The sequence below is a fragment of the Notothenia rossii genome (genome assembly GCF_949606895.1).
Source record: "Notothenia rossii genome assembly, chromosome: 9".
NCBI lineage: Eukaryota > Metazoa > Chordata > Actinopteri > Perciformes > Nototheniidae > Notothenia > Notothenia rossii.
Window position 1 is genome coordinate 80,124,529 of NC_136907.1, and position 128,673 is coordinate 80,253,201.

General features: G+C 42.8%; 7 protein-coding genes across 9 annotated transcripts in view; 6 read left to right on the forward strand and 1 right to left on the reverse strand.

The window, feature by feature from the left end:
• tmeff1a (transmembrane protein with EGF-like and two follistatin-like domains 1a) overlaps positions 1–4,078 on the forward strand; it is a 46,694-nt gene extending 42,616 nt beyond the window's left edge. The window contains exon 7 of the mRNA XM_079651083.1: positions 829–4,078. Coding sequence (XP_079507209.1) covers positions 829–913 — 85 coding nt within the window. The 3' untranslated portion in view covers positions 914–4,078. The remainder of the gene's footprint in view (positions 1–828) is intronic.
• A 5,737-nt stretch (positions 4,079–9,815) lies between these two features.
• On the forward strand, positions 9,816–22,115 carry cavin4a (caveolae associated protein 4a). The gene is made up of 2 exons (XM_079649011.1): positions 9,816–10,483; positions 19,567–22,115. The coding sequence occupies exons 1-2, from the start codon at positions 10,076–10,078 to the stop codon at positions 20,167–20,169; spliced, it is 1,011 nt and encodes a 336-aa protein (XP_079505137.1). The 5' UTR covers positions 9,816–10,075; the 3' UTR covers positions 20,170–22,115.
• Positions 22,116–26,035: 3,920 nt separating this feature from the next.
• On the reverse strand, positions 26,036–39,914 carry LOC307019990 (uncharacterized protein; the record flags this gene model as incomplete). The annotated part of the gene is made up of 4 exons (XM_079651084.1): positions 39,758–39,914; positions 35,402–36,121; positions 26,743–27,148; positions 26,036–26,146 (listed from the first exon to the last, which is right to left on the reverse strand). The coding sequence occupies exons 2-4, from the start codon at positions 36,025–36,027 to the stop codon at positions 26,036–26,038; spliced, it is 1,143 nt and encodes a 380-aa protein (XP_079507210.1). The 5' UTR covers positions 36,028–36,121; positions 39,758–39,914.
• Positions 39,915–41,443: 1,529 nt separating this feature from the next.
• Positions 41,444–57,112, forward strand: ift57 (intraflagellar transport 57 homolog (Chlamydomonas)). Its single transcript, XM_079649002.1, has 14 exons — positions 41,444–41,671; positions 42,455–42,606; positions 42,844–43,018; positions 45,851–45,969; positions 47,647–47,737; positions 49,475–49,543; positions 49,637–49,759; positions 50,008–50,079; positions 51,125–51,256; positions 54,647–54,709; positions 54,997–55,063; positions 55,314–55,765; positions 55,826–56,004; positions 56,905–57,112. The coding sequence occupies exons 2-12, from the start codon at positions 42,455–42,457 to the stop codon at positions 55,493–55,495; spliced, it is 1,245 nt and encodes a 414-aa protein (XP_079505128.1). The 5' UTR covers positions 41,444–41,671; the 3' UTR covers positions 55,496–55,765; positions 55,826–56,004; positions 56,905–57,112.
• Positions 56,013–57,112, forward strand: LOC307018673 (uncharacterized protein). The gene is made up of 2 exons (XM_079649026.1): positions 56,013–56,844; positions 56,875–57,112. The coding sequence occupies exons 1-2, from the start codon at positions 56,213–56,215 to the stop codon at positions 56,936–56,938; spliced, it is 696 nt and encodes a 231-aa protein (XP_079505152.1). The 5' UTR covers positions 56,013–56,212; the 3' UTR covers positions 56,939–57,112.
• A 4,784-nt stretch (positions 57,113–61,896) lies between these two features.
• On the forward strand, positions 61,897–80,622 carry LOC307019991 (uncharacterized protein). Its single transcript, XM_079651085.1, has 5 exons — positions 61,897–64,987; positions 65,293–65,358; positions 70,496–70,608; positions 70,784–70,871; positions 75,251–80,622. Exons 1-5 carry the CDS (start codon positions 63,329–63,331, stop codon positions 76,946–76,948), a joined length of 3,624 nt encoding a protein of 1,207 aa, XP_079507211.1. The 5' UTR covers positions 61,897–63,328; the 3' UTR covers positions 76,949–80,622.
• Positions 80,623–86,182: 5,560 nt separating this feature from the next.
• On the forward strand, positions 86,183–111,653 carry tmem71 (transmembrane protein 71). Of its 3 annotated transcripts, none has more exons than XM_079649012.1 (11): positions 86,183–86,356; positions 98,770–98,863; positions 100,236–100,297; positions 102,025–102,067; positions 103,014–103,220; positions 104,930–105,189; positions 106,488–106,673; positions 107,030–107,096; positions 107,790–107,851; positions 108,168–108,217; positions 108,307–111,653. In XM_079649012.1, the coding sequence occupies exons 3-11, from the start codon at positions 100,267–100,269 to the stop codon at positions 108,328–108,330; spliced, it is 930 nt and encodes a 309-aa protein (XP_079505138.1). In that variant the 5' UTR covers positions 86,183–86,356; positions 98,770–98,863; positions 100,236–100,266; the 3' UTR covers positions 108,331–111,653. The 3 variants fall into 3 exon arrangements, with proteins under 3 accessions (XP_079505138.1, XP_079505140.1, XP_079505139.1); XM_079649013.1 differs by lacking the exon at positions 86,183–86,356 and adding an exon at positions 97,827–98,124; XM_079649014.1 differs by lacking the exons at positions 107,790–107,851; positions 108,168–108,217; positions 108,307–111,653 and adding an exon at positions 107,310–107,782.
• The last annotated feature ends 17,020 nt before the right edge of the window (positions 111,654–128,673 follow it).

The window sequence follows — 128,673 nt, forward strand, 5'->3', positions numbered from 1 at the left end:
CGCTCTCGCTCTCGCTCTCTCTCTCGCGCTTTCTTTCTTTCTCTTTCTCTCTTTCTCTTTCTCTCTCTTTCTCTCTCTCTCTCTCTCGCTTTCTTTCTTTCTCTTCTCTCTCTCTCTCTCTCTCTCTCTCTCTCTCTCTCTCTCTCTCTCTCTCTCTCTCTCTCTCTCTCTCTCTCTCTCTCCCTGTTTACAGTTTGTCGGCTAAATGCCGCCCCTCTGTCTTCATAACAGTCAAAGCATGAGACGTTCCCTCTGTGGGTCAAAACAATGCGCTGTGACGTGCAGTCGACACGTTGGATGCGATCTGAATGATCTCACGCAGCCCCTCGTCCTCCACAACGTTAAGCTTTTAGCTATCGCTGGTGTTGTCCAGGCGTCTCCACGGCAAACTTTCAAGCGTGGTCTGCCGCGAGCGAGCGGCAGGAGCGGGGCTGAGCATCAGCTGTGGGCTTGGCTTGCACACATTTTTTTGTATCCATATCTCTCGCTATAATCTCCCACCATCCAACTAACAACAACAACAACAACAACAACAACAAGCCTTTGGGCTCTGAAACTACGGGGCGGGCCGAGGACAAATACACGTGTGTTAATCGCACGTTAAAATAATTAGTGGCGTTAAAAAAAAAATGTATTAACCCGTTAACTTGACAGCCCTAATAAAAATATCTCATAATTAAGAGAGCAAAAAAAATCATAATTCTGGGAAAAAGGAAAAAAAAACTTTGGAGAATAAAAATCTAAATAACAAAAAAAGAAGTCAGATTTTTTTTCCTCCGAGAAGTTACTTTAAAATACAAATAATAAATCTGTTTTTTCTATCTTTAGGAAATGTCCGAAGAACAACCGGGGTCGCCGGCAAAAGCAAAACCTGGGACACTTTCCCTCGGACACGAACTCCCGGATGGTATAGCCGAGTCGTCCGGGGCCTTTTTTTAAAACCTTTTTTCTTACGCCGTGGGAACACCATTTTTTGAAACGGTAGATGTTTGGTATTTTGTTTTTTCCTCCTGGGGAACCGTAAAAAAAGAAGAAGAATGAGAATATTTATTTAAGGGGCCTTACTTACTTTCCCTCCTTTTTCATTTTCATTTTTTTTGGATGGAAGTCATTTTTCTTTCTTTGCCGGAAGAACAAGGACGCGAATCTTCAAAACCCCCCGCTGTCACTTTACGTTGTTACCGTGTCTTAATTACTAAATGCTTTACGAAAAACGGTACTTTTGGTAACTGGAGAAACGTCCGCCCCTCTTGAATGTGCTATTTATTGTAAAATGTTTATTTCTACGCCCCTCTTTTACTAACGCTGTGCAGCTGATCACCAAATGCAGTTTGTTTTCTAATTGAAGGAGTTTGTGGCCGGCCAGTGATACAGAAATGTTTATACTTTATTCTCTAAAGACGTCACTGTGTTCCAACAAGCTAATAATTTATTACTATTCTAATGATTCCTTTAGAGTAGCTTTTGTTACTTTTGTTTAAAATAATTATACTAGTTCCTGTATATATATCCGCATGACTTGTGAAAACTGTGTACTGTGGTGTTGTTTCAAACCTTTTTAAAAAGAAGAACTCAACGCCTCCTCGTATTCAGAGAAATTCGGAGATGGACGTCTAAAAGATTCGGACTGATAAACGGAGGACGATGAGAGGGGGAGGTTTACGATGTTTCTGAAGAAAGCAATGTTTAAAGTTTGGGATAAACTGTCTGAAAATATGGAAAAGAAAAGCAGAAGTGGGAAACATTGGAGTACGTTCTTCTGAAAGACAGGTTTGTGTTGATTCCAAGGAATGTTTTTGCATCTTCGTACGAAATACTTAAATTCAGAGGATTGTAAAGGAAGTGTGTCGCCTGCTTTGAGGTTTCAAAGACTGTGTGTTTTTTATGTAATTGGGAGAACACCTTGGGTTGCGGAGATGGCTGTAATCTAGGTTTATCTTTGAATGTGGGAGAAATATTGCGTCTTTTTCTACTTTTGTTGGTTTTAGTTTTTGCATTTGCTCCGCAGCGAGACATTCCAAGCACAGAAAAAAACCTATAGTATAAAAAGATGTCGGTACAAATATGACTTTAACCCCCGTTCCCTTCTGGTACAAACATGTGGTGAGCTTGTTGTCCAGCAGGAAACACCAGAATGAAGAGTAGAAGTGGGAAACATTGGAGTACGTTGTTCTGACACTCATGAGGAACAGGTTTGTGTTGATTTAAGAAAGGGATGTTTTTGCGTCTTCGTACGAAATATCCAAATTCAGAGGATTGTAAAGGAAGTGTGTGTTTTGAGGTTTCAAAGACTAAATGTTTCTTAAGCGATGTTATGTAACCGGAGAAAGTCTTGGTTGCAGGGATGGCTGTAATCAAGGCTTTTCTTTGAATGTGAGAGAAATATCTTTTTGTTGTTTTGCATTTGCTCCAAAGGCGAGACATTCCAAGCACAGAAAATCTGATGAACAAAAGAATCACTTTACGATACATATATTACTTAAAGACCCTTTTGTTATTAATTTACGTGATAAATTAAAAAGTGAAGACAGACAAATACTGTATGTAGAAAGTCAACAAGAGCAACCCACGGGAACTTCACATCTGATGAGTGACGGTGTTTTGTTCCCTGTTGTTTTAATCTGTATGTGATGGTATGACGTTTTGTGCGTTTTATGTCAAAGTCTATGTACGAGGATCAGGGCCACATTGTTTTTTTTAGTTCAGAGATTAAAGTCTGCTTCTGAGGAAATAAGTCAGAACTTTTTTTCTCAGAATTTTGAGACAAATGTCAACATTTTTGAGGAATAAAAGTGGAAAAAAAAGTCATTTCAGAATTTGGAGAAAAATAGTCTGACATTTTTATTCTATGATTTTTGAGCAAAAGCAGAAAATTCTGGGGAACAATTTTTTTTTTTTTCGCAAAGTGCTCAGATAAAAAATAAATCAACATTTGGAGAAAAAAAGGTTTGGAAAAAAATTTTCTAAGAATTTTTTGAAAAAAGTCAAAATTATTTTTCTCCAAGTTTTTCAGAAAAAGTCGAAGTACTTTTCCCAGGAATAGTTCCAATTGTTCTTGGGATTTTGCGATCAGACCCAAGAGCCCTGCCCACGTAAAACTCTTTTGTGAAGCCGCCATTTTATTTGTTCGCATTAGCATTATTAGCATTAGCATTATTAGCATTAGCATTAGCCCAGCGCACCAACGGAGAGAGACTAACTTATGGCAACACAAAAGAAAACATGTGAGCAGTGATGAGGAGGTGTCGGCGTTCTGGCGATTTACTCTGACGACGCGACCCAACAGCTTCTACTGAAGCCTGTCCCCAACTCCGGGGGGCTCCGGGTGGCAGTATGCGCCGGGAAGTTGTTTGCGGCCTGCCAGTAAACCCAAAGCAGCAGAAGAAGAAGTGATGTCAGCGGCTTCATTTGCCTAATCCTCCCTCAGGGACTTATTCCGTTGTGAACGCGATCTACTAGATAGTTCCAGGAACTGCAGAGTTCGGGGGGACTAAGTAATGGGAACTAAGCACCGCAAAGTACTTGGTGTGAAAGCGGCTAATTTCAGAATTTGTTTTATTGAAGGCTTTTGAGAAAAAAGTCAAATATCATCGAAAAAAAATCTGATTTTTCATTTTTTTTTTTACTTCTGGTCAGATCTAAAAAGAAAATGTCACATGTGGCCCTGATCCTGTTCTATAAAAGCCCCATCGTTTTCTTTTGGAAATGACCCACAAGTGTTCGTGTCACCATGCAGTGATGAAAGAGAGTAATTCAGACGCAGCATCCCTTTCCACTTCATCCAGACTCCATGTTGTTGTGAAAACATACACGTTTTTGAACGAAGAGTCTGAGGCTCGTCTGCTGTCGATGTTTATCTCTTTTATTTTCTGACAGGAGTTTGTGTAAGGTGTTAGTCTAAAGGTCGTAGGTCAGCCGCCCCTGAGCAACGTGTTTATTCGTGTTGTCGAACCATCGCAGCCGTGACTTCTCTAAATGTGACTAGAATGTGTTTGACATGTTAATATTCTGCATGTAGACTTCCAGAGGCTATTTTTGGTCTCTGCCAAAATAAAAAAGGAAATGTTTTTTTAATGTACCCCCGAGTGCCGATGTGTCATTGAGTGAAGAGAAGCTTTGAAAAAATTACTTTTATTTTGTCCTGCGGGGGTTTGTTTTCCTGTGTGTGTGTGTGTGTGTGTGTGTGTGTGTGTGTGTGTGTGTGTGTGTGTGTGTGTGTGTGTGTGTGTGTGTGTGTGTGTGTGTGTGTGTGTGTGTGTGTGTGTGTGTGTGTGTGTGTGTGTGTGTGTGTGTGTGTGTGTGTGTGTGTGTGTGTGTGTGTGTGTGTGTGTGTGTGTGTGTGTGTGTGTGTGTGTGTGTGTGTGTGTATTGACGGTGACCCGGGAGAAGAGACTCTTCAGTGCACGGACACAGAAAACACTTTTTGGTTTGTTTACGCTCCACGGAGACACAGTGTCCTAATTCCATACTAATGAATGTTGGTGTCTACAAAGGATCCATCTGAGACACAAAGCACATGTAGTGTAACGTGCAAACTGCTCTAAGCCTGGCAGGAGAAAAACATATTTATTTGGGGAGAAATTGGACGGATTATGACCGTTTATTTCTCATCAACGTTAAAAATGGGAAGCCTGGAACGACGAGAGTGAACTCAGGTAACGGACTCACGACAGCACGACTCAAACAAAGGCTTTAGTTTGAAGGACACATTATTTACACTCTGCATTTCTTCTTGGTTTTAACGCTGCAATGTTGCTGTCGTGGCTCATTCTTGTAGGATATTTCAAACTGGGCTCCGCTTCTTCACTCACACGTTAGAAACCGTCCAAATAAACGTCTGCAGGCGCTGATTTATTTACTTCTTCCATAAAATTAACAAACAAATAAACAAAACATGATCAGTGTAACGTGAGGTCAAACACTTTATATAACAGCTGATTATCTGGTTGATCACAATAAATCCAAACTATTCTCAGAATATTTAATTTAATAAAAATTCGAAAGAATATTTTAAGACCTAAATTAATTGGAACATTTTAATTTCCAATTTTTATAGTCGACACAAAAAATGGCTCTAACATTCCAGCCTCTAATTATAAGCAATTGCAGAAACTCATAAATGGAGCCAATATTCAAAACAGATATAATCTTTTTCTACTTAACATAAACATGTCAGAGTTCAGAGATGAAATTCATCTTGAGTTCATATAAAAACATTTCTTTTTCTAACTATAGTCGAGTTCAAGAAAATGTGAAGCTGAAAATGAGATAGTGGGTTTACTGCCCCCTAAAACTAATTTCATATTCATAAGCATTTTGCTAAATATCTACCCTCGCTAATTGGCGCCTTGGGACTCAGTGGCGAGCACAGATGAGGTTGAATGTGTCCTCCAGCCATGTCTTTATCACCTGTGCTCCCCCCACCTGTCGGGGGTCCTTCATCGACGCTCCTGTCTAATTAAAAACTGCTCATTTGTTCAGAATCCAGAAGCAGAGCAGAGGTCACCGAGCGTCCATCAGAAAATACACTTTGTGTGTGGTACATTTCCAGAGATGGCAAAAAGTACACACATCCTGTACTCAAGTAGAAGTACAGATACTCGTGTTTAAAAATACTCTGGTGAAAGTAGAAGTACTGACTAAACTTCTTTACTCAAGTCAAAGTAAAGAACTTTGAAATGTACTTCAGTAAAAAGTACCCATAACTAGCAGCTGTTTTAAAGAGTACCTGACCTCCCTTTATATTAATAGAACAATAATGTCATTGTTAGCTAATGAATGTTTCCATGGTGACCAACGGCAACATGACAACGTTTCCATTGGTCCCTCTTCTTTAGAGAAGACCAGGAAATGATGGATACACGGATCGTGTTCAAATCAATAGGCACACAATGACTCTAAATAATAATGATCACGCCACCAAACACACATTCAGACTAAAGGAACCAGCCTGTTTGGAAAATGAGAGAAGTAGAAAGTACAGGTATTTGAGTTCAACATGTAAGAAGTAGAAAGTACAGGTATTTGAGTTCAACATGTGAGAAGTAGAAAGTACAGGTATTTGAGTTCAACATGTAAGACGTAGAAAGTACAGGTATTTGAGTTCAACATGTAAGAAGTAGAAAGTACAGGTATTTGTGTTCAACATGTAAGAAGTAGAAAGTACAGGTATTTGAGTTCAACATGTAAGAAGTAGAAAGTACAGGTATTTGAGTTCAACATGTAAGAAGTAGAAAGTACAGGTATTTGTGTTCAACATGTGAGAAGTAGAAAGTACAGGTATTTGAGTTCAACATGTAAGAAGTAGAAAGTACAGGTATTAGAGTTCAACATGTAAGAAGTAGAAAGTACAGGTATTTGTGTTCAACATGTAAGAAGTAGAAAGTACAGGTATTTGTGTTCAACATGTAAGAAGTAGAAAGTACAGGTATTTGAGTTCAACATGTAAGAAGTAGAAAGTACAGGTATTTGAGTTCAACATGTGAGAAGTAGAAAGTACAGGTATTTGAGTTCAACATGTAAGAAGTAGAAAGTACAGGTATTAGAGTTCAACATGTAAGAAGTAGAAAGTACAGGTATTTGTGTTCAACATGTAAGAAGTAGAAAGTACAGGTATTTGAGTTCAACATGTAAGAAGTAGAAAGTACAGGTATTTGAGTTCAACATGTAAGAAGTAGAAAGTACAGGTATTTGTGTTCAACATGTAAGAAGTAGAAAGTACAGGTATTTGAGTTCAACATGTAAGAAGTAGAAAGTACAGGTATTTGAGTTCAACATGTAAGAAGTAGAAAGTACAGGTATTTGTGTTCAACATGTAAGAAGTAGAAAGTACAGGTATTTGAGTTCAACATGTAAGAAGTAGAAAGTACAAGTATTTGAGTTCAACATGTAAGAAGTAGAAAGTACAGGTGTTTGTGTTCAACATGTAAGAAGTAGAAAGTACAGGTATTTGTGTTCAACATGTAAGAAGTAGAAAGTACAGGTATTTGAGTTCAACATGTAAGAAGTAGAAAGTACAGGTATTTGAGTTCAACATGTAAGAAGTAGAAAGTACAGGTATTTGTGTTCAACATGTAAGAAGTAGAAAGTACAGGTATTTGTGTTCAACATGTAAGAAGTAGAAAGTACAGGTATTTGTGTTCAACATGTAAGAAGTAGAAAGTACAGGTATTTGGGTTCAACATGTGAGAAGTAGAAAGTACAAGTATTTGAGTTCAACATGTGAGAAGTAGAAAGTACAAGTATTTGAGTTCAACATGTAAGAAGTAGAAAGTACAAGTATTTGAGTTCAACATGTAAGAAGTAGAAAGTACAGGTATTTGGGTTCAACATGTAAGAAGTAGAAAGTACAGGTATTTGTGTTCAACATGTGAGAAGTAGAAAGTACAGGTATTTGTGTTCAACATGTAAGAAGTAGAAAGTACAGGTATTTGGGTTCAACATGTGAGAAGTAGAAAGTACAAGTATTTGAGTTCAACATGTGAGAAGTAGAAAGTACAAGTATTTGAGTTCAACATGTAAGAAGTAGAAAGTACAAGTATTTGAGTTCAACATGTAAGAAGTAGAAAGTACAGGTATTTGGGTTCAACATGTAAGAAGTAGAAAGTACAGGTATTTGAGTTCAACATGTGAGAAGTAGAAAGTACAGGTATTTGGGTTCAACATGTAAGAAGTAGAAAGTACAGGTATTTGGGTTCAACATGTAAGAAGTAGAAAGTACAGGTATTTGAGTTCAACATGTAAGAAGTAGAAAGTACAGGTATTTGGGTTCAACATGTAAGAAGTAGAAAGTACAGGTATTTGGGTTCAACATGTAAGAAGTAGAAAGTACAGGTATTTGGGTTCAACATGTAAGAAGTAGAAAGTACAGGTATTTGTGTTCAACATGTAAGAAGTAGAAAGTACAGGTATTTGGGTTCAACATGTAAGAAGTCAAAGTAAAAATTATTCAGAAAAATAAGTAGTGGAGTAAAGCACTGATACCAGAAACATGTATTTAAAGGTGTGGTAGGCCATTTTGGAGAAAGAAGCTCGAGTGCGCTAAAATTTGAAAATACACAGCCGAAAAAAATGTGCCCCTTCCTTACAGAGCCCCTCCTCCAACACACGAACATGCACATGACCAATGAGGGCAGTCGTTTGTGCACAGATGGAAGGCTGACAGGCAGGTAGGCCATTCAGTTATTTTAGCCGGCTTCCACAGATGAAATTTTTTTATGTATTTATTGTCAAAGCACTTCAGATATTCATTGCTATCAGGATGCTAAGAGCATTCCATGGAATATAACAACAAGTGTATCTCGAGCCGGTTTCTCAAACGTACCTACCCCACCTTTAATTACAGTAACAAAGTAGTTGCACTCAAATTCTCCCGACCTCTGTACATTTCTACAAGGGGCAGGGACTCAGGCATGCTATACTGGAGTAAATATAGAGTTATAGAGTGGGTGGTGGGGGGGTATTCAGGGATGGGAGCAGCTGTTGGCTTCAGTCAAAAGCAATCAGTCATCTCCAAACTGCCACAATGTACAAAAACCCATCATGGTACAACTTTACTCCAAAGAACTGGACAAATAACCAACTAATAACCAAGACTTTTCCAAACTACATTTCTAGCCCTGCGTTACTTTTGTTGTTTTGTGTCAGATCAAGTAAAGTGATAATACGATAAGAGGTACTTTATTGATCCCAAGCTGGGAAATGTTTGTGTTGCAGCAGCATAAAAAGACATGGCATTGTACAATACAATTAAAAGACTAGAAATAAATGTCAACATCTCAATAGGATTAAAATAGCAAAAATAAATCTGAATCAGAATAACTTCATTTGTCCCAGAGGGGGACATTAGCATTAGCATTAGCAAGAGAAGAGCCAAAGACAGCTTCATGTTACCTAGGAAGCATGCATACACAAATATTAAAGTTAACAAATAAAAAAATGTAAAAGAAAAATTACGCAATTTATAAAATACACAGTTCAGAGATATAGCAGAAAGGTATATATTAGACAGTTATTAATGGCACATATAGATATATATATATCTATATATATATATATATATAGATATATATATATATACATATTGCACATATTGCACATAATTGGTTTTAAGACTAATTAGAAAACAAAGTAAAAGGACATTTTCACTCTGATTCGGACAAACCGAACAGACCATAGCTCGTTAAAGGGTTGTGGCGCTAACCCTTTAGCCTCCTATCAGGTTGTTAAAGAAATATCTTTCTGCTTTAAATATATGACAAAGTACGTTCATGACTTTCTCCAACTGTGAGCTAAAGACCAATGATTATTCCTCCACTGAATCCATCTTATGAACGTGTATGTGTTGACTGTGGCTGTTCAGAGCAGCGAGTGTCGTCACTTTGACACTCCCCTCGTCTCTATAACGAGCTTCAGATCTCAGTCCCTGCCAATGTCCGGACTCTGCTGCCCAGGGGAAAGTAAAAAGGGCAGCGCTGCAATGCTTTAATCCCCCCAAAACGCATTCCAGCTCTGTGTCATCACACCAGACAACTGTGGCCGCTTTGCATGCGTCCCTGCAGGGCTGCAGAATACCTGCTAAGCTGCTGTTGATGTCGCGCAGCTGCTAGCATGAACATGTGTGCAAAAATAACGCTAAATTATGAATCAGTGCACGTGGCTTTAACAAAGCGGTGCAGGACTCTAGGCGGGGGGTTTCCGATCATGCATTGCGTCTTCCCAAAATGTCCAACGTGTCGCCTTACAGAGAGATTTCTTATTTTTAGCCCTGGGTGGTTCGTGTGAGGTTCCCCTTTGGATCCTGAGGCCTTTTTTAAAAGCGGTAGGTGGAGTTTAGCCTCTCTCCTGTCCCCAGACCTGAGTTTGGGTCACTGTGGTCGGGTGTTTCCACTCTCCGGTCTCCTGTTGGTAACTCCTGGTTCCTTTCCCTACGCCAAACCACACTTTTAAGTATTAAGCAAATTTCAAAGAGGCCGATCCTTCATTATCATCGAAGCATTCCCCGAGCCAAAACACACATCTTCAACAAGTTTTGAAGTCATTTGAAGAGGCAAATCATTATCATCGAAACGTTGCAATGGATCAGCATAAGTATCGCACAGCGGGAGTCCAGGAGAAGCTGGAGATCCTCGGGGTGGAAGATGCCGACGGGAACCCAATCAGCGCCTTGACCATCTTGTCGCTTCTGGAACGCGTTGCCGGCATCATCGACAACGTCCAGTCCTGCCAGCAGCGCATGGAGGAGCGTCAGATGGACCTGGAGGGCAACATCAAGAGCATCCAGGGAGACGTGATGAAGCTCGCCAAAGACCACACGGACACCAGCTGCACGGTGGAGAAACTGCTGCAGAAGACCCGCAAAGTCAGCGCCAACGTCAAGGAAGTCCGCATGCGCGTCGAGAAGCAAAACGTCCGCGTGAAGAAGGTGGAAACCACGCAGGACGAGCTGCTCACGCGCAACAAGTTCAGGGTCGTCATCTATCAGGTAAGCAGAGTCAAGTAAAAAATGTCAAGATACGTTTGTGTGTCGTAGTTTTTGGAACAGAAGGTATAACTGAAACTGGAGGAACCAAGTTCTCCAGTTCTTTCAACAACTTCATGCATTGTCCTTCTGATGCAAAACAAATCATTCAATCCATTGACAAGTCAGTCACAGAAAGTCATTTAATAAGTGAAAAGGCATTTATGGCTTTATTTCAGTAAGCAGAGGAGAGGGGCGGAGTCATGTGGTAAAAGATGTCAAGATATACGTTTGTGTGTTGTGGTTTTTTTAAATCGTGAAGATGGAACGGAGGTTATAACTGAGACTGGAGGTGCCACGTTGTTCTTTTGATGCAAAAACAATAATGTAATCAATTGATATGTCAGTCACAGTACGTTATGTAATAAGCAAAGAAGGCCTTTTTGGGTTTATTTCAGTGAGTTTAACACCCTGGACTCCGCAAAGCAATTTATAGAAAAGCATCCTCCCTATTTAAAGAGCACACCCTCTATATCCAAAGTGCAAAACGACTTTAAAGGAGTCCTATTCTTCCAAAGTCATTCAATAAGCAATAATGCATTTGTGGGTTTAGGCATCTTAAATGTGAAGATTTCCTGCTGTTAGAAATTGGCTTCGTCCAACTTTTGTACAATTTTTCTATTTCCCACAATGACGCGAATTGACGTAATTACCCATCGTATAAGACAGAAAAACCCAAAGCAGACAGCAACACTTGTTAAAAAAGTGCAATAAGAAATCCACAAGATAGAAAAATAAGAATGAAACCAAAGAATGAATTTGAAGTGATTTATTTTCTTGAACGAAATCACAAAATGTACCAAAACAAATACAATTCGGATTCTACATTTTCCAACATAAGCAACGGAAATTCACAAATGATCTGTGAGACACAGGACTTATTTTTTATCTAGTTTATTGACAAGAAGAATATATTATCTTTGAAGTTTAAACATGTGTAATGTTATTGCAATGTGGTTTAAAATAGTGTCTTTGAGCTGTAGTTGCCAAATTATACTACATTTTGAATGGAGCCCCTAATAATATGGTACATTATTTAAATATACAAAAATCACCATTAATGTTGTGTTTTTTAAGAGTTTAACAGTCAAAAAGTAATCAGGACTTTGTGTATGTCGCCTGGCAACAATACTATTCTGATTCAAATGATGCTGAATTCTGATTGGTGAACGGAATCATGTGTCATCATAATTTCCGAATTAAGCCACACCCACTTCAGAAGGCTGTTTCAAAATAAAACGAGTTGGCCATTTTGTAGTGCTGTATGAATGTAGAATATAGTTATAATTATAATACATGTTCCATATAGGCCTAGTGGTTAAAAATGCAATAGCGTACATACATTATATCCCATCATGCATTGCGGTTAAGGAAACACAGTTGGATAAGAGAAGAAAGTTGCGTGATTTATGGAAAACGTAGGTATACGTAGCTAAAATGTGAGCCGAGCAACGCATCACAACACAAACAATAGTAAATAAATAATTAAGTTGTGAAAATATGCTTTACTTATGTAGTACGTTCACTTACTCAAAATAAAACCTCAACACATACCCCAAACTCATTAAAATAACTTATTTTAATATAATTATCACAAAATGCAGTCGGTATTTATATCAAAATCAATTGTGCAATGATGTGATAAGACCAAAGGACCCAAGTAGTATCGGATAGTCTTTAATTTTTCCAATGAGCTAACTGTATAGTCGTCTTAATAAAATACAACAAATATTGTTTCAACGTTGTGTGTTATATCAGGAAACCGTAAGAACAGTAATAAGCTGATTGAGAGCATTTTAGCGCCTTTAACAAAGAGAAAATAAAAAACACCGTAAAAACTTGTATCAGTGGATTCTGTGGGGCAGCTCCTCTCTGGGTTCAAACCACGTTTTCTTTTATGAGGAACTGGAGCAGAATTAAGTTGAGAATACAAATCAGAGTAGGTTCATCTCCTCGAGGCGGGACAAATGTGGGCCAAGCAGCGAGATCTAAACTGAAATAAACTCTGACTCAATGCATTCAGCGGCACAGGGGCGATGTAAGGAAGTTTAACACCCTCGACTCCAGAAACAATTTATAGAAAAGCATTCTCGTTATTTAAAGAGCACACACTCTTATCCAATGAACGAACAGCTTTAAAGAGTCCTCTCCTGCTGCTGTTCAGGGGCCGTATTCACAAAGGATCTTAGGGCTAAAAGTAGCTCCTAACTGGCGAATTTAGGAGAAACTCCTAAACATAATGGTCAGTCTTAAATTTAGGACTCCTCATTTTATTCACTAAGAGCAATTCACAAAGTATTTTAGGCCTAAAAGTAGCACCTAAGTCTGGGAGAGCTTAAAAGTCCTCGAGAGGACTCCTAACTCAGTAAGACCTATTCACAAAGAATCAGAAAATGGCTGCGAGACGAAATGTTTTGGAGACAATGGAAGACTGTGAATTGATCAAGAGATATGGCTAAATCGTGAGGGTATCAAACTTGTTGTGGAATTAGTGCGGGATGCAATAACATCCCCGACTAACAGGAATAACCCGATTAGTCCGGAAATAAAATGTTTGGCAACACTACGATATTTAGCAACAGGGAAAATGCAAATTTGCAATGCCGACGATTTAGGAATATCGCAACCATCAGTCAGCTGTGCCATAAACCAAACCATCAACGCGCTCTCTAGACCACATATCATCCAACAGTTTATCCGGTTTCCTTTGGACAATCAACAACTACACAGGATCAAAGCCAACTTCATGGCAATGCAGGTATGCCCGGTGTGGTCGGTGCTATTGACGGGACGCACATAAAAATAATTGCGCCATCAAAAGATGAGGACGTGTTCGTCAATAGAAAGAAAGTACATTCCATCAACACGCAGATTGTTTTCATTCATCATGATAGGGGGCTTTAACGGTGGTATGGGCTGTTATTGAAAGTGTTTAAGTGCTGGAAATATGCTCATTGGATAATAGTTTGCAGGGTGCTTTTAATTGCCTCCTTGATTTAATGCAATTTACGTATTTGTATTGTTTGCTCTCTCTCTTTAACGTGCATATACAACGTCATTATCGTGGTCTGCACAAACTTGTCATCATGCGTGTATTCTGCTAACTGCACTGTCCATAACTATTTGATAGGAATACATTTCTAGCCTAGGCTATTTCCTTGTTTTAGTGGGCTCGTTTGTGGGATGTTGCGGATGAGTTTCACCGAGACCGCCTGCTCTGAACAACCAATCACCGTACTGACCGCTTCTAAACTCATGCACGAGAATCGACGTAATCCATAGCAACGGCGCGTCACTCTAAGTTCACTCTTAGTGATTTATCCTTAGTATGAGTAGGTCTCAGCGGCTTTGTGAATAACTTTTAAGAACAAACTCCTACGTAAAATGTTTTAGCGCGAGTTAGGAGCACTCCTAGCGGTAAGATAAAATGCTTTGTGAATACGGCCCCAGGTGTATATCAGTATGTAGTGTCTCTACTTCAAAGAGTACTCTCCTGCTGATGTTCAGGTGTATATCAGTATGTAGTGTCTCTACTTTAAAGAGTCCTCTCCTGCTGATGTTCAGGTGTATATCAGTATGTAGTGTCTCTACTTTAAAGAGTCCTCTCCTGCTGATGTTCAGGTGTATATCAGTATGTAGTGTCTCTACTTTAAAGAGTCCTCTCCTGCTGATGTTCAGGTGTATATCAGCATGTAGTGTCTTTACTTTAAAGAGTCCTCTCCTGCTGATGTTCAGGTGTATATCAGTATGTAGTGTCTTTACTTTAAAGAGTCCTCTCCTGCTGATGTTCAGGTGTATATCAGTGTGTAGTGTCTCTACTTTAAAGAGTCCTCTCCTGCTGATGTTCAGGTGTATATCAGTATGTTGTGTCTCTACTTTAAAGAGTCCTCTCCTGCTGATGTTCAGGTGTATATCAGTATGTAGTGTCTCTACTTTAAAGAGTCCTCTCCTGCTGATGTTCAGGTGTATATCAGTATGTAGTGTCTCTACTTTAAAGAGTCCTCTCCTGCTGATGTTCAGGTGTATATCAGTATGTAGTGTCTCTACTTTAAAGAGTCCTCTCCTGCTGATGTTCAGGTGTATATCAGTATGTAGTGTCTCTACTTTAAAGAGTCCTCTCCTGCTGATGTTCAAGTGTATATCAGTATGTAGTGTCTCTACTTTAAAGAGTCCTCTCCTGCTGATGTTCAGGTGTATATCAGTATGTAGTGTCTCTACATGTCTCCATGCTTTAATGTTCAAAAGCTATTTATTGTTCTCATACTGCCTGTGCTGCAGCACCTCTTTTCACCCTCTGTCTGAAACCAGAGCCCAGTCTGCTCTGATTTGTTAGCTGGTCGGCTCTTTTGTGATTAGTCAACTGCTTAGAGATGTCCCGCCTCTTAGTCTATCATGTCACGCTAGCCAATACTAGCGTGAGTGTTCAATATTGCTGTCACTATGTTTCGAAGGAACACAGGAATTTCATCCTTTGCAGGCAAAGAAAAGGACAAATGATCCTATTAGTTGTATTTAATTCAGTAGTCAGGGAGACGCATCCTTGTTAATGTTAAACTTCAGAACAGTAACCGGGTCACTATGTGCCTCTAACAGCTGCTGAGGATCCCTCACACAGGAAGCTATTCTGGGAGCAGAGACATGAAATATACTGCTGTCAAACCAGTCTAATGGGGGAAGAGAGAGGTGCAGGAATGAGTCCTAAAACCAGGAAATGAGTCAGCAGTTTATCACTTCCTGTTCCCTTGTCTGGAAGTCTATGGTTTTCTGAATCTGTTTTTGGTTGTTATCCTGAAATAAGGTCTGTGGTTAACACAAGCTGAAGAGATTTAAATAAAAATACGTCAGTAAATACCCCACTGGTGAAACAGTGGATGCTAACAAGAGTCTAAATTAGAAGATTAAACGTCATCACGCCCAACATTAGCCTCCTTTAGCTTAGCGCTGGTGACGTGACGTCATGTGACTGTGCTGTAGTTCCTTTATAGCCCAACATTAGCCTCCTTTAGCTTAGCGGTGGTGACGTGAAGTCATGTGACCGTGCTGTAGTTCCTTTATAGCCCAACATTAGCCACCTTTAGCTTAACAGTGGTGACGTGAAGTCATGTGACCGTGCTGTAGTTCCTTTTATCGCCAAACATTAGCCGCCTTTAGCTTAGCGGTGGTGACGTGAAGTCGTGTTTCCGTGCTGTAGTTCCTTTAAGGCCCAACATTAGCTTTTTACTTCTGGCCAATGGAGAAATTCCATTGGCTTTTTGTGGACGAAACAAGGGAGATGCTGCCTTCAGGGTCTACTGGAGAAATATGACATCCCTGCACCACTTTACATACAGAGAAGGGTGGGAAGTATATCAGAAAGTGGAAGAGCCGTGCAGTTTATGTCGGTTATATACACAGGGAGGCTGTGGCGTAGTGAACTAGTACGTCGGTGTTCGGATCCAGGGGGTCACAGGTTCAAACCCCACTGCAGTCAGCATGTCATTGTGTCCCTGAGACACTTCACCCCAAATTGCTCCTGTGGGGATTGTCCACAGTATTGAGTATGTATGTCGCTTTGGATAAAAGCGTCTAACAAGTAACATGTAATGTAATGTATTGCGCAGAAATGTGCAAATAACTTGATATAGTTTAAATAGATATAGTTTTGTGCATCAGTTACTCTTTGTATTCCTGCACTCCAGGTTTAGCTCGGCTTCTCTCCGTCCTGCAGTGACGTGTTGAGTTTCCTGGTGACTGATGTTGGTTATTCTGAGGCGTCCGTTCCTCTCCTAATATAGAGCTTCAGCTGCTCATTTAACCAGGAAGCAGCATGCTGACCCTGGCGGCTGAATAATGAACGCTGTGGCTATAATGAGAAAAATATAAATGTGTGTGTTTTCCACCCTGGGCCCTCGCTGTTGTTCTCAACGCTGGACATCAGGGGATGGGGTGTCATTTTATAACAACATAATGACTTTTAGTTTGAGAAATTTCTGTTGGGTGCAATGACAAAGCATGAGCCGTGCAGTTTAAAGTTCCCACAGGCCCTGAACACAACTCAAACCAGAGGTCAGCAGCTAACAGAGAGCATTTCAGTTCTTAATTTTACTGCACAATCAATACTTTTATAACTTCAACTTTACTGGTAATACTTTCCCCTAAGTATACCGTTTTGAATGCAGGACTTACGGCCCGTCTACACTACAGGCATCAAAAAATCTTGAAGCTGGGCGTGTCTGAAGCTTGGCGATTTTTTGCAAGCAACGCGACCAACAACCAATCACATGAATCTCCCGCCCCCGACATACGAAGCAATAGCAATGTTAAAACGAAGTAAACTGGATATAAACTCTCCAAACAGGCGAAAAACCTACCAGTTTCACCCACTGCCTCTGCCACCTCCCTCCATGCCTGGTTCCTCCGGTTTGTATCCCGGTAAATAGTTCTGGTCGTAAAGAACCGGGTGATTTGCTACCGTAATATCTCGTTTGGAATATGAGGAAATGAACTGCGGTCTGGCTCTCCCAGCTTGCACGCGGTTTGATTGGCTACGCTTGCACTGGCGGGATTTGCATAAACGGGATTTGATTGGTTGATGCCAAGCATCGAGCTTCAAAAGTTGAACAATGTTCAACTTTTGATGCCGATAGATGCTCGTGATGCAAAGCCATGCCATGCTCCCCACAATGCTTAAAAATCTTCTATGTCACCCATTCAAGTGAATGGGCGAAGCGTTGAAAGCATTTTTCGATGCCTGTAGTGTAGACGGGCCGTTATACTTCTATTTTCACAGTATATTATAAGTGCTTTCTCTGCGGTAAAAAATCGGAATACTTCTTCCAACAATAGGTTAAAATATCCTCACTGCTAAACTTCCTAGACGTTTACAAAATGTAGCTTAAAATGTTACAAAGGTTAAACGTGTGTGTGTGTGTGTGTGTGTGTGTGTGTGTGTGTGTGTGTGTGTGTGTGTGTGTGTGTGTGTGTGTGTGTGTGTGTGTGTGTGTGTGTGTGTGTGTGTGTGTGTGTGTGTGTGTGTGTGTGTGTGTGTGTGTGTGTGTGTGTGTGTGTGTGTACACAACGAATGTGTTAGTGTTTGTTAAATCAACCTGTCTTTCTGCTCTTCTCGTCTTCCTCCACCATGTGAGGTTATTAATAAACGTCCTGACCCACATCCCCCGGTGTAATTATCCTGTCAGTCACAGTGTGTGGTCAATGAATCCTCCCTGATTAATGACTGCGATCCTTGCAGGTGATCACAGTTTAATTAGGATTAATTGGTTTCACATCCAAAGACACCTGTAGCATCTCCCTGGTTCCCTCCAATACAAGCCAATGGGACCTTGTCATGTGATTTTGGATTATTGCAGAAATTAATCTCTGTGTCAAACAAACGTTTATGACACTGACACGATTAGTTCAGCAGGATAATCTCCACATATTAACACCACTTTATGATTTCTGAAGTAAAAGCTAACGTTAGGCTATTAGGAACTACAGCACGGTCACATGACTTCACGTCACAACCGCTAAGCTAAAGGAGGCTAATGTTGGGCTATAAAGGAACTACAGCACGGTCACATGACTTCACGTCACCACCGCTAAGCTAAAGGAGGCTAATGTTGGGCTATAAAGGAACTACAGCACGGTCACATGACTTCACGTCACCACCGCTAAGCTAAAGGAGGCTAGTGTTGGGCTATAAAGGAACTACAGCACGGTCACATGACTTCACGTCACCACCGCTAAGCTAAAGGAGGCTAGGCTATTGGAGGAACTAATATACAGGAACATTATTTTGACAATCCCAACAACGCATTAAAAACCCATTAACTTCTAGAGAGCAGTAAGTGCAAAAACACTGACTCATTTCCAGGTTTTGGGACTCATTCCTCCAGCTTTGTTTGGTTGTTGAGATAGAGATCAACATTCCCCACACTACCAGAACCAGTCGTCGGCCATCTTGAGTTCCTGTCTGGACGAGTCTCAGTTACCCGTCCTCTGTAAAAATAGAATAAAACTTGATCTCATGTTTTCAGAGGCTGCAGGACTCTCTGAGGAATATCATGTTCTCTATCTGGACCTGCAGTTACTTAGCAAGTAATTCATAACAGACAGATGAGAAGACGGGTATTGATTTAATCTCCGTGTGCAGGGATAGGGTCCTTGTAAAATGAAATGTCGGCATGAGCAGTGTGACATTTTATTAACATATCAGTGCTATTGCCTCTTTAGAGAGCCAATGCAAGAACATTAAGATGTTCAGAGGTAACTATGCCAAGATTCAAAATCATGCAGGACTCAACTTTAAAGTGCTTTTTAAAATCCTCTTTTTCCCTGTTTCTGTGCGTGGAAAAATGTCTAGGACATGTTTAGTCTAGCAGATAAAACATGTTTTTCCTTCATGGGATGCAATTAAAGGCTATTGGCTGAAAGTGTTAGGGACATGTGAAATGTATCCACCAGGAAAAATACTCAAATTGACCAGAAAGAGTCTCTGTAGGGACATGAAAAGACTACAGGGAGATAATGTAAACGTGTTAACTACAAATACTTCTACAAATAAGTACATTCACAGACAACTACAACCAGAGTCAAAACAACCACAAAGAGACTTAAAAAGTACTTTAAACGTACGCAAAAAACAATGGATGACGTCATGGAGACTACATCCACCTCTTTTTACAGTCTTTGTGCAAAACTCATAAAAAACAATACTACCACAAAGCAACTATGACAATTACTATTCAACATTGCCCAGGTTGACCTACGAGAGATAGGGAGTGGCGTACCTGGGTTTGGTGGTATGATTTGTTTAGTTGTATCGCCATGTACTGTCTTGGTGCAAAAGTAGGATAGAAAATTCAGCATATGCGTAAAGCAGCTCTTACCATTGCTTTGCAACATTGCCCAGGCTGACTTTTATAAAAGCAGATATAATGTCATTCATGGGGAAATTACCAGAGTAAAAAAAAGAAAAACAGGTCAGATTTCTGAGAATATTTTCCGAAATGGCGTTTCTGTACATTCATTTTGTCCTGACTGTATTCCGTATACTTTCTTCTCCGCAGGGCGAGACTGAGATCCCGTCAGTGGCCGTCACAAAGTCTCCCAAAGGAACCGGCCTGGACGGAGTGGAGGTCGAACCCGACATCTACGACGTCCCCGCCGACCTCTCCTCGGACGAAGAGTACCTGAGCGTTGACGAGGCCGACCCCTCCAGAGCCACCCGCATGAAACAATCCATGGTGAAGAGCACCGAGACCCTGAAGGCCGCTTTCTCCAAGGAGAACATGAGCAAAACCAGAGGAAACCTCGGCACCAAGTTCCACAACCTGGGGGAGAAGGTGATGCCTCACGAGCGTCGGGACAAGATGCATCAGGCCGGCGAACGCCTGAAACAGTCCGGAGAGCGTCTGAAGGACAACATCGCCAAGAAAGCGCCGAACAGAGAGACCTTTCGCATCAAACTGAAGAAGGAGAGGGCGGTGGCTGAAGGGCAGGAAGGCGCCGAGGCTGAAACCGACGGTGAAACAGAAGCAGAGGCCGAAGCTAAAGTCCCAGTGGAGGCGAAACCAGTTGCCTACACTGAAGTTGCGATGGAAACCAAGAGAGAAGGTCCGGTGGAAGAAGCAGGCGCCACCCGGATACCAGAGGACGAATACACAAAGTAAGATGGAATTGGAAAAGGAGGCGGGCAAATCGGGGGAACCTCGAAACGTTGAGGATTTAGAGAGAAGGTCTGCAATTGGTCGACATCCACGATGATGGACACTCTTATCTGCAAGAATGTATTAAAGACGGAAGAAAACTCTTGAAGTGGGCTTTTCGGGACTCATCCGAACGCGAACTGGTCATTTATCAAAGTGTCAGGGTGTGGAATTATATGATTCAAACAGCGTGACATGAATGTAAGAATCTTTATTTCAAATGATGAAAATCAGGTTTCAAGTTTGTTTGGTTAATTTGTGGAGTCTACATTTGTGGGATTATAACCAGCGATTAGCACTGGACGCCTGGAAGGTAAAGAAATGGTTGATTGAGGACGATGAATGTTGATCTGGAGTTCGGGTACTGATCTTTTATCTGGATGTACATATAATGTTGTACATACTGCCAAACATTTGGGAGGTGAAATTCGGTCGTTGCGGGCCTCAGCTGGTCTCTGAGACGCCCGCTGAGGAGATAAAATAACGGATAATGGATTTAAACGTCAGACTGGTTTCTGTATGCAAAATAGTGGGAAGTTTAGAGGCGCTTGAAAGCAGCATCAGCGATCGCTTGGATAGACGCTAAAGCTGCACATGGGAAAGGTTTGGGACTTCATTACCCAGAGTTCATTGCACCCGGGATAAACCGAGTGAAATGTTCAGGGGCAGGAAGTTGAGTAAATTATGGCTACTAAGTTAACATTCAATTATAGTGTAGTCACCTTAATAATAGTTCAACTAAATTATAATTGTGTTTGTTGGGAGCGTCAGATCTGTCCCAAGATTTTAAAAGAAATATTCGAAATGCAAAGGTAATTTCGTTAACAAATGTTAACGTTGTCACCAAAGTACGGTGGCCCTGAGGATCCAAAGTGCATTTTAAAATGACAGTCAAATATTTCATAAAAGACAACTTCGTACATGTTGTGTTTTGACCTTCAGGGCCACCGTACCAACGTAACTACACGACGAGCCGATATCAACTTGCGATATTGTTGATGAAAAAAACACTCAAAAAGAACCTCAAATCTGTCTTTTGATGTGTTTTTAAATATCGTAAACAAGTTTCCTCTGAGAAAGGGCTGCACCAAATGGAAATATTCAACATTACATTTTACACCATTCATTTAGGGGACACTTTTATCCAAAGCTTATTTCAAAAAGTGAAATTAACCACGTCTGTTGCAATACATTATAAACACATTTCCTTGGATCTCCTTTGGAATTCAAATACAACTTTGAGGCTTTGATTTAAGCTAAAAAACAGGTGTATTGAGCAACAGAAGCAGCGGATAAAACAAATAAAACTTAGCATGAACTTAACAGTAACACAGTCCCTTATAAAGATCGTGGACGTCAGACTGTAATGGCTTTAACGCTTTTTGCTGATTTTCGACGTATGAATGTTGTATTTTGTCCGGCTTTGCTGCTTGATATATATTTTATTTTGAGGTTTAGTGGCTGGCTGTATTCTCCTGGAGTGATTATTAGAGGAGACATTTTCTGTAGAAGCTTATCTCACGTAGTGCTGTTGATATATATTAGTACAGTGTCTTATTCTGAACGCACTTCCTGTATAGCTTTCATTTCACGACTTGCTGTATTTATGTTCCTGGTGAGTGAAACTGTACTGGTGGAACATTTCATGAAGTAGATTCATAGTATTTGGGTTTAAACAAGGTTTCATCCGTTGCATTTGTTTCTCTTTTTTCATTTTTAATTACAGCTCAGTTTCCATTTTGTGTTTTGTCGTCATTTTTACAATCATCTCGATCCAGTTTGAGTGCTTTACAATGAGAATCAGCTGATTGAGAGCTGTTGTTTTGGCCTGTACGCTATACTGTATGAGCAACACCTGACATTAATCATTTTGTTTTTGTATAAATAAAGACTCATGAAACCTCCTTCAACGGTATTCAGATATTTTGATTCAGTAAAATCAGTAATGCAACACTCAATGAACCTCCTGTTACAGGAAAGAGTCACGCATCATTTCCTTAGAAACGTCTTCAAAATATACTTTCAAACTATAACGGCCTTTTTAAGAATATACTTGTGTGTTGTGTAAACTAAGCTCGCCACCATGAGCTTTTTTAAATGACTGCTTGATTGGTAAAGCCATTTTTCTGAGTAAAAGTAGAAGTACTCAGATCTTGTACTTGAGTAAAAGTAGAGGTACTCAGATCTTGTACTTGAGTAAAAGTAGAAGTACTCAGATCTTGTACTTGAGTAAAAGTAGAAGTACTCAGGTCTTGTACTTGAATAAAAGTAGAAGTACTCAGATCTTGTACTTGAGTAAAAGTAGAAGTACTCAGATATTGTTCTTGAGTAAAAGTAGAAGTACTCAGATCTTGTACTTGAGTAAAAGTAGAAGTACTCAGATATTGTTCTTGAGTAAAAGTAGAAGTACTCAGATATTGTTCTTGAGTAAAAGTTGAAGTATTCAGAATTGTACTCGAGTAAAAGCAGAAGTACTCAGATCTTGTACTTGAGTAAAAGTAGAAGTACTCAGGTCTTGTACTTGAATAAAAGTACAAGTACTCAGATCTTACACTTGAGTAAAAGTAGAAGTACTCAGATCTTGTTCTTGAGTAAAAGTAGAAGTATTCAGAATTGTACTCGAGTAAAAGTAGAAGTACTCAGATCTTGTTCTTGAGTAAAAGTAGAAGTACTCAGATCTTGTACTTGAGTAAAAGTAGAAGTACTCAGGTCTTGTACTTGAGTAAAAGTAGAAGTACTCAGATCTTGTACTTGAGTAAAAGTAGAAGTACTCAGGTCTTGTACTTGAGTAAAAGTAGAAGTACTCAGATCTTGTACTTGAATAAAAGTAGAAGTACTCAGATCTTGTACTTGAGTAAAAGTAGAAGTACTCAGATCTTGTACTTGAGTAAAAGTAGAAGTACTCAGATCTTGTACTTGAATAAAAGCAGAAATACTCAGATCTTGTACTTGAGTAAAAGTAGAAGTACTCAAGTCTTGTACTTGAATAAAAGTAGAAGTACTCAGGTCTTGTACTTGAGTAAAAGTAGAAGTACTCAGATCTTGTACTTGAGTAAAAGTTGAAGTATTCAGAATTGTACTCAAGTAAAAGCAGAAGTACTCAGATCTTGTACTTGAGTAAAAGTAGAAGTACTCAGGTCTTGTACTTGAGTAAAAGTAGAAGTACTCAGATCTTGTACTTGAGTAAAAGTAGAAGTACTCAGATCTTGTACTTGAGTAAAAGTAGAAGTACTCAGGTCTTGTACTTGAGTAAAAGTAGAAGTACTCAGGTCTTGTACTTGAGTAAAAGTGGAAGTACTCAGATCTTGTACTTGAGTAAAAGTAGAAGTACTCAGATCTTGTACTTGAGTAAAAGTAGAAGTACCAGAGTGTAGGAATACTCAGTTACAGTAAAAGTCCTGCATTCAAAATGTTCCTCAAGTAAAAGTAGAAAAGTATTCTCATCAAAATATAGTTAACAGACCAAAAGTAAAAGTAGTCATTGTGCAGATTGGTCCATTTCAGAATAATATGTTTTATGATTATTGATGCGTTAAAGTTTTAAAACAACAGTACAGTACTCGAGTAAATGTACTTAGTTACTTTACACCACAGCTGACTCGATGCCGCCTGGAGGAAATCTCTCGCAGAGTTTTAATGAGATGCCAATCTTCCCGCTTCGCTCTCGGGGATTTACAGTTCCACTCCTCTCCCCTCCGACCGGAAAGATCTCAGCAGCAGTTTGTCAAACGTGAAATGTATTGGCCACTAAAACTAAAACACCGTGGCCCCTATTATTCTCACAGAGAGCAATGAAACCAACCGGCTGCATGAAAGCGTCTGAAGAGGAGGGCGGATAAAAACACACCCTGTGACAGAGTCCCAGATTTAAACTCTCATTATCTGCATCCTGAGAACAGGAGAGACTCAGAGCTGCATCCTGAGAACAGGAGAGACTCAGAGCTGCAGCCTGAGAACAGGAGAGACTCAGAGCTGCATCATGAGAACAGGAGAGACTCAGAGCTGCATCCTGAGAACAGGAGAGACTCAGAGCTGCAGCCTGAGAACAGGAGAGACTCAGAGCTGCATCCTGAGAACAGGAGAGAATCAGAGCTCCAGCCTGAGAACAGGAGAGACTCAGAGCTGCATCCTGAGAACAGGAGAGACACAGAGCTGCATCCTGAGAACAGGAGAGACTCAGAGCTGCATCCTGAGAACAGGAGAGACTCAGAGCTGCATCCTGAGAACAGGAGAGACTCAGAGCTGCATCCTGAGAACAGGAGAGACTCAGAGCTGCAGCCTGAGAACAGGAGAGACTCAGAGCTGCATCCTGAGAACAGGAGAGACGCAGAGCTGCATCCTGAGAACAGGAGAGACTCAGAGCTGCATCCTGAGAATAGGAGAGACTCAGAGCTGCATCATGAGAACAGGAGAGACTCAGAGCTGCATCATGAGAACAGGAGAGACTCAGAGCTGCATCCTGAGAACAGGAGAGACTCAGAGCTGCATCCTGAGAACAGGAGAGACGCAGAGCTGCAGCCTGAGAACAGGAGAGACTCAGAGCTGCAGCTTGAGAACAGGAGAGACTCAGAGCTGCAGCCTGAGAACAGGAGAGACGCAGAGCTGCATCCTGAGAACAGGAGAGACTCAGAGCTGCATCCTGAGAACAGGAGAGACTCAGAGCTGCATCCTGAGAACAGGAGAGACGCAGAGCTGCAGCCTGAGAACAGGAGAGACTCAGAGCTGCAGCTTGAGAACAGGAGAGACTCAGAGCTGCAGCCTGAGAACAGGAGAGACGCAGAGCTGCATCCTGAGAACAGGAGAGACTCAGAGCTGCATCCTGAGAACAGGAGAGACTCAGAGCTGCAGCCTGAGAACAGGAGAGACTCAGAGCTGCAGCCTGAGAACAGGAGAGACTCAGAGCTGCATCCTGAAAGGGAGACTACGGGAGGTCATTCATGAGATGGGAAGTACTGCAGGTGGTGATACAATCCTGGAAGAATAATGAAGGGATGAAGGGAAGAAGGGATGCAGGGAAGAAGGAAAGAAAGGATGAAGGTAAGGAGGGATGAAGTGAAGAAGGTAAGGAGGGATGTAGGGAAGAAGGTAGGAAGGAAATAAGGGATGAAGGTAAGGAGGGATGTAGGGAAGAAGGGATGAAGGGAAGGAGAGATGAAGGGAAGAAGGTATAAGGAAAGAAGGGATGAAGGGAAGAAGGAAAGAAGGGATGAAGGTAAGGAGGGATGTAGGGAAGAAGGAAAGAAGGGATGAAGGGAAGGAGGGATGTAGGGAAGAAGGTAGGAAGGAAAGAAGGGATGAAGGGAAGAAGGTATAAGGAAAGAAGGGATGAAGGGAAGAAGAGATGAAGGGAAGAAGGTATGTAGGGAAGAAGGGATGAAGGTATAAGGAAAGAAGGGATGAAGGGATGAAGGGAAGAAGGGATGAAGGGAAGAAGGGATGTAGGGATGAATGGAAGAAGGGATGAAGGGATGAAGGGATCTGCATGCATGGCTTCTACAGTGAGGGTATATTAGTAATGTCACGGTGTAGCATCAGTAAAGGATCTGCATGCATGGCTTCTACAGTGAGGGTATATTAGTAATGTCACGGTGTAGCATCAGTAAAGGATCTGCATGCATGGCTTCTACGGTGAGTGTATATTAGTAATGTCTCGGTGTAGCATCAGTAAAGGATCTGCATGCTTCCTCCGGTGACTCTGAGCCGTGCTAACTGTGTTTCCTGCAGCCTTCTCTCCTCCTCCTAGCTGCACTGACGCCAGGAACCATCATTTTGATTTACTTCTCTCCGGAGTGATTGCATCGGGCTCCATCTGTTTGAGATGCATTAGAACTCAGCTCTTCAGGGAAACTGTGGAAGAGAAACGGCCTCCAGTGGGGGAAGGAAAGAGGATCCACGACTCAATCAAGATACTGTCATCTGAACACATCTTCTTCTTCAACAGCTGAGAAGCCAACGATTACAATACTCAAGTAAAAACGACTGCTTACAAAAAGTACAGTCCCTTCTCCTTCATACAACAAGACTTTGATTTACAAACATATTGTTTATCAATGTCTACTTTCTTCTGGCTTTCTTCTCACTAAATAAAAGTGATACATGGTTTATCAATGAACGTCTTTAGATGCAGAATTTCCCAATAATAGCATAATAATAATAATAATAATAATAATAATAATAATAATAATAATAATAATAGCCCTCTTTGTAACATCGTTGTTGAGCAAAGCAAACATTGGACGACTTTTATTTTGAAGGCACTTTTTCTTCTTCTGTGCCAGAAACACTTCAAATTCAAAGCATTCAATGTATTTATTTATGGTCATATATACTTTGTAGTTCAGTCAGACAACTCACGTGTTCTTAATATGTCTATTAGAAGCAGCATATAGTTTGAGTTTGGTGTCTAGGCTCGGTCCTCATCACTCCACAGAGAACATTGAGTGATGATTAGATAACTATCCCCCGAGCCTACAGGTGGAAGCTGGGGTGGAGCTGAGGTGAAGCTGGGGTGAAACTGGGGTGGAGCTGGGGTGGAGCTGGGGTGAAGCTGGGGTGGAGCCGGGGTGAAGCCGGGGTGGAGCCGAGGTGAAGCCGGGGTGGAGCCGGGGTGAAGCCGGGGTGAAACCGGGGTGGAGCCGGGGTGAAGCCGGGGTGGAGCCGAGGTGAAGCCGGGGTGAAGCCGGGGTGAAGCCGGGGTGGAGCCGAGGTGAAGCCGGGGTGGAGCCGAGGTGGAGCCGAGGTGAAGCCGGGGTGGAGCCGGGGTGGAGCCGGGGTGGAGCCGGGGTGGAGCCGGGGTGAAGCCGGGGTGGAGCCGAGGTGGAGCCGGGGTGGAGCCGGGGTGGAGCCGGGGTGGAGCCGGGGTGGAGCCGAGGTGGAGCCGGGGTGGAGCCGGGGTGGAGCCGGGGTGAAGCCGGGGTGGAGCCGGGGTGAAGCCGGGGTGGAGCTGGGGTGGAGCTGGGGTGGAGCTGAGGTGAAGCTGGGGTGGAGCTGAGGTGGAGCTGAGGTGGAGCTGGGATGAAGCTGGTGTGGAGCTGGGGTGGAGCTGAGGTGAAGCTGGGGTGGAGCTGAGGTGGAGCTGAGGTGGAGCTGAGGTGAAGCTGGTGTGGAGCTGGGGTGGAGCTGAGGTGAAGCTGGGGTGGAGCTGGGGTGGAAGCTGGGGTGGAGCTGGGATGAAGCTGGGGTGGAGCTGAGGTGGAGCTGAGGTGAAGCTGGGGTGGAGCTGAGGTGGAGCTGAGGTGGAGCTGAGGTGGAGCTGAGGTGGAGCTGGGATGAAGCTGGTGTGGAGCTGAGGTGGAGCTGGGGTGGAGCTGAGGTGGAGCTGAGGTGAAGCTGGGGTGGAGCTGAGGTGGAGCTGAGGTGGAGCTGAGGTGGAGCTGGGGTGGAGCTGGGGTGGAGCTGAGGTGGAGCTGAGGTGGAGCTGGGATGAAGCTGGGGTGGAGCTGAGGTGGAGCTGAGGTGAAGCTGGGGTGGAGCTGAGGTGGAGCTGAGGTGGAGCTGGGATGAAGCTGGTGTGGAGCTGGGGTGGAGCTGAGGTGGAGCTGAGGTGAAGCTGGGGTGAAGCTGGGGTGGAGCTGGGGTGGAGCTGGGGTGGAGCTGAGGTGAAGCTGGGGTGGAGCTGGGGTGGAAGCTGGGGTGGAGCTGAGGTGAAGCTGGGGTGAAGCTGGGGTGGAGCTGGGGTGGAGCTGGGGTGGAGCTGAGGTGAAGCTGGGGTGGAGCTGAGGTTAAGCTGGGGTGGAGGTGAGGTGAAGCTGGGGTGGAGCTGAGGTGGAGCTGGGGTGGAGCTGGGATGAAGCTGGGGTGGAGCTGAGGTGAAGCTGGGGTGGAGCTGGGGTGGAGCTGAGGTGAAGCTGGGGTGGAGCTGAGGTGAAGCTGGGGTGGAGCTGAGGTGAAGCTGGGGTGGAGCTGGGGTGGAGCTGAGGTGAAGCTGGGGTGGAGCTGGGGTGGTGGTGGGGCAGACAAGTAGCAGGAACATGAACGCAGCAATAGCAAGTGAACCCAGCAGCAGCATCAGCAGCAGCATCAGCAGCAGCAGCAGCAGCAGCAGCAGCAGCAGCAGCAGCAGCAGCATCAGCAGCAGCAGCAGCAGCAGCAGCAGCAGCAGCATAGCGAGGCAGAGGCAGGAAGACCTGGCAGGTTAAATAGAGCCGCATGTTTAGGAGAATGTGATTGGTTGGTTGTAAGAGGGACGAGGTGCATCACGTGTTAATGTATCATTGGTGCTCCAGTTGACTGCCAGGAACTAGCTCGCAGGCTTCGTCCCAGATATGGCAGTGGAAATCTGAAGTCCCAGGCTCCTCCAATAATCAACATAAATATATATATGGCATAAAACAATAAAACACAGTTTAAAAAACGTTAAAAAAGAGTGCAAGAAGAAACAGAGAATAATTAGATAGTGCAAGGTTATCCTGCAAGGCCAGTGCAGGAAATGCAGGAGCAGTAACATGATCAATACGTCCATAACCTTCAGTGGGGTTAGCTATGAATCTTCCAAAACTTCCAAACACCTTGTCCTGGTCATAGTTTCTACAGCATGAACTTTGGGAACACTCAAAATTACTTAAAATGATTTAATTCCCATTTAACCTGTTAAGGGGCTTTCCCCCCCGTTTTTTTCTCTCACGAAACTGTGTCTCAGGGCTTCTTAACATGTAATAAACTATTCATGTGTCCTGTTCATTTAACAGGAAGAAACTCAGCTAACTGATGATATGAACCATGTTTACCGAAACAAAACACAAGTCTCACAAGAAGCGTCTAAATGAGCCCTGAGATCAAAAATGCTAACGCACTCTAGGTATAAATCAATCAATATACTTATCGGATATGCACAAACAAGCTTAGGCTAACAAGCTGAGGTTCCACAGATTCTAGAAATATAAGTATCATCACTGAGCGATCAGAACTCACGACAGGGGAAGCAAATACAGACATCACACGACGTAGCTTTAGGTAGCAAAACACAGAGCTATGCTCACCTTTTGCTGTTATTCTGATCAAATACGACAAAAACGCGGCTGAAGGTTAATCCATAGGTTAATCCAATGTGTCTGTCACTTTGAAAAAGTATTGATAATCCATAACTCCATTTTTATGTCAAAAACTGAGTTTTCATTAGCTGCTAATGATAGCTTCCTGTTTTGTCTCCTTGGATACGAGTCCAAACAACTCACAGACTGCACCGGGCGCTGACGTAGGCGCCCTGTGACCATCAGATTTGACGACTCTGATTGGCTGAACTTAAGATAACAACAGTTGGCTTCTGCTGCACTCGCTGCACTCTCGTCTGGGCGCTGTGCATAGCGCCCAGACGAGAGAGGGTAATGATACACGGGCAAGGCCAGGCAGGAAACATGTGACTTATCAGTAACTTTAGACATCGTAACACAATTTTAAACGAGATTTTATTGTAGATTATACATTTTACTGATACCAATTATATAATATTTACCTTGTTTATTAAAAATAAAATTAAAAAAAATAAAAAATGTTTTATTTTTATTTTTAACGTGGGAAGAGGGGGGGCGGCGCCCCTAGCGCCCCTATGGGCCGGCGGCCACTGATCAGTAAACTATATACATGTAAAAGACTTGATGCGCAGAGTCTGAGATTGACTTCAGATCTTTCCTTTGAGCGTTCACACTCACAGATTTACCTTTACATCTCGTCACACGGAGCCAGAAGGAATTAGCTGCTCTGGAATCAGGATTCTTTTGTATTTTTGACACGATTTGTCACCTACATAGAAGTGTTACATAAAGTTCCTCTTTACTTTAAAAATAATAATCTGTGCAAAGCCAAGACTGTGTCCTCTTTGTCCACTGTGACAGCTACAACACCACCGAAGAAGAAGAGCCATCAACCCACAAAGGAAGAAGTGAACGAGTGTTTGAAAAACATGCAGCTTCTCCGCAGTGCCAGAACGATCAACCAATGAAATTACATGTATTCATTACAAACAAACAGCTTCTCCCTGTCTGCAGCTGTCAGCAACAACAACACACTGAGAGGGATTCTCCACATTGTTATTCATTACATTGATGCAAATATTTTACTTTATTCCCACATCCACGCACTTCATAATACTGTGAACTTTTTCATATCCCCCTTGATTGTGAAATCTTACAAATACCTGGGTGTTCATCTGAACAATAAACTGGACTGGACTGATAATTCTGCTGCTCTGTACAAGAAGGGACAGAGACTCTTTCTGCTGAGGAGACTGAGGTCTTTCTGGGGGCAGGGGGCACTTCTTCAGACCTTCTGTTGGCGCATTTCCACTGCACCGGGTAGCCCCGTTTAAGCGTCCTTAATCGTCCTCAAGCGGCCAGGCCAGTTTTTGGTGGCCTTTCCATATAGCGTAGCACCGGCTAGCGGGTACTTTTTCCCTCTTTTTCCGGCCCCATAAAATCGTGGTTCTATCGGGCCAGGGCCAGGGCTGAACTAGTGACGTCAACACTCTCGACTGCTGATTGGTCAGAGAGAATCGTCACAAGATCGCGCGAGAGATCATCCCTAGCGTTGCATATATATCTAGAAGCAAGCTTGCAGCATTTTTATACACAGCATTTTTGTAAACGTCAAAGAAAAGCACACCGTGGTCGACCGAGGAGGTGACGACGTTCCTACATCTCATTGGCCAAAAAAAAGCCGATCGCCCCGCCTACACTGCGTTGCTACCCCAGGTCCTAAACTGCAATGGAAATGCGCCACGGCCTCAGACGGCCAGCGAGGCAGCCCGAGGGCTGAGCGAGGACGCTTAGGGACGCTTAAACAGGGCTACTCCGCTGAAGTGGAAATGTGCCATTAGACTCTGTTGTGGCATCAGCCATCTTCTATGGTGTGGCTGCTGAGGCAGCAGCATCTCGGCTGCTGACGGGAAGAGACTGAACAGACTGGTAAGGAAGCTCTGTCCTGGGGAGTCCTCTGGACACTGTGGAGGTGGGGGGAGACAGGAGAATGGCAGCCAAGCTGTCCTCCCTGCTGGACAATATGTCTCACCCCCTCCAGGACACCCTGTCCTCACTGTGCAGCACCTTCAGCGACAGGCTGCTGCACCCCACCTGTCACACGGAGAGATACCACAGGTCCTTCCTTCCTGCAGCGAGAGACTTTACAACCAGCACAGCCCCTAGTAGACCCTCCTACACACAGCACAGACATAACACCCCTTGCTGCTAAATACAAACCAACTGTGTGCAATATGTGCAATATGTACATGCCATTAATAACTGTGTAATTTATACCTGGCTGCTAAACCTTGTTACTGTTACCAGGTATGTATTTTGTATCTTGTAGATTGTGTAACTTGCTGCTGTTAAATATCGTCAAACTATGTGCAATATATACTTTATATACATATGCCATCTTTAATAACTGTAATATATACCGGGCTGCTAAATCCTAAGAACTGCTACAGGATTAGATTTGTAGATTTGATTTGTTTTTGATCTGTATTTTTGAAAATGATGTAACTTTTTATCTTAGTACTTTTTTAACGCATTTCAGATATGCAACACTAAGCTGTCTGTGGCTCTTTCTGCTGTAATGCAGCACATCTCCCCTCAGTGGGACTAATAAAGGTGTTCTGATTCTGATTCTGTCAATATTTTTTCACAAATGCCACACCTCTTGAACGTGTGTTCCAGTGCGACTGTTGGCCAAGATGCAGGAGACGTGAGGCGACACAACAGTCGGGTCCGTCGGGACGTGTTCTTTGGTGTCAGTTTGGTGTGTAGGCCCCTTTAGACGGGGCAGTGTATCATGAACCATTACCAGCTGTATTCACCTTGCAGGTGCAGCTCTGTGGATTTGATCCTGGATACAGTGTTTGAGTCATGGATGTTTAAAGTTTAACTTCTTCATATGTCTAATATTATAGTTGACTTTTCATTCAGGAAGTATGACGCTGCGCTGTCAGTACGCTTCTCCATGTTTGTGATTGGTCAAATGTAGCTAACCCTGCTGAAAAAAACAGCATAGACCAGTGTTGTGTTTTGGTGCTGGTCTATGCTGGTCTATGCTGGTATGCTGGTCTATGCTGGTCTATGCTGGTCTATGCTGGTCTATGCTGGTCTATGCTGGTATGCTGGTCTATGCTGGTCTGCTGGTCTGCTGGTCTGCTGGTCTATGCTGGTATGCTGCTATGCTGGTCTATGCTGGTCTATGCTGGTATGCTGGTATGCTGGTCTATGCTGGTCTATGCTGGTATGCTGGTATGCTGGTCTATGCTGGTCTATGCTGGTATGCTGGTCTATGCTGGTCTATGCTGGTATGCTGGTCTATGCTGGTCTATGCTGTTATGCTGCTATGCTGGTCTATGCTGGTCTATGCTGGTATGCTGGTATGCTGGTCTATGCTGGTCTATGCTGGTATGCTGGTATGCTGGTCTATGCTGGTCTATGCTGGTATGCTGGTCTATGCTGGTCTATGCTGGTATGCTGGTCTATGCTGGTCTATGCTGGTCTATGCTGGTATGCTGGTCTATGCTGGTATGCTGGTCTATGCAGGTATGCTGGTATGCTGTTATGCTGGTCTATGCTGGTATGCTGGTCTATGCTGGTCTATGCTGGTATGCTGGTCTATGCTGGTCTATGCTGGTATGCTGGTCTATGCTGGTCTATGCTGGTATGCTGGTATGCTGGTCTATGCTGGTCTATGCTGGTATGCTGGTATGCTGGTCTATGCTGGTCTATGCTGGTATGCTGGTCTATGCTGGTCTATGCTGGTATGCTGGTCTATGCTGGTCTATGCTGGTCTATGCTGGTATGCTGGTCTATGCAGGTATGCTGGTATGCTGTTATGCTGGTCTATGCAGGTATGCTGGTATGCTGGTATGCTGGTCTATGCTGGTCTATGCTGGTCTATGCTGGTATGATGGTCTATGCTGGTCTATGCTGGTGATAGATGGATGACCAGCATTCTAGCTGGTCATCCATCTATTTTAATCTTTACGTTAAAATCCGGGCAGCTGTGGTTGCCGGAACTTGATCGTTAAAGTAAAGTAAAAAACATTACAAATGACAGTCGGTTGGCATAGACGTTACAGTCAACCATTGCTTATGGTGAATTGCAATGGTAAACACACATAGAGCTAGTGTACACGGTGCAGCTGTATTATCTGGGGAATAGAAGAGTCGGATCAGGATTCGGTATTGGCAGACAATCAATATCAAATGAATCGGATCATTATTAGCATCAGCACTTGATCCTCTTTGTCGACTTGCAGCCTAAATACAAAGATAACTCCACTCCTCTCCTAACACTCTTACCTCTAATAAGCCTTGTGGAAGAGTCGGTGAGGGCTGATCATTTATTCCGGGAAACAATTTCCTGTTTGGTGACCTTACTTACCCTTACGGTAAATTGTTGAAAAGAAATCCATATATTTACAAATCAAAGTTAAAAAATAATTATGGCCGGGACTTTAACGCGTTAATTAAGATTAATTAATTACACAAAAATTAACGCTTTAAAAAAATTAACGCATTTTAATCGCACTTATTTTTGCACCGCGGAACGTTTCTCACTGGATGAGTTTCAGGGGTACCGATTATACTGGAGCACCAACTAACGTTCATGACTTCAAACAACAACAAACCACAGTGAACAATAGTCAAACATGAACGAAGAAGCTGATGAGACCGCTTTGGTTGGCCCCGTGGATGGGACATTTTGTTTTAAAAAACGGACGGATGGAAGCGTCGATAAGAGCACGGTTGTTTGCGAATTATGCAAAAAGGAATTTGCATATCACCGCAGCACATCAAGCCTCAAGTATCACCTCAATGCAAAACATATAGCAGCTAGCGTGGACGTTAGCCCGACTCGGAGTACAAGGACCCACACCCAATTCGCGTTGATCAAACAGTGGCCTATGCAACAGAGAGATTTTATTTTTCATCAGGATATTGGAAGAATAGGAGGGATTGAGGTCAATCACTGGCACTTTTTTATTTTATTTTAAATGGTACACTTTATGTTGAACTATTTATTATGTTGTTGGTGCAACTGGCACTTTATGTTGAACTATTTATTGTTTTGGCCAAGGTTATTGAGAGAGTTGGACTGAAATTGATTATATTTTTTAAATCAACTGTTGGTAAATCAACAAAGTCTGTTATGGCCTCTGAAGCAACAGAGAGATGTTTTCTAATAGTCAGGGTTTCCAATGTTCTGAATGTACTTGAAAGTATTGTGTTTTACTTCAAAAACAAAGTGTTATAGTTTACAGAAGGTCTACCTACCTATAGGCTACCTGAATCTCTGAAATGTACTATATTCCTAAATATGCTATTGCTACACTTTATGGCAAAAATTTCACTTTTCTCTCGGTCGTGGTTAAGGACCACCTTTGAAAAAAATAAACAATGTTTTGTTGCTTAAGCTTATGTATTCAGTCATTATTCAATGGTATACTCAAATCCATGTGAAAAAAATTGCTTCTCACTGTTCTCAGTTCAAATATTTATATGTGATTAAAAATGCGATTAATTTCGATTAATTAATTACAAAGCCTCTAATTAATTAGATAATTTTTTTAATCGAGTCCCGGCCTTAAAAATAATGTTACTTTTTTATTTTTTCTGTTTGTATGCACGTCAACCCACTCGTGCTCTGTCATCTGATACCAGTACACCCTGTAATGTCTGTGTCCCTGAACACAACTCAAGCCAAAGTGCCTGTCCTCTTGCAGCACTGAGCTTCAAAGCCTAAATTCACATGTAATCACAGTTGATAAGGATAACACATGTTTTTATTCAAATCAAGCAAATGGAACATGACACAATAACAGAAAAAGTGAAAATGAGTTCAGTCTGTTTCTTTCAACCCTTTCATCCCACCCCATTTTGAAACCAAACACTAGGGGATGCTAAAGTCCGACATCTAAACAGGCCACACAAAGTGGTTTTAACATCTGTGGCTATAAAGCAATTTGGTGAAATGTGTCATATACAATATAATGTGTGGTGATAGTGAAGTCCAGCTGGTCTAAAGTTCACTGTGTCCGACCGTGTGTTTAGGTGAAGGGGCTGAGGGTGGTGGTCGTTGTGTTTGTTGTGTTGGTGAGGTTCAGGATGACGTGATCCCGCATACAGAACAAGTAGGGGTCAGTGTTGTTCACGCACTGCTCGATTAACACCATCCAGATGAACATCAAGATGAACAGCAAGATGAGGGTCCTTGTATGAGCTACTGCGAGTCCCACTGCGAGACCCACAGCAAGTCCCACTGCAAGTCCCACGGCGAGTCCCACTGCGAGTCCCACAGCGAGTCCCACAGCGAGTTCCACTGAGAGTTCCACTGCGAGTTCCACTGCGAGTCCCACTGCGGGTCCGGCAGCCGGTCGTGCGGCCCCGTCTGGATCGGAGCGGCTATCGCTTTGCTGGCCCCAATGTCAATGCAGATGCAGAACGCCGAGGGGCTTTCAGAGGAGCCTAAGCTGGGGTCTTGCTTGGAGCTTTTGTAGCACAGCTTCTCCCCCTCCAGCCACACCAGCTCCTCCTGCTGCTGGTGGCTGGGCAGCTTGCAGAGGACCTCTCGGCAGGTGGTGAGGGCGGGGGGGCCCTGCTCAGGCAGCGTGGTGGGGTGGCGGCAGAAGGGGCATAAGAGGCGGGGGCTCAGCGAGACGGCCATGTAGCGGCACAGGCACTCCAGGCAGAGTGTGTGGGTGCAGTCCAGCTGCTTGGGTGTTTTGAAGACATTGTCGTAGGGGTCGTTGCAGATGGAGCACTCCAGCTGGCTCATGATTGACACCTTCTTTCTCAGCTCTGCAGGAGAGATTTGAGGGGCGACCTGAATTTGTAAAATCTGCGGTTCCATCTTCAGGAATATTTAACTCTCCTTTGTCGAGTCCCCTCTGGACGTGTGGGCTCTTTCTTACTTTTTATTGATCTGTTTTTAAATTCAGAATGATCTGGAAAGAAAGCAGACCACATGAACACGTTAGTTTTCATATCGAAGGAATCTTGCTGCTTTTATCATAAAAACTGCAACATGCTCCCAACAACTAAACAAGATCGAGTACATCATTGCACATAGGCCGGTCACGATAATTCATTTTGTTGGACGATACAATTTCCTGGAAACTATTGTGATAAACGATAATATTGTCGGCACCGTTGTGAGAGCATTTTAGAACTAACTGACATAATGATAATATATAATAATAATTCAAGTACATCCTTTCAAACTGAACTTTTTATTGAACATTCAACATTGCAAATGAAATGTGAAATAATATTCAAATTATATATAATAAATAAAACAAATTAATCAAATTATAATAAATTAATTAAATCACACACAACCAAAACCATAAATTAAATAGACTCAGCTCTCTGTCTGTCTATCTATCTATCTATCTATCTATCTATCTATCTATCTATCTATCTATCTATAAATAAATATGAGCACACATTGTCTCACAAGCAAAAAACCCTCCTTAAAACAACAGTCATGTGTCCAGTCCACTGTCCATACAAAGGCCCAGATGCCTCAACAGGCCATATCCAAATCTGTATTTCGAAGTTTTCGAGCAGAGAACACCAACATGTTTGCATTGCCGGGCAAATGCATCTTTGATTGTAAACTGTCGGGAAGGTGGGGGCTCTCCATCTCCAGCTGCCGTGTTTGCTACCAGCTGGGAAAACGGAATGGGGTGGTTGTGTTTTAGGTGGTTTAAAATGCGTGGTATTGCCTGCTTTTGTCGCTACCTTTTTTAAACCAATGCGACACACCGCCCGGCTCATTCCAGTCCGTAGGTTCGCCTCGTTGATTTGGCTTGAATCCAAAATACTGCCACACCGGAGAATCGAGATGTGTAGGTTTTGTAACCAATTCCATTTCACTTTAATTTCCCCTCGAGTAAGTCACACGTTGTCTCCCGCTTGTCGCTATATTATTCATTTGGATGCTACGCTGCTGCACGTGCACGCAGTGTCTGACTCCTGACCTGGCTGTGTGTCTGCCCCGGCCCTCACAGCGCGCGTGGCCGGCAGCCAAAGCGCTCCAGGCTAAAATGCTGGTCACATCCTTATGTAAACAGCAATTTATCGAGCTCAGAAAAGTTATTGAGTCCATTTTTATTTAACGTACGATAAATACATTTATCCATTATCGCGACAAGCCTAATTGCTATGAGGTTTGAGTCTGTCAATCAGTACTTCCCTCACAGGTGAATGTGTTGAGTGATATTGAGGGACTGAAGCAATAGCCCAATTAAATGAGTCAGTGAAATGGCAACAAAGGAACGGGAAGGTCAATGTCCATCCCATAAATCAGTGGGGCACAAGGCACAGACAGTGAGTTATTGTTTATATAACGCTTAGTTATTTATGGAACACAATCAAAGATGTTCCAATCATGAGACCATTCGACTCAGACCCGAAAAGGAGACGCTAAGGCTAGCCATATCCCGGACCCTTTATTCCAGAATGAATGATTGAAATTGTAAACCTCTACTGACCAAGTTTAACAGCCAGATTTGGTATTTTAGTGTTGACCGGTGTAATGTTGACTGGTAAATGATTTATCTTGTGATTGCTTGCTGGCGTCATGTCACACGTTGAGTAGAAAAAAACGGTCTCTACAGTTTCAGGCAGAAAAGTTAACAATGAAGCGCAAAACCCCTCTTTGCATTAAAGGTGGGGTAGGTAAGAATGGAGAAACCAGCTCCAGTGCGCTAGAATCTGAAAATACACAGCCGGAACAAATCTGCCACTTCCTTACAGAGCCCCTCCTCCAACACACAGGAACGCGCACATGACCAATGAGGGCACGAGATAAGTTTGTGCACAGATGGAAGGCTGACAGGCAGGTAGGCCATCCAGTTATTTTAGCCGGACCGGCTCAGATGATTGGACGTGCTTTTTACAGCGCAATGGCTTCCACAGATGAAATATTTGTATATATTTATTGTCAAAGCACTAAAGATATTCATTGCTATCGGGATGTTAAGAGCATTCCATGGAATATAACAACAAGCATGGGCGCGGGAAGGGGGGTGCTGAGGGCGCTGCAGCACACCCTAGCGGCAGGCAGGGGGTGCGGAGCTCCCCTGTCTGAATTATTATTTGACGGTTATTGCTACTCCCGCTGTGCATAATCTGTGTAATATGTAGCCAATAAATTCCACGTTGTTGGTAAAATAATATTTTGGCCTGCCCCGAATGTTTTTTCTGTAGCCCCGGACAATTCTACCTCAATAATATAATACATTAACCGTGCTTTACGTGAACCTCATCAAGACACTAGAAAGGACGGCAGGACTGTAATTTCCCGTGTTCAGTGAATGCAACAGAGGCAAGACACCAGACCAATCAGAGAGTTGCATGGAAATAAAAGTGTGCTTGTGTCATTCAAGCTCGCGGCTCTGTGTGTGTGCGGAAATAGCGCATTTAGTGTGTGTGAGAGAGGGGGAGAGAGAGAGAGAGGGACCGGTGCCAGCAGCAGGGACCGTGTTGTTAGCATCTGGTTAGCTAGCTGCACTAACGGACATACGGATCTGTTTGTTCCACAACAAGCTGGAGGAGAGCTCTCCTCTCAGACTGAGAGGCTCAAGTGAGCTAAAGGACTCTCTGAGTGTTTAGATAGTTAACTTTAGTCTAAGTTATCTCAGTGGGTCTCAAACGGTTTGGTCAAAAATTATTCAAAAGATTATTTCCGCGGCACACCTTCATATGATCATTATAGTTACAAAAAAATAAGAGAATAAAGGAAAAACAGTTATGAAATACTATATGACAGTAAAAAAAGAATACAGTTTGAAAGGGGAGTGATTTGTAAAATATCCATAAAGAAAAAGAACATCTGCTTACAGTTGTGTTTCATCTGGGTGTTGAGAGATGTACCCATAGATCTCTTCATGTTGCTCTCAAAGTGCACCAGATTGATGCTTTAACTTCAATATTTAAAAAAAATCTTCCCGGGGGAGCATCCCCCCGGACCCCCCTAGAGGAGGTGAGGTCCGCTCCCCACTCGTAAAAAATAGCACTTTACCCCTGCCTATATGCCGGGAGCTGATTATCGAGCCTTCATTGTAACAGCCGCGGGTTTACTGTGTGTTTGCGTGTGGGGAGTTTTTTTGTGCGTGCTCTATAGTGCCCGTAATAGTGTTCACTGGAGTCCAGCACCTCAGCACCCCCACTCAAAATACCTTCCCGCGCCTCTGACAACAAGTGTTTCTAAAGTGAATTACATACCCCACCTTTAAGCTAGCTGCCAAAGAAAGTACAACTTAACATGACAACTTTGGGTAGAGTGAGCTAACATTAGCTAACTTCATGTTGAACACAAAACCTCTAACATTCATTACATTGACGATTTTAATCAAAACTTAACTCTCTCAATTTGTAACATAACGTTAATTAAGTTAAGTTACACTTAAATAACTACATCACGTTTTTCAGGGGCAACAAACTGCAGAAAACGTTAGCTGCTAACTGCTGTTAGCTAAGACAGCTAGCTTTTGTTAAGGGAAGTAACAATAGCCTTTTAGCAAACTTAAAGTTAAGTTAACATAAACGTAACGTTGTAAGAAAGCAAAACGAACCTTCGAGAAAGCTTTTACTCTCAGGCTGGGGGAATTGTGTAGCGTTACCTACCTCCACGAGGACTTGTAGCCGTCTCTGTGAGAGCTGCCAGAGCGGTTCCTCTCAGCAGCAGCTGGGCGGAGTCACACAAACGGCGCGACAGTTCGCGCCAGTTAAACGCTTTGCTTAAAACACTGCTGTCTCGCCGTTCCTCTGTCCCGCCTGTAATGTTCGTATTGGTTATAAATAAGACATCGTCTTGAATCTTTAGACTAGCTTTACTAGCCACTTTATTAGCCAACATGCAGTACCAACTCACATCTTGTTACATTACATTTCACATATTAGTCGCTTTTATCCAAAGCGAATTACTCAATACTGTGGACAATCCCCACAATTTGGGGTGAAGTGTCTTGCCCAGGGCCCTCTGTCTGATGGACAGATGTGTTCATGATGACTTATATATTTACTTTTAATTCATTCACAGTGCGGTATAATGAGACAATAACAGGCTACAGATGCGGACACACACACACACACACACACACACACACACACACACACACACACACACACACACACACACACACACACACACACACATATATACCATTTCAGAATCAAACAAGTATGAGAGCACTCTCTTAATAACGTAACACTATCAGAGACTGTCACTGGAGATATATATAAAGTACTTCTTATCTTATAGCAATATACATCACAGCAAACCCAAAGACTTTTATTCTGAAGGCCACACCGGAAGCCAGTGACGCTAGTGCAGAGAATAAAGCTCACCATTGTAACGGCTAATAAAACGGTTTGAATTGAAACAGAGTATTCCTACACTCTTATAATTTCTCTTGTATTTCTACTTTTACTTAGGTACAAGATCTGAGTATTTTTCCTACCGCTGCCAAATACTGGAAAGCATCCCATAATGACCGGGCTAAAGCATCCCATAATGACCGGGCTAAAGCATCCCATAAGGACCGGGCTAAAGCATCCCATAAGGACCGGGCTAAAGCAGTCCAAAGGATGGATTTGAAGCAGAGATGCAGTTAGCAGACCTGTCAATCAAACAGTAAGCTCCACCTGAGCAGACAGGGAGCAGACTGCAGATTAAACAAACACACCCTCCTTCCCTGCCTGCTGCACCATGGGACCCCCCCCCCCCCACACACACACACACACACACACACACACACACACTGCACATGTAGACTGTGTTCATCATACTTCACTGGATCAGTGACAAGGTTGTGTTGAGGTTGGAAATACATAATGTATGGAAGATATACGCCAACACTCACTTATGTGTATAGTACACTCCTGTGTGTGTATGTGTGTGTGTGTGTGTGTGTGTGTGTGTGTGTGTGTGTGTGTGTGTGTGTGTGTGTGTGTGTGTGTGTGTGTGTGTGTGTGTGTGTGTGTGTGTGTGTGTGTGTGTGAGTGTGAGTGTGAGTGTGTGTGTGTGTGTGTGTGTGTGTGTGTGTGTGTTTGTGTATGTGTGTGTATCTATACAGTATTCATTTTAATCAGAATCAGAATATAAATAATGCACAGTATTTCATTTTTAGCAATTGTCTACTCTCTTCTGACCTTTGACACTAAATACAAATTGATAATTGATAAATGAACCCTCTTTGAATAATATCGTTGATGAGCTTTTATTTTGAAAGCCGTGGCAGCCACGCAACAACTGAGAGACTCTTATTCTGAAGGCCACCGGAAGCCGTTGACGCTGAAATATCTTCATCGCATCAGAAAACGCTAGTGGTGTTTAAAAGATTTAAATGATGAATTTAAAACTGATTTGTTAAGTTTCTGACTTGTAGATTTGATTTAATTTGATAACGAAGCTGACTGTGGTAAACGACATGCCGGAAACTAAGCATTTAACTTGTTTATCGGTTGCCTGACAACGGAGAGAAAAGGTAAACAAACCCGGCTAACAGCTAACCCATGCTAATCCACTAAAGGAGGCTAAAGACACGATTTGTTGTTGTGTTGATTCAACAGTTAGTGGCAGCTGCTAACAGAGGAGCAAAGTAACGAAGTACATTTACTCAAGTACTGTATTTAAGTAAAATGTTGAGGTACTTGTTCTTCTACTCTCTACAGTTCAGAGGTAAATGGTGTACTTTCCCTCCACTACATGTATTTAATACCTTTAGTTACTTCACAGATGTGGATGAATGATGTGAAATCTAATCAAGTGTTAAATCAGACTTTAGTTCCACCTGGAGTAAATCCACAAGCTACCCTGCAGTATACAAAGTCATTCAAACTAGCTGCACCTTTACCAGCTTTGAGAACACTTTCATGATCAATCATTATAAAACATATCATATATATTATTCTGAAATGGACCAATCTGCACAATGACTACTTTTACTGTCTTTCACTATATTTTGATGAGAATACTTTTCTACTTTCACTTGAGGAACATTTTGAATGCAGGACTTTTACTGAAACAGAGTATTCCTACACTCTGGTACTTCTACTTTTACTCAAGTACAAGATCTGAGTACTTCTACTTTTACTCAAGTACAAGATCTGAGTACTTCTACTTTTACTCAAGTACAAGATCTGAGTACTTGTACTGTAACTCAAGTACAAGATCTGAGTACTTCTACTTTTACTCAAGATCAAGATCTGAGTACTTGTACTGTAACTCAAGTACCCGACCTGAGCACTTGTCCCTCCTCTGAATGAAGATGGCGGATGAGGGCAGGCGAGGCGAGGAAGATGGCGGCCCCGGAGCGGTCCACCAGGTCTTCGTGGTGATGGAGTCTCTGCTGGAGAAGTTAAAGGTGTTGAACTATGAGGAGGAGATCCTGGCCAAACACAACATGAAGAATCTGTCCCGGTGAGAAACTACTGCACACCTATTATTATTATTACACTTGATTTATTTCATAAATACTGCTGCTTCCTTCTTCCCCAATGTTCACTTTTGTATATTGTAATAATGAATGCCTTTCATCTGATAGTGTTTTATTTTCTGTCTCTTTGCTGTAACAAAGTAATGTTCCCCTCTGAAGACGACCCAAACAGGTCCAGAGTTACTAACAGCTGATGAGGAAACCTCCCCTCTCTGTTTCAGACACTACTTTGTCTCCAGCCCGTTCCTGGCGGTGAACCCGGGCGAGCAGTTCTTCCTGTTCACCGTCATCGCTGCCTGGCTCATCAACGAGGCGGGGCGGCCCTTCACGGCGCCGCAGGAGCACGACGAGCCGAACGCCACCGTGTCCAACATCCTGTCCGAGCTGCGGGCCTTCGTGAGTCACGCTGCACAACTTCCTGTCGTTGCTGTCCCGAGAGAGAGTGAGAGGTTTTAGAGCAAAGTCACATCCCTATGTGTCTATATATACATAATGATGTCACTATGTATCTATAGACACATAGGGATGTCTATAGATACATAGTGATGTCTATAGATACATAGTGATGTCTATAGATACATAGTGATGTCTATAGATACATAGTGATGTCTATAGACACATAGTGATGTCTATAGATACATAGTGATATCTATAGACACATAGGGATGTCTATAGATACATAGGGATGTCTATAGATACATAGTGATATCTATAGACACATAGTGATGTCTATAGAGACATAGTGATGTCTATAGACACATAGTGATGTCTACAGTATAGTAGTATAGTGTCTAAAGCACTTCTCCATCTGCTCTGGACACGTGGAGAGACCACTGCAGCACAATCAGTTTCTCTGGTGTTAGTATTTATAGGAATGTGTTTCAGTCAAATGACATATTTATTTTATTCTATAAACCACAACATGTCTCTGTGTTGGTCAACAGAAAGTGGAAAGGCTGCCACACACGTAGAGATGAGATTAAAGAAACATGTGGAGACACAGACACTCCTCTGACACCTCCCATCAGAGAGCCTGAGCTTCCTGTAGAACAGATGTCCTTGCAGACACTCTTTCAGATGATTAGTGAATAAACAGATGAATGAAACGTCTCAGAGTGACTCTGTCTCGCTGCTCTCTGACTCCTCGCTCCTCTCTGACTCCTCGCTCCTCTCTGACTCCTCGCTGCTCTCTGACTCCTCGCTCCTCTCTGACTCCTCGCTCCTCTCTGACTCCTCGCTGCTCTCTGACTCCTCGCTGCTCTCTGACTCCTCGCTCCTCTCTGACTCCTCGCTGCTCTCTGACTCCTCGCTGCTCTCTGACTCCTCGCTCCTCTCTGACTCCTCGCTGCTCTCTGACTCCTCGCTGCTCTCTGACTCCTCGCTCCTCTCTGACTCCTCGCTGCTCTCTGACTCCTCGCTGCTCTCTGACTCCTCGCTGCTCTCTGACTCCTCGCTCCTCTCTGACTCCTCGCTGCTCTCTGACTCCTCGCTGCTCTCTGACTCTTCGCTCCTCTCTGACTCCTCGCTCCTCTCTGACTCCTCGCTCCTCTCTGACTACTCGCTGCTCTCTGACTCCTCGCTCCTCTCTGACTCCTCGCTGCTCTCTGACTCCTCGCTCCTCTCTGACTCCTCGCTGCTCTCTGACTCCTCGCTCCTCTCTGACTCTTCGCTCCTCTCTGACTCCTCGCTGCTCTCTGACTCTTCGCTGCTCTCTGACTCCTCGCTCCTCTCTGACTCCTCGCTCCTCTCTGACTCCTCGCTGCTCTCTGACTCCTCGCTGCTCCCTGACTCCTCGCTCCTCTCTGACTCCTCGCTGCTCTCTGACTCCTCGCTCCTCTCTGACTCCTCGCTCCTCTCTGACTCCTCGCTGCTCTCTGACTCCTCGCTGCTCCCTGACTCCTCGCTGCTCCCTGACTCCTCGCTCCTCTCTGACTCCTCGCTGCTCTCTGACTCCTCGCTCCTCTCTGACTCCTCGCTGCTCTCTGACTCCTCGCTCCTCTCTGACTCTTCGCTCCTCTCTGACTCCTCGCTGCTCTCTGACTCCTCGCTCCTCTCTGACTCCTCGCTCCTCTCTGACTCCTCGCTGCTCTCTGACTCCTCGCTGCTCTCTGACTCCTCGCTGCTCTCTGACTCCTCGCTCCTCTCTGACTCCTCGCTGCTCTCTGACTCCTCGCTGCTCTCTGACTCCTCGCTGCTCTCTGACTCCTCGCTCCTCTCTGACTCCTCGCTGCTCTCTGACTCCTCGCTGCTCTCTGACTCCTCGCTGCTCTCTGACTCCTCGCTCCTCTCTGACTCCTCGCTGCTCTCTGACTCTTCGCTCCTCTCTGACTCCTCGCTCCTCTCTGACTCCTCGCTGCTCTCTGACTCCTCGCTGCTCTCTGACTCCTCGCTCCTCTCTGACTCCTCGCTCCTCTCTGACTCCTCGCTGCTCTCTGACTCCTCGCTGCTCTCTGACTCCTCGCTCCTCTCTGACTCCTCGCTGCTCTCTGACTCCTCGCTGCTCTCTGACTCCTCGCTGCTCTCTGACTCCTCGCTCCTCTCTGACTCCTCGCTTCTCTCTGACTCCTCGCTGCTCTCTGACTCTTCGCTCCTCTCTGACTCCTCGCTCCTCTCTGACTCCTCGCTCCTCTCTGACTACTCGCTGCTCTCTGACTCCTCGCTCCTCTCTGACTCCTCGCTGCTCTCTGACTCCTCGCTCCTCTCTGACTCCTCGCTGCTCTCTGACTCCTCGCTCCTCTCTGACTCTTCGCTCCTCTCTGACTCCTCGCTGCTCTCTGACTCTTCGCTGCTCTCTGACTCCTCGCTCCTCTCTGACTCCTCGCTCCTCTCTGACTCCTCGCTGCTCTCTGACTCCTCGCTGCTCCCTGACTCCTCGCTCCTCTCTGACTCCTCGCTCCTCTCTGACTCCTCGCTCCTCTCTGACTCCTCGCTGCTCTCTGACTCCTCGCTGCTCTCTGACTCCTCGCTCCTCTCTGACTCCTCGCTGCTCTCTGACTCCTCGCTGCTCTCTGACTCTTCGCTCCTCTCTGACTCCTCGCTCCTCTCTGACTCCTCGCTGCTCTCTGACTCCTCGCTGCTCTCTGACTCCTCGCTCCTCTCTGACTCCTCGCTGCTCTCTGACTCCTCGCTCCTCTCTGACTCCTCGCTGCTCTCTGCAGCTGACATGCTGTTCAGACTCTGAGATGTGAGAGTGTCTGTGCCTGACGTCCCTCTTCTGTCCTCCACCAGGGTGTGAAGGTGGACTTCCCGCCCTCCAAGCTGAAGTCCGGGTCAGGAGAGTTCGTGTGCTTGGTGTTGGACCGCCTGGCCGAGGAGGCTCTGAAGAGGAAGGGCTTCTCCTTCAGGAGGTACTCACACGTCTCCTCTGACATTCTCACATCCTTCCTCTCTCACTGGACGAGCTGTCAGATTCTTAAAGTACAACTCGTGGAAATAAGGAGAGCTGGTCACCTGTGGCAGATATCAAAACACAACCTGCTGTATCGAAAGCGGTTCCACGAATTGAATGTGCAAACCGTGATTTAATTTGGATGCTTTCCCTTTTTAAAGATGCACGCTGAGGATGTTACAGACAGAGAGGCTCACTGTGAGGAGAGGACATTAGCTTCATCTGATCCAGGGTCTGTTCACCTGAGCAGGGTTAGCTCACAGGCTTGCACTGCCCTCTTGTGGTCGAATACTGAAGTTGCCGTGGCTTCCTTCACAAGGACATTTCCAACGTTTTGTCTTTCAAGTTATACATTTGTTTCTCTTGATGCTTCGAGCGGCTGCATACTTTCTCTCTGCCTACAGGTGAACAGATTTACTGAGCTGTGGTCGGGTTCTCCAGACACGGCCACATCTCATAGAGCAGTGTTTCTCAAACTTGTTCATACTAAGGACCACTTAGCCAATAAAAAAACACTCGCGGACCACCTAACTCCACAAATATAAAAAAACATATCGTTTTTCTAGAACAGATTACAAATCGCCTGAAAATGGTACAAACAAGTGGCAACATGTTTGATGAAGGTGTTACGCTGGGCTATATCATACAATCGAGAGTGAAACTTAACCTCGCTCCATTGCAGAGATATTCCCGTGAGAGTGCGAAAAACTTAAATGTATTTATTTATTTCAAATAAGAAATGTTACCAATATACCCACGTACCACTAGGGGGCGCTCACGGACCACCAGTGGTCCGCGGACCACACTTTGAGAAGCACTGTCATAGAGTTAACAAACGGCTGATCCCCAGTCAGCCTATCACCAAGAGACAAAGCTTGCTTGGTCTAATCACCAACATATAGTAATGTCTTCTTTTTTTGACGGTTATCACGCCTTTAGCTTGTCCCTCACTCTGTCAATAAGCCTCTGTTACCAAACATCCCTTCTGCTATTGGATAGAGTTCATGAACATTGGGTTAGAGGCAGATCAGAAGAACAAGAGGACAATGAGAAAGGGAGGGTTTCAAGGCAAGTTTATTTATACAGCACTTTTCAGCACGCGCCAATTCAAAGTGCTTTACAAAACAAATTAAAGACTTTTTAGGAATAAATACAGTAAAAACACGTTATATTATGTATACGGTTCCCTTATTGCAAATGTCTACCACCCCCTCTCACCCAATAGGATCTGGGCTTCCCACAACTCCATGAACATGATCTACTGAGGTGTTGAAGTTTAAAAACCCTGCTCTCAATGACATTATTCAAGACTTTGAAGCAGAGTGTGATGGTGTTAGCTCTGTTGATTTACTCTTTAGTTAAAGAAGGATTTAGTATCATTTAAAGTCTGTTGTCCTCTAGAGGAGGCTCTGTGGAGTCGTGTGTGATGCAATGGTTAGTGCAGAAAATAGCAATATCAGTCAAAATAATCGCAGTTAGTTATTATTATTATTCATATTATTCCTGCATGCATTAAACAAAAAGGGACCCATCAAACAAAGTGCTTTCATCTACAGGATCTGCACCATCTAATGTCCGCTGTATATTCTCATGTCTTTCCACTTCCTGTCCCTTCTCTCTCTCTCTCTCCCTCCAGACCAGACTACCCAGCAGAAACCACAGAAGAAGAGTCGGTGGTCGAGGACGACGCAGAGCTCACGCTCAGCAAAGTGGAGGAGGAGATGATCGTAGGTGTCTCTGGTTTAATAACTTAGCAACATGCAGCGCTCTTTAGAACCAACTCACCTGTTTTATTATAGGAAAGGCTGTGTGTTAGCACCACGAGGAACAAGCTGTCAGATAGTTAAAGGGGACCTATCATGCAAAATGCACTTGTGTACATCTTTTCTACATGAACATGTGTCCCCGGTGTTCCAGGGAACTCACCAAGTGTCAGAAAACACAACCCTCTCTCTTTCCCTCCATACCCAAATCTCTTTAAAAGGGGCTGCAACGGATCTGATACAGACTGATCCAGGTTTGAACACTTCTGTGACGTCACAGAAGTGGCGCTACGGCTATTGGGCCAACTCCACCAATCAGGAGGAGACAGTCACGGACATTGCCGTTGGAAAGCTCTGGAGAGGCTGTAGTACATATGCCAGGCCTGTAGACGGTGCTGTTCTCACAGAATCAGCCCATGATGCAAAGACAGTGTTACATTGAGCGAAATGAGGAATGGCTAAAATGTATGATCTGTTTGGTATTTTGAAAAATAAAAAGTATAAATATGCCTTATATAGGTATGGTCCTACACTATGTTATTATAATATAGCATGATCGGTCCACTTTAAATTACAACTCGTGGAAATAAGGAGAGCTGGTCACCTGTGGCAGATATCAATGTAATTTAATCTGGATGCTTTTCCCTTTTGTAAAGATGCACAGTGAGGATGTTACAGAGAGAGATGTTCACTGAGGAGAGCAGGGGGTCCGCGGGGTCTTAAAGTATTAAAGGTTGACATTTTGTAGCTTGTTTTCAATAAGTATATGAATTGTCCAAAGAGGTTGTATTCTAGAGTCTGCCTGAATGTAATCATGGCGTAGGTGTGTAGTGTGATTCTGTGTAGTTTATGGCATCCCGTTGGGTTTGACGTCATCTGAACAGGACATCGCACGCTCACTGCTTGATAGCGTGCGAAGGTCCGTTTACGCCGGTTGCTAAGCAACATCGTTATGGGGAAATGCAAGTCTGCGTCCAAATGGTTGGAAGATAAGGAGGAAGGACAATCAATACTGTATATAGTCAATGTGAGGTAAAGTGTGTCGCCAAGGTAACCAGTTAAAACTCAAAGTGGCGATGAGGTCTTAAAATGTATGGAAAGGGTCTTAAAAAAGGTCTTAAGAGGAATCACATGTGACTTCAGGACTCCTGCGTAGACCCTGGAGAGGAAATTAGTTTCATTTGATCCAGGGTTTTTCTCAGTGTGACTAACGGCCCGTCCACACGGCGACGTGCGTTGAAGCTTCAACGCTTCTGCCCATTCACTTTGAATGGGGTGACGTCACGCTTCGCCGAACTGCATTGTGGGAGCAGAGCGTAGCTTCTCTCGCGCCGCTCCTGTCAAAAGTTGAGCAATGTTCAACTTTTGAAGCTTCGATGGAAGCTCTAGCCAAGGGGCGGGAGATTCATGTGATTGGTTGTTGGTCGAGCTTCAGACCTGCACATACTGCCCTCTTGTGGTCAAAGACTGAAGTTGTCGTGGTTTCCTTCACTGGCTTTCTAAAGAGGACATTTACAACTTTTGACCTTTCAAGTTATACATTTTCTTCTGTCGTTAATCAATTCAAATTAGGTGTATAACTGACCCAAAAGAATATTTTAATCTGGTGTGATCATTCAGAAAGTCTATACATCTAGTGAGGTATTGATTGTGTTGTTGGATCACTGTTGTGAAGTCAATGTGTTGAGTGTTTGGTCCCAGGAGGAGCCTGACGACGAGGAGGAGAACGTGATGGACCTCGAGGCTCTGAAGTTACGCACCTGTCCCACGGTGAGTTCACCTGGAGACGCATTCAAGGACTCCTTCAGGGCTGTAAATGTGAGTTCTGATGAACCAGGTGGTGTTGTGTTTGTCCTCTGACAGGATACAGAAGCCTCCTCCAAACCAGAGGAGATCCTGGAGGCCACGGTGGACGCAGCAGAGTGGAGCCTGGAGGTGGAGAGAGTCCTGCCGCAGCTCAAAGTCACCGTCAGGACCGACAACAAGGTACAACTCACCTGAGAGCCCCCCACAGGTGACTCTCTGAGCCGGACTCACTGTGTGTGTGTGTGTGTGTGTGTGTGTGTGTGTGTGTGTGTGTGTGTGTGTGTGTGTGTGTGTGTGTGTGTGTGTGTGTGTGTGTGTGTGTGTGTGTGTGTGTGTGTGTGTGTGTGTGTGTGTGTGTGTGTGTGTGTGTGTGTGTGTGTGTGTGTGTGTGTGTGTGTGTGTGTGTGTGTGTGTGTGTGTGTGTGCAGGACTGGAGGATCCACGTGGAGCAGATGCATCAACACAGAGACGGGATCAAGTCCTCGCTCAAAGAAGCCACGGTGCGTTCAATGACCTGCTGCAATAATACGAGTATTTTTAACTGTCTGTGGCTCCACTTCTGCACACTGCACTACATGAGCCTCTGTGTAACACACACCTGATATGACATCATACTACTTCCTGTGAGCACTTTCTATGACACTCAATAAGACACTTAGCACTGCATAGGGTAAAATATTTCACTAACAGATATCACCATGAAACTTCCCAGGTGTATTACTGACACTAAGATAACACTTTTTTGTATTACAAGTTGTCTGTGATCTTCAGTTTTAATATGCAAATTAGGCATTATCTTCTTAAATACGTGCTGACAGAAGTGTGAACATTAAGGATTAACCCAGGTTCATATTCTTGTTTCATTTTGTTGACGTATTAGATGTTAGATATCTCTTTGTATCAGTCCATAAATCACAAAATACATGTTTTAGTGATAAAGTGTGTATAGATGGGTGTGTGAATGCGGTAATACTTATATAGAGAGGAATGAGTGTGTAGAGTTTGGTGTGTGTGTGAGGAGGAAAAATATGGATTGTAAAATGTATGTGCGTACACACTACAGGTAGATAGGGTAAAATATTTAACCAACATATATCACTATGAAACTTCCCAGGTGACATTAAGATAACACTTATTTGTATTACAGGTTTTCTGTTGTTGACATATTAAATGTTGGATATCTCTTTGTATTCCTCCATAAATCACTAAATAGTGACATAAAAAGTCATTTTCTGCATGTTTTTAGCAATAAAGTGTGTATAGATGGGTGTGTGAATGCTGTGAAAAGCTCCAGAATACAGAGAGGAATGAGTGTGTAGAGTTTGGTGTGTGTGAGAGGAGGAAAAAACAGCCTTTAAAGATCTGGATGTGTACACACTACAGGTGAATAGGCTAAAAACGTTAACTAACAGGTATCAACATGAAACTCCCCCACTTCACCTCTGACATCAACACAAGTACATTTTGTATTAGAAGTTTCCCGACGTGTTGTCTGAACCCGTTTGAGCGTCCTTCATGACGTCCATCTTGTCCCGCCCTGTGCAGAGCTACCTGGACAGACTGCAGGAAGACGTCGGCAAGACTCTGGAGAAGGTGAGCAGCCGAGAGAAATACATCAACAACCAGCTGGAGAGTCTGATCCAGGAGTACCGCGGCGCCCAGGCCAAACTCAGCCAGGTACACACACACACACACACACACACACACACACACACACACACACACACACACACACACACACACACACACACACACACACACACACACACACACTGTAACCGGTGTCGACTAGCGGTGTCTGCGTTGTGTTTCGTTTCGTTGATGGATGAGAGGAGTCGGCATTCAGTCGAGCCGATCACCGTTTATTCACTGACGGACAACAGATATGTAACAAATCAGTCGTTATTAGAACGTACTCTCCTCTCACGTGGAACACATTCACAAAAAGGGAAGAGGAGAACGTGAGGGACACAACATGAAGGGGGTCAGTGAGTGCATTTTGACCTTGTCGGGTATTGAACGTTTAGTAAATGAAGAACACAGAATCATTAAATACAAAACACAGAATTCGTGTGATTATACTAATTGATTTACAAATAAATATTTAACACTTAACACCTCTGCATATTTACAACTGTTCCACATGCACTGAGCCGTCAACAAGTGAACACTGTGCTGTCTCCTCTTTCCCTAACTGTTGGAAATATCAATGTTTTGATGTTGAAGGAGGAAACAGGAAGCTGCTGACGGCTGTCTTAGTTTTATTGAGTCCATTCTGTGTTTTCTTCACTGTTATCATGGGTGAGTAACCTGTCTTTAAAGAGCAGGAACTCTCTCTCACATGGATCTGTTTCATAACTGAGGGGCCTTTTTTATTTATTTATATCTTTTTGTATGTCTTTTCTTAAATGTTGTTCTGGTGGTTTTTAATGTCCTAAAGGCTGGGTGTCCTTCTGATCGATCCTCTGTGGTCCGTGTGTCACCATGGATACTTGCTTGTTTTTTTACTGCAAACCAAGTCTTCCATCACATTACACGTCACTTGTTAGACACTTTTATCCAAAGAGACTTCCATACTCAACACTGTGGGCAATCCCCACAGGAGCAACTTGGGGTGAAGTGTCTCAGGGACACAACGACATGCTGACTGCAGTGGGGTTTGAACCTGTCCCAACACCAAGGCACTAACCCACTGCACCACACGCCTCCCGTCTTCCCACTGGTACAAACAAATCACCTGAACCTGAACTAAGCTGTGTTCTTAGTACACAACACACACCTCAACACACTCAACAAACAACACACACACAACACACACCTCAACACACAACAGACACACTCAACACACACACAACACACACCTCAACACACACAACACATTCAACACACTCAACACACACCTCAACACACAACAGACACACTCAACACACACACAACACACACCTCAACACACACAACACATTCAACACACTCAACACACACCTCAACACACAGCTCAACACACAACAGACACACTCAACACACTCAACACACACACAACACACACCTCAACACACACAACACATTCAACACACTCAACACACACCTCAACACACACCTCAACACACACCTCAACACACACCTCAACACACACAACACATTCAACACACTCAACACACAACACACTCAACACACACCTCAACACACACCTCAACACACACAACACATTCAACACACTCAACACACAACACACTCAACACACACCTCAACACACTCAACACATTCAACACACTCAACACACAACACACTCAACACACACCTCAACACACACCTCAACACACACAACACATTCAACACACTCAACACACAACACACTCAACACACACCTCAACACACTCAACACATTCAACACACTCAACACACAACACACTCAACACACACCTCAACACACACCTCAACACACACAACACATTCAACACACTCAACACACACCTCAACATACACCTCAACACACACAACACACACCTCAACACACACACACAAAACACTCAACACACACCTCAACACACTCAACACATTCAACACACTCAACACACAACACACTCAACACACACCTCAACATACACCTCAACACACACAACACACACCTCAACACACACACACAAAACACTCAACACACACCTCAACACACACACAAAACACTCAACACACACCTCAACACACACTCAACACACAACACACACAACACACACCTCAACACACACACAAAACACTCAACACACACCTCAACACACACACAAAACACACAACACACTCAACACACAACACACACAACACACACAACACACACACACAACACACACACACACAACACACACCTCAACACACTCAACACACTCAACACACAACACACACAACACACACACAACACACACACAACACACACCTCAACACACACACAACACACACAACACACACACAACACACACACAACACACCTCAACACACTCAACACACTCAACACACAACACACACAACACACACACAACACCCACCTCAACACACACACAACACACACCTCAACACACAACACACACACAACACACACACAACACACACCTCAACACACACACAACACACACCTCAACACACACCTCAACACACACAACACACACAACACACACCTCAACACACACAACACACTCAACACACACACAACACACACTCAACACACAACACACACAACACACACACAACACACACACAACACACACCTCAACACACACACAACACACACCTCAACACACACCTCAACACACTCAACACACACACAACACACACCTCAACACACACACAACACACACCTCAACACACACCTCAACACACTCAACACACACACAACACACACCTCAACACACACCTCAACACACACCTCAACACACACACAACACACACACAACACACACAACACTCACACAACACACACACAACACACACCTCAACACACACACAACACACACCTCAACACACACCTCAACACACACCTCAACACACTCAACACACACCTCAACACACACACAACACACACCTCAACACACACCTCAACACACACAACACACTCAACACACACAACACACACACAACACACACAACACACACACAACACACACCTCAACACACACCTCAACACACACCTCAACACACTCAACACACACCTCAACACACACACAACACAAACCTCAACACACACACAACACACACCTCAACACACACAACACACTCAACACACAAAGGGCGACTGTGGCTGTGAGGGAGTGCGGTCTTCTTTCAACCAGAAGGTTGTGGGTTCGATCCCAGCCCATGCAGTCAACATGTCGATGTATCCTTGGGCAAGATACTTAACCCTGAGTTGCTCCCGATGGCCAACGGTGTGTGAATGTGTGTGAATGTTAGGTCCTAGAGTAAGGTACACTGCTCTGTATGAATGGGTGTGAATGGGTGGATGACATGTAGTATGTAAAGCGCTTTGAGGGGTCCTAAAGACTGGATAAAGCGCTATATAAGTACAGTCCATTTGTTCTCCACCAGGCGAAGGAGCGCTACCAGCAGGCCAGCGGTGGAGTCACTGAGAGGACCAGAGTCCTGGCAGAGGTCAGTGAACGCATCACGACTTTAGAGTGGCCGATTAAACTCTCCTCTTACCCATAACGCTGTTGAGAATCAGAGGCAGATGCGGATATTTTTCCGAAGTATATTGGACTGTTTTATTGTAATATGTAGAATGACCTTATGTATCATCTGTGTTATTTACGTTCTCAGTGTTATTATTGATTTGATTTGTTTTTCATATTTTCATGGTGATTTTTTGGGATTTGCCGGTGGAATGAGCTCCGATGAAGCTCAGAAATATTTGTAGCTTTCGTGTGTTTCTGTTTCAGATCAGTGAGGAGCTGGAGAAGGTGAAGCAGGAGATGGAGGAGAAAGGAAGCAGCATGTCTGACGGAGGTGAGGCTGACCACTGTGTGTGTGTGTGTGTGTGTGTGTGTGTGTGTGTGTGTGTGTGTGTGTGTGTGTGTGTGTGTGTGTGTGTGTGTGTGTGTGTGTGTGTGTGTGTGTGTGTGTGTGTGTGTGTGTGTGTGTGTGTGTGTGTGTGTGTGTGTGTGTGTGTGTGTGTGTGTGTGTGTGTGTGTGTGTGTGTGTGTGTGTGTGTGTGTGTGTGTGTGTGGGGTACTGACCGTGGTTCTGCGTCCTCCAGCTCCCGTGGTGAAGATCAAGCAGAGTTTGACGAAGCTGAAGCAGGAGATCATTCAGATGGACGTGAGGATCGGCGTCGTCGAGCACACGCTGCTGCAGGCAAAACTCAAAGAGAAGTCCAACATGACGCGAGACATGAACGCCACCAACCTCCCGGAGCCCGCAACCGGCCCCTTCGCTTAGACACACCTCCACCAAGGGCCCTACTCTTTGGTACACCTCCACCAAGGGCCCTTCTCTTAGGTTCACCTCCACCAAGGGCCCTTCTCTTGTGTTCACCTCCACCAAGGGCCCTTCTCTTAGGTTCACCTCCAACAAGGGCCCTTCTCTTAGGTTCACCTCCACCAAGGGCCCTTCTCTTAGGTTCACCTCCAACAAGGGCCCTTCTCTTAGGTTCACCTCCACCAAGGCCCCTTCTCTTAGGTTCACCTCCAACAAGGCCCCTTCTCTTAGGTTCACCTCCACGCTGGGCCCTTCTGTTAGGTACTTCTCCAACAAGGCCCCTTCTCTTAGGTTCACCTCCAACAAGGCCCCTTCTTTTAGGTTCACCTCCACCAAGGCCCATTCTCTTAGGTTCACCTCCACCAAGGTCCCTTCTCTTGTGTTCACCTCCAACAAGGCCCTTCTCTTAGGTTCACCTCCAACAAGGCCTCTTCTCTTAGGTTCACCTCCACGCTGGGCCCTTCTCTTAGGTCCACCTCCACCAAGGGCCCTTCTCTTGTGTTCACCTCCAACAAGAGCCCTTCTCTTAGGTCCACCTCCACCAAGGGCCCTTCTCTTGTGTTCACCTCCAACAAGGCCCCTTCTCTTAGGTTCACCTCCAACAAGGGCCCTTCTCTTAGGTTCACCTCCAACAATGCCCCTTCTCTTAGGTTCACCTCCAACAAGGCCCCTTCTGTTATGTACACCTCCAACAAGGGCCCTTCTCTTAGGTTCACCTCCAACAAGGGCCCTTCTCTTAGGTTCACCTCCAACAAGGGCCCTTCTCTTAGGTTCACCTCCAACAAGGCCCCTTCTCTTAGGTTCACCTCCAACAATGCCCCTTCTCTTAGGTTCACCTCCAACAAGGCCCCTTCTCTTGTGTTCACCTCCAACAAGGCCCCTTCTCTTGTGTTCACCTCCACCAAGGCCCCTTCTCTTACGTTCACCTCCACCAAGGCCCCTTCTCTTAGGTTCACCTCCAACAAGGCCTCTTCTCTTAGGTTCACCTCCAACAAGGCCCCTTCTCTTAGGTTCACCTCCAACAAGGCCCCTTCTCTTAGGTTCACCTCCAACAAGGCCCCTTCTCTTAGGTTCACCTCCACCAAGGCCTCTTCTCTTAGGTTCACCTCCAACAAGGCCCCTTCTCTTAGGTTCACCTCCAACAAGGGCCCTTCTCTTAGGTTCACCTCCAACAAGGGCCCTTCTCTTAGGTTCACCTCCACCAAGGGCCCTTCTCTTAGGTTCACCTCCACGCTGGGCCCTTCTCTTAGGTTCACCTCCACCAAGGGCCCTTCTCTTAGGTTCACCTCCAACAAGGCCCCTTCTCTTAGGTTCACCTCCACCAAGGGCCCTTCTCTTAGGTTCACCTCCAACAAGGGCCCTTCTCTTAGGTTGACCTCCAACAAGGCCCCTTCTCTTTCATGATGTTGGATCCTTCTAAACCCTTTTTTATTTTTCTAAACAACATTCAGAGTTTATTTGAGTCCATTTAACTCTTTGTCCTGATTGTCATTATTTATTTCTGTTTTTTCTATTTTTATGAATAGCATTTTTTGTGTTTATGAATATAAAATAAATGTTAATGCTGTTTATAATTGATATCTATGAGTGAAATGTGTAAGGCGGTTGCAAGTGGCCAGCACAATGTCTAGAGGCCAGAAACACTGTTGGTCACATCGTGATCTACTTCTCTATAAAACATCTTTGGTGATGCTTTTCTATTTTCTACATAAAGTTGAAATGTTAAAGTGGACCGATCATGCTATATTTGAATAACATAGTGTAGGACCATACCTATATAAGGCATATTTATACTTTTCATTTTTCAAAATACCAAACAGATCATGCATTTTATCCATTCCTCATTTCGCTCAATTTAACACTGTCTTTGCATCATGGGCTGATTCAGTGAGAACAGCACCATCTACAGGCCTGGCATATGTACTACAGCGTCTCCAGAGCTTTGGAACGACAATGTCCGTGGCTGTCTCCTCCTGATTGTTGGAAGTGGCCCAATAGCCGTAGCGCCACTTCTGTGACGTCAGAGAAGTGTTCAAATCTGGATCAGTCTGTATCAGATCCGTTGCAGCCCCTTTTTAAGAGATTTGGGTACGGAGGAATAGAGAGGGTTGTGTTTTCTGACACTTGGTGAGTTCCCTGGAACACCGGGGACACATGTTCATGTAGAAAAGACGTACAAAAGTGCATTTTGCATGATAGGTCACCTTTAAATAAATAAATCTTCTTGCGGTGGATTTACAAACATGCCACCTTTTTCCCATCTCGTGAGTTTGCAGGTATGTTTATAACCTTGTGAATAACTATTCTTACTGCACCTCTAAATGACAGATCACACACCCTGCCTCTCACACAAAGCTACTCTTCCTGGAATGCAGTTACACCTGTTCCCTTTTAGTCATGCAGGTAGGAACAAAGAACATTCACTGCATTTCTATTTCGTCCCTACTGACCGCCAGAGGCGGTGCTTTAGCACTGGATATATCCATCGCACGCATGTTCAGTTCGAGTACCAATAACAACAAAGTCACCTGTGACCCACGTGCGTCATCAGAGGATCTGTTCCCTTTCCCTTTGCTAGTGGATCACTGGAGCTGTTAGATTACCATTAACATGCTTATTGTAGTTGTGAGTGCACTGCCTTGCGGCCTGTAGCACCGTCCTTGATGGAGCATATGTGTGGGCTGGACCTGTATTTTACAGGAAAGGAGTGAGCAGAGAGTAGAGTTGTCGATTCTTGTTCTGTTTTCTGTGACTATCTTCCTCATCCTCTCAGACTTTGAGTTGTGCACGCTACTAAAGAGACGTGTTACCATGGAAACCAAACAATGGTGTAGCTGTATTAAAGTCCAAGTGTAAACAGTTCTGAGTAAATCTGATTTTATCAGAAATCGGGAGAAATATAAACCCGGGAGGAAACTGGGAGAGGGCAATGAAATCGGGAGTCTCCCGGAGGGTTGGCAAGTATGGTCCTATGCCATGTAACCATGGCCTACAGTTCTATGCGGGCTGTTCTCTTCCTTAGAAGCTAATTATCTGGTCTTAACATTTGTGTTTTGATTTGGTCGCTTCATTGTTAGCAGCAGCCGCTTGGCTAACACCTTGCATTAACTGTTAAGCCACACGGCCACAGTTACTACTGTAACTACGGTTCTAAGCCGTGTAAGCGCTGGCCATAGTTACTACTGTAACTACGGTTCTAAGCTGTGTAAGTGCTGGCCATAGTTACTATTGTAACTACGGTTCTAAGCCGTGTAAGCACTGGCCATAGTTACTATTGTAACTACGGTTCTAAGCCGTGTAAGCACTGGCCATAGTTACTACTGTAACTACGGTTCTAAGCTGTGTAAGTGCTGGCCATAGTTACTACTGTAACTACGGTTCTAAGCCGTGTAAGCACTGGCCATAGTTACTATTGTAACTACGGTTCTAAGCCGTGTAAGCACTGGCCATAGTTACTACTGTAACTACGGTTCTAAGCCGTGTAAGCACTGGCCATAGTTACTACTGTAACTACGGTTCTAAGCCGTGTAAGCACTGGCCATAGTTACTACTGTAACTACGGTTCTAAGCTGTGTAAGTGCTGGCCATAGTTACTATTGTAACTACGGTTCTAAGCCGTGTAAGCACTGGCCATAGTTACTACTGTAACTACGGTTCTAAGCTGTGTAAGTGCTGGCCATAGTTACTACTGTAACTACGGTTCTAAGCCGTGTAAGCACTGGCCATAGTTACTACTGTAACTACGGTTCTAAGCCGTGTAAGCGCTGGCCATAGTTACTACTGTAACTACGGTTCTAAGCCGTGTAAGCACTGGCCATAGTTACTACTGTAACTACGGTTCTAAGCCGTGTAAGCGCTGGCCATAGTTACTACTGTGCTCTGTGCTGTTCTCTTCTTTATAAGCTAGTTATCTGGTCTTAAACATTTGTGTTTTGACCTGATCTCGCTTGATTGTTAGCAGCAGCCGCTTGGCTAACGTCTTGCGTGTTTTGTTAAAGCTTCTTTATTTAAACTCAGCTGGTGAAGGCAGTGCTCTCACTCCCGCTCCCACTCCCCCACTACTTGGACTATTCCTTGCGCCCCTCTAGAATAAGCCTGAATGGTCTCAACCATATTGCATCAGTAACGTGCACTTGTGTTATTATAACAAGATCGCAAGCATGCTGCTAGCAATCGGACAATTGAGTGTTGTTCAGTTTGTGTGTTGTGGAACATGCGTGTGCGTGCAGGAAAATATACCACACACCCAATTACAATTGCATGTTCAATTCACTACCCTGGAAGTTAATACAGTTGTTAAAGTTGGAACAGCCTGTGGACAGCCGTTCTTCCTTGCATGTCAGTCGCCGACACCTTGTACAGAGGACAGGCACATCTAGCTGCAGCACGACCCGTATATTTTTCACACGCCGTGTTCTCAAGACATTTTTTTTTAAATTTTTAACATTTTCAACATGGTGGATAAATCCTTATATGCTCCCGCTAACACACTGAACATCAACTTTGCCTCCCTATTACACTCACCCCTACTTTAGTGGGAACAATGAGTCTGCGTCTTTGATACCCACAGGAATAAATGCAGATCATCCTCTGGCTGCAGCCTTTACCGGTACTTGCTTTTGATCAAAGTCAATGCAGAAAACCCGCACTCACACAGGTAGGTGGAGGTGAAGGGAATGAGCACTTTTACAGCCTTTTTGGCGAGGTGGGGGGACTCGGTCTCCACAGACAGCCAAAAGTGCCTGATCTTGGACCTCAGAGGAATCAACAGATTCCTGAAGGTGCTGCCATTCCATATGCTGACCACAGCACACGCACAGGTGGAGTGGTTCGCAACCGTGGACTTGAGGGATGCCTACTTCCACGTGGGCCGGGCAAGATGGTGCCTTATATTCAGTTTCTCCAGCCCTTGGGCAGACTGACGGCTGCCTCGGCCGTTGGGCCCTTATGCCGCATTGTCGTTGCGCCCCATGCAGATGTGGCTGAACAGCCTTCACCTGGACGCCAAGTGGCACAGGCACAGGGAAGTCAGGGTGTCGCAGCGTTGCCTCCACTCTCTGTCACGCTGGAGGGGCAGGGCCTATCTCCTGATGGACCATCCCATCCCGCCAGGAGACCTTCACCATAGGTGCATGTCTCTTAGGGTGGGGTGCAGTGCGGCAGGGCAGGACCGTTCAGGGTCAGTGATCTGCCCAGGAGGGTGCACGCCATGTCAACGTGCTAGAGCTTCGGGCTGTGCAGCCTGCACTCACGCACTTCTACCCCAACTGGGGGGCAAGCATGTGCGTGTTCCCTGTGACAGCATGTACAGTGTTGCCCAGACAGCAGTCCCTTTTAGATAGTGGACGTTCTCACTCCACTCTGAGAGTTTATGTGGCTGCTATTTCTTTGGGCTTTACGGCAGCTTCCCCTTAGCACCCCGAGGGCTCCGGCTTGGGACCTGCCCCTGCTGCCGGACGCCCTATCATCTCCTCCCTTCCAGCCCCTGTCCCAGGTGGGGCTTAGGTGGCTGCCCACGAAGGCAGCATTTCTGCTTGCCATAGCCTCAGGGAAGCGAGTTGGGGAGTTGCATGTCCTCTCCGTAAGCGATACATGCCCGAGGTGGGACTCTCAGGTGTTGAGTGTGTTGAAATGTAGCATTCCTGCCCAGGGTGCTTCAACAAACCCACTTCAATCAGCCTGCCCAGCTGGCACGCTTTGATTTTCAGGAGAACGGCACGTCAAAGTTGCTGTGCCCTGTGGTTGCCCAAAGGGCGTATATCGAGGCTACTGCCTGTATACGGCAGTCGGAGTAGCTCTTCGTTTGCCATGGCGGCACTAAAGGAGGTTGTGCCCTCTAACCAGTAGATGCCCCACTGGGTTGTCGATACCATCTCACATGCCTACGGGGCCAGTGGTCGCCCCCTGCCACCAGGGCTGAGATGCCACTCTACAAGGAGCATCTCAACATCTTGGGCTGCCCTGAGAGTGGTGCCCCTGGAGACCATCTGCGCCGCAGCGTCGTGGGCGTCTTCTGGCACATTCTCCAATTTTTATCGGGTTAATGTCGCCACTCCCCATTCTTTGGGCGTGATCCTTTTGCCGTGCTCCGCTGCTTCCAGTAGTGAGCAAGGGCTTGGATTCTTCATGACATGGTTGGTATAAGTCATCCAGTGCTAGAGCACTAGTTAGTAGGGATGAAATAGAACGATAGTTACGGCTGTAACTATCGTTCTATGAGTCCCGGATGACCGCCAGAGTTTCCTGTCACTCAGAATTATTGTGTGCTCGCGAGAAGATTCTGGGAACAGATCCTCTGATGACGCCGGCCTATGTAGCCGGTGTCACGTGGGTCACAGGTGACTTTGTTGTTATTGGTACTCGAGCTGCGCATGCGTGCGATGGATATATCCAGTGCTAAAGCACCGCCCCTGGCGGTCATCCGGGACTCATAGAACCGTAGTTACAGCTGAAACTATCGTTAGTCAGTTAGATCGAAAGCAGAGGAGATGTGTTGTCCATCAGAGCTCAGATTATTTCTGTTCAGAGAAAGTGGAAATATTTGACCGTCTGTAAATATGTTCATACATGTGAACAAATGTAAAACATATTTATTTATTTTGATATTAGGCATTTCTAGCCTCGAGTTCAGTTTAAGGCCAGCGATGACATTTTTTTAATTTCAAGAACAATAAAGGTAACTTAAGGTCATAAAGTACAGCACGGTCACATGACTTCACGTCACCACCGCTAAGCTAAAGGAGGCTAATGTTGGGCTGTAAAGGAACTACAGCACGGTCACATGACTTCACGTCACCACCGCTAAGCTAAAGGCGGCTGATGTTGGGCTATAAAGGAACTACAGCACGGTCACATGACTTCACGTCACCACCGCTAAGCTAAAGGAGGCTAATGTTGGGCTATAAAGGAACTACAGCACGGTCACATGACTTCACGTCACCACCGCTAAGCTAAAGGAGGCTAATGTTGGGCTATAAAGGAACTACATCACGGTCACATGACTTCACGTCACCACCGCTAAGCTAAAGGTGGCTAACGTTGGGCTATAAAGGAACTACAGCACGGTCACATGACTTCACGTCACCACCGCTAAGCTAAAGGCGGCTAATGTTGGGCTATAAAGGAACTACAGCACGGTCACATGACTTCACGTCACCACCGCCGTTGCGCCTCTCCGGCTGTAACAGTCCACTACCGCCCGCGAGGACCCAGGTTCGATTCCGGCCTGAGGTCTAAAAAAAATCTTTTTTTCACAAAATGTCACCACTTTTTTAGACCCTTTTGTGAAATGTTGCTTTGTGTTCATGTTTCTTTTTCAGTTGCAATTTATAATTTGAATAAAAGTTATTGAGCAGGCCTGAGGAAACAGATGTGGGAAAACGAGAAACAAAGCTGAACAATGAATTTCAAACTCCACTTACTTTTCTTGGAATTGTAAACCATAATGATGTTATATCATAGCTTCAAGTCCAACAATTCTTACTGCACCTTGTGAATGACAGATAACACACCCTTCATTCTTTTTGGAATAATGAAGGGTGTTACTTCTCATTCAAACAAAGCAAGCTGCTCCCTATCAAGGCATGTGATTGCTCCCTCCCTTCCACATATCTATGGGTAGGTACTAACGACATGCCGTTAAATGCAGAGGCTGTTTCTTCATTCACTGCATTAAGTGAACGAGTGCAGGAGGAGAGGAGAGTTGTTGTCTGCCAGAGCAAAGAGATTATTCCTGTTAAATGAATTTGAACATTTTCACTTCAATCTGTAGTCTGTAACTCACTGAGAGGGGAAATGGCTCAGGGAGGAGTTCAGCTGGACCGGGATAACTTCTCTTGTACATTATGTCTGGATCTACTGAAGCACCCGGTGACTATCCCCTGTGGACACAGCTACTGCATAGACTGTATCAAACACCACTGGGATGGAGAGCTAATCCACAGCTGCCCTCAGTGCAGGAAGAGCTTCACACCGAGGCCTGTCCTGCTGAAGAACACCATGTTAGCAGCTTTAGTGGAGGAGCTGAAGAAGACTGGACTCCAAGCTGCTCCTGCTGATCTCTGCTATGCTGGAGCTGGAGACGTGTCCTGTGATGTCTGCACTGAGAGGAAACTGAGAGCCTTCAGGTCCTGTCTGCAGTGTTTGGCCTCTTACTGTGAGACACACCTCCAGCCTCACTTTGAATCAGCTGCATTACAGAAACACAAGCTGGTGGAGCCCTCCAAGAAGCTCCAGGAGAACATCTGCTCTCGTCACAAAAAGGTGATGAAGATGTTCTGCCGCACTGATCAGCAGAGTATCTGTTATATCTGCTCTGTGGACGAACACAAAGGCCACGACACGGTGTCTGCTGCAGCAGAGAGGACTGAGAGGCAGAGAGAGCTGGAGGGGAGTCGACTAAACATCCAGCAGAGAATCCAGGACGGAGAGAAGGAGGTGAAGCTGCTTCAGCAGGAGGTGGAGGCCGTCAATGGCTCTGCTGAGAAAGCAGTGGAGGACAGTGAGAAGACGTTCACTGAGCTGAAGCGTCTCATGGAGAAGAGAAGCTCTGATGTGAAGCAGCAGCTCAGATCCCAGCAGGACAGGGAAGTGAGTCGAGTCAGAGAGATTCAGGAGAAGCTGGAGCAGGAGATCAGGGATCTGAAGAGGAGAGACGCTGAGCTGGAGCATCTCTCACTCACAGAGGATCACACCCAGTTCCTGCTCAGCTTCTCCTCACTGCCAGCCCTCAGTGGATCTACACCCTCACCCAGCATCAACGTCCATCCTCTCAGACACTTTGAGGACGTGACAGCAGCCGTGTCAGATCTAAGAGATAAACTACAGAATGTCCTGAGGGACAACTGGAAAAACTTCTCACCGAATGTCACAGTAAGTAAAGAGGATGTTTTACGGCCACAACCAGAGCCAGAGACCAGAGCTGGATTCTTAAAATATTCATGTGAAATCACTCTGGATCCAAACACAGCACACACTCGGAAGTTGTTATATGAGGGGAAAAGAAAAGCTACAGTAATGAGACACCAACAGTCTTATATCAGTCACCCAGACAGGTTCGCTTTTAACGAGCAGGTCCTGAGCACAGAGAGTCTGACTGGACGTTGTTACTGGGAGGTGGAGCAGAGTGGAAATCTTTCTATAGCCGTCGCTTACAAGGAAACCACCAGATCAGGGTGGTTAACTGATTCTAGGTTTGGACACAATGACACATCCTGGGCTTTAGAGCGTTACAAGAAGAAATATACATTCTGGTACAACAATATCAAAACTCCTGTCCCAGGCCCTCGATCCGACAAAATAGGAGTTTACCTGGATCACAGTGCAGGTATTCTGTCCTTCTACAGCGTCGCTGACACCATGACCCTCCTGCACCGAGTCCAGACCGCCTTCACTCAGCCGCTGCACGCTGGACTTTGGATTTATCAATTTTCTGGAAATGCCGCTGAGTTCTGTAAACTCAAATAGACAGAAGTGATTCGCTGGGTTCTCAAACGTTTCCCTTGAAGAAGCCCTTTGTTATCATTAAGTGAACTAACACTGCCGGCTGATTGTTGTGGTGTTTCTTCAGCTGTCAATCAAACATGAGGGGCGGGACCTCTATCTGTAGCTGTTGTGTAAGTGCTTGACTTTCTTTAGCTGTGTGTTCAGCCATGGATGCTCTCACTGCTCATGGTGTGTTTCTCTGCAGGAACTCTTCTCATGTCGGAGGAAGATTTGTATTCATGTGTTTCGTTGCTGCTGTTTCTCTTCCACTGCAGGGCTCTGCAGAGAGGAAGCAGCAGACCTCCTTTATCCTGCACACTATGTTCTCTCTGGGAGCATTTGTAAGGATGTCTATAACCCCATGTGTTTGTTAGTATAGGTTTTATAGAGGTGTAATCATCCTGATCAGAATCAATAAGGAGAGGATTGATGATGTTCTCTTAGAGCGGAGATTGTGCTCAGACAGTGATTGTGTGGATTAGTCAGCTGTGATTATGTGAACATCGATATTTTTTAAATTATTTCTATGTCACTGCAGATACTTATTATCATAACATTATTAGTAACGACATGTATTCTTATTTAGCAGTAAAATCAAAGAACGTTGTACAAATCAATAGCATACATCTGCAGTTTGAAGCATTTAAAGGACAACCTTTGTGGACAGTAGTTGTTGTGTCTACCCAGCATGCTCTCTGTTTGTGTTTGTTTGTGGAAGGAAAAAGAGATTCTCTCTCTTTTTGTCCTGATCCAGTTATATAAAAACCTGTCTGAAAATGAGCTGATCAGATGTTGGTCACTTGGTGATGTCAAAATGTTGTTTTGGCTTGTGTAACCATTAGCATTAGCATTAGCCCAGCGCACCAACGGAGAGAGACTAACTTATGGCAACACAAAAAAAAACATGGGAGCGGTGGAGATGAGGAGGTGTCGGCATTCTCGCGATTTACTCTGAAGGCTTCAGTAGAAGCTGCTGGGAGTCCCAGCAGCTTCTACTGAAGCCAGTCCCCAACTCCGGGGACTTCCGGCCGGGGACTTCAGGTGGCAGTATATGCCGTGAAGTGGTTTGCGGCCTGCCAGTAAACCCACAGCAGAAGAAGAAGAAGTGACGCCAGCGGCTTCATTTGCCTAATCCTCCCTCAGGGAACTTATTCCGGTGTGAACGCGATCTGTACTTGGTGCCATGGGGTTACTAAGTGCTGGCACTAAGTACGGCAAAGTACTTGGTGTGAAAGCGGCTATTGTGTTCTTTTTAACCAAATATCTCTCAGAGGGGCGTGGCCAGCAGCAGCTCATTAGCATTTAAAGCTACAAACACAGAATCAGCACTTTTGAAACAGGGCTCTATATATCTGAGACCTGGAATATACTGTTGGAAAAGAGTATAAAAGGGGAACTTTAAATCTTAACAACATTCAGGGTTAATCATTTAATCAATTTGCCACTTTGTCCTGAATGTCACTTATTGATTTCTGTGCTCTATTTTATGAATATTATGAGTTATCGATGTATGTGTATATGAATATTCAATAAAATCTTGATTCAGATAATAATTGATGTCCTCAGAAGTAATTCCGTTAAAATGTGTTTTTAAATAATTAGTCATTCTCCAAAATGTGGAGCTTGAAACCTATGTGTTATACATTTAGAATATGTGTATATGAGAGGGTCTTTCTTATCCATCGATTAAAAGGTACATTTTTTTTTCTAAGTAACGCTATTTTTAAATTATTGAGTTTTTTATATAATACATAGATGGTTTCTTTACCATTGGTCAAATGTATTAACATAGTGAAAATAAAATGAACTTTATAAAAACAAAATTACACAGCATTTGTAGGCATTAACAAATCAGAGTTCTTTATTTATTTTGGTTTTATTTCTAAAACCATAAGTATAATAAAATGAAAAATACTGTAAAATAAAATAGAGGAAAATATTTGTATTTTTAAATAAGAATTTAAAATGAAATGTACGGTAAAAAAATGTAAATAAGAAGAAAACAAATGTATATAAAAAGTTTAAGATTAAATGTGCAAAATAAAGAAAAACAAAATTCAATTAAAATTATTATAAAAAACATCTTTGGTGATGCTTTTCTATTTTCTACATGAAGTTGAAATGTTAACATTTAAAAATCTTCTTGGGGTGGATTTACAGACATGCCACTTTCTTCCCATCTCGTGAGTTTGCAGGTATGTTTATAGCCTTGTGAATAACTATTCTTACTGCACCTCTAAATGACAGATCATACACCCTGCCTCTCACACAAAGCTACTCTTCCTGGAATGCAGTTACACCTGTTCCCTTTAGTCATGCAGGTAGGAACAAACAACATTCGCTGCATTTAGTCAATTAGAGCGAAAGGAGAGGGCATGTGTTGTCCATCAGAGCTCAGATTATTTCTGTTCAGAGAAAGTGGAAATATTTGACCTCTGTAAATATGTTCATAAATGAGAACAAATTTAAAACGTATTTATTTATTTTGATATTAGGCATTTCTGGCCTCGAGTTCACATTTAAGGCCTGCAATGACATTTTAAAATTGCAATCACCAATCACCACAGCACAGACAGGACAGCCACCTCCTCTCTACTGATGGATGAATCCACAGGGGCATCACACCACCGCTAAGCTAAAGGAGGCTAATGTTGGGCTATAAAGGAACTACAGCACGGTCACATGACTTCACGTCACCACCGCTAAGCTAAAGGAGGCTAATGTTGGGCTATAAAGGAACTACAGCACGGTCACATGACTTCACGTCACCACCGCTAAGCTAAAGGTGGCTAATGTTGAGCTTTAAAGGAACTACACTACGGTCACATGACTTCACGTCACCACCGGTAAGCTAAAGGTGGCTAATGTTGAGCTATAAAGGAACTACAGCACGGTCACATGACTTCACGTCACCACCGCTAAGCTAAAGGTGGCTAATGTTGGGCTATAAAGGAACTACAGCACGGTCACATGACTTCACGTCACCACCACTAAGCTAAAGGTGGCTAATGTTGGGCTATAAAGGAACTACAGCACGGTCACATGACTTCACGTCACCACCACTAAGCTAAAGGTGGCTAATGTTGAGCTATAAAGGAACTACAGCACGGTCACATGACTTCACGTCACCACCGCTAAGCTAAAGGAGGCTAATGTTGGGCTATAAAGGAACTACAGCACGGTCACATGACTTCCCGTCATCACCGCTAAGCTAAAGGAGGCTAATGCTGGGCTATAAAGGAACTACAGCACGGTCACATGACTTCACGTCATCACCGCTAAGCTAAAGGTGGCTAATGTTGGGCTATAAAGGAACTACAGCACGGTCACATGACTTCCCGTCATCACTGCTAAGCTAAAGGAGGCTAATGTTGGGCTATAAAGGAACTACAGCACGGTCACATGACGGGTGGCTAATGTTGGGCGTGATGACGTTTAGTTGTCTCATTTAGACACTTGTTTGCAACTGCTGTTATCAGGGAGCGGAAAAAAGGCTCAAAATGTACCAGTGATGGGGTATTTAGTGATAAATGTGATGTCTTGAAATGAAACCCTTGCTTGTGTTAACCACAGACCTTTTTTCAGGCATAATCAAAAATCTATTAAAAAAGACGAGGGAACAGGAAGTGCAAAAATGCTGACTCATTTCAGAGTTTTAGGACTCAGCACTGATTTATTTAGACTACAAGTTATATTTACTTACAGTGATGTTCCTGGAATCATCGGGTGTTTCCAGTCCCTCAACACCTTACACCCTCCTTCTGGGGACCCAGTCGGGGCGGATAAGACCCCAGCTTGTGTCCAGATCAATAGTTACTTATGACTTCATTGCTCCCTTCTTTGGAGCCAAAGCAATCCTGAAACCCTCTCAGTTGCTTCAGTTGAACTCCAGATAGCCCTTCTCTTCATCCCTCCAAAAAGGCCCAAAATACTGAAGGCTCCAACCAAAGACCGGGCAGCGAACCCCCTGCATCCAACTTCAGCTCTTGACACTTTGCTCTCGACCGCATAGTGCCTTCTTTTCCATCATCCCTGTTGCTTCATTCTCACAGCCTTGCAGGTTCTTGTCTCCTCTCCTGCTGCATGAACTTACTCTTGAACTAGGTGGAGCCTTTCCTTTCCTTTGGGGAGTTGGAAAGGGTCCTACACTCCTGTGACCGAGTCTCTGCTTTATCTGCTCTCCACTCCCTGTCCTTGGTTCAATCACTTGAGGATTACTTAAGTCCCAGTTCTGAACTACATCTCTGGCACTTAGATTTCTCCTCCAAGAATTTGATGGATTTGTTCTTGTATCCGTGGAGTGCGATGCTGCTCAGGCTCGTTGGCAGCCCCAGCCATTTCCTGAGGTTATTGGTGACCGTCCTGAGGTCTGAACTATTGAGATTGAAATTGCATAGATGAGGAAGGTGCTCCGGGATTCTTGGAATATGCCTCGCTTTAAACTTCCTTTGTTTGCCAGACCATTCAATTCGCAGCAGGTCCACTGGATTGATATTGTGTCCCTCATAGAGCTTTTCTACATTTCTAACTGCATTCTCTGTGATGGTTGGTACGGCTGTGCCTGCCATGTTAAAATTGAATTTGTCATTCTGCCTTCCCTCTTGACAGCACCATGGCTCTTCATTTGGCTAGTTTAAACTGCAACCCGACCCACTCCATCAGTCTTTCAAACCCAAATCGGCAGCCTGGGACTGATTAGATGGTGACTGTGGGGCAGAGTCCTGCATCGGGTCGGGTATCCGCGGGTACCCGACGGGTGACCCGCAAAAAATGTGATTTGCGGGTGGTATTTTTTCAAACGCTTTTTTCCGGGTTCGGTTCTGGGTAAAACAAAGATGATGCGGGTCGGGTTGCGGGTGTTGCATAATAAATATATTTAAATAATAATAATTTAGTTTAATGTTTAAATCCTCAGACCTCTCCCCCGCGGGACCGAGCATAATCACAACCTCTGAAGCGCATCTATCTGCTGCTGAGCGCGCCACATTCTGAATGGCTGAGGTGAAGCTCTCTAGCGGAGAATACAGCATTTTCAATAACTCTTCCTCAAGAGCGAAATCCATCGTCTGGGAGGCTTTTCGTGTCATCCTAGATGGAGAAAATAAACAACATCCCACGCTTTTTGAGCCAAATATGCAACTGCGTGTGTTAATAATTAAACGTTTTCACTGCTCATATATATGCGGGTTCGGGTCGGGTTGCGGATCTTGTGCCGGCGGGTCGGGTCGGGTTGCGGAACTAATTGGCAATATGTGCGGGTAGCGGGGCGGGTTCGGTATTGCACGTCGCGGGTGCGGGTCTTGAAAATCAGACCCGTGCAGGACTCTGCTGTGGGGTCATCTATGAATGCCCTGATGGGTGGTTGAAGGGCCCTATGCACTCTGGCTCAGCAGACTTTATGAGCATGTTAATGGCTAACAGTAACAGTATCACAGAGATAGTGCACACTGTGATATAGCCATCTCCACTGTGTTCCAGCTTGATGTGGTTGCTACTGAAGAGACTCTCATCCAGATGTTGAAGGATTCAGCAATGAGGTCTCTGATCCTGTTTGGGACACTGTTTCCTCAGTGTGACCTGCACCAGCTTATGTGGAATGGAGCTAAATGTGTTTGCCAGGTCGAGCTACAACACTGTCAGTTTGCACTTGATTACTTTGGCCTCTCTGATAAGTTGTGTCACCATACCAGTGTGCTCCAGAAATCCTGGCAATCCTGATATGACACCCTTTTGGACTGATATGTTGTTATAAGTGTTCTTGTCCAGGTCGGTGCACGGCCGATTGGAAACTGCACTGAAGAAGATATTGGAATCGTCCCGTAGCAGGGAGATGATCCGGAACTGGTCTATCTGGGTTTGAATTCTCATCTTTCGGGATCCACACCCCTTTCGCCACTTTCTACTAACCAGATATTTTCCCACCAGAAGACTTGCTGGATCTTCCACAGACGCAGCAGGATGATGCATGTTGTACACTTTTGTATGAGGTGCTGCTTGGTCCTTCTGCAGAACTTCCACTTGCTTTGTGGACAACCAGTCTGATTTCGATAAGATACTGTTGTGGCAATTTAGCACTCACAACAGGAAATAATGAAACAGTTAGGAATCAATAAAACACAAACACAGATATAGTTGATCAGTTATTATTTCGTTGTACCACAAACAATAATAATGAGGAAACATTACCTTTGCTCTCAAGCAGTGATAGTAATGCTCCAACCAAGTAGAAGTTTCACACAGCCTATATAGCAGCTGTAATGACCACACACTCATTTTCCCTAATCATGTTTAACTAGCACACGAACATCATGGTCTCCAAATGGACGCACCAACATCAGAGCAACATGTTCCAGATGTCGAAAGGTCATTATCTCATGAGGTCTTTAGGTATAATTCATACTTAGTTAGGATATGAACTTCCCAATTAACAAAGCATATATACGTCTGCACATGGACGCACATACATTTTCCTTACATTTAGACAACATACGAACCTCTATAATGATGATTATAATCTAATCAGCCTCTTTATACTTTCTCTCACCCCTAATAATTGCGGAGAAGATGAGGAGCTTCTCTAAATCTGGAAACTGTCATTCAATAACAGACAGTCATTATATAGTTATATTGAGAAGGTCCAAGCCTGACATAACAATACGATAATCCTTTATTGTCAGTTCAAGTCTGAAATTGGACTTGCATCACAGCAGCTTCATTGGCAACATCAAACAAGGACAAATATTAAGACACGATACAATCACAAACAAACTTAACATAACATCACAATGACTGAAGAGAAACATGGTCAAAGACCCTTTAGGGTACATTTGACCTATGATTCCGTCCCTTAGCTGCAGCTCAGACACGTCCAACTGCACATTAGGTTCAGGGGGTCTATGAGGATGTTGCACTCTCCCAGCTCCCCCTTTCTTATGGGGTCTCTGTATGTCGGCCTCAGGTGTTGGCTGTCACGGTTTTAAGTTTGTGCGTTTGGTAGTGGGTGTTTGTCTGTTCTCCTTGTCATGTTTTCCTCCCTGTGTATCGTCTGGTCTTTCTCCCTGTGTTTTCCTGTCTGTCGTTAGTTTTCCCTGGTGTGTCTAATTTCCTGATTATTTTCACCTGTCACCCCTTCTGTGTCTGCTGTGCTCATCAGCGTAAGTCCCGCCCCTAATTGTTCCCACCTGTGTCTTGTTACCCTGTGTTTAAATTCCCCTGTCTCCCGGTGTTCAGTGTCAGTTTGTTTTCGTCTCTTGTCATGTTCAGGTCTGAGTGCTATTGTCTCTTGCTATGGTCAGGTCTATGCTCCTTGTGCTTTTGAAAAGTGTGATTCCTCACTACTTGAGCGCTTTCATTTTTTGTTCTCTATTTTTGTCATCTCGGCTAGAGATTTGATAGTTACCTTTTTTGTTATTCAATGCTGTTTTGGAAAAGAAAGTATCCAACAAATACTTTACCTCTGTCTCCAGGGTCGTGCAATTGGGTCCTACATCCTAAGTGTCTGAGATCGTAACAGAACGAACTGACCATTATGGACCCAGCAGACCTTTTGATGCTACAGGCGGAACGTCTTGAGTGCTCTCTGGAGTCCCTTTTTTATACGTGGAATGACGCCTCATCTAGGCGGGGTAGAGAGGCTGCGTTGAAGGAGGCACGTCAGGAGGTTGCTCGCAATCCCTGGCTCTGGAGCTTGTTGCCCGGGAGGCTCAAGGATTTTACAAGTAGCCCTGAGTGCCAGCCTCAAGCCTCAAACCCCTTCTTGGGATCCCGCCTTGCCTTAGGAGGTCCACGGAGCCTCCAAAAGGTCTCTAGGAGACGCAAGGCCAGGATTCCAGCCGTGGCCCCAGCAGCCATGGTTCCGGCTCCAGAACCGGCCCACAAGGCCATGGATCTGTGCACCAGTACCGGCCCACGCAGCTTTGCTTCCTTGCTCCATTACCTGGCTTACACAGCCAGGGTCCAGGCTTCTGCTCTGCGCCCAACAGCCATGGTTCCGTGCTCTAGTGCCGGCCCACACAGCCATGGTACCGTGCTCCAGGACCATCCCACACAACCATGGTTCCGTGTTCCGGTTCCTTCCCCAGCAGCCATGGTTCCGGCTCCAGTGCCGGCCCCAGCAGCCATGGTCCCTGCTCCAGAACCGGCCAATACAGCCGTGGTTCCGGCTCCACTTCCAGCCATGGTTCCGGCTCAAGTACCGGGCCCAGCAGCCATGGTCCCGACTTCGGCTCCTCGTCACCTGTTGACTCTTCGACCGACGCCAGCTCCCCGTGTCCTGTCGGAGTACCGGCCGACTCCAGCTCCCCGTGTCCTGTCGGCTTACCGACCGTCTCAATTCACCTCTCCAGTTCCCTCTCAAGTCACCTCTCAAGTCTCCTCTCAAGTCTCCTCTCGAGTCGCCTCTCAAGTCTCCTCTCAAGTCTCCTCTCAAGTCTCCTCTCGAGTCTCCTCTCCAGTTCCCTCTCAAGTCTCCTCTCGAGTTCCCTCTCGAGTCCCCTTTCAAGACACTTCTCAAGTCCCCTCTCGAGTTCCCTCTCAAGTCGTCTCTCAAGTCTCCTTTCGAGTCCTGTCTCGAGTACCCTCTCGAGTTCCCTCTCGAGTCATCTCTCAAGTCTCCTCTCGAGTCCCCTCTCGAGTTCCCTCTCGAGTCATCTCTCAAGTCTCCTCTCGAGTCCCCTCTCGAGTCACCTCTCAAGTCAACTCTCAAGTTTCCTCTCGAGTTCCCTCTCAAGCTCTCTCTCGAGTCCCCACTCAAGCTCTCTCTCGAGTTCCCTCTCAAGCTCTCTCTCGAGTCCCCACTCAAGTACCTACTCAAGTGCCGTTGGAGGTTCCGCCGGGGGGCCTGCCAATCCTATGTCCTGTGCCGTTGGAGGTTCCACTGGGGGTCCTGCCAACTCCATGTCCTGTCCCGTTGGGGATCCCGCCGACTACTCTTCTGCCGGGGGTCCTGCCAACCCTGTGTCCTGTGCCGTTGGAGGTTCCGCGAACTGCTCTCCTGCCGGGGGTCCTACCGGCCGTGTGTCCTCTTCCGTGGGGGATCTAGCCGACACCTGTCCCACCGGCTCTGGATCCTGTCCCGTCGACACCGTCTCCTGCCCGACCTCCGGAGCTGTCCGGTCTTCGCCCTCGAGCCCAACCCCCTGAGTTCGCCCGCTGTGGTCTTCGCCCCTCCTCGAACTCTGCCTTGCCCCCGGGCCGTCCGCCCGAGACCCCCTCTTCGAACTCTGCCTTAGCCTGGGTTGTCAGCCAAGGCCCGTCCTCCGGACCCCCTCCACCTACCCTGTTGGACGTTGTTGGATTTTTGTTTTGGTGTTTAGGGACGTCTAGAATCCGTCCCTTGAGGGGGGGGGGGTTCTGTCACGGTTTTAAGTTTGTGTGTTTGGTAGTGGGTGTTTTTCTATTCTCCTTGTCATGTTTTCCTCCCTGTATGTTGTCTGGTCTTTCTCCCTGTGTTTTCCTGTCTGTCGTTAGTTTTCCCTGGTGTGTCTAATTTCCTGATTTGTTCTCTATTTTTGTCATCTCGGCTAGAGAGTTGATAGTAACCTGTTTTCTTATTCAATGCTGTTTTCGAAAATAAAGTATCCAACAAATACTTTACCTCTGTCTCCCGGTTCTTGCAATTGGGTCCTACATCCTAAGTGTCTGAGATCGTAACATTGGCCAATGTCTTCTTGCGAAAGAAGCCATTTACAATCTGCACTTTTGTCCTTTGTTGGTTGCACCACTTTTTTAGACCCTTTTGTGAAATGTTGCTTTGTGTTCATGTTTCTTTTTCAGTTGCAATTTATCCTTTGAATAAAAGTTCTTGAGCAGGCCTGAGGAAACAGATTTGGGAAAAACGAGAAACAAAGCTGAACAATGAATTTCAAACTCCACTTACTTTTCTTGGAATTGTAAACCATAATGATGTTATATCATAGCTTCAAGTCCAACAATTCTTACTGCACCTTGTGAATGACAGATAACACACCCTTCATTCTTTTTGGAATGCAGTAAAGTCTGTTCCATTTTACTTTCTCATTCAAACAAAGCAAGCTGCTCCCTATCAAGGTATGTGATTGCTCCCTCCCTCCCACATATCTATGGGTAGGTACTAACGACATGCCGTTAAATGCAGAGGCTGTTTCCTCATTCACTGCATTAAGTGAACGAGTGCAGGAGGAGAGGAGAGTTGTTGTCTGCCAGAGCAAAGAGATTATTTCTGTTCAGTGAATTTGAACATTTTCACTTCTATCTGTAGTCTGTAACTCACTGAGAGGGGAAATGGCTGAGAAAGGAGTTCAGCTGGACCGGGAAATCATCTGTTGTTCCATCTGTCTGGATCTACTGAAGGACCCGGTGACTATCCCCTGTGGACACAGCTACTGCATGGACTGTATCAAACACCACTGGGATGGAGAGCTAATCCACAGCTGCCCTCAGTGCAGGAAGAGCTTCAAACCGAGGCCTGTCCTGCTGAAGAACACCATGTTAGCAGCTTTAGTGGAGGAGCTGAAGAAGACTGGACTCCAAGCTGCTCCTGCTGATCACTGCTATGCTGGAACTGGAGACGTGTCCTGTGATGTCTGCACTGGGAGGAAACTGAGAGCCTTCAGGTCCTGTCTGCAGTGTGTGGCCTCTTACTGTGAGACACACCTCCAGCCTCACTTTGAATCAGCTGCATTACAGAAACACAAGCTGGTGGAGCCCTCCAAGCAGCTCAGAGAGAACATGTGCTCTCGTCACGACGAGGTGATGAAGATGTTCTGCCGCACTGATCAGCAGAGTATCTGTTCTCTCTGCTCTGTGGACGAACACAAAGGCCACGACACGGTGTCAGCTGCAGCAGAGAGGACTGAGAGGCAGAGAGAGCTGGAGGGGAGTCGACTCAACATCCAGCAGAGAATCCAGGACGGAGAGAAGGAGGTGAAGCTGCTTCAGCAGGAGGTGGAGGCCGTCAATGGCTCTGCTGAGAAAGCAGTGGAGGACAGTGAGAAGATGTTCACTGAGCTGATCCATCTCATGGTGAATAGACGCTGTGATGTGAAGCAGCAGCTCAGATCCCAGCAGGACAGGGAAGTGAGTCGAGTCATAGACCTCCAGGAGAAGCTGGAGCAGGAGCTCAGGGATCTGAAGAGGAGAGACGCTGAGCTGGAGCATCTCTCACTCACAGAGGATCACACCCAGTTCCTGAACAGCTACTCTTCACAGCCAGCCCTCAGTGAATTTACAGAATCATTCAGCATCAACATCCGTCCTCTCAGATACTTCAAGGACGTGACAGCGGCCCTGTCAGAAGTCAGAGAACAACTGCAGGATGTCCTGAGATACGAGTGGATAAACATCTCACTCACGGTCCGGAAAGTGGATGTTTTACTGACACCACCAGAGCCAGAGCCAGAGACCAGAGCTGGATTCTTAAAACATTCACGTAAAATCACTCTGGATCCAAATACAGCACACACACAGCTGTTGTTATCTGAGGGGAACAGAAAACCTACATTAACGAGACACCCACAGTCTTATCCCAGTCACCCCGACAGATTTGCTGATTACTGTCAGGTCCTGAGCCGAGAGAGTCTGACTGGACGTTGTTACTGGGAGGTGGAGCGGAGAGGAGCAGCTTCTATAGCCGTCGCTTACAAGGAAACCACCAGATCAGGGGGGTTGAAGGATTCTAGATTTGGACACAATGACACATCCTGGGCTTTAGAGTGTTACAAGAAGAAATATACATTCTGGTACAACAATGTCCATTCTCACCTCTCAGGTCCCTGGTCTCGCAGGATAGGAGTTTACCTGGATCACAGTGCAGGTATTCTGTCCTTCTACAGCGTCACTGACACCATGACCCTCCTGCACCGAGTCCAGACCACCTTCACTCAGCCGCTGCACGCTGGACTTTGGATTTATTTGTATTCTGGAGACACCGCTGAGTTCTGTAAACTCAAATAGACAGAAGTGATTCGCTGGGTTCTCAAACGTTTCCCTTGAAGAAGCCCTTTGTTATCATTAAGTGAACTAACACTGCCGGCTGATTGTTGTGGTGTTTCTTCAGCTGTCAATCAAACATGAGGGGCGGGACCTCTATCTGTAGCTGTTGTGTAAGTGCTTGACTTTCTTTAGCTGTGTGTTCAGCCATGGATGCTCTCACTGCTCATGGTGTGTTTCTCTGCAGGAACTCTTCTCATGTCGGAGGAAGATTTGTATTCATGTGTTTCTTTGCTGCTGTTTCTCTTCCACTGCAGGGCTCTGCAGAGAGGAAGCAGCAGACCTCCTTTATCCTGCACACTATGTTCTCTCTGGGAGCATTTGTAAGGATGTCTATAACCCCATGTGTTTGTTAGTATAGGTTTTATAGAGGTGTAATCATCCTGATCAGAATCAATAAGGAGAGGATTGATGATGTTCTCTTAGAGCGGAGATTGTGCTCAGACAGTGATTGTGTGGATTAGTCAGCTGTGATTATGGAAACATCCATAAATCTTGTGTTACTTCTGTATCACTGCAGATACTTATTATCATAACATTAATCATGACAAGTTATTTTATGTAACAGTAAAATCAAAGAACGTTGTACAAATCAATAGCATAAAGCTCAGTTTGAAGATTTTAAAGGACGACCTTTGTCCACAGTAGTTGCTGTGTTTACCCAGCATGCTCTCTGTTTGTGTTTGACTGCGGAAGGAACAAAGACCCCCTCTCTTTTTGTCCTGATCCTTTTATATAAAAACCTGTCTGAAAATGAGCTGATCAGAATTTGGCCACTTTATGATGTCATAACGATGTTTTGGCTTGTGTAACCATTAGCCAATCAGCAACCAAGGTAACCCCCCCCCCCCCCCTTATCACCTGAATCTCCTCCTAAAGAGGTTAAATCAATCATCTCTCAGAGGGGCGTGGCCAGCAGCAGCTCATTAGCATTTCAAGCTACAGACACAGAATCAGCACTTTTGAATCAAAACAGTATAATAGGGGACCTTTAAGCAGTTAACCAGCAACATCTTGCAAGAAACAGCGTCTGAGGCAGGGCTCAACGCTAACTTTTAAAAGTGGTTGCCAGGCTGGCAACCAGGCATCAGCTTTTGGTTGTCAAAACTGAAAATACGGTTGCTATTTTTAGTCACCTTGTATTTTAAATAATTAAGATACTATAAAGTTATACATCAACTTAATAATGAACATGTGACACAAAAGAATGTTCAAATGCTTTACAATAAGTAATTAACACAAACATTTGAAACTTAAGTGGTAGTAAACTTGTCCACCCTCAATTGCTGGTATACTAAACACCAGTAGAGCTGCTGTTCTTCACAGATCCCTCACAAATGAATTGAGCAAGTCACAAGTTTCTTGGTCATCCGTTGTCTCCCTTTCAAATGTGGGTTCTCTTGACCTTTGTGCTGACCCCCACCATAGACCCATTGGCCCTTCAGCATTGAAGTCTTGACCTTTGTGCTGACCCCCACCATAGATCCATTGGCCCTTCAGCATTGAAGTCTTGACCTTTGTGCTGACCCCCACCATAGATCCATTGGCCCTTCAGCATTGAAGTCTTGACCTTTGTGCTGACCCCCACCATAGATCCATTGGCCCTTCAGCATTGAAGTCTTGACCTTTGTGCTGACCCCCACCATAGATCTATTGGCCCTTCAGCATTGAAGTCTTGGATTGGCCAGACTAATACATTCTAATGTTAAATAAATGAAAACCATTCACAGTTAAGAATTATATATTAATTATAAATGCTGTAAATTACCTTTTAATATGTCTAAACATATTTAAAATGTGTTACCTTTTTATAGAAGTGATTATCATTTTATGCCAATATTTAAATGGTAAAGTTTGGTTTTGCACTTTTATTTTGGTAGTAATAAGATCGTGACTCTTATTTTGAAGGAACTTTTACCGGAAGTGAATGGACAACATTCCTCTTTGCTTTTCGTCCGGGTTCACCTTGCCTATCAGTTGAATCACTTTGAGCATTAGTTTGAGATGTTGACGGGTTGGCTGAACTTTTTACCGCACAGTCAAACAACTTAATTTGCTTCGCCATTTTTTGTAAAATAAACACGCGAGTAAACATGCATCGCTTTCTGGCTCCGTAATCACACCAATGCACGTGCAACTTAAGTATCTGGTTCCGACTGGTCACAACAATAATTAAATATCACTCCAATACAACAAATAATTTACATTTATCTATTTGGGGTGCACATTGAGCTGTTTGCTGTGCTTATTTCTTTATGTTGAAAACTGGTTGCCACTGATGGCAACCAAAGGCCAAGAAGTGGTTGACATTTTTTCTGAATGGTTGCCAATGGCAACCTGGCAACCGTTACTGTCGAGCCCTGGTCTGAGGGCTTCTTAACGTTCAATAAACTATGAATGTGTCATACCCACTTAAGGGGAAGAAACTCAGCTTTCAGACAATGTTAACCATTTTAGCTAAACGAAACACAAGGGTAATAAAGGCTCTGAATTAGCCCTGAGCCAAAAAAGGCTGACGCACTTATCACAGAACTCACGGTGAAATACCCTTATTACTTATCGGATCTGCACAAACAAGATATCGACTAGCAAACTGAGATTCCACAAATTCCAGAAATGTTAGTATCATCACTGAAAACTCGCGGCACGGGAAACAAACCCAGACATCACACCACGTAGCTTTACGGAGCAAACACGGGACATTGTCTTACCTTTGCCCTTTTTCTGATCAAAAGTTGTCTTCAATGGCATTAAATCAATAAAACCGCTGCTGAAGGCTAATCCATAGGTTAATCAAATGTGTCTGTGTCCCTTTGAAATGATTTCTGATAATCCATCATTCCATTTTTATGTCAATAACGGAGTTTTCATATCAAGCTGCTATGATAGCTACTAGAGTGTATGACAGCTTCCCGTTTTGGGCATTCTGGCTGCGCATCACTCATTCACCAATGGGTAATGTTTAGATGGATTTTTAGGAACTTCCACTCGATTCGATTGGCTCTAACGGTTCAAAAGAGGTGTCAATCATCAAAATCGACCAAGGGGGGCCGGAGATAGACACCCAGATGAACCCAGAAGTGGTTTTTTTTTCTAAATCTCTCTAAAAAGGTCAAATTTCACTTGTTTTGCATCAATCTTGATACAGGGTACTTATTATGTTGTAGTTTGGATTCCTAAAGCTTTTTGTCTACCTTACCATCATCCAAGAGTGGTTTTCACTTAGTTTGGTTTATTTAGGACGGACACTATAATTTACAGTTTTAATTTACCGTTTTTGACTATGTTCAATCTGAATTTTGTTTAAAATAAAAAACATCTATATTGATTCTGACTCTTCTACATCCAACTCACAGGTTTATCATTACTTTGAGAAAAAAAGATTATTAATTTAACCCTTTTAGAAGTGAAGATATGGTCAATTGTTCTGGAAATGTCCTTTTCGAGCCTGAGGCCTGAAAAACAGGCTCGGGGCTAAACAGGTTAAATCTTATCAACATTCAGGTTTAATCATTTAATCCATTTGACACTTTGTCCTGATGTCACTTACTGATTTATGTGCTCTATTTTTATGAATAGTTTGTCTTATCAATGTTTGTTTATATGAACATTCAATAAAATGTTGATTCATACAATAATTGATGTCCTCAGAAGTAATTCTGGTAAAATGTGTTTTTAAATATTTAGTAGTTTTTCCAAAATGTGGAACTTGAAACCTTTGTTTTAAACATTTATAATATTTGTATATGAGATCATTTATAGAGGAGTGTCTTTCTTATCCATCTATGTTTTATTATAGGTTAAAAGGTACATTATGTTTATAAATAATGCTATATTTAAATAATTGAAATGTTTATTTAATACATATATGGTTTCTTTACCTCTGGTCACATTTTACATCGTGAAAATAAAATGAACACACGTTTTCCCCAGAATCTTTTGAATTTACGGAAAGAGAGGGGTTTAGGTTGCCATAGGGCTGTTGACGGTCTTATTATGGGCTGCATCCATTGGTTGGTTTTGTGGCACATTTGTAACGCTGTGCCAACTTGGGCAAGCACGCAGGCAAACTTGAGGAGCGCACACAGGGTGGAGTGAGGTTGAGCGATGGAGAGAAAGGGAGAGAGAGAGAGAGAGAGAGAGAGAGAGAGAGAGAGAGAGAGAGAGAGAGAGAGAGAGAGAGAGAGAGATAGAGATAGAGATAGAGAGAGAGGCAGAGAGGCAGAGAGCGTGTGCAGCGGTCTGCTTGCGCACAGAGCCGGAGTTTGTGAGAGAGCCGGCTTGAGAGTCAATTTCTCTTCAAAATGTAATTGATTGCCAGCCTCCCTTGTCCCTGGCTGGCTTGCTAGCTCGTTGGTAACGTAACTGATGTGCCTGCATCTGGCGCTGAGTTGACATATTCCTTTCATGAACCACTTCCTGAAATCCATTGTTGCAGATAAATATAAATGATGATAGCCAAACTAACCTAGCAAGAGTAAACTGACAGGCTGCTGTGCCGCATCTCACTCAAAACCCCTCACGACTCAACCCAGAGACAAACCAGTCTCGCGCGCAGCCTTTCATTCAGAATTTCATTAAGAATTTCATACCAAAATAAAACAATGATATTAAACTAATCTTTCAACATAGTTTAAAACAAAAATAAATATTAGGACAGAGCCCTACAAATAACAACCATAAACATAATAATAAAACAATTAAAATGTTGTGTTCAGCCTGATTAAAACAGCGGGCCCAAATCCTGGATGGGCGGGCCCGGCCCCATGACGCCCGCCCATGACGCCGGGTCTGGCACCAGTCTGGTTTCAAGGGAGGTCACTCAACAGAAACTGCCCTCCTTGCTGTCTCTGAGGAACTGCATACTGCTAAAGCAGCCTCCCTCTCCTCTGTCATCATCCTTCTGGACCTGTCTGCTGCATTCAACACGGTGAATTCATTTCATTTCATTTCAAACCTTTATTTATACAGATGAATCCCATTGAGATCATTGATCTCTTTTTCAGACCTGCTCAAGTAGTTCCACATGAAACATAAAAACATAAACAGAACAACAGAAGGACATCAGTACAGCACCATTTACATAATTATCCACATGAGCAGGTACCAATAGCTTCCGATTGAGTAGCATCCAACCGAGCTTTAAAAACATTTAGTGACACCAGATTGCTCAGCTTCCATTTAATTTGCAGACTATTCCAAGACAGAGGAGCTGCACATCTAAAAGCTATCTTCCCTGAGACAGTCCTAGCAGTTGGCACATTTAATAAAACCACAGCATTTGATCTCAGGCAGGAGCCACTTACAATTTTCCGTGAGATCAGGGAGGAGATATAGGATGGAAGTTTCCCTAACATGGCTTTGTATATAAAAATGTACCAGTGACTGAGCCTCCGTACAGTTAGTGAAGGCAAACCAGCCCTTGCATACAGGGTACAGTGATGGGTTAATGCTTTACAGTTAGTAACACATCTCAGAGCGCTGTGATACGCAGCATCTAACTTGACCAGGCAATGGGCAGGTGCATTCATATAGATCAGATCACCATAGTCCAGCACAGGTCAAAAGGTCACAGAGCCTTTTCCTGGCCTCAAGCGAGAAACAGGACTTGTTCCTGTAGAAGAAACCTAGCCTAACCCTCAGCTTTTTAAGCAGGTTATTGACATGAAGTTTAAAAGTGAGACAATCATCAAGCCAGATACCAAGGTATTTATAACAGGTAACCACTTTGAGTTTTATTCCTTGCGTAGATACAATATCTAAAACAGGCTCTGGTTTCTTTTTAGCTTTAGAAAAGAGCATTACCTTGGTTTGATCAACATTTAAAAGAAGCTTAAGCTCAGCGAGTTGAGTCTGAATAATGTTAAAAACAGCCTGTAATTGAACACCAGCCTCCTGAATGGAGGGACCTGCTCAGTACATCACGGTATCATCCGCATACAAATGTAAAGTAGCTCCATCGACATTTTCACCTAAACTGTTGATGTAGATGGAGAATAAAAGTGGACCTAAAACAGAACCTTGAGGAACACCATTAGTAAGGTTTAACCACTCAGAAGACAGCCCATCAAAGTGAACACAAACCACCCACTGCATGGCTGGATATGCCTATACTGAGTAACCTCTGCTTTAAGATGTGATGATCGACGGTATCAAACGCTTTGGAAAGGTCAATAAATAGAGCTGCACAACTCTGCTTATTATCTAAGATACTCCTAATGTCATTCACCTCTTTCATTGTGGCAGTGATGGTGCTGTGTTGCTTTCTGAAGCCTGACTGATGTTCAGACAGGATGTCATGTTTACATAAAAACACCTTTACCTGTTCACTCACTAGGCGTTCGAGCACCTTAGCCAAAACTGATAACTTAGAGATTGGCCTATAATTATTTAAAATAGTTGCCTCCCCTCCTTTCAGTAAAGGCAGGACATAAGCTAACTTCCATACTTTTGGAATTGTGTTTGTGCTGAGGGAGAGGTTAAAAAGAGAAGTAAGAGGTGGAGCCATAAAATCTGCAGCTATCTTTAAAAAGAAAGGCTCTACGTTGTCCGGGCCAGCCGGTTTCTTAGGATCTAACTTGGTTAAAGCTTCACGAACAACATCAACAGTAAAAGGAGTAAAACTGAGGGTTTTCCAGACCACCTTGTTCAGCATCACGGACTGTAGTGTTCACAGAAGCAGAGTTAGTAACAGAATCAAACAGAGAGCCACAGGACACAAAATGCTCATTAAAGCAATGTAACATAGTGGCCCTGTCCGATATAGAGCCAGATGCTATGGTAAGACACGGAGGTAGCTCATTACGGATCTCACCGGTGGATATCGATTTTATGGCTTTCCAAAATGTTCCAGGATTATTCAGGTTTTCTGTGGTTACTGACAGATAGTACTTCGACTTAGCACTTTTGACATGTGAAATGAAGCTATTCCTTAGCTGCCTAAAGCGTAGCCATTCTACCTCTGAGCCTGATCTCCTAGCCTTTGCCCAGGCCTTGTTTCTCTCATGAAGGAGACTGGACAGTTCAGCAGAAAACCAAGGATTGTCTCGTCCCTTTACTCTAAATGTACGCAGGGGTGCATGTCTATCAATGATCTCCATAAAACCAAGATAAAAATAAGACCATGCAGTTTCTACATCAGCACACAGATCAATTTTCCCCAATCAAACCCAAACAGGTCATGGACAAAACCCTGCTACACAAAGTGTGTTATGTCTCTCTTGATGATAATACGAGGTTTAACCTTTTGAACCTTAGTGTCCCTAATTGTGTCTACAGCACAGTGATCACTCAGATCATTCACTAATACTCCCACAGATGAGTATTTATAGGGAACATTAGTTAGAATGAGATCAATTAGGGAGGATTTATTAGGGGACTTTTAGGGGGCGGAGCCAGACCATTTAGGGCTTTGAAAACAAATACAAGGATTTTAAAATCAATTCTGAACCGAACTGGAAGCCAGTGCAGTGAGGCCAGAGTTGGGGTGATGTGGTCACGCTTTTTATGGCCAGTCAGAAGACGTGCTGCTGCGTTCTGCACTAGCTGGAGGCGTCTCATTGAGGCCTGGTCCATACCCACATACAGAGCGTTCCAGTAATGCAGCCTTGAGGTTACAAAGGCGTTAATAACACTCTTTAAAAGATAAAAACGACTTGGTCTTAGCCAATAGTCTTATTTAAAAAAAGCAGGATTTGACTACGGTGCTGACCTGCTGGTCGAATTTAAAAGTGCTATTGAAGGTCGCTCCAAGGTTCATGACAGAGGGGAGGATGTTTTTATTGAGAGAGCCCAGAATATCAACTGGGGAGACTGGAGGTTGGGGTCCAAAAAAGAAAGTCATACCGCTGCTACGCTGACGACACCCAATTAATTCTGTCCTCTCCCCGCTCAGAGACCCAGGTCGTCGCACGCATCTCTGCTTGTCTAGCTGACATCTCTCAGTGGATGTCTGCTCATCACCTCAAGCTCAACCTTGACAAGACTGAACTGCTTTTCCTTCCGGGAAAAGATTGTCCCACTCTTGACCTAACAATCAGCATCGGCCCCTCTGTTGTTTCCCCGACTCAGACTGCAAGGAATCTGGGTGTGGTCCTAGATAACAAACTGTCCTTCACTGCAAACATCTCTGCTACAACCCGCTGCTGCAGATACACTCTTTACAACATCAGGAGGATACGTCCCCAGCTGACCCAGAAAGAGACGCAGGTTCTGGTCCAGGCTCTCGTCATCTCACGCCTAGACTACTGCAACTCCCTCCTGGCTGGTCTACCTGCATGTGCCATCCGACCTCTGCAGCTCACCCAGAATGCAGCGGCTCGTCTGGTCTTCAACCTTCCTAAATGTTCCCACACCACACCGCTCCTCCGCTCCCTTCACTGGCTTCCAGTAACTGCTAGAATCCACTTCAAGACACTGGTACTTGCGTACCATGCTGTGAATGGATCTGGCCCTTCCTACATCCAGGACACGGTTAAACCGTACACCCCAGCACGTGCACTCCGCTCTGCATCAGCCAAACAGCTCGCTGCACCCGCACTGTGAGGGGGACCCAAGTTCCCATCAGCAGAAACACGTGGGTTTGCTATCCTGGATCCAAAATGGTGGAATGAGCTCCCCATTGAAATCAGGACAGCAGAAAGCTTACACATCTTCTTCAGACTGAAAACTCATCTCTTTGGACTCCACTTCCAGAGATAGAATTACTAACAAAGCACTTATATACTAATAAAGGACTTGCTTATCTAAAGCCAGTTGAGTAGCTCTTGAAATGTTTGTCTCTATGAAACCTGATGTACTTATATGATTCTGATTTCTTCAAGGTTGTATCTTCTTGGTCGAATGCAGTTATTGTAAGTTGCTTTGGATAAAAGCGTCAGCTAAATGTAATGTAATGTAATGTAAGATTACATGTGCAAAACAAATGAATATACAATCTAATTAAATGTATGATATTTATAAAAAAACATCAGGAGTTACATATTTAAAAACGTGCACACATATGTGTATACATGTGTGTGTGTGTGTGTGTGTGTGTGTGTGTGTGCGTGTGTGTGTGTGCGTGTGTGTGTGTGTGTGTGTGTGTGTGAGATTGTGGCCCTGCAGTAAATAGTTAAATCCAATTGATTTTGCTCATCCTCATGCTTTTACTCTGAAAATCCATGAGCCCTGTTGTTGTGTGCTTCCGGTGTTCCCTGAATGTGGGCGAGGCTCAGAAACAGCTGCGAGTCTCTCTTCAGGTTTTTCTGATTCAACGACAATTTGGGATTTAAAAAGTCTTCAAACCCAGGAAAAATAAGAAGAGGATTAAACGCGTTCTGCCAGGGAGAGGAAAGGGTTTTCTTCTCCACTTCCGGTGCAGGAAAACAGACGGTGAGTCCAGCCCGTTATTTCTTTGTGTGGTTTCTACACTTCTGAGGAGAACATGTAGAAACACATATACATGTGGGGCTTCGGGTCTCAATGCTACATTATTTAATTTGATTTGATTATATTTCAGGTATTTTTCTGAGTTACTCCCTTGTTTAATTTGAGGAATGCATGTTATTCTTTTCTTATTATCTGCTGAAGTCAACATGTAAATATTAAAAGGTTTTATGACAGGTTTAAGTAACTGGACTAATTTGGCTTCATGATACAAAAACAAACATCTTTTGAGTTATTTTTTAAAGTGACTTTCGTAATGAGAAATACAAGTTTCCACTTATTTTTAAGCTGTTTTTTATTCATATAAGAATACATATTTCTAGATATCGTCCGCGTCCCTCAAGTCAATAAAGGTTCATAATCCTCGACTCAAGTGTCCTTCTTCATCTCCTTCTTTAAGTCCTTTATATCCTTCTCTCCCCCCCTAAGTTTGTTTTGAGTCCTTATTATATCCTTCTTAAAGTCCTTCCTTGTATCCTTACTTAGTTCCTTTTTTATGGCCTTGTTAGTGCTATTATTATTTATTTTTTAAAGCTGCAAATATAATCTGATAATTATTTAATATTGACATTACACAACATTCACCATTACAAGAGTGACAAGTATTATTGTGTGTGTGTGTGTGTGTGTGTGTGTGTGTGTGTGTGTGTGTGTGTGTGTGTGTGTGTGTGTGTGTTTCCTGTGACGCGTTTTCCTCCAACATCATCAGCTCCAGGCTGCTGCAAGGCATTCTGGGAAGGGGTTTGGGGTTGGGGTTTGGGGGGGAGGGAGAGTCCAACGAGACACATCTGAGTAGGGGGATTCGATAAATGTAATCCCGTTATAAAGCCCTGAAGGGAACAGGAAAATAATAATATATAAATATACACAAAACTATATATGAATAATTCCTTCTCACGTTTGGAATATTAAGTTCATTTGTGATTTTAAAATCTATAAAAATTAATTAAATGACCCTCACTAAATGGACATTTTTTCCCACTTTTTATAATAATAATCTTGATTTTGTTTCATTTCATTTAATAGTTTTTTTTGGCAGGGACATTAATGAACACTTAAAACAAAAGAATGCGTCAAGCGTAAATATGCCGGATTTTAAAATAAAAACATTTAAGAACATGACATTTATAAACATAGCAAAAACAAATACATGATTTGCAGAAAGAGCAAGAGCAGTATACACAAGCATTTACCACATGGCAGTACAATGGAGCAGCTACCACATATAAAGGGCAAGAGGAGATACCCCTGTGTTAAAGGGCAAGAGGAGATACCCCTGTGTTAAAGGGCAAGAGGAGATACCCCTGAGTTAAAATGCATTTAGCGGTGATTGCACGTCTGTTTGTTTCTCAACCATTCTTTGAGTTGTCCTTTAAAACTATTGAGAGTGGGACAATCCCGTATCTCAGCTGGGAGGCTGTTCCACAAAGAGCTGTCTTTAATGGAGAGGACATTTTGTCCAAAAGTGGTCCGTCTACGGTGGACCTCACAGTCTCTGAAGGTCATGCATGTAGATAATATAACATATGGTAAATGGTAAATGGACTGTACTTATATAGCGCTTTATCCAGTCTTTAAGACCCCTCAAAGCGCTTTACATACTACATGTCATTCACCCATTCACACCCATTCATACAGAGCAGTGTACCTTACTCTAGGACCTAACATTCACACACATTCACACACCGTTGGCCATCGGGAGCAACTCAGGGTTAAGTATCTTGCCCAAGGATACATCGACATGTTGACTGCATGGGCTGGGATCGAACCCACAACCTTCTGGTTGAAAGACGACCACACTCCCTCACAGCCACAGTCGCCCTTTTATATATATATATATATATATATATATATATATATATATATATATATATATATATATATATATATATATATATATATATATATATATATATATATATATATATATATATATATATATATATATATATATATATATATATATATATTCATTTCACCTTGGATAATAATAATAATTGGAAACAAAAGAAATACATAATAATACATAAAAAGTCAAAAGCAACAAGGCATTCACATTTCTGACGGTCATGACTACAGAAAAAGACTCTCCCCTACAGACTGAATCATCCGGAGTTATGATTGTTATTTTTACTCTCCAGTGTCCGGAAACACACAAACTGTCGAGTAAAGAGTTGTTCTGGTGCAACACTCAGTGACCGTTAACGTTCAAACCACGAAGAGCATTCCTCAGTTCAAAAAAAGGACACACACCCGCACGCGCACACACACACACGCACACACACACACGCACACACACACACACACACACACACACACACACACACACACACACACACTGTTGGAGATTTGGAGGATGTTGCAAACCAACCTCGTCTCCGCGTGTCGTTTGACAAGCTAGGTGAATTCGGGAAAAAGGAAGGGATTAAGAAACACCAGAATGCAAGTGAAACAATAATCCGGCTTTAATGATACAAGGTAACAATACAAAACACAAATACAAAGAAATCACGAAGCACTCTGCAGAGTACTCCGGGCTCAGGTTCTACCCCCTTTTCAGACAGGTCTCAGGAACGGCTGGTGAAAAACAAGAGCGCGAACCAAAGGAAAACACAGGCTTTCATACTAAAACACAGGAGGAGGTGTGTACGTGCATTCCCCCAGAGGTCATCTTATTGGCAGAGATCAACACATGGCCTGTCGCACCCAATCAGTGCAACACAGCAGCTTGTAGCCAGCACACACACATCTCCTTTATGGCCCTTGGTCCCTGAGTCCATCTTCCCCCCTTCAGGTTACCACACACAAGTTAAAAGTATGTTTTAAGATATAGTTGTTATAGTTGGCTAAATATACGTAATACATGTTAATTACTTTCATATCAATAACAACGAGGAACACATTACCTATACTCTTAAGCAGTATTAGAGATGCTTTTCAAATAGTCAAACTTCACACAGGCTTACCTATGGAGAACACCCTTATTAGTCCTATAGCCCTTCCATTTGTTTGAGCTATTGTTCACATCTTTACTTCAAATAAAAGGTTTCACATTGTATATTTCCAGCTTCCTTTACACATACTGCTATTATTAATACAAAGCAATCAACCACACACATATATTTAAAACAAGTAGATTTCCCTGATCATTTGACATGCTGCTTCCATTTCCCATAGAGTAATAAAACATGTTTAAGCTAATTTCTCCACGATGTTTGTAGCCCTCCAAAAGTCATGAGTTTTGGTTGATTAACAGAAGTTTAATTGTTCTTGTGGCTTAATGGCTTCCCTGAACTTCCCTTCACCCCAAAGTCAGCTTACTAGGAATGAATACATTTTATTGATAAGCTCAAAAGGACGTTTATCTTGTTTACTGCTGGGTGACCCAAGTCTCCAGGCCTGCAGGATGTGTAGGAGATAAACATTAATTCTACAAGACTTTAACTGCCTTATATCTGAAAATGTATCTGGGACTTCCCCTGTTAATTGCAAGGACTATTGATAATTAACAGAGAGACCCTAGGGGCCTCTTCTTGGTATCTGCTAGGCAGAAGTCACTCAATGCAGAAATCACAAGTTTAACACATAGTCTATATAAGGTGACATTAAAATGAATATACCAGATTGAATTTTCCTGCCATAACACGTTACTTTAATCCTTCAAATAATTCAAATAATCCTTCAATTCCCCCTTTTTGGTCTCGAATTAACGAGACCAACACACATAAGACATTTGAAACAAAACTACTGTCCTTCTTTAATACTGTGTCTGTCCCCCTTCATTAAACCTTTGAGAACAGAAAACAACCTCCAATGACAGTGAAGAAACTATCAGTGAGAGCCTGAGTGCCAGAAAGCAGCATCCTTGCGTGTTGTTGAATCATCAGGCCCCCCCCCCTCAGCAGAATACGCCAACAAGGGCAGCTGATAGGGAGGGGGAGATGTGGCCTTTCCTTCAAAGGTGGAACTGATTAATCTGATCAGAGAGAAGTAGACTCCTCTGCTGCCTCGAGAAGTCCCCCAGCCCGCTGACGCCTCCTTCCAAGTCGTCTACTGTAGGGATGTCCGCGAGGTCCTTCTCCTCCAGTCCGCTGATGCCTGCTTCCAAGTCGTCTGCTGTAGGGATGTCCGCGTTGATGATAGCCAGGTCCGTCCTGATGTCCTCCAAGGTCCTAGCCGGAGTGTTCCTCGCCGCACACTGGCTCCAGTAGTACCAGATGTCCCCCTTTGCTCCTCGGCGGACGGCATGAGATGTCCTCTGGGTCACTCTGTAGAGGCCGGAGAACCTGGGGTTGAGTCACGTAGGCCTGACGACCTTCAGCCAGACGAACTCCGCTGTGTCGGCCTCCTGCTCCTCGGGTCCCCCTTTTGGCGTCAGCAACCTGTGTGGAGAAATCTGATACCCACCCCTCCAGTCTACGCTCAGTGCTTCTGGGCCCTCAGGTGTTTGACCCACCGCTGGTAGGCCGCTTCAGAATTCTAATACTTGGCCTGTGTCAACAAAATAAACCCCAACATCTTCAGGTGAACTAAATATCTCAATAGCTCTGAATTCCTGACAAGCATCTGTGTTATTATAAATGAAATCCTTGAGATCCCATTTAAAATCTAAATATAATATGAACTGCTAATGTTTCTGGTAAAGAAACACACTAATGTTATGGATTAAAAACAACTAAAATCATGATACTGACAAAGTGAATAATTTCCAGGCGAGACTGCTTCTACCTGTCACTGCTTGGATATTATCAAGCTGAAAAATGAATACAGAAATTCAACATACTGTCATCAAATGTCTTTCTATTATGAATTTAAATTAAATGTACATCCCCATAATGATCTAAACAGTCTATGGCTTTTACTTCTTTACCAGGCTAGTTACAAGATGTTGTCTAAATTAAATTCTATCTCATTACATTACTATGTTTTAACTTAGCTGTAATATGTTCTTTCTACATTTCAAACCTCAGTTACTTTAATACCTGTTGAAATATTACAAAATTGTTTTCATTATCACAGTTCACCTTCTCATTCTCATTCTGGAATGACCTCTCTCAGTAGCCCCTTGGCCACTGATTCTGCATCTGTGTTACCTGTTATAACTCAATCAATATTAGAAACATGTCAACATTAATCAAACATTATCTTATCCCCAGATATGGAGCAGGTTAAATCTAAAACTGTCAATCAATGGTCAGATTGAACATCTGAGTTGGGGCGGCAGGTTTCTTCCAGTCCCTAAATGAAAATATCCCGCACTCCCCCTTTTTACACATGTAAACATGTGTAATAAAATCCTGTATGGGAAGAAAACCTTCAGGTAACCAGTGGTTATAAGAAAATACCAAACATCATTCACAAAAGTATATCCATCATCTTTCACAGTAAACACTCCAGGGAAAATAAGTGTTCATTTCCAGCTGGCAGTCCTAAAAGAAACAGAATCTTTAGATTTTAGTTTGAGTTTTACGTTTGCAAACCGCCAACTCCTGTGGGAATTAGAAACGGGTCACATGTGCATTTTTCCAAATGCGTGGAATTGTAGGAAACCTGTGTTTCCCATGGAGCTCCAAAATAATGTATTAGTCCAAAGACATGCTCGGTTAGTTATTGTTTTAGAATCATGCAGTTACACTGATCACATGCAGAAATTCATTCACACCCACACTGTCAGGTTGTAAAGTCAAGTTTGGTCAGCCCCAGAGTCAGTCATTGATAGTGCTTTTCTCAAGTCACACTGTCAGTCAGGGTCAAAGGTCATTTGGTCTCAGTTTCATTGGCCATGTGTCGTGCTCTGCAGAGACTTTGATATTTCAGCATAGGCCAGTATCCTTTGTCTACAAAAATCAGTCATATATGGAGCGCCATCATTTATCAATTCACGATTACCACTTTAAGTCAGATATCTCTAACTTGTCATCGGGACGGCTGCTTCCCACATTTCCTGCAACTTGGTACAAAACTCACTTCATAATAGTACTACTACTACTGCAATTTATTTACACCTAAGTAGTACTAAAATGTCTAAGAAATCTAATTCAGAAACTTGTGTACATAACTATTATCTTAAGTCAAAACATTACTAAGATCTGTGTAGCTCTGCATTTCATAGCTCATTATACTCATTTATCTTCAATTCCGGTCTACTTAAAAACAATGTTAAACTCTTTAGCAGTGTGTGGAACCTTGGGTGTCCGAACATGCAACCATCACCCTTTACTCTATCAAGGATTAAAAACAGTTTCCATCCTAAAGCCCTCCTATGGTAATAACTATGCCACAATGGTGAAATCAATATTGTAACAAATGAAATCACTGCTTTATTCACACATGAATAAAAATCTCTTGAAGAATAATTTATTAATATGATGGAAAGATTGAAGAATATGGTTCTACATTGTGCTACTCCAAAACACCCCCTGCTTAAAGTGTAGTGCATATTTCCCTCATGTCTCCCCCTTTAACCCTCAGTGTGTTTTTAGGATGATTTTCTCATTTTACATTAATAGTTTCCTCTTTACTGCTATTTTGAATTTACCAATCGATTAATTCATGGTTAATACCTCTTTTTATCTTTACTTATTTATCAAGTCAATTCAAGTTCTTTAAATGTGGTGTCTTCTATGCGCGTTTTGTGAATAAGTGTGTTTATGTGTAAACTCACTCATTCCCGTTCTCCTTTTCTCCTCCCCTGGTTGTCTCAAGCCGTGACCCCGACCTCCTCACTTCAAATCGACTATGCCAACTCCTCTGATTCTGTCTTCTCTTCAGTCCATCAGCTCTTGAATCCATCCGCTGTAACTGTTTTAGGCAGCCTTTGGCCCAGTCACATCTGCAGCCCACATCATGCCACTGTTCTTTGCACTGCTTAGCATTTCATCTCCCCTTTACAGCCTCTCTGCTGCTTCATGGAGGGCGGATTCTGCTCTCATGTCCCCCACTCTGCTCCTGTGCCAAATCTCGTGGCTCAGCTTCATGCCCTGTCTGAGGGACTGATGAGAGTATTTCTGTATGTCAGCAAGCGGTTTGGTACTGGATGCCTCAGGCGGAGACGGTTCAGCTCCGGTTCTCTGTCTGTTTGATGGAGAAGGAGGAGCCTCCTTCTGGGTTGGGTCTTTTGTCTGCTTGGAGGGACGGGGTCGTAGCCTTTCTAACTCAGAGGGGGAGTCCAGGTCCCGGGACGCATTATCCATAAGAAATCTAGCACACTGAGATTGAATCAATCCAACCCTTTCCACTCTGTCTCTTTCTAATCATACTATATGTCTTAGTTGCTAAATGCCATCTAAACAACACCATTAATGTCTACTAATGATATTACAAAAACTCCCTCTATAAATTGTTTCATCCATTGCTACATATCTACCCAACCTGAGTCTTTCAGGAAACCATTTTCTTCCATAAATTGAAATACCTGTTTCAAGCATTACATATTTCACACACTACGAAAGAACATCTCCATACTTTCTCCAATATTTTAAATCCCACTGTTACTTAGAACAATAGTAAACCTGCAGAGCACACTGATCAGATCACAGTAATATAATTTGACTCAAGTGTAGGCCCATGTCTACTTTCCATTATACTTATTACTTTTGGTGAATATTTATTTATATTGTCTAAATACCTTGTCTATGATGTGCAAAAAGTTAGAGTATAAAAATGTGTTTTTCTTAATGTATTTACACTCCACGGATTCTTGAGTTTACTCATCTCCTAGTGTTGTCGTTCCTAAAAATGTTAGCAAACACAAAACTCCCACTACAACATTTATAGATAAATTGATCTAGCAAAATGAACTCTTTTCTAATTCAAAATGTGACAAAAGAACAATGATTTGTCTTTCACAAGATGGTGGTCTAACAGAATGACTCTTGACCTCATGGGGTCAAATAGATTTAGCCATGAGGCGGCTGACTTTAAAATGAACTGGGACAAAGAAACCACATGCATGTGGGTACATTATAGTCTAGAAATATAACCCAAAACAACACTACTTAAAAATAATAACAATTCAAATGACTTCTGGTGAAAAGCATGAAGAACAAAACAACTTAATCTACTCTCAATGTTCATGTACACCATCACTGTGTATTTAATCAGTTGTTACCGGTTGTATCCTTAATCAAACTATTTCACCATCTTCACTTATTTTAGGTTACTCATTCAACAATATGACATTCTCCCGAATAGTAGTTAACTTTATATAACTTTTACTCTCTATATTTTAGAAACAACCTTACTTTTCTCTCTCTTTCTGTCTACTCTCCAAAACATCTCATTTCTCCTGACCACAAGTTTCTCATAAATCACCCCTTTGTGTAACCGTGTGAGATGGCTGGAGTAAAACCTCTTGCAGGACCTCTGTCATGCTTAAACATTAACAGATTCCCTCTGACGAACTCACAAAAATCTTCTCTTTACTTTCTACTCTTTTGTTCCTGTATTTAATATAATTTTCCCCTTGGAATATAATTAAGTACAATCCTTTGTTAATGACAAATACCATGAAATTCACAACGCAATGCAACGGTATCAATCAGTTGTCAAAGACTATATTTAAATAGCAGCAAATCATTGTTTCTTATTTATTTCAATATATCTACCACTTCAAATCACACCCTGATCTGTTCATTTTCTATGTATTTCACTCCAACTTCAGATCACTAGAGAAAAAAGCAAGCAGACACACTCCGGGCTGCTGCTGCTGCTCTCGAGAGGAAAAAGGGTGGGGGGAACTTTCACAGACAAATACTGACACCCCCGTCTCTCTCCCCTGCTGTAGCTCTCAGCCTCTCCTTTGGAAAAGGGGGGCTTCTTTCAACAATGAACACTTCTGCTATCCTTTTATTCAATATTTCTGACTTCGTATCTATTCATCTGACTTAGGCTGTTTCTGTTACCATTAAATATTCACAGACTTCATATCTATTGATCTGACTTACTGTCCTTGTTACCAGTAAATATTCACAGACTTCATATCTATTGATCTGACTTACTGTCCTTGTTACCAGTAAATATTCACAACACACCAAAGGATATAGTGAGGCCCGGTCACTTCAGAATGACTTTCTGAAGTTTGCGTTACTCTCCTTTGGATTACTTATAACAAATAACTCATCTCCAGCCCCGTCGAGCTGTGGATTCGTTATTTTGGGTCAGTCTTATATGGAGACTTAATACAACCAACTGACTACTCTTAGACAGTCTAACTGTGGGGACTCAACACCACCACTTCCAAGCCAGGGACTTTAATACCCTTCTGGCCTGTCGGAACTTGATATCCGATTTTAACTGTGGGGACTCTTATACCTCCACTTCCAAGCCAGGGACTTTAATACCCTTCTGGCCTGCCGAAACTCAATATTCGGTTTTAACAACTAAAACACGCATTTGCATTGTTACTATAAAAAAACACTGTAAACTTCGTCTGACAACCCTAAAATTTGGAATATGGTCAAATCACAGGTTTCGAATTAAATCGTGTTTGCTCACCTGGTAGCCTATTGTACAGAGCTCTGTTTGTAGTTGTCAGAAGAGGCCGAGATGTTTAGCCCTGGACTATTCCGTCCGCTTGCCGCTGGTGGTCTCTTCCCCGAAAACACCCCACTCAGAAACGTCGGGTTCACCATTTGTTGGAGATTTGGAGGATGTTGCAAACCAACCTCGTCTCCGCGTGTCGTTTGACAAGCTAGGTGAATTCGGGAAAAAGGAAGGGATTAAGAAACACCAGAATGCAAGTGAAACAATAATCCGGCTTTAATGATACAAGGTAACAATACAAAACACAAATACAAAGAAATCACGAAGCACTCTGCAGAGTACTCCGGGCTCAGGTTCTACCCCCTTTTCAGACAGGTCTCAGGAACGGCTGGTGAAAAACAAGAGCGCGAACCAAAGGAAAACACAGGCTTTCATACTAAAACACAGGAGGAGGTGTGTACGTGCATTCCCCCAGAGGTCATCTTATTGGCAGAGATCAACACATGGCCTGTCGCACCCAATCAGTGCAACACAGCAGCTTGTAGCCAGCACACACACATCTCCTTTATGGCCCTTGGTCCCTGAGTCCATCTTCCCCCCTTCAGGTTACCACACACAAGTTAAAAGTATGTTTTAAGATATAGTTGTTATAGTTGGCTAAATATACGTAATACATGTTAATTACTTTCATATCAATAACAACGAGGAACACATTACCTATACTCTTAAGCAGTATTAGAGATGCTTTTCAAATAGTCAAACTTCACACAGGCTTACCTATGGAGAACACCCTTATTAGTCCTATAGCCCTTCCATTTGTTTGAGCTATTGTTCACATCTTTACTTCAAATAAAAGGTTTCACATTGTATATTTCCAGCTTCCTTTACACATACTGCTATTATTAATACAAAGCAATCAACCACACACATATATTTAAAACAAGTAGATTTCCCTGATCATTTGACATGCTGCTTCCATTTCCCATAGAGTAATAAAACATGTTTAAGCTAATTTCTCCACGATGTTTGTAGCCCTCCAAAAGTCATGAGTTTTGGTTGATTAACAGAAGTTTAATTGTTCTTGTGGCTTAATGGCTTCCCTGAACTTCCCTTCACCCCAAAGTCAGCTTACTAGGAATGAATACATTTTATTGATAAGCTCAAAAGGACGTTTATCTTGTTTACTGCTGGGTGACCCAAGTCTCCAGGCCTGCAGGATGTGTAGGAGATAAACATTAATTCTACAAGACTTTAACTGCCTTATATCTGAAAATGTATCTGGGACTTCCCCTGTTAATTGCAAGGACTATTGATAATTAACAGAGAGACCCTAGGGGCCTCTTCTTGGTATCTGCTAGGCAGAAGTCACTCAATGCAGAAATCACAAGTTTAACACATAGTCTATATAAGGTGACATTAAAATGAATATACCAGATTGAATTTTCCTGCCATAACACGTTACTTTAATCCTTCAAATAATTCAAATAATCCTTCAACACACACACACACACACACACACACACACACACACACACACACACAGTAACAGATGGTCTCTGTTTGCAGTCGCTGACCCACTTCTTTTATCTCTCGTTCAACAGAATGGTGTCAGATTTGTTTTTACTGACTAAAAGAAGGAAGAAGTATTTGAGGAAAACACTTCGCGAACCACTTCAACGCGTATATTTCGGTTTTATTCACGGCATTCATTTTGTTATTCTACAGTATTGTTGTTTTATAGTTATTTGTTAACAACCCAATTTGTGCTCTTTGAAATTGAAAAGGATATCGCATTGTGTTTGTTACTTTCGTTGCAGTATCTCTTAAGTGTAATTTGGCTTGGCTTCCTATTTTTTATGGACATGCTTTTATTTTTGAAGGAGAGGTAGCGCTGTTGACAGGAAGTTGTTGTTGCTATGGAAACAACGTGACGGAGATTAACAGAGAAAAAAGTCATATCTACATATAAAGACGGAGAAAGTAAACGATAACTTTTATGGGTACGTGTTAGCACCCCCCGAAGAGGCACAAGCTCTTACGTTGATATTGGAGATTTCAATACATTCAAAAAAGGAAAATCCGAATAACGAAATTGAAACCCGAATAGTACTGCAACGAACGAGTATTCGGATATTCGGATATCGGGTACAGCCCTACCAGGCATGAGCGTCAGTTCTCAAGTTAGCATGGCTAGGATGTTGCTTTGTATCTTGTGGAACATTACAAGTAAAGTACGTGAGAGTAAGATAGTGTGTGTCCTTATTATCGTTATTGTACACAATACACATTGAACCACTGTCCTTCATCTGTGATCCACATATACAATAAAAACTCCCTCTGAAGGGAACAGAGGGATTTTAGCCTTTGGAGACCATTTACATGCACTAAAACCTATATGACACTCTTAGGAGAGGCAACACCACAGGACTACTTCAACTATGTTTTATAATGGTTTGTGTGATACTGAGATGATGCAGTGTTTGCTGATTGTTGTGCCTAGGACTGCAGGTGGGAATGAGATATTCATCTGGCATCATTCATCTCCTCTCTTTTCTGAGATGAATGTATTTGTATGCGCGGTCCTCTTTGAAACACATACATGACAATAGAAAGCAGAATAGGGCTTCTTTAATTAACTCAACATCTACGAACCTGTTGCAGGATCTGAACATATTGAAGTTGGTAGAGTCTACACTTCTTAATCTTTTAATGTATTTCCCACGTTTGGGTCTGACTAACACCTGGATCCTCATGCAGTCGCACAGATCTGCATGTTAGACTCCTCCGGCAGCTCGGGGGTTAACAGGAAACATGACCTCACCGCTAACCGCTGGTCTGTTTTTCTTCTTCTTCTTCTTCTTCTGCACACTTCTCAGGCTCCTGTTGCCGCTGCAGGATGTGAGAGAAGATCAACAGAAAACACGGAAACACTGAAGGAAAGCAGACGGTGTTTGTGCTGGACGCCTGAAGGTAAAGCCCTCCTGCCGTGTGTGTTTATAAAACCTCACACTTATGATCTCAGAGGCTTGTGTCCGTTACTCCCTCTGTGCTCTGACCGCTGATCGGAGGCTCTGGAGACTTTAAGAAGTTAAAAACAAGGAGGAAGGAAGCACCTTGTATCGTCTAAAAACCTGCTCTAATGTCTTTCTTAAAATCTAATAAACTGAACTTCGTCATCTCACTGAACTTAGTTTTAATATTGTTCTTCCCTTGCTCCTCCTCTTGTTTCCGTACACTCTGTTGACATCACTAAACACCAAAGCTAAGTGCCTGTACTGGGTGGATACACCTGCATGGCAATAAACCTGGTTCTGATAAACCCAACAGAGATAGGCGTGTTTGCATTCACATACACACGTCCATAGTCAACATGGCCGCACAATGTATGCTTTTATTTTGAAGCACTTGGTCTGCAGGGCCTCAAGGAGTCTTAAAGTCTCAAATATCTGCTCTGAAAATATGTCAATTTTCATGAACAACAATTCAAAACCCAAGCTAAACTTCCTTCCACATATTTTAAGGTGATTTAGATTTGTTTTTGTCCCTGTGGAAAGATGTTGTATTTGATAAATGGGATGAATTCAGACGTCGCAGACACTTAACTCATGTTCTTAACTTTTATAAGAACACAGTCCATTTACATGTACCTAAATATAAACACAACTAGTGAGGCACATTGGTGCCTCCAATGACATGTTCTTCTATTATCATGAACACACACACACACTGTTGTTATCTCAGTCAGACACACACACACACACACACACACACACATACATACATACACACACACACACACACACACACACACACACACACACACACACACACACACACACACACACACACACACACACACACACACACACACACACTCACACCGTCCTGCTGACACACTCAGAGCACAAAGTGTGGATTCCTCCGCCACTGAAAATAGTCCCTAACAAACGTTCCTCTTGTTTGTTGTTAAAACGTAGAATGTGAGCTAACTGAGAGTCTTTCTGTGCTTTCAAAGAACAGAGACAGAGTCCAGACGTTAGGGAGTGTTTAGAGACGGACTCCATCTTTGTTTATTTGTTATTTTTTGACTGTAAGAAAGAAATGGATGCTCTTTTCTCTCAGCCGGTGTCGGGTTTATGATTTCTTCGGCTGCTTATTGAAATAACTGAGACTTTGGTATAAAAATAAAACCCTATATTTGTGTTTTTAGAGATGTGTGTTCCCAGTATGAACCACAGACAGAGTCGAGACGATAGGGAGTGTTTAGAGACGGACTAAAACATTATTATTGTTTTTAGTTTAGTTTTTTGACCCGGTTTTGTGTTTCTGGTTTCTTTCACAGATCCACAAAAGACGCTCGGCTGCAGACAAACATGTCTCTGTTCTTCTCTGGAGCTGTGACAAGTATGTCACACACACACACACACACACACACACACACACACACACACACACACACACACACACACACACACACACACATATTGTTTTGCTGTACTTGTGAGGACCACAATTTGGAAAACAACTCGTTCTGTGAGGACCTTTTGGTTATTCCTCACTTAAGATAGGATAATATAGAAACCTTTAGTGATCCCCGTAGATTAAATGAAGGTGCAGCAACACAACAATATGTACACACACACACACACTAACTAACTAACTAACTAACTAACTAACTAACTAACTAACTAACTAACTAACTATCTATTATGTTATCAACTCGGTAAAGAGGCAGAAAAAAAACCTTACCAAAAAGAAAATTGATATATAACTCCAAACATTTGCTGTTGTGAATGTCCCTTAATGCTGTCTAACAAGATTAGCTTACTGTATTACATTATAATTAATGCTCTCAAAATTATCGCGTTAACGGCGGTAATTAATCTTTGAATTAATTGCGTTAAAAACGCATTTAACACATGTGCAGAATGGCCCGCCCCATACATCCCACCAGTGGCAGCGCTGGGGTAGGCTACAGCCATACCAATAAATGGCTTAGCCCCACCTTAGCCCCACCATGAAAAATGATGTTAAAGTAAGCAAAATAAAGTCCGCCAACTCGCGCAGTAAATCACACAGACAGCAGTTAGTCAGATTGATTTCAGTAGCCGCTTGTCTGGAAATACCGAAGACTAGAAACGGTTTTGAAAACTTTTGTCACGTAGTGATCGTCTTCTCAATAGAACATCTTTGATAATGTCTTCTGGCCAATCAGAATCAAGATAACGGCGTGGCGTTGTTGTAGGAAGTCCCGACGGAGAATACTTTTGCTGTAGTACATCTCTATATACATCGATACAATAAGAAATAAGACCCCACGGTCTGATGATTGATGGGTGTGTGGGCTGTCTTTCATTTTGACACACAGAACAATGTTATAATAAACATACATACTGTATGTTAAATGGATATATCCGCCTTCTTTCATTTATCTTTCCATTGCCACAACAATATACATAAAGAAATGGCATATTTTGGACGCAGTTCGAATGGTGATTAATCTGATTAAAATTTGTAATCGTTTGACAGCCCTAGTTATAATATATTATATTACATTATTATTGTATTACACACACACATTGTTTTGCTATACTTGTGAGGAACCTTGCTTTGAAAACAGCTGTGAGGACATTCTGGCGGAGAAATGCTGTGATGGTCCTGAGGGCCGATGGCTCCTGTTGTTCAGCAAAAATCCTCTTCTTAAAAAGACATTGCGTATAAACGCTGTTACACTACCTGTACACATTAACCTGAAGTCGTGCATTTGTGTCGTACTCCCTCCTCTGTTTGTGTCTTTGCTGTCGTTTGGTTTTATGAATTATTTTGAAGACAGCAGAGACCTCTTAGTCACATTCCTGCAGAGGTTTATCACCAGGGAGAATTTACTCAAGAGGTGTCGGCCCTCAGGAACGCAAACTGATAGAAGACAAGACGTCTTTATTTAGAAAGAACACACACACACACACACACACACACACACACACACACACACACACACACACACACACACATTCTCTCTCTCTCTCTCTCTCGCTCTCGCTCTCTCTCTCTCTCTCTCTCTCTCTCTCTCACACACACGTTGCACCAGTGTGTGTGCAGCGGTGTGTAAATCTATCTTTTCTGTTTTCCAGGTTCACCGATTAAACGAAGGCTACGGGGTCGCTCCTGTCAGAGGTAAAAAAAGATCTGCTTCTCTAACATGTAGCGTGTATTCATTTATTTTAAGTATTAAATATATAAATATGTGTTTAAAGGCTATTTAGCTAAAACAACTAATGAAGCACAGCAACTTCTTCCAGGTTCAAGTCAGAAAATAAAGTTTTTCTCTACCCAGCATTGAGACGTTTTGATATGGGAACCGAACCAAAAACATAAAAACACAAAAATAAATCGAGAATGATTTATAATATTTAATATAATTATTATTTAGATTAACACTCGTGACATATTTTGAACTCCAACACAATATCCAGTGTCCGATTATTACCCTGATTATACAGTGTAATGTAGCAGCAAAATAAAACATACATTTTAACTCGTAATAAAACTGCCGCCGAGGAAAAGCCAGAAAGCCCCTTTCACCCAGGGAACTATTATCCAATGTGAGAACGTTGTTTCGTTCAGTTTATCACTCTGGGTTCGAATAATCCAAAGTCTAACATATATACAGAACTATGGTTTCTCCTGTGTTTCCCATGGTAAACAACCATTTGCTCAAAAGGTAGCACTTAAGAGTTTCACTTATGCACCAGCACTTAGTATGGTGTTGCTTGTTGAAGTAAATAAGTCAGCACTGTTCTTGTTGTCCTTAGTTTGAATCTCAAACACTTTTTGTACGTGGCTTTGGATCAAAGTGCAGCTGAATGTATTTTATAGCTGACACTAATGGACTCTCTTTGAACGTGCTCAGCCTGGACGCGTCTGTAGTTTTTGTCTGCATAGGTTATAACGCTCATTCATTCTAATTAAAGCTTCTTATGCTACATGTGCAGGTTAGCATCCGGCAGTTTCTATGTGCTGGGGACCCTACTCTACATTTCTAACATAAAACGTTGGGTTACTCAATATTCACTAAGCTGGAAACGAGATGATTAACGGTCTCTCTTTAATGTCTCCTCAGCCTGGACGTGTCTCTGCTCTCTCCCGACTCCTCGTACGTTTGTTACTCGTCTCTGGACGGCGACCCGAGCTCCTGCCGCCGCTCGCCTCGCCTCCTCACCAACGGGTACTACAGCGTGACGGAGGACAGCTTCTCCTGGGACGAGAAGGGGAACGTCTCTCTGACTCCCTGCAAGACCAGCGTCTCCTACAAGGAGAACCTCGTCAGGTGGGACAGAAACTCAAAGTCAACTTCACTGTCAATCTTTCAGTTTGTGTTTACAGACAGAGAGATCGAAATAACGTTTCCCACAATCCAGAATACAATAACAAAGATATATACAAATATGTATACAAACATGTATATCCTATATGCACACATTAAGACATAAATAAATACACAACAATCAATATATGCAAAATAACAGTCACGGCAATAACTTTGAGAAATGTACATTAGTGCGAGACTGTCCATGCAGAGCAACTCAGAGAAACAGACCTTTACATGCACACAAACCCATTTAACACAATGTGATGATTACATATGCAAATGAGACACGATGTAATGCTTACAGTTGGTTACATTGAGGAGAAATCTGCAGACACAAACAGACAGTGAGGAAAATAACCTCCTGGATGTGGGTTTTAGGTGTTTTCATTCCACTAGTCTGAAGGAAGTGATGTCAGGGAAGCAAAGTGTTGAAACAACATGAAGGGTCTTTCCAAGAATGAGCTCATGCTCAGCAGCCAGACCTTGAAATACTTCAGTTAGGTCATTCTGATGAGCTACACCATCTTTAAAGCAGCTGCTAGTTATGGGTACTTTTTACTGAAGTACATTTCAAAGTTCTTTACTTTTACTTGAGTAAAGAAGTTTAGTCAGTACTTCTACTTTTACCAGAGTATTTTTAAACACAAGTATCTGTACTTCTACTTGAGGAAAGGATGTGTGTACTTCTACTGGAGTAAAGGATGTGTGTACTTCTACTGGAGTAAAGGATGTGTGTACTTCTACTTGAGTAAAGGATGTGTGTAATTCTACTTGAGTAAAGGATGTGTGTACTTCTACTTGAGTAAAGGATGTGTGTACTTCTACTTGAGTAAAGGATGTGTGTACTTCTACTGGAGTAAAGGATGTGTGTACTTCTACTGGAGTAAAGGATGTGTGTACTTCTACTTGAGTAAAGGATGTGCGTACTTCTACTTGAGTAAAGGATGTGTGTACTTCTACTTGAGTAAAGGATGTGTGTACTTCTACTGGAGTAAAGGATGTGTGTACTTCTACTTGAGTAAAGGATGTGTGTAATTCTACTTGAGTAAAGGATGTGTGTACTTCTACTTGAGTAAAGGATGTGTGTACTTCTACTTGAGTAAAGGATGTGTGTACTTCTACTGGAGTAAAGGATGTGTGTACTTCTACTGGAGTAAAGGATGTGTGTACTTCTACTTGAGTAAAGGATGTGCGTACTTCTACTTGAGTAAAGGATGTGTGTACTTCTACTTGAGTAAAGGATGTGTGTACTTCTACTTGAGTAAAGGATGTGTGTACTTCTACTTGAATAAAGGATGTGTGTACTTCTACTTGAGTAAAGGATGAGTGTGCTTCTACTGGAGTAAAGGATGTGTGTACTTCTACTGGAGTAAAGGATGTGTGTACTTATACTTGAGTAAAGGATGTGTGTACTTCTACTTGAGTAAAGGATGTGTGTACTTCTACTTGAATAAAGGATGTGTGTACTTCTACTTGAGTAAAGGATGAGTGTGCTTCTACTGGAGTAAAGGATGTGTGTACTTCTACTGGAGTAAAGGATGTGTGTACTTATACTTGAGTAAAGGATGTGTGTACTTCTACTGGAGTAAAGGATGTGTGTACTTTTGCCCTCTCTGCTGATCATTGGTGCTCGAGTTCACTTCTTCTTCTTCTTCTTCTTCTCTCAGGGTTTTCCGGCGGCGGCGGCGTCCTCGAGGCTCTCTGGCTCGCCTGCTGAGCGACGTGACGGAGAGCTATCAGTCATGGCTGGACGAGAAGGTCTTCAGAGGCGTCTTTGGTACCGCACAGAACCAGAACCAGGAACAAGACCTGGACCTGGATATGGACCTGGATCTAGATCTGGATCTGGACCAGGCCCGGAGCAGCCGGGACGAGAAGACGTGGTTGAACAGCACCGAGCTGGAGGACAGCCGCAGCTTCAGCTACGGTAACAGATCCAGGATTCACTGCTGAGATTGAAAGGTTCTCACAAATTAAAGATTAAAGTCTCCACGATGTAACATCCATCTTTTTCTATGCAACACAAACTCTGCTTTGACCAGATATCCATTTTAATTAGCACAAAATGTTCGGTATTATTTTCTGAACTTCATCTATTTTAGTTTGAAATGTATAACTTCCTGTCTGGAGGTCAATGGTTACCAACATTAGCCGACTTTAGCTTAGTGGTGGTGACGTGAAGTCATGTGACCGTGCTGAAGTTCCTTTATAGCCCAACATTAGCCTCCTTTAGCTTAGCGGTGGTGACGTGAAGTCATGTGACCGTGCTGTAGTTCCTTTATAGCCCAACATTAGCCTGCTTTAGCTTAGCAGTGGTGACGTGAAGTCATGTGACCGTGCTGTAGTTCCTTTATAGCCCAACATTAGCCTGCTTTAGCTTAGCAGTGGTGACGTGAAGTCATGTGACCGTGCTGTAGTTCCTTTATAGCCCAACATTAGCCTCCTTTAGCTTAGCGGTGGTGACGTGAAGTCATGTGACCGTGCTGAAGTTCCTTTATAGCCCAACATTAGCCTCCTTTAGCTTAGCGTTGGTGACGTGAAGTCATGTGACCGTGTTGTAGTTCCTTTATAGCCCAACATTAGCCTCCTTTAGCTTAGCGGTGGTGACGTGAAGTCATGTGACCGTGCTGTAGTTCCTTTATAGCCCAACATTAGCCTCCTTTAGCTTAGCGGCGGTGACGTGAAGTCATGTGACCGTGCTGTAGTTCCTTTATAGCCAAACATTAGCCACCTTTAGCTTAGCGGTGGTGACGTGAAGTCATGTGACCGTGCTGTAGTTCCTTTATAGCCCAACATTAGCCTCCTTTAGCTTAGCGGCGGTGACGTGAAGTCATGTGACCGTGCTGTAGTTCCTTTATAGCCCAACATTAGCCTCCTTTAGCTTAGCGGCGGTGACGTGAAGTCATGTGACCGTGCTGTAGTTCCTTTATAGCCAAACATTAGCCACCTTTAGCTTAGCGGTGGTGACGTGAAGTCATGTGACCGTGCTGTAGTTCCTTTATAGCCCAACATTAGCCTCCTTTAGCTTAGCGGCGGTGACGTGAAGTCATGTGACCGTGCTGTAGTTCCTTTATAGCCAAACATTAGCCACCTTTAGCTTATCAGTGGTGACGGGCACCACTATAGCCTATACTGGATACTTTAACCTCCTAATTTGTCTTTCTTACAGTTTGCTACACTGACCTGCACTTAAAATATATTTATACTTTTTTCTCTGTCTTTCAGACCACACTGAGATCCCGCCCCCTCCTTACAAAGTGGCCCCGCCCCCTAAGATTCTCATCCAAGAGGAGATTTGCTCTGAGATCTGTCAATCAAAGTTTACCCAATCACTGGGCGGCCTCTCTGAAGTCCCGCCTCCTTCACCCTTCTGCACTAATAGCTGCTGTCCGGCCTCACCTGAGCCCACAGGTAACTGAAACACTTCTAAATAACCAGAGTGCCAATACCCAAAAGTATTTGTTGCTATTTTTTTATTTTCTTGGCTTTTTAAATGTGGTTAAATGTCATTTTGTGTTTCTGTTGCACTTTATCTGAATGTTTTAATGTGTTTTAATAAAATTCCTTGAGTTGTAATGCGTTTTATAAATAAACCTGCCTTGCCTTTCAACCTGTTATATTACTTTAAAACCATTTATTTCGATACGATTAAAAAAATTTTTTTAGGATAGAGAGAGTTTTGTTCTGTTATTTCAAATATTATTAGAAATTACAAAAAATCGAATGTTTAATTTCATCATTAATGTTTTTGTCTGTTTGTGTTTCAGGTTTAACGATGAAGGCCCTCCTCCTTTTCATCTTCACCCTCTTCTTCTTCACCGCTCTATACTCGGGGTAAATCTCTACTTCTCAACATCATTTTTTATATTTTCAAATGCAAATCTGTGCAAATACATACTTATTTATTTAAAGGGGACCTATCATGCAAAATGCACTTGTGTACGTCTTTTCTACATGAATATGTGTCCCCGGTGTTCCAGGGAACTCACCAAGTGTCAGAAAACAGAACCCTCTCTCTTTCCCTCCATACCCAAATCTCTAAAAAAGGGGCTGCAACGGATCTGATACAGACTGATCCAGATTTGAACACTTCTATGACGTCACAGAAGTAGCGCTACGGCTATTGGGCCAACTCCACCAATCAGGAGGAGACAGCCACGGACATTGCCGTTGGAAAGCGCTGGAGACGCTGTAGTACATATGCCAGGCCTGTAGATGGTGCTGTTCTCACAGAATCAGCCCATGATGCAAAGACAGTGTTACATTGAGCAAAATGAGGAATGGCTAAAATGCATGATCTGTTTGGTATTTTGAAAAATAAAAAGTATAAATATGCCTTACATAGGTATGGTCCTACACTATATTATTATAATATAGCATGATAGGTCCCCTTTAAATATATATGCAGAAATCTTGAAAAAGACAGCACTTGTGTGACATTAGTCTTGAAATCCGTTACAATGGGCGGTTTTTTGGTTCAACAATAAAATGTGTTTCATGTTTTTTTTTACTCTTGTCTCCCTGCAGGTGTCTTTTGTGGAGCGCCACCGTCACGTCTACTGTGTTCGTGATGATCACATCATTTATGCGTAAGTTGTTTAACATATTTTGCACGTAAATGAGACTTAATTTAGGGTTGAACAAAACATTCAATCTGACTGGAACGTTTTGATACCTTTAATACTTTATCTACAATTCCCTGGTTATACCTTTGTTTTTAAAGGTCCCCTATGATCCTCTTTCTCATCAATATATCACAGGTCTCAGATATATACAGAGCCTGTCTCTGATTGGCTGAAACACCAAGTGTATAAAGCATAATAGGTGACCTTTAAATAATATGGTACCTGTATCAGAGTATTTTCACGTTACAAACTATGTGTTCAAATATTGTTTTTGTTTCAGTCTTGACAAAATCGGGTCCGCTGGGCGAGTGGAGGAGGGCGAAGACAGAGGTGAGTCTGAAATTAAATATATTTTCTTTAATTATGTCGACTGTCCGCGTGGAAATAACAACGAATTATAATTGAATTCTGTTTTTCAGGACATCACATCAAGAAACGAGTAAAGCAGCGTCCGTTCCTCTGCGATGTGACACTGGTAGAAAGGTGTAGAAACATATTTAACATTTCACCGTCTGCATGTTCGCTTAAAGTGACCGTGAGCTCCGGAAAACATTTCACAGCAAACACGCTGAAGCTCTGACTGATAATGAAAACGTTTTGAATGTAGAAACTTGAAAGAAGTGTCAAGAAAAAGGGCTAAACTTAAAATACATTCAACCTTTGGATCGAATGCAAAACGAGCGGGACATTTGGTACGATTTTTCCTGATGGCTTTTTTAAAGTTTATATTAAACAGGAAATGAGTTTAAAAGACGAATCAGACGACGTGTTTGTTGCTATAAATCTGAAGGAGCTCATTCACAAGGTGACACAAGTTATTGTAGTTTAGCTTTAAAATATATATTCAATATATAAAAACATACCTGATGTATTTTTGAAATACTGTAAGTGTATCTATCATTGATGACAGGTGAACTTGGCTTTTTTGAGCTGTCCAAAGTGAACGAATTCAGGTGAAGCCTCACTTCTTTTCAAAATATTTTTTATTAAAGAAAACTAAAAACGCACATCTGAAAATCTACCTGGAAAAAAAAGTGCTTTTTGATAGTTTTATTCCAAAATCAAGAACAAAATATATTGAAAAAAATAAAATTCTTGTTGGTCCTTTTACATCAAAGCTCAGATTCCATTTTGAATTTCTGATTTCCTAGAAAAATGTCTAACAAAGAAAGTGGTTTGCTGCAATATTTTTAAAAAGTAAAAAAAATGCAGCATGATAAAGATATGTTTAGTTTGTTTACATCTACAGAATCATTCATACTGATTGTTAAAACTAATCTAAAGTAAACTTGATTGAAAACGTCAGAGGATTAAATAAATCCACTTATTTGTGCAGCTTTAACAGTTACGGCACGTCCACACGGTTCCGTCGCGTGCTTCAACGGAGACGCTTCCCATTCACTTTGAATGGGGTGACGTCACGCTTTGCCGAACTGCATTGTGGTTCCGTTGTTTCGCTTTGCCTCCGTTTCTCGCTTCGAAAGTTCAACTTTTGAAGCTTCGACGGAAGCGCCAGCCAATCAAATAATATGCCAGTCCAAGCATTAGCCCATCAAACCGTGTGCTTGTGTGTCCGGGGCGGGAGATTAATGTGATTGGTTGTTGGTCGCGCACCAGACACGCCCACCGGCAAGCTTCAACACGACGGAACCGTGTGGACGTACCGTAAAAGACCTCATGAATTTTTGTATTTTAAATATGAAATAATCAAGTTTTGGTGTGAAACTCTTCTGCTGATAAGTGCCTTTGAATATCAGCCAGCAGTGCAGACAGAAACTATTACAGGGAAGATTTAGAGAGGCCATATTCTGCTCATAGTAGTATTTAGTGCCTCTACTGTGACTCTCTGTTGTCATTGGTCAACCAGCTTAGAGATGTCCCGCCCCTTAACCTATTACGTACAATGTGTTGGAGAGCCAATAGGAGTGCAAGTATTCCATAGTGATGTCACTTTGTTCCGGAAGTAAACAAACAGGTAAAATGGAGGATTTTGTTCGATAGGGAACACAGGGATTTTCACCTTTGCAGACCGTTTACATGCACTAAAACCTACAGGACACACTGAGAGGTGGGAAGGAGCCCCAAAAAGCAGAGTAGGGCCCCTTTAAAGCTACATTGCTGCTAAAAACATTAAACAGTGTTAAAATAAAGATGACTGTTTGATTTATCCTGCACGGTGGGGTCTAGGGACAGTTTTAAGATCTCAAAACAAAAAATATGTTGTAAATTAAAAAATAATAGTTGGGATGAAGATGAAAATACTCAAGTAAAGTACCTCAAATCATACTGAAGTACAGCAGTTGAGTAAATGTACATTCCACCGCTGGCCATGTTGAATACATTTAAAAATAATCACGTGGTCTCGCTCTGGAGGAAAACAAGAATAGGTGTGTTCATCGGGAAAAGAAGTGTGGCTATTAAATGTAAAGGGAAACAAAGTACGGTAGCTTTATAAGGTTTCAACTTTACAAAGCTTATTTTTATTCAATTTTAAATCATGTTTGGACCTCAAAGTATGCCAAGAGTTTGTGTTTTGAAGAATCTAAATGTTTAAATGTCTTTGAATGGAAGAGAAAACATTTGATATTTAGTTTTTTAACAGTCTGATAATCCCGCCAAGTCAAATAGGAGTTACTGGATTGTTAATATCGTTGCATTTTACGTTCTGTTACACAAAGGTATTCATATTTAGGACATTTGATAATGCTGGTGTGACTGGTTGTTTAATGGTCTTTTTATTCAGTGTAAATCTAGAATAATGTGTGTTTTATTAACGCAAAGTGCCAAATGTGTAGAAATACGACGAGTGGGTAAATCAAATGAACAAAAATCAATCTTTATTAGTGATATTTGTGATACTGCTCTGCGTTGTTTGGCATTTTAAAGCTGCAATTATGAATATTTGTTATTGGAATGCACTGTGTAACGACCCCCTGCTGCTTAAAGTATATGTTAAGCTACCTTTTGGGGGGTTCATTGTTGATAATATGAGCTGGAAGTGGTTTTAGGGCGTGGTGGAGCCCAAACACGAGATAAAAATGAGCGAAAATTGGACTTAAATTCATCATATGGACAAAAATCGCTCGAAAATAATGTAATATGCGATGCTCGCTCAGCTTCCCTCTGGTGGTTGGAAGCATTTTGACGCAGCTTTAAATGACCAATGTTAAATGTGTTTTTTATATAATAGACTTTTACGATGTGGTGTCAAATATTGAATTTACTGCAAAAGCCTTTCTGTGACAGAAACTCATTCTGGATGAATCAAACCTTAAGATAAGCTCTGATGTGTGACATCTCTTGCTCATTGTGTTATAAATACATATATCAATGTTTCTTTCCATTGACTGCACTTTTTTCCAAAAGATGGAAATGTTATATTCTGCTTGTGAAGGCACTTATATCTGTTTTATTTCATTGTTTGAATGTTATACAAGTCAGAAAACTGTAAAAACAACTTTAAACGAGGCGCAAGATATTACATTAAAATAAAGGCATTGATGAATTTGCTACCAATATGCCTTCCTTGTGTTTTTACTGCATTAAAATCAGTAAATACTCAAAATGTACTCTTGATTTCTATGAGTAGTAGTGGCCCTTGTCGGCCTGTTGATGGCGCTGCGTTTAAAGGTCTCATTTTCACAGTATTTTGCAAAATGTCGTATTTACCAGTTAAGCTGGAAATGTTCTATTTTATGTGAATTTAAATGATGTTTACCATCCATTTAATCCTGTTACAAATAAATACATACAGCGTAAAGACAGATTTCCATTGTGGTCCTTTTATTTGTTCATAAAGACATATTTAATTTGTCTAAATAATTGTATGTAAAATGTTTGCTGATTCCAAAATAGGACTAACACAGTTAACCTTCACCTGAAGTCAAATTGGTAAACTAACCATTTCAATCATATTTTTCACAGAATGATGGTAAAAATTACCTTTTTAAAGAGTCCTCTCCTGCTGATGTTCAGGTGTATATCAGTATGTCTTTACTTTAAAGAGTCCTCTCCTGCTGATGTTCAGGTGTATATCAGTATGTAGTGTCTCTACTTTAAAGAGTCCTCTCCTGCTGATGTTCAGGTGTATATCAGGATGTAGTGTCTCTACTTTAAAGAGTCCTCTCCTGCTGATGTTCAGGTGTATATCAGAATGTAGTGTCTCTACTTTAAAGAGTTCTCTCCTGCTGATGTTCAGGTGTATATCAGTATGTAGTGTCTCTACTTTAAAGAGTCCTCTCCTGCTGATGTTCAGGTGTATATCAGAATGTAGTGTCTCTACTTTAAAGAGTTCTCTCCTGCTGATGTTCAGGTGTATATCAGTATGTAGTGTCTCTACTTTAAAGAGTCCTCTCCTGCTGGTGTTCAGGTGTATATCAGTATGTAGTGTCTCTACTTTAAAGAGTCCTCTCCTGCTGATGTTCAGGTGTATATCAGTATGTAGTGTCTCTACTTTAAAGAGTCCTCTCCTGCTGATGTTCAGGTGTATATCAGTATGTAGTGTCTCTACTTTAAAGAGTCCTCTCCTGCTGATGTTCAGGTGTATATCAGTATGTAGTGTCTCTACTTTAAAGAGTCCTCTCCTGCTGGTGTTCAGGTGTATATCAGTATGTAGTGTCTCTACTTTAAAGAGTCCTCTCCTGCTGATGTTCAGGTGTATATCAGTATGTAGTGTCTCTACTTTAAAGAGTCCTCTCCTGCTGATGTTCAGGTGTATATCAGTATGTAGTGTCTCTACTTTAAAGAGTCCTCTCCTGCTGATGTTCAGGTGTATATCAGTATGTAGTGTCTCTACTTTAAAGAGTCCTCTCCTGCTGATGTTCAGGTGTGTATATCAGTATGTAGTGTCTCTACTTTAAAGAGTCCTCTCCTGCTGATGTTCAGGTGTATATCAGTATGTAGTGTCTCTACTTTAAAGAGTCCTCTCCTGCTGATGTTCAGGTGTATATCAGTATGTAGTGTCTCTACTTTAAAGAGTCCTCTCCTGCTGATGTTCAGGTGTATATCAGTATGTAGTGTCTCTACTTTAAAGAGTCCTCTACTGCTGATGTTCAGGTGTATATCAGTATGTAGTGTCTCTACTTTAAAGAGTCCTCTCCTGCTGATGTTCAGGTGTGTAGTCTCTCTACTTTAAAGAGTCCTCTCCTGCTGATGTTCAGGTGTATATCAGTATGTAGTGTCTCTACTTTAAAGAGTCCTCTCCTGCTGATGTTCAGGTGTATATCAGTATGTAGTGTCTCTACTTTAAAGAGTCCTCTCCTGCTGATGTTCAGGTGTATATCAGTATGTAGTGTCTCTACTTTAAAGAGTCCTCTCCTGCTGATGTTCAGGTGTATATCAGTATGTAGTGTCTCTACTTTAAAGAGTCCTCTCCTGCTGATGTTCAGGTGTATATCAGTATGTAGTGTCTCTACTTTAAAGAGTCCTCTCCTGCTGATGTTCAGGTGTATATCAGTATGTAGTGTATCTACTTTAAAGAGTCCTCTCCTGCTGATGTTCAGGTGTATATCAGTATGTAGTGTCTCTACTTTAAAGAGTCCTCTCCTGCTGATGTTCAGGTGTATATCAGTATGTAGTGTCTCTACTTTAAAGAGTCCTCTCCTGCTGATGTTCAGGTGTATATCAGTATGTAGTGTCTCTACTTTAAAGAGTCCTCTCCTGCTGATGTTCAGGTGTATATCAGAATGTAGTGTCTCTACTTTAAAGAGTTCTCTCCTGCTGATGTTCAGGTGTATATCAGTATGTAGTGTCTCTACTTTAAAGAGTCCTCTCCTGCTGATGTTCAGGTGTATATCAGAATGTAGTGTCTCTACTTTAAAGAGTTCTCTCCTGCTGATGTTCAGGTGTATATCAGTATGTAGTGTCTCTACTTTAAAGAGTCCTCTCCTGCTGGTGTTCAGGTGTATATCAGTATGTAGTGTCTCTACTTTAAAGAGTCCTCTCCTGCTGATGTTCAGGTGTATATCAGTATGTAGTGTCTCTACTTTAAAGAGTCCTCTCCTGCTGATGTTCAGGTGTATATCAGTATGTAGTGTCTCTACTTTAAAGAGTCCTCTCCTGCTGATGTTCAGGTGTATATCAGTATGTAGTGTCTCTACTTTAAAGAGTCCTCTCCTGCTGATGTTCAGGTGTGTATATCAGTATGTAGTGTCTCTACTTTAAAGAGTCCTCTCCTGCTGATGTTCAGGTGTATATCAGTATGTAGTGTCTCTACTTTAAAGAGTCCTCTCCTGCTGATGTTCAGGTGTATATCAGTATGTAGTGTCTCTACTTTAAAGAGTCCTCTCCTGCTGATGTTCAGGTGTATATCAGTATGTAGTGTCTCTACTTTAAAGAGTCCTCTACTGCTGATGTTCAGGTGTATATCAGTATGTAGTGTCTCTACTTTAAAGAGTCCTCTCCTGCTGATGTTCAGGTGTATATCAGTATGTAGTGTCTCTACTTTAAAGAGTCCTCTCCTGCTGATGTTCAGGTGTATATCAGTATGTAGTGTCTCTACTTTAAAGAGTCCTCTCCTGCTGATGTTCAGGTGTATATCAGTATGTAGTGTCTCTACTTTAAAGAGTCCTCTCCTGCTGATGTTCAGGTGTATATCAGCATGTAGTGTGTCTACTTTAAAGAGTCCTCTCCTGCTGATGTTCAGGTGTATATCAGTATGTAATGTCTCTACTTTAAAGAGTCCTCTCCTGCTGATGTTCAGGTGTATATCAGTATGTAGTGTCTCTACTTTAAAGAGTCCTCTCCTGCTGATGTTCAGGTGTATATCAGTATGTAGTGTCTCTACTTTAAAGAGTCCTCTCCTGCTAATGTTCAGGTGTATATCAGTATGTAGTGTCTCTACTTTAAAGAGTCCTCTCCTGCTGATGTTCAGGTGTATATTAGTATGTAGTGTCTCTACTTTAAAGAGTCCTCTCCTGCTGATGTTCAGGTGTATATCAGTATGTAGTGTCTCTACTTTAAAGAGTCCTCTCCTGCTGGTGTTCAGGTGTATATCAGTATGTAGTGTCTCTACTTTAAAGAGTCCTCTCCTGCTGATGTTCAGGTGTATATCAGTATGTAGTGTCTCTACTTTAAAGAGTCCTCTCCTGCTGATGTTCAGGTGTATATCAGTATGTAGTGTCTCTACTTTAAAGAGTCCTCTCCTGCTGATGTTCAGGTGTATATCAGTATGTAGTGTCTCTACTTTAAAGAGTCCTCTCCTGCTGATGTTCAGGTGTATATCAGTATGTAGTATCTCTACTTTAAAGAGTCCTCTCCTGCTGATGTTCAGGTGTATATCAGTATGTAGTGTCTCTACTTTAAAGAGTCCTCTCCTGCTGATGTTCAGGTGTATATCAGTATGTAGTGACTCTACTTTAAAGAGTCCTCTCCAGCTGATGTTCAGGTGTATATCAGTATGTAGTGACTCTACTTTAAAGAGTCCTCTCCAGCTGATTGTAAGACTGTGAACAATATGTTCAGTATTGTCTGACTCTGACCTCACAATGAGAAAGCATATATTTAACAACCCGCACTTAAAAACTAAAGTATTTTTTTAAGATTTCCCAAAAAAAGTGATGATGATTATCGTTCATGAATCTTTGTGAGACTCTTTTTATTATTAGAAAATGACATGAGAATTATAATAAAACACATCCATAAGACAGAATCAGTTCTGTTTCCTCAACATTTCAACAACTCTCAAAGTAATAAAGTAGATTTATTTTTCCAACATGATTGAATAATTTAAATTCATAAAATAAAACAGATAGTGGATTCAAGCAGAAACTTTTAATACTATTAAAGTTTATATTTGTTTTGAGTGTCTCAGTCTGGGGAATCCTTCAATTTTTTCTCTCAGGATGTTCTTTAGCTGCCATTCTTCTTAAAATAACAAGTTGAACTTTACCGCCCTTGCTTAAATATCCCCCGTGCAAAGGATTGTGGGTAAGAAATGCCCGAAAGCATGCTGCCAGAACCAGAGCCTGGATACGGGTCCAGGTACCTGCTGTACGGACTGAGGCTGGGAAAAGGAGTCTTTTTCATGACGGTCCTTGGAACGACCTTCAATCACGCCTCAAACTGAGGGCACTTGTCTCAATAGCATGTTTTAAATTGAAGTTGTCTGAGGTCCTTACCACCAGCTGCTCTTGCAGTAATAAGTAGTGCACCTTTCTTACTGTCCTAATGTGCTCAATGTAGTGACTGCTTTTCGTCAGCATTGTAAATTAGATTTATCTCACTGCTTTTATCTGGTTAATAAAGGTTAAATAAATAGTTAAAGTGGACCTATCATGCTATATTTGAAACATATATTGTTGGGCCATACCTTTAACATGTCTGTGAAGTTCTTTTTTCAAAATGCCAAGCAGTTCACCCACTGTAGCCATGCCTCATACTGCTCACACCCCTATTTTGCAGCCCTGTTAGAGAAACACGGATTTCGGGTCCTTAGCTTGAAAAAAGAAAAAAGAGGAGGCGGAGCTAATGCCTGATCAGAATTCTACCGGAGATAAAGTTAAATTCTGCTGTGATAAAACGCCATCCTGTTCTAAACCACATCAAGGATTATCTCTGAAACAGTATGGAGCTCAAATGCTTTTTCTCTTGCGGGTTTATCACACGGTGAGTTCCTTTTTTATTTCCTGCTTTTTAAAACACATGTGCTCTACAGTAGAGGTTAGCTCTGAGTGTTAGCGATGCTAATGTAAACAAAGACGAGATCACGTCCAAAACACGTCAGGCATTGTTTCTGATAGCAACTTTCTGTGGGTCCGCTGCCGATTTGACTTCAGTTCGGATGGAATCTGTATCCGCTCGTTGTTCACCCGTTTTTAAAGATTTGGGTACGGAGGAAAAGGGAGAAGGTTTTATTTTCTGACGCTGCGTGAGTTCCCCGACGCACCGGGGACACATCTTTATGTATACAAGACATCAACAAGTGCATTTTGCATGATAGGTCCCCTTTAAGTCATTATACTTTAATTTGCTGAGTGAGGGTTGATTCAAAATGCTCCGCGGGCCGTAGTTTGGACACCTCTGGATTGCACACATGATATCTTTTTGTCCAGAATACTAAATGTTCCTCTCTTTTTCGTGCCTTCTCCAACACTATAGTGTTTCCTTGAACGTCTTCTCCACGGATAAATTCATGGGACCTTATTTAATCTTTTTCTACGGATTACACACGTGATATCTGTCAATATAAAAGAAAATGCTGTCCTCGCGTTCCTCTCTTTTTCGTCCCTTCTCCATCACTGTAGTGTTTCCTCGAACATCTTCTCGGCGGCTACAATCATGGGACCTTATTTCCAAAAAGAGAGTTTGAAAGTTTATAGTGGTCAATAATCTTTCCAATCCCGTTTGAATTGTGTTATGGATTACACAAATGATATCTTTTTGTCCAGAATACGACGTGTTCCTCTAGATTTCGTCCCTTCTCCATCACGGTAGCGTTTCCTCGAACCTCTTCTCGGCGGCTAAAGGTTGTCATGTATTCAAAATGTTTTTTAAATCCTGTTTGAATTGTGCTATGGATTACACATGATATCTTTTTGTCTCGTTTTCGTCCCTTCTCCATCACGGTAGCGTTTCCTCGAACCTCTTCTCGTTGACGTGTTCGTTGACGTGTTCGGTGACGTGTCTCCTCAAATGGCTCCCGGAGATGAACGTCTTCCCGCAGAAGGAACACCTGAACTGTTTGCAGTCGGTGTGCACGCTCATGTGGACCTTCAGCGACCCGGACTGAGCGAATCGTTTCCCGCAGTGAGCGCAGCCGTATCGTTTCTCTCCTGTGTGAACGCTCTGATGCCGCTTCAGGTTGCTGGAGTCGGAGAAACGCGTCCCGCAGAGCGAGCAGACGAACGGTTTCTCACCTGCAGGAGGAAACATCACAGATTAAAGGGGACCTATTATGTAATGTCCACTTCTTCATGTCTCTTCTACATCAACATGTGTCCCCTCTTCTCCATGTCTCTTCTACATCAACATGTGTCCCCTCTTCTTCATGTCTCTTCTACATCAACATGTGTCCCCTCTTCTTCATGTCTCTTCTACATCAGCATGTGTCCCCTCTTCTTCATGTCTCTTCTACATCAACATGTGTCCCCTCTTCTTCATGTCTCTTCTACATCAACATGTGTCCCCTCTTCTCCATGTCTCTTCTACATCAACATGTGTCCCCTCTTCTTCATGTCTCTTCTACATCAACATGTGTCCCCTCTTCTTCATGTCTCTTCTACATCAACATGTGTCCCCTCTTCTTCATGTCTCTTCTACATCAGCATGTGTCCCCTCTTCTTCATGTCTCTTCTACATCAACATGTGTCCCCTCTTCTTCATGTCTCTTCTACATCAACATGTGTCCCCTCTTCTTCATGTCTCTTCTACATCAACATGTGTCCCCTCTTCTTCATGTCTCTTCTACATCAACATGTGTCCCCTCTTCTTCATGTCTCTTCTACATCAACATGTGTCCCCTCTTCTTCATGTCTCTTCTACATCAACATGTGTCCCCTCTTCTTGTCTCTTCTACATCAACATGTGTCCCCTCTTCTTCATGTCTCTTCTACATCAACATGTGTCCCCTCTTCTTCATGTCTCTTCTACATCAACATGTGTCCCCTCTTCTTCATGTCTCTTCTACATCAACATGTGTCCCCTCTTCTTCATGTCTCTTCTACATCAGCATGTGTCCCCTCTTCTTCATGTCTCTTCTACATCAACATGTGTCCCCTCTTCTTCATGTCTCTTCTACATCAACATGTGTCCCCTCTTCTTCATGTCTCTTCTACATCAACATGTGTCCCCTCTTCTCCATGTCTCTTCTACATCAACATATGTCCCCTCTTCTTCATGTCTCTTCTACATCAACATGTGTCCCCTCTTCTTCATGTCTCTTCTACATCAACATGTGTCCCCTCTTCTTCATGTCTCTTCTACATCAACATGTGTCCCCTCTTCTTCATGTCTCTTCTACATCAGCATGTGTCCCCTCTTCTTCATGTCTCTTCTACATCAACATGTGTCCCCTCTTCTTCATGTCTCTTCTACATCAACATGTGTCCCCTCTTCTTCATGTCTCTTCTACATCAACATGTGTCCCCTCTTCTTCATGTCTCTTCTACATCAACATGTGTCCCCTCTTCTCCATGTCTCTTCTACATCAACATGTGTCCCCTCTTCTTCATGTCTCTTCTACATCAACATGTGTCCCCTCTTCTTCATGTCTCTTCTACATCAACATGTGTCCCCTCTGTGGAAAGAGACTCTGAAAGTTTCAGGAACAAAGATTCTCTCTCTTTTTGATTCATTTCTATAAAAACCTGTTCTTGGCCACTTTGTGATGTCATAACGATGTGTTGTCTTGTGTAACCATTAGCCAATCAGCAACCAAGGTATCCCCCCCCCCCCCCCTTATCACCTGAATCTCCTCCTAGAGCTCCATTGAGTTCTTTGTAACCAAATGTCTCTCAGAGGGGCTTGGGGAGGGGCTCCTTATTTTCATCTAAAGTAACAGACAGAGAATCAGCACTTTGGAAACAGGGATGAAACAGAGAGGATTATGGGTAATGCTGCAATGATCTGTTTGGTGTTTCAGCCAATCAGAGACAGGCTCTGGATAAATACGAGACCTGTGATATATTGATGAAGAACAGTATCATAGGGGATAGAGATGTCCCGATCCGATCACGTGATCGGGGATCGGAGCCGATCGCGTGATTTTCAAAAGATCGGAATCGGGAGAAAAAAAATCGGGGATCGGGATTTTTTTTTTTTTTTTCTAAATACTTTTTTTAAAATGTTGTATTCAATGTTACAAAACAAAAATGACCAATAAAAGAGTCCGTCACACACAGAGCTCTCAGGAGGAGTCGTCACTCTTACACGCATTAAAAGAAAAGATCTTAAAATACTTTATATCGATATTGTGTTTCTTTGCATATTTGCCTAACTCATCATTTTCTCTAGACAGCAGCTGATTTTAAGTTGCTACGACAACCCCCTCACCTGTGTGGACCCTCAGGTGAGTCTTCAGGTTCTTCAGGCAGGCCATAGTCTTCCCACAGAAAGTGCAGAAGAACTGTTTCCCCTGCTGGCCGTTTCCTTCGTCAGTAACTATATGAAAACTGTTCGAATCCGACGTTGCGGAAACGCTGTTGCTGGCGTACGAGCAGCTGGGATCCTCCCCCAAAGGATTGTGGGTAATGAGCGGGGGGTGTTGGAGCTGTGGTTCGATTATCAGGCAGTCAGACCCTCCGCTGACCTCTGACCTCTGGCAGGAAGAGCTGACAACTTCCTTCGCTACTTCCTGTTTGGTGTGAGGGGGCGGGGCTTCCTTCTCTGTGTGTCCGTCAACACCTGGGGAAAAATCTGGAGAAAATAAGACCAGAATTTAACACTGTCACAAACTTTATTGAGTGTTTTTTATGATTCTAATGATAATAACACTTTAATTTAGCGTGAGAACGGCTTCCAAATGTTACAGTGTACTAAATAAACGTATGTCAAATGCTCTAATCTATAAATCTCTGTCAGTTTAGCCTCAAATTGCAATTTCTTTATGGTAATATGTGACCAGGTATCGTCTTAGATTTTGGATATTATGTCCAATAAAAAGAGAGTTTATTATATTGGACTCACGGTGCGGATCAGTTTGGGAACATAACTCGTCGTCCTCCACTTTGATCGTCAGTTTGATGGATTCTCCTACAGACAGCTGCAAAACGAAAGAGAGATTTAAGAGAGGTCTGCTTCATACTTATACTCCACTACACTATATCAGTATGTAGTGTCTCTACTTTAAAGAGTCCTCTCCTGCTGATGTTCAGATGTATATCAGTATGTAGTGTCTCTACTTTAAAGAGTCCTCTCCTGCTGATGTTCAGGTGTATATCAGTATGTAGTGTCTCTACTTTAAAGAGTCCTCTCCTGCTGATGTTCAGGTGTATATCAGTATGTAGTGTCTCTACTTTAAAGAGTCCTCTCCTGCTGATGTTCAGGTGTATATCAGTATGTAGTGTCTCTACTTTAAAGAGTCCTCTCCTGCTGATGTTCAGGTGTATATCATTATGTAGTGTCTCTACTTTAAAGAGTCCTCTCGTGCTGATGTTCAGGTGTATATCAGTATGTAGTGTCTCTACTTTAAAGAGTCCTCTCGTGCTGATGTTCAGGTGTATATCAGTATGTAGTGTCTCTACTTTAAAGAGTCCTCTCCTGCTGATGTTCAGGTGTATATCAGTATGTAGTGTCTCTACTTTAAAGAGTCCTCTCCTGCTGATGTTCAGGTGTATATCAGTATGTAGTGTCTCTACTTTAAAGAGTCCTCTCCTGCTGATGTTCAGGTGTATATCAGTGTGTAGTGTCTCTACTTTAAAGAGTCCTCTCCTGCTGATGTTCAGGTGTATATCAGTATGTAGTGTCTCTACTTTAAAGAGTCCTCACCGTCCCCCGTGTAGCATCGTGTTCGGAGGGGTCTCCACATCGCACCGCCTCACCTGCAGGAGGTGAAAGAAATATATTTAAAAACCATGGTGCTTATTGCTCATCAGTTAGGATGATGGATAATGTCAGAGATGCTTCTGATGATACAGGAAAACCTTTAGACTGTAACAATAGATATCCTTTGGCAGTAAAGTGACTCTCACAAATTCCCTTTTTTTAAAACCACCTATTCTCTGAGGATGAGATTACTTCTCCCATGACAGATAATTAGTGCGAATGCTGTGCAATGTGAAATTCTACCGATAGCTGCTACCGTTTTTCAACTATAGTTAGAAATGTAGGAGGTTTATTTCTCATTCAGATCAATGGAAAGGCTCTCCTTTCACTGCACATCTCCAAGGAAACCTTTGATCTCTGGGCTGACACACAGGTGTTTGACAACGTCGTCACCATGGCAACCTTTGATCTCTGGGCTCACACACTTATTTTTATTTTTTAGCTAAAAGCAGACAACTAATAAAAATATTCAGCTTTTTCAGCTAAATTCAGCAACACATGTACACAGTTTACAGTAGGGATCCCAAACTCAATGCCCAGGGACAAATCCGGCCTGTGACTTCATTTTCTGTGGCCCCACAAGAGCTTGCAAAGAATATGTTTATTATACGGTTACATGATGATTTACAGAAGCACGTTGCCCATAAACTACATGTCCCACAATGCATCTCAAATTAGCCTTTTTTCTCAGAATCTTTTTTTTAAATGTTACATTTTGTGACATTCTCACTGACTTGCAATTATTTGCCCTAGACTTCTGCTTTCAGACGTAGTTAATTATGAAGTTATTACCCTATCTGATAATAATCCAATGCAGAGGGAATAATGTAATATAATACGTTATTTTATATATATATTTATATATGTATTTTTATATAGTCTTAAACTTACAACCGGCGCTTTGAGTGCAGCCATAATGCTGATGTGGCCCGCGATTAAATTGAGTTTGACACCCCTGGTTTACAGCATTCACACGCATTTTCAGCAGGAAATGCATTTTCTAGTTAAAATGTACTTTTGGGTTATCTGTCGCCACTTTTTTTCTCTAAAGTTTTCTAAAAAAAAAATGTTTCTAAACAAATCAGGCTCTCTAAATACGAACTTAAAAACTTTAAAGAGGGGTTTGATACCGTCGATCATCGCATCTTAAAGCAGAGGCTACTCAGTATTGGCATATCCAGCCATGCAGTGGGTGGTTTGTGAACTACTTCTCTGAAAGGTCCCAATGTGTTCACTTTGATGGGAAGTTTTCCGAGTGGTTAAACATTTCTAATGGTGTTCCTCAAGGTTCTGTTTTAAGTCCACTTTTATTCTCCATATATATCAATAGTTTAGGTGAAAATGTCGATGGAGCTACTTTACATTTGTATGCGGATGATACCGTGATGTACTGTGCAGGTCCCTCCATTCAGGAGGCTGGTGTTAAATTACAGGCTGTTTTTAACATTATTCAGACTCAGCTCTCTGAACTCAAGCTTCTTTTAAATGTTGATCAAACCAAGGTGATGCTCTTTTCTAAAGCTAGAAAGACTCCAGACACTGCTTTAGATATTGTAACTACGCAAGGAATAAAACTTGAAGTGCTTACCTGTTACAAATACCTTGGTATCTGGCTTGATGATTGTCTCTCTTTTAAACTTCATGTCAATAACCTGCTTAGAAAGCTGAGGGTTAGGCTAGGTTTCTTCTACAGGAACAAGTCCTGTTTCTCTCTTGAGGCCAGGAAAATGCTCTGTGACCTTTTGACCTGTGCTGGACTATGGTGATCTGATCTATATGAATGCACCTGCCAATTGCCTGGTCAAGTTAGATGCTGCGTATCACAGTGCTCTGAGATTTGTGACTAACTGTAAAGCATTAACCCATCACTGTACCCTGTGTGCAAGGGCTGGTTTGCTTTCACTAACTGTACGGAGGCTCAGTCACTGGTACATTTTTATATACAAAGCCATGTTAGGGAAACTTCCATCTTATATCTGCTGCCTGATCTCACGGTGAATTGTAAGTGGCTACTGCCTAAGATCGCATGATGTGGTTTTATTAAATGTGCCAACTGCTAGGACTGTCTTAGGGAAGATAGCATTTAGATGCGCAGCTCCTCTGTCTTGGAACAGTCTGCAATTGTAATGGAAACTGAGCAATCTGGTGCCACTACATGTTTTTAAAGCTCGGTTGGATGCTACTCAATCGGAAGCTGTTGGTACCTGCTCATGTGGATAATTATTTTAAATTGTAATCCCTGTAATGATGCTGTATGATGTCCTTTTTGTTGTTCTGTTTATGTTTTTATGTTTCATGTGGAACCTACTTGAGCAGGTCTCCCTTGAAAAAGAGATCAATGATCTCATTGGGATACACCTGGGTAAATAAAGGTTTGAATTATTTTTATTTCATTTCAGACTAAATACACTTTTTTTTCCAGACTCTCCAAATCAGTGGTTCTCAACTGGTGGGTCGCGACCCAGGATCCGTTTCGAGTGGGTCGCAGATGTGTGAGTGAAGAAAAAAGAAAATTGAAAAAAAAAAAATCTTTTTTTTTTTTAAGTCAAACTTTTCTTTTGAAGGCCCGATGTTCTAACGCTGTGCATGCAGTCGGCGTTGGACTGGAAGTACCGGAGACCATAAACTGTTTTTAAAACTTCTGTCACGTAGTGATCATCATCTCAATAAAACATCTTTGCTGATGTTTTTTCGAGTCTTCTGGCCAATCAGAATCAAGATTGTTGCCGGAAGTCCCCACGGAGAATAACTTTGCGGTAGAACTCTTCTTTATACATCCATGGGTACAACTTCAGATAACAATGAACACATAATGAAATAGGACCCCCGGTTTGATGATTGACAGGTCACAGAACAATGGGGGCTATCGACCCTTACCCACAATTCAAAGTAATTCACACAGACTATCTCCTCTTTGCTATTCTCTCTGTGTGGAGCAGCAAGATGTCAGAACAAAGTGAAAAACAAACAATGGCATCAAATATTATTGATATGTCGGGTAGTAATAGATTTATTTATTTTCTTCTCAGAGTGTACCAGAATGCGTAGTTTATATGTTAGTATTTCAAAAAACATCCTGGTGGAGAATCCCCCCAGACCCCCTTCTGGGGTTGGGTTTCCAGCAAGGCGGCCTTTTCATGTTATACAGTTCAGCTTTGATTCCATCATACTTTAGTTCTGTGAAGGGATATGAGCAGGCGCGCCAGATTCATTTTAGAAGTGGGGGGGCCAAAAAAAAGTGCGTGTGTATGGCCCAATCCCAAACCACACCCTACACCCCTGCCCTACGCACTCCCCCTCCGTGACGGAGTGAACTCCGTGGAGTGACACATGAGGCTCCCTCCTGTCAGATGGAGGGAGTAAATACAGCGGCAAGCTTTGGGACAAACTCCCCTCTCTCCGGCAGAAACAGGAAATGCCGTAACGGCCTAACAACGGTTTCAAATCAGCATCTCTTTGACAAAAAATGTAAATGAATAACTCAAATAAAACTCCAAACATCTTTAATTGTGTTTTAGTTTTAAACCTGATGTTTATAAGCTTCTTGGTGTTTGCAACAGTCTGTAAATATACACAACTTTATAATAAAATGCACACATTTACCTTTTTCTAGACTAAACACAGGTATGATCCTAAATTAAAAAATATGAGGTTATCATGAGGTTGTTAACATCGCAGTTTATCACTATCGTTTAGTGCAGGGGTCAGCAACCCGGGGCCCTCGAGCCGCATGCGGCCCTTTAAGCCCTCTGCTCTGGCTCCCTTGAGCTTAGACAAAAATAAGAAGGAAATAAAATAAAAGTATTTGTACGACTATTTATATTTTGTTGCATGGTTGAAAATGTTTTGTATCTTTTATTTTGAGGTGATACTGTGACACATAAATAAAAAGATACATGGATACATTTGAATGATGTGACAATGTCCGATTTGATTGGGTTAAAATGTAGGCCTACATATTCTTCCTGGTGGTCTGCCTGCTTTATTTTACCTAATGCAAAGTGACCTGCTCCATCGAAATCAGTCGCATTGACCCGAAGACACATTTTGATTCCTAGCTTTCTAATGATATCAGGATTGTTGTTGTTCTCCAAATATTAAGCAAAATATGTCACATTATATAATGAGTGTTACAGAGTCATCATTTTAAGAAAAAGGCCTTCAAAGTTTCCTCTTCTCTGGAATCCATCGATCTGATTGATTATTAGCGGAGCAAATGATCAAAATACTACGGTGGGAAGATATTTTTGTTTGGATTACTGCACTCACGGGAAACACCGGCTGTTGTTATGCCTGTTGTGACGTTAAATTACTCAGTTCTCCGCTTGTAATTATGCCGTTAGAAGCTTCAAACCTGTATTCATCTGAATTTGCCGAAACAAGTTTAATATTCTGAAAGCCAAGACTTAATTTATTTGAAATCAGATGAAAACAAACTGTAACGGACCTTGCCGTGTTATCTATGATTATATGCCTTAAATTCATAATGCCAGCGGGAGGGAGGGCACTGTGGAAGATCAGAGTGGCCAGTGAGAGGCGAGCTGTGGTCTTCCCTTTACAAGCTTAAAAAATGCGTGTAGCTAATGAGATTGAATATATATAACAATAAAAAAGAACAAAATATACACAGCTAGATCAGATCGCGTTTTAGATGCGACTTTAGAGTAGAAGGGAATTATTGAAACGGGATTTGTACAGTGTTCCGCGCCGCGTGTATACGTGTGTTTTTGTATTTTTGCGTTTGTGTGTATTATGTTTGTTTCCCGGGGAAAACACTCAGGAGAAACACCGGCTGTTGTTATGCCTGCAGTGACGTTAAATTACTCCATTCTCCGCTTGTAATTATGCCGTTACAAGCTTCAAAGTTGTAGGCCTATTTATCATCTGAATTTTCCGAAACAAGTTTAATATTCTGAAAGCCAAGACTTTGCTTATTTGAAATCAGATAAAAACAAACTGTAAGGGACCCTGCCATGTTATCTATGATTACTATACACCTTACATTCAAATTTCAGCGGGAGGGAGGGGGAGCGGCGCTGAGGAACAGCAGAGTGGCGAGTGAGAGCTGTCATCTTCCCTTTACAAGCTTCAAACATGCCTGTAGCTAGTGAGATTGAATATAACAATCAAAAATAACAAAATGTACACAGCTAGATCAGATCGCGTTTTAGATGCGACTTTAGAGTAGAGAGGAATTATTGAAACGGGATTTGTACAGTTTTCCGCGGCACCTGCTGCTACGAAAATGTGGGGCAGGGCTGGAAAGTGGGGGGGGCAATCGCCCTTGGATATGAGGGATATAATGCACTGTACTTCACTTTAATTAATATTATATGCCGAAAAGCGTATATATATATATTACAGCACGATTTTTTGTTGAATAGATTTGAGTGGTTCAAAATTTCGGGTCGCGATTTATTGACAAAGGAAAAAGTGGGTCCCGAGGAGAACCACTGGTCTAGCTAACCCTAACCCCAAGGGTTAATGTTTATTATTTGAGAAATGAAAAAGTTCATGTGGAGGAGACAGCTAGCCGCCATTAAAAAGTGGAGAGAGATAACCAACAAGTTCCATTTAAAACACTTTATCAAAATGTAAAATGCTTGACCTAAAGTTAAAATAAACTTTTTTCCCACCAGTTTTTCCGGTTCTCCGGCCGTTTCCAGGCTGATGATGAGCGGCAAACTGAGCGGCAGCGCGGCCGTTAGATAGGGGCAACGCGGTTCCGCATGCGGTGGTTCTGCCGCCTGCGGTGGTTCTCAGCGCCGTTCCGCCTGCAGTGGTTCTGCCGGCTGCGGTGGTTCTCAGCACGGTGCCGCCTGCGGTGGTTCTTCCGCTTGCGGTGACCCGGACCGCTCGGATCTCCACGAGCCTCAGCTTTCTGCGCAGCACCTCGTTCTCTTTGCGGCTCCGCGAGACCTCGAGCTGTAGCACCGCGAGCCCGCTGTCCACGAGCTCACCAGATCTCCGCCACCGCCGTGTTCGCGAGGACCTCCATGATGGAGGCGAGCTGCGCGTGCAGGGACGCGGCAGGGGACATGTTTTATAGTTTAATGTTTATTATAATAAGAATAAAGTGTGGAAATCTGGACTAGATTCCCCCAACGAGATGTAAACAGTCCGGAGACAAACCCGGAAGTGAAGTGGGGCTACGAGGACTAGAGAGAGCTAGTGCGCATGTGCAAAGTATCAGTTTACATTATTTCTTGCAGCAGTTTTATAGTAGTTTTTTCATTATTGTTTGCAATTTTTACAGTATTTTCTGTAGTTTTTGCATTATTCCCTGCATATTTTATTACCACAAAATATAAATAATCTGTATATAAATAGAATATGTGCTGTATATTAGAATCTAAGAGTTTAGTTGTGAATTATACCAGTGTGACCTCAAACACACATATTTAAATCATGTCAATCCTTTATTGATGGACTTTCATCTCAAATTAATTAATGATTATTATTGTTATTATTATTATTATTATTATTATTATTAATGCCTGCTAATGTTTTGCTCTGCAATGTCAGTTTTCATATTGCTTTTATTATCTTCTTTTTTTGTTGCCCATCGTGTATCTTTGCAGTCATCATTCAGTGCATACCGGATGTAAAGCAATTCTTTATTTTGCTCCACGCCCTGATCATATTCACATGAAATAATAGCTAATCCAAAAACTAAAATACAGAACCACATACTATAAACAGATATTGCTATTTAACACACTGCCAGCAGCACAAAATGAAACACTTCTTGTTCTTGAAATACTGTTCAATCATCACCTTTAAGACAGAAGAGGTGAAATGTGAATTTCAAAACACGATCATATTTATTCAGGATTCTTTAAAACACCTTTTGCTGAGGTGACAGGTCAATTAGTCATTTCTTACAAGTACAAATAAATCCTCTTTTGGAAGAAAACATTCCAGAAAAGCTTCAGTCGTCAGGAGAGCAACACATGTAGGTTTAAGATAACTTAAAATATATATATGCATGTGTTAAAAAAATCTGCAAAATACAAAAAGTAATAACATACAAAACTGTAGGAAGAGTTTTATAAACAAAGAAAAACACTAACTGTAATTAAGTTTTTCACAACAATTTAAAAATCTGCATCGGTTCAATACTTGTTTCTAAATTAACTGATTAATAGATATATTTCAAAGAGTCCATTTCTGCAGCAAAGTCCTTGGTGTGACACACACACACACACACACACACACACACACACACACACACACACACACACACACACACACACACACACACACACACACACACACACACACACACACACACACACACACACACA

Excerpts from the sequence above, each read along its gene's own strand:
- cavin4a (XM_079649011.1), top strand. The coding sequence starts at position 10,076 with ATGGATCAGCATAAGTATCGCACAGCGGGAGTCCAGGAGAAGCTGGAG. Across the intron at positions 10,484-19,566 it reads TCAGGGTCGTCATCTATCAG|GGCGAGACTGAGATCCCGTC; the intron begins GTAAGCAGAGTC and ends TCTTCTCCGCAG.
- ift57 (XM_079649002.1), top strand. The coding sequence starts at position 42,455 with ATGGCGGATGAGGGCAGGCGAGGCGAGGAAGATGGCGGCCCCGGAGCG. Across the intron at positions 45,970-47,646 it reads AAGGGCTTCTCCTTCAGGAG|ACCAGACTACCCAGCAGAAA; the intron begins GTACTCACACGT and ends CTCTCCCTCCAG. Across the intron at positions 50,080-51,124 it reads CCTCGCTCAAAGAAGCCACG|AGCTACCTGGACAGACTGCA; the intron begins GTGCGTTCAATG and ends CGCCCTGTGCAG.
- LOC307018673 (XM_079649026.1), top strand. The coding sequence starts at position 56,213 with ATGTACACCTCCAACAAGGGCCCTTCTCTTAGGTTCACCTCCAACAAG. Across the intron at positions 56,845-56,874 it reads AACAAGGCCCCTTCTCTTAG|GTTCACCTCCAACAAGGGCC; the intron begins GTTCACCTCCAC and ends CCCTTCTCTTAG.
- LOC307019991 (XM_079651085.1), top strand. The coding sequence starts at position 63,329 with ATGGCTCAGGGAGGAGTTCAGCTGGACCGGGATAACTTCTCTTGTACA. Across the intron at positions 64,988-65,292 it reads GAAATGCCGCTGAGTTCTGT|GGCTCTGCAGAGAGGAAGCA; the intron begins AAACTCAAATAG and ends CTTCCACTGCAG. Across the intron at positions 65,359-70,495 it reads TGTTCTCTCTGGGAGCATTT|CTTGATGTGGTTGCTACTGA; the intron begins GTAAGGATGTCT and ends ACTGTGTTCCAG.
- tmem71 (XM_079649012.1), top strand. The coding sequence starts at position 100,267 with ATGTCTCTGTTCTTCTCTGGAGCTGTGACAA. Across the intron at positions 102,068-103,013 it reads CGGGGTCGCTCCTGTCAGAG|CCTGGACGTGTCTCTGCTCT; the intron begins GTAAAAAAAGAT and ends ATGTCTCCTCAG. Across the intron at positions 103,221-104,929 it reads TACAAGGAGAACCTCGTCAG|GGTTTTCCGGCGGCGGCGGC; the intron begins GTGGGACAGAAA and ends TTCTTCTCTCAG.